The 144,179-nt window shown below is 42.7% G+C and overlaps 1 protein-coding gene across 2 annotated transcripts; it reads right to left on the reverse strand.

Annotated features, from left to right (window-relative positions):
* Positions 1 to 13,179: 13,179 nt before the first annotated feature.
* Positions 13,180 to 85,164, reverse strand: LOC148037429 (putative folate-biopterin transporter 6). 2 transcript variants are annotated; one of them, XM_087676353.1, is made up of 7 exons: positions 84,890 to 85,164; positions 76,977 to 77,306; positions 45,807 to 45,877; positions 45,515 to 45,722; positions 29,850 to 30,125; positions 29,468 to 29,656; positions 13,180 to 13,257 (listed from the first exon to the last, which is right to left on the reverse strand). In XM_087676353.1, the coding sequence occupies exons 2-7, from the start codon at positions 77,304 to 77,306 to the stop codon at positions 13,195 to 13,197; spliced, it is 1,137 nt and encodes a 378-aa protein (XP_087532479.1). In that variant the 5' UTR covers positions 84,890 to 85,164; the 3' UTR covers positions 13,180 to 13,194. The 2 variants fall into 2 exon arrangements, with proteins under 2 accessions (XP_087532479.1, XP_087532480.1); XM_087676354.1 differs by lacking the exon at positions 13,180 to 13,257 and adding an exon at positions 29,027 to 29,362.
* Between the last annotated feature and the right edge of the window lie 59,015 nt (positions 85,165 to 144,179).

Here is a 144,179-nt window from a genome sequence, read left to right on the forward strand (position 1 = left end):
TGTTAAGCTCACGTTGTCACAACCTTGGAGACATGGGGAGACATTTATCCAACCCCATCGTCAATTTCAAAAAAATGGATTCACCCACCCGCTATTCCAACACAATCTTCAATTTCAAGGGACAGATCCACTCAAGGTCAACGTCAAAGGGAGGGACCTGCCCCAACTTTATCTTTAATTTCAAGGGCTGATCCATCCAACAACATCCCCCGCAAGGGCTTGTATACAAACTCAAAAAAGCCATCTCGCTACATCCTACCACCTTCCAATTACTATGCATCAGTACTATGGGACTGGCACTAGGCTAGGAGGGGGGTAATGTTAGCCGCAACACAAGAAAAAACGGAAAAAGTGAAAAAGCGCAAGTCACGACCCAAAAGAGGCGGCCAAGAAGGAAATCGGACACAACAAAGAGGCAGGAACGGAAACAGTAGAAAGTGCAAGGGCAGCCTCAAAAGCTAAAACAAAGGCAAAAGCGCACTTTTAAATGCGAGGCGCCCCTAAAACTTTTTGTAAAAGAGTGCCAAGCTCCCTCATGTGCAAACTGTAAAGGTAGATGAACGGTAGGAAGGAAGCTAGAAAGATAGGAAGACACTGGAAAAAAAGGGCCCAAGCCACAGCTGGCCATGTAAAAAAGGGGATAAGGGGATGACCACCCAAAAGGGATTTAGGGTTTTGTATATAAAGTTGAAAAGTGAATGAGAAGCTCATTCTTTGGTGTGTGGCTAAAGTGGACTCTTCTTCTTCTCTTCTTCTCTCCTTCTTACTTACTTGTGTGTGCTTGAGAGAGGAAATGTTAAGAGTGTGAGGGAGTAAGTGTGTGAGGGTGAGGGATCAAGGAGAATAAGCTCTCCATCATCTCCTCTCTTCTCTTCTCTTCTCTTCTCTTGTCTCGCGCGCAGCAATGGAGGATGGAGCTTGAAGGTGGAGGCTTGAGGTTGCTTGAGCTCGCATCTCAAATCGTAGAGCTACCGGTGTGTACAAGAAATAAGGATACTCAATCGAGCATCGAGGTAAGCTCACTACACCCTGGTAGAATTGAAGGTGTGTCGGCTAGGTGAGAGAGAGCCATAGGTGTCCGCTTGAAACGCTTGAAACAATAAGCAGTCTGTGGGTCTTGGCAATTGAGCGTGAGCTCGTCTCTACACCTCCAATGGCTTTGATATCTGGCCAAGATACATGGATGCACACATGTCTCATGGTGTACAATGCGCCATCAGACACCTTCATATATCCTTACACCAACATTCGATCAAGACACGTAGACACAACGTAAACTCCCTTCCCTTGAAGGACATGATTTGCCAACTCTATTAGCTTGGGCTAGAGATAGAGGAGCACTACCTATGCAGATGCCCAATGTACTATGAGATTTAAGGGCACTTTCATTGCCTGTTCAAAGAGGAAGTTAGGCCACTATCCAAGGTGATGGATTTCCCAGATCAAACATGTCTCAGGTTATTCTTACTAGAACTATGCGCTAGTCTAGAGAGCACCTCTTACGGGCCTAGGAGTAGAGACATGGAGCCACACACTCACGGAGTCTTGTAGAGCATCAACTACTCCCTCCTCTACAAAGCCTCCATCGAACCAACCAACAACCCCACCACGAGGGCTACCCTAGACACAACCACAAAGAGATGCAACACTCATCGCCCGCACCTAGTTGTTCCATACCCTCGTAGGAGATATCATCTATAGATACATAGGATACTATGTCGTCACTGGGAGACATTACCTCGCCGCTTCAACCTCTCTACGCTAAATAGACCCATGAGAGATATCTTGGGATAACAGTCTCTTGAGTAGTTTCACATTGTATCTGGCTTAGATATCATTTTGTACCCATCAGCTATGTATTGTTTACTCTTTATTCTTCCATTTAGTTAGTCATTGCATTAGATGACAGCTATTTCGGGACTTCAGAAATTCCTTGACTTATCATATGTAACATTTTGGTCTCGTAGGTCGATTTGGCATTTTGTAAACATTAATATAAGTTTCTTCTTTCTTTCTTTTCTTCAATTGTCATCGATGCCAACCAATATAGACCAAATGACATTAATCTCCAAGCTTTGATATGGCGGCTACAAATGAAATCTCCAAGCTCTAATAATAGCACCAAAACTCCCCCCTATATCTCTTGTCCTAATAATTGAAAAATCCAATGGATGCCATGCTGCGATGGTCCTCTAAATGTGGGAGCAATAGATTGTAACCTCCATAGCAGTAGCTTCTTCCAAGGCTCCTCATCTGGAAGAAGGCCGCACTTGACAATTGAGCAATAGCTTCCTCTAAGGCTTCTCACCTAGAAGAAGGCCCTTGGCAACAAGCTTAACCAAAAGGCTATACTTTAACTATCTCAATCAATAATCTCCAAACCACCTCTAGGTCTAGGGTGAATGATAACATCCCAAGCCACCTTCACTCAAGTTGGGTTCCTATCTTTTCTTGACCAAATAAAGTTCTTGATGAGATGTTGCACCTACCCGATGTATGACCTAATGAATGCTGAAAAGGACGTGATGTACCACATGGCCGAAAGAAGAACTCAGTTAACAACCACCACTCTCCCAGCTAGAGAAAGCTTCATGGTGTTGCAATAAAGGAGCTTTTGGCTAATGCTAAAGAGTACTACAACACTCTCCCAATTAAAGAAAGCCTTATAGTACTCTTATAAAGAAGCTATTGCCTAATGCTCAAAAGCAAAAGTGCTAGCCGTTGCTCTCAGATAATATCAATCTCCACATGATATCCAAGTTACCTCAATATAGATCCACTTATACCCAAGTCCTCATGAGGTTTCCAATGTAGTTGTCTAGTGTCACAACCCCAAAATGCATCTGACTTATGCAAATTAATGAGAGCACTTGAAGCTCTGCTGAAAAAAATGCAGCCACCCAAAAGTTCCATGCATCTTAATCTAGATAGCCAATTGTGCCAGCTGCAAACTCCATGTCAAGAAGTTCATCAAAATGTAGGATGAGTAGTTTGATCCCTCTAATATCCATAGATCTATCCATCAAGACGACTGACTCATAGCCTCTACTATAAATAAAAACAAAAATGGGACAAGCAGAAAACCTTGTCTCATTGGACGTCTCATTGAACTGTGAATGTTGAATCTATCCTCTATCCCCACCACTAACAAGGATCTAGCTCTAGGTTGACAAATAGAGAGCTGCAACTCCTCTAACCCAATATTCTTGGAATCCCATCCTGAACATAGCCAATCTACTCAATCGTATGCCTTCTCGAAATCAGGAAAATGCCCAATGAGGTCTTGGTTCTTGGCATGGGCAAGTGTGGTGGACTACCAAAAGGTGAAGATGTCTAGGATTGCCTATCTATAGCTGCCCTCCCACTCCCCTCCACCATCAGCCAATCAGATCTTTGCCAGCCCTCACCATTTTGTCTTTATACTCCTGCCTCTATTTGGTGCCCTCATGATGGTCTGTGCTGCATGTAGGGGCTGACTGTTGCAGCCTTGTACTTTCAGCTTCTATCAGTTTTGTTCCTTCAGTTTCATTGTGTTTCTCGTCTCCCTCTTTGTTCACTTTCTGTTCATTGTTCCTTTTCATTGTGCACTCTCACATAGTATAATTCACCTTGACAGGAGCCAAAGTTGATCCAAGAGGAGCATCTGTTTGTGGTTAATATTGCTGGGTGACATCATCACAGTGCTGATCAGCTATATTTCCAAGCAGACTGGCCCTTTTTTTGCTGTGTTGATGAGATCCCGCCTCAAAAAGGCCGCATTTTCTGGCCTAGTGCATTTCGCAACCCTGCACCTTCCAACAGCTGCATTTTGACTGTCTGCCCTCTCCCCTACCTGCGGTTTCCAACTGACATCATTAACTCTGTCAAACAGCAGCCGGATGGGAAACCATTAGGCTGATGTCATCATTTTGCAGATCACCTACAACATACAAACTATTTTCTTGTTTCTTGGCAATTATTTTCAAAGGACTTACATGGCAAACCAGTACAATTGGCAAGATTGTGTGGATCAAGACCACTACAACCACCAAAGTGAGAACCAAGACCATGAAGACTAGCATTTTGATTGCCGCGACCATGAGGATCATCATGAAGACTGCCAAGGTCAAGACAAAGATGATGACTTGGATTAACAAGCAGACCATGACCAGTCCCTCCCAATCACATTCATACCATTCTCCCCCTATTCCCCTCTCTACAGCTTTGAGTCCATAATTGGCTGTTATGGCACTTTTTGTTCAGATGCTCATCCTACCCTCTTTCCAATTCTGAAAGCTGGATGGGACAAATTATTCACTCTAATCATGAAAAGTGAAGTGCATCCTCAACACCTTTAACCTATGGGAGTTCATCACAGTCCCTCATTATCGACCTACTGTGAATAAGTTGGTGCAACCATGGACTTAGTGGATTTATGGGATCAACTCGATGCCAAAGCCCACTCATTTTTCTTTTTTGAGTTGTCACACCACAGCATAGATCTCAATTTGATTAGCATCCTTACATCAAGTTCAAACATTCAAGCATCGAACGACCCTCAAGTTGTAGCAATGACATATCTCTAATGCAAATTTACCTACAGTGAAGGACCACATCAACAAGATGGTGACGATTCAAGATGAGCTTGCATCCCTAGGGAAGATCGTGGCTTTGGAAGATGTTGTTGTGATGCTTCTATCACATCTCCTATCATTGAAGTATGATGTATTTTATAGGAGTCTTCTCACCTCTTGTACACTATCACTTGGGAGGAGTTAGTCCATATGGTGCTTCAGCAAGAGGCGTGTCATAAGGAGACACATTCTCATGGGGCTAGTGTATAGAGCCGTGCTTTTGAGGCATCATCTCGGTTAAAGGACAATCCAAGCAAAAGAAGGAAGAAGTCAAAGAAATTGGAGTCATCTTTCAACTCTAATATTGATGATAAGAGGAAGCACAAAGGATATCAAAAGTGTTCGCATTGAGGGAATGTCAGAGTGAAGCGACGCGGAAGCGAATGACCAAGACAAAGAGTGAACACACACACACACACACACACACAAACATAGAAAGAAAGAAAGACAGAAAGAAAGAAAGAAAGTTATATTAATGTCTACGAAAGGCCAAGGTGGCCTATGAGACCAAAACGTTACATACAAAATGTCTGGGAAACTTTTTAGGTCCCAGTAAAGCTACTATCTAATGCTATGATAAACTAATTGAGTAGGTACAAGGTGGTATATAGGTTGGGTACAATTCATATGTGTTCCAAGTATGGTGTGGAACTCCTCATGGAGCTTGGTCATCCTAAAATGTGCCACATGGGTCTATCTAACATCGAGAGGCTGAATCAGCAGGGCAAGGTCCTTCGATGGCAGCGTAGAATCCCTTGTATCCTCGACATGTGCCTCTTGCGGGGGACGGGGGGCGGGGGCCCCGGGCTTTGCTTCTTGCCGCGGCTATGGCTAGGGTGGTCTACGGCGGCCGGGAGGTCAGTGGGGCTAGTGGGGGCTCAAGGGTGGGGATGGTAGTTGGCTCTTGGTAGAATTCTGTGAGCAAGCGTTGGGCGGCTCCCTATCTTTGCTCCGACGTCCGGAAGAGGTGGTCTCTATGGCGCTGTATTTCTAGCAGGAAAAGCCCAAGGCATCTCTAGTCCTTGAAATCCATCAGAGAGACACAGGTGCAAAGAGAATATCTGCGTATATCTCCACCTTGAAGATCTTAGTCTCCATCAACCCTGAGGGCATTCTCCATGGTCTGTAGCCTGAAATCTGTGAGAACAACTATTGGAGACTGCTGAAATTAGGGCCAATAAATAGACCAAGAAAAATACCAAATATAATGCAAGTTGGTTGCATTCAATGCAACGAACTAGACAATAGCTGTCCCATTGCACTGTCCGGCTGCAACAAATTGGCCGACTGTGCCACATGGCTATCACCAAGATCTCCAAGAACAGGGTGTTCCTCACCCCCCCTCTAAGGCTGAAACTTCCACAAACCGAACATCATGGGTCGTGTAAGGGGTGATGTAATTCTCGTCATCAAGCTTTTGATCTGATGGAAGAGCCAGTAGAACGGACACCTCCCGGGGACACCTCTCGGTCCATGATTGCCTAAAACTTTTTTTTGGCCTCAGAAGACATCTTCGCTTACAATGCTTGCACAAAACACAAAGAGCAACCCACTCTAACTATGAGAATACAACCTACTAGGGCTCTTATTCGCTCGTCCCACTCCTTCTCCACCCGCCAGAGGCAATGAAAAGGTAAAATCTGCACTTGGAAGGCCCAAAACGCAGCCTTCTTCCTTCTCTAACAGCAAAAACCAGCAATAGCTTCAGCAAATCTTCTCCTTTCTTGCATGCCCACGCTTACCTCAGCCTTGTTTTGATGCGCAGCCCTCCTGCTCGCACTTGAACGATGAAAACGTTGCTTGTGTCGCACTGAAATCTCCTCTTCAGATGAGTCCACCCTAGGTCAATCCTTCAATGCTCTGATACCATATCAGAGTGAAGCAATGCAGAAGAGAATGACCAAGACAAAGAGTGAACACAGAGAGGAGAGAGAGAGAGAGAAAGAGACAGTGAAACAAAAAAAATCTGCAGTGAAGAATGCTTTATAAGGATGCAAAAATATACATGGGTGTAGAGAGAATATCTGTGTATGTCTCCACCTTGAAGATCTCAATCTCCATCAACCCCAAGGGTAGTCTCCAAGGTCTGCAGCCTGAAATCTGTGAGAACAATTGTTGGAGACTGCTAAAATTAGGGCCACTAAATAGGCCAGGAAAAATGCCAAAAATAATGCAGCTGACTGAATAGCAGCTGTCTGACTGCAGCAAACTGGCTGATTGTGCCACGTGGCAGCTGTGCTCCCTGACACCTGCTGTATGGACTGAATCCACATGGACTGCCTAGAGAAACTGCTGCAAAGCTGCTCGGATCTGAAACTGTGTCCAAGGAATGCCAAACTCTAACAGGAAAGACCTTGCATCCTAAGAAGAAGTGTTGGAAGTACCCTCACCTTCATCCAAGAGCAAAGGGAGCAGCAAGGACAAAGGCGCCATCTACATCTACATCTACTTTTTCCATTGCCACAAAGTCATTGTTTCTTCACAGCCATAAGTTGGAGTCGTCTCCCTTGGCTATCTTGTCTTGAGAGGCGCCATGGCTCATCAACAATAGTGCTATAAGTCATCTCACTCTCATCGAGGAGATTGGTTCCAAGATCTCTACACTCAAGAGGGTATAGTCATTGTTGGTAGCATATCACCAGTGCCTATTTGTGTTGGCACTTTTCCTTTGTTTCTCAAGCATCCATCTTCGAGCTCCGTATCGAAGTTCTCCATGTTTCAAGCTTGGGACTACAGTCTCCTTGTTGTTTATGGCCTTATGAGACTTAGTATCCAAGTTGTCTTCATTGAGCAAGCTGATAAAGACTCTACCTCATAAGCCATTCTTGTGACAGGTTGGTAGGAGTGCTGGCTATATTGACTCCATTACCCTTCCAATGTGAAGGTGAGAGTACACAGCCGAAAGGAAATGAACACAAAACAATTAGAGGAGGAAACTAAAAGAAATGCAAGAAAGAGAAGGAACAAACTGACAAAGACTAAATAATACAAGGCTCAGCCCCAACACGCAGCTTGAAGCATCAGCGTGGGTGCCAAACACAAGCAAGGAGATGAGACAAGAATGAGGAGGATTGGTTGAATGATGGAGTGAAGAGGCAGGCTGCCTATAGATAAGCAAATTAAGGCCATATCCGGCATAGAAACTAGCCACACCCAAAATGTGGACACCTAGGTCAGCATGCCCAAGTGACAAAAATGTCCTAAGGCTAGCTGGCTGGAATGAATGGAATGGGGATGCACTCAACATAGACCCATATTTGTAGTGGATCAGGGATACATTCGTCCTACTGCCAAAAACAAACCATCTCTTTTTAATAAAAGGGCATCAACTGATGTTTTGGGGCTGTTTAAAGGAGACTAAACTAAGGATTTATGCACAATAAGTATTGAGTGCAAGCCCTAAAACTAGTGACTCAACAATTTTGACAGACTAGTGTTCACAAGTGGCAATTGTGTCTTGGTGATAAGCATGTATCATGTCTCAGCAGAAAACAACCAACTATGGCCACCTCAAGCTGTGAACCTGAATATGGGGCAACCTTTACAACCATCGCAGAAATGTGTTTGAATCAAATGACTTTTAGCTAATCTACATATTGGACAACAATCTACTATATGTACTTTCACTAATAGTTAGATCACATTGTCAATTGCAAGAAATTCAGTATCTCACAGTCATACAAAGTGCATTGATGTGCATTATCATTATGTCAAAGGAAAGACTCATGCAAGGAAGATTGACTTGGGCTATGTGCCTACAAAAGACAACATAGCAAGTGTATCAAGGAAATATTTATCTAGATAAAAGTTATTAGTCTTTCACATGTCCACTTTCACAACATTCACTCCATGGGCTTGTTAAATATTTCGTATTCCTCCGTGTCGTTCCACCTACTTTGGGTCACACGTGTAGGCCATATACTTGAAGGTTTATAGTTTGTACTTTCCATTCCCTCTTTGCATTAATGAAAGTACGCATCCATGAAAACTTGTGTCTACTCTTTCTTACTCTCTTTCTTCTCATTGTTTTCTCTCACTTCTTCCTTTGGCAAGTAACCCATGGAGGTCTTGCAATCCTCAGCTGGTTGGCACAAATACAATAGGATAAGGTTTGTTAGTATTGCCCACATCAATGCGTGGAGACCCAAGGCATTATCTATGGTCATGCCAGATAACTCAACTGGTGTAGAGCGAAGGTAGTGTACCACCTAGGTAGCTTTCTATTAGCAGTCAATCAATCAAGGGTGACCTCTACTCTATGAGGCAGAGATGCAAAACACAATCTTCATCATATAGACTATTTATGTGCAGTGGATTGGATGCCTTGCCTAGCCACTAAGACAGCTGTCAACTCGCAATCAAATGTGTGGGAGCATATTTGGAGCCTCACAAGGTGGCACATCTAAAAGGCCCATTGCTAGTAGATCTGTAGCAAGGAGAGCCCATTCACTCCCTTGAGGCCGTTGGGAGCAGCTTCAAGAAGATCCTCAGCATCAGCAGGAGCTTTGGCACCTGTTACCACAGCCTATTCTTCACATCACGCAATGGTAACCCGAAGTGATGTTATAACACCCACCCCCCCCACCCAACCACCAGCAGCAGCAGAGGGATTTGTTGGCTTCTTTTCCCCATCCCTTCTAGACCACCCTGAGAGGCCCTCTATTCATAAGACACAGATTTTTCTCCAACTAGACTGTTGAGCACTTTTACTTAAGAGTGTTCACACATGCTTCAAATGCACACATTAGCAAACCCAAGAGATGAAACACCAACAATCCCCTTGATGTATTGAAGTGAATAACATCTGATATGAATAGATGCAAATGCAAAATTGAGGGAAGACCCTACCTTCTACAAAGCAGTCTTTGGTCTTGAACAATACAAAATGAACGAAAATGTCTCGCCTCATAGAGGCAATGCCTAGTCTCATGGACCATGATACAATGAAAATAAAGTAAGATATCGACTTTTGAATGTGACGTTAAATATATGTGTAAGTTTGCCCCAGCCCCTAATATGACCTCCTCACCATCAAGGCACTCATGTTGCACTCCATGGTAGTCATATGAAAAAGGAGAAAAACAACACAAGCATCTGCAATCTCATGGCAGCCTGATAATAGGAGGTTTGATAGGAAAGACAGTTGATGATGAAGTATTCTCCTTGTTCATTAGGTCACCCTCTACGGATATGGAGCTAGCATCTTGAACACCACACAAGGCTGCCCTCTCAAATCTATGCTTTATGCAATTGCCCTTATCCTTTGTTGTCCCATCTTGATTATCTCACAGCCTCTGATGAATTGCATGGGTGGCAACGCCTAGATGATCCTGCTTTTGTGGGCCAAGCATATGCTGATTACTCTTTTTTTTTCTCCCTAGAAATAAAAATGAGGATTTCTCCTGCATGATGAGAACACAATAAATTTTTGCATTGGCTGCAAACTTGCATGCTAATTTCAGAAAAATCTAAATTGATTTTTGAATGCCAGAGATTGGCTCAATTATTATGGCCATGAGATAGTCCAGATTCGGAATGTCACTCCTAGGCAAATGTCTGGCAAAAAAATCTTGCAGAAAACTGAAGGACACAAGAAAGGTGTCAGAGTTTTGGCTATACACAGGGGTTGCTCTCCCAAATCACATGGTGGACTAACTGTCAGCAACATTCATACCACAAATCAGCATTTTGGTAGAAATTTGTTTATGGACAGCAACCCTAGGCCAAAAATATTGGCTACTCTTTGCACAAATGCTTGCACCAATGCTTTTAGAAACCAGATCATTAATGTTGAGGATTGGATTTTAGGACATTTTTGGGCTCCATACAAGCATTTCCTTTTGCCACAAGTTGCTTATCAACTAAAAAGAGACACTCTCTCACACCAAATGGGTGGAAAAACAGTCCTCTTTTGACTTGCAAAAACCAAGAAAGACTCTAATTTCGGCAATAAGAGACACTTCGAGAGTGAATGATGTTCTCCCTCAAGGCACAGTCGTGACCTGCCCTCGGCCTCAAAGGATGTATGTTTGTGGGTAATCTGTATAGATAATATATGGAGGTCTTTAATGAGAATGTGATTGAGCCATTTCAGTCAGTCCCTTTATCAAAATGTGAAAATAGATTGCAACATCGAATAACTTTAAACAATGCAACATATTACTCTCTTCATGACAAGAGAATGTATACATTCTTGCAGCATGTGCCTTCAATAACTAATCATTGCATTGCCATCTTGCAAACTCAGCTAATAAGCTAATAAGCTGCCACTTAAGGAGAGGTTTTTCTCAAATTTTTTGGAGTTGTTCTCGTGTGCACAAGCTTATACAACAGGTGTGCTCTTCTCTCAAACTCTATTTTTCTTCTTTTGTCTTTGGCAATAACAAATTTTGGCATGTTTTCTCTCTCCAATAAGAATGAAGGCTACTATTTCTTACGGTTGTTAGGTTAGGGTCTAGCAGCGTGCACACACACACACACACATGCACACATAGGAACAAGTGAATAGCAAAAGAGAGACTGTTGGAAGGTCGCATCCACTACATGAGAATGATTTGAAAGTACAATCCCTAAAGATACTAAATACCAGACCCATTGATGGGTGTTCATACAAGGAAAAACCCTTCTCTAGCTAAAAGGTAAAAAGTGATTGTGGATAAGGGAGCATTCACACCAAAACTTGGGCGGAACATGATAAGTGTAACAAACCCCCCCCCCCCCCCCCCCCGAGTGAATGATGTGAACATATACAAGGAATGGGCTCAATCCCCAAATGGTATTAAGCGCAAGGCTTTAAACTTCTCTTTAGAGAGAGCTTTCGTAAACACAATTGCCAAGTTGTCCAATATAGCGATATAAACCAAGTCAATCTCCCTTGCATGGAGCCTCTCTTTGACATAATGATAATGCATCTCAATGTGCTTAGCGCAAGCATGAAAAACTGGATTCCTCACAACTTCCATGGCACTTTGACTATCAATATAGATATGAGTGGGTGATTGCTGTCCCACATGTAGATCGACCAAAAGGCGTCTGAGCCATACACATTCCAATGTAGCCATAGATATTGCCCTTTATTCGACTTCACAACTAGATGTGGCTACTATTGATTGCTTCTTGCTCAACCAAGAAATACATGAATCACCAATCATGAAACAATTACCACTATTGGACACCCTTGTATCAAACAACTAGCCCAATCACTATTTGTAAATGCATGCAAGCAAAGAGAAGTGCCTTTAGGATAGAAAAGGCCGAATGTTTGAGCGCCTTTGACATAACAACGACACGTTTAACTACTTGCCAATGTGTAGTACCAAAGTCATGCATAAAGCGTGCCAATTGAGAGACCCCAAACTGAATATCCCGTTGTGTATTACACAAATACAATGAATAGCCAATAGCCTATTGATAAAGAGAAGCATCAAATGGTTCTCCTACATCCTCGTGGCAATAGAGTAGAGATAGGCTTGTAATCTTGCATCTGAAAATGCTCAAGAAGCTACCCAATGTACTTAGACTATTGCAAAATAATGCCTCGCTTAACTATGGTAAACTATATGCCAAGATAGTAGTGCAAGTGGCCAAGATCTATCACATCAAATGCATACTGCAATTCACTTTTTAAGGCTGAAATATGCATCTCATGAGGTCCAGTCAACAGCACGCCATCCACATAAATAATGAGAATTACGACCCTATCCCCATCTTTGCGAACATCAAGTATGCTTTTAGTTTGTGAACTACTAAAGCCAAGAGCAATCAAGTATCATGTATCTTTTCATACCATATGCTAGGTGCCTACTTTAAACCATACAGGGCCTTATGCAAGCGGCACACTTTGTTTTTTAACCCTTTCTAAACAAAGCCAGGAGGTTCCGTGACATAAACCTGCTCATGAAGATCACCATTCAAAAAAGCAATCTTCATATCTAACTAATGTACATGGCAATTGTAATGAGTAGCCAAAGTGATAACACTGCAAATGGTAGTCATATGTAAAGTGGATACAAACATCTCATCATAGTCCATCCTATGTTGTTGGGCATATCCTTTGGCAACAAGATGTGCTTGGTAGCAATCAATGCTACCATCAGATTTGCGTTTTAAATTGTTAACCAACTTTGTGCCTCTAGCATGCTTACCAACACACAAGTCACATAACTCCCGTGTGCCATTTTTATGAATAGAGTTTATCTCTAATTGCATAGCTGCCATCCAATGTTCATTTTGTGGCGAGTGGCTGCTCTAGTTCTACTAGGAAGTGAAATGGACTATTTGCTGTTCTATAATGTATCTAACAACCATCTAGGGACGGTTTTAGCTTTCTAAATAGCAACCCTCTCATTGGCCACTTCATAATTAGCAATGCCTTAATCAATGGTCTGAAAATCAGGCTGTTGTTCAGCATGTGTGTGCTGCTGATTTTGCTGCTGTAAACCCTTACTAGGTTGTTGAAATTGACCAAAATCAAGCGCACTTTGCTTAAATAATAGCAGCAAACTATCAAACCTGTCCATAGGCCCCAAATTGGGCTGATTTTTGCATTCCATGAAGGGCTAACCAGCATGTTCAATGAATATCACCTCTCTACAAACAAGAGTCTTCTTGGTGGAGGGTTGGTACAAGCAGCACCCTTTACTTTCTGCACAATACCCAATAAAAATGCATTTGATAGCCTTGTATTGCAGTTTATGTCTTTGTGGCTGTGGCATCAAAGCATATACCAAACGACCAAAGACATGAATATGTGACACCACTAGTTTCCGGCCATTCCAAGCCTCATAAGACATACATTTAGCCAATGCTTTAGTTGGGCTATGATTCAGCACATACACTACACACATGATAGCATCAAGCCAAAACTTTGAGGACAACTTATTGTGTGATAGTATACAACGTGCTATTTCCATCAAAGTGTGAATTTTTTTTAAAAGCCACATTGTTTTGTTGAGGTGTGTAAGATGTAGTACACTAATGTATATTGCCTCTTTCGGCCAAAAAAGAGTTGAGCTCCCATGGCATTTATTCCCCCCTTTGTCGATACATAGTATAATCAGCTTGCATCCACTACCTTTCAACCAAGGCCAAGAAGGTTTTTAAGTATGCAAACACTTTTCATTTGTGCCTCAAAGTATATGCCCAACAATGACGAGTCATGTCATCCATGAAGGTTACAAAGTATAAGTATCCTTTGATGGATTTGACATGCATGGACCCACAAATATCACTATGCATAAGCTATAATTTCTCATCAACATGCATAGATCCATCTTTGGGAAATGAAGCACGATGCATTTTGCTAAGTATACAACTTTCATATACATTGTGAGTAGATGATTTTAACAAAGGGAGATCAAGCACCATATTTTTGCTTTTAGGCAAAGCAAACTACCATAATTAAGATGACCAAACTAAGCATGCCATTTCTCAATGTCATCCACAATGGTGGCATCAATTTGTAATGCATCCTCTGACGCTCTCCTCTCATATAAATCAAGTTGATAGGGTTCATTGTACAATGTACTAGTAACAATGAGGGCATCCCCATCACTATAATCATAGATACTGCATCAATCCATGTGGAATTTAGCCACAAAACTAGCACATGCAATGGCTAAAACTAAAAACAATTTTTTCTTTATGTCTGGCACATACAAAACTTTTTCAAACATAATAGTTTTTCCATCCACTGCAATAATGAGAATTCGACCGATGTCTTGGATTGCATATGAAGCATTGTTTGCAGATACAATGGATCCCCCCTTTTATACATTTGCATAATATATAAACAAGTCACAAAAGGACGTTATGTGCTTGGAAGCTCCACCGTCAAAATAGCATGTGCTGAATTTTCAGCCACTAAAAGACCATGCTCATGTGAAGAAGAATCATATGACCACACAACAAATGCATAAGACTGACCAATATCTAAGCATACTAAGTGTGCACTTGCATCCTTCACATTTGTTGAATTTGTAGCAATACTCATGCCTAATTGTTTCTTCTTTTTGCTTGCCACCCTCTTTCTACATTCTTTAATAACATGCCCGTTTTTTTGGCAATAATTGTCTCTCTTTTTCTTAGCACCATTATCCTTGGTGCTTGAAGAGTCTGTAGAAAAAGCTACTTTGCCTTTACCCTTTGAGTTTGAGGGCTTCCATGACTTCCCTTTGTTTCAATGGCTGGCTGCAAATGCTTGATTGTCCATACTTATGTTAGAGAGATTCACCCTTGATTACTCTTCTTGCAATAACAGTAATACCACCACATCAAAGGTATCGGAAACAACGTTTCATAGCCCCAAAACGGAACTGCTATTTCAAAACAAAATGAGGACCAAGAAACACCATTTCAGCACCTTGTGGGCAAACGGGAAGACTGGTTATCCAGAGAAAAAACGCTTCGTTTTTCTCATTTTCGCCTTTGTTTTCTATACAATCATCTCCTCCTCTCAAGCACTCTTACCTCTTGCAACTCCTGATGGCCTCCTCCTTTCTTTCTTTTCTTCTTCTTCTTCCTCCCTCCTCCTACATTCTTCTCCTTCCAAGTTCCCTCTTTTCTTCTTCTTCTTCCATCCTCCTCCTCCTCCTTCAATCTTCTTCTAAGTTCTTAATTTCTTTCCAAATTCCCATTACCCAATCATGATGCCCGATTCCATTTTAGAGACACATCACTCCAATCAAGGATATGAGGGCTTCGATGGATCGAAGAAGTGGCAATGTAACTATTGTGGATTGGAAATTTTGGGGAGCGTAACCCACATAAAAGACCACTTGGCATGCATCCCCAACAAAGATATTGAGCCTTGCGCAAATGTGCCAGCGGAAGTAATGGTAAGTCTCCATCTTTAGCACCGAAAATGTATGGAGATTGAGCTACAAGAGGATAAGTCCCCTCATCCAATACCGCATGGGGATAATGAAGCACAAATGGGACAAGGAGAGGCTATCGGGCTTAGTGTCGCTAGCCAAATTGGAGATGCCAATGGCCCATAAAGAGAAGTGCATCCATATCCATATTAGATCCAAGTGCAAAAAGGATCCTATTGCCATCTTCTAGTGGTGGTGGGCAAAGGGTCTCCTTACATGGTGCAGGTGTCCATGCAAGACTTCAAAGGCAAGCTATTGTGGAGGCAACTAGGGAACTCATACGCTTATTTATTTGGTGTGCTATCCCTTTCAATGTGGCACTATACATCAATGGAAGGAGACAATCAGGGCAATGAGCCACATAGGTGAGTGGAAAGGCCCATCCGCGGATACATTATGTACACGGGAGCTTCGAAAGAAAGGCGCATCCATAGAGGCTCAATTGGAGTCCTTGAAGGAGATAAAGGCGAAATATGGATACACAATATCATTAAGGCCATCAATACCTTTGCCTCAGATCTTACATCATACGAGCTTTCATTTCGAAGCACATGTGATAGGTTATCATGGACATAAGAGTCCAAAATATGATGAAGGCATGACAAAAATGCCAGAAATGCTCAAAAAAATCCCAGAAATGATAAATAATGTCCAGCACATGAGGCAAGTTGTTGAAAAATGCAAAAATTGCCTTGGGCAATGCAGATAAAATCCCGAATGGAGGAAAAAATGCACCAAAATGCAATAAACTGAGTGCTCTAGAATGAGGTACCTCCTTTAAAACAAGTGATAGACATGTAAGAGTTCCTAGAGTCCTCGTCTAACTCAAACTGAGACTCACAAGTAGGAGATGATAAGGCATGACAAACATGACTGCTAACACCCCCTCTTAGATCCTGGATATAGAGAAAGGCCAAGGGAGAAACGGATCCTTGGGTGGCAAGAGAAATGCCAATGTCGATGAAGTCCGTCGATGAAGACGGCCAATGAAGAAGCTCCTCACGATCCTGGAAATCCCCCTTTGAAACACTAGGGACTAGAAAATCCATAGGCACATCACCAAGAGCATCCCCCTCTAAAAGGGATAAGCGGTATAAAAAAACCGCCGAAAAAGAGGGTGGGGGGTGGGAAGGAACCTCTAGAAAAGATGGTGCACAAGCGAGAATAGGTGTAGCAATAGACAACTACCTCGGAGGACCCTGCATAAGAGAAGGGAAATGGAGCCTACAAAGCTTGCTCTCTTGACAACCTGTGGCAATAACAATCCCTGTAGAAGAATCCTCAATACAAACAACCTGCTCAATGAAGACAACTTGGGTACCAAGCCTAGTAAGGCCATAAATTGAGAGGAGTGGAAAGCCTGAATCCGGAACATAAAAGGCCATAAACTGAGAGGAGTGGAAAGCCTAAATCCGGAACATAAAGGGCCTGCAAAAGGGAGCTTGATGCACGGTAAAGAAATAAAGGCAAAGTGCCAATACTACAAACAAGCACTGAAACAATGTCACCAATGGTGACAAAACCCTCAGAAGGGTATAGATCCTGCAACAAATCACCTCATGGAGTCATATGACTAGAAGCTTCGCTATCAACTATACAAGGCCTCTCTAAAGACGAGGCAACCACTGAAAAAGGCTCCTCCAAGTCAATAATATAAAGGAACACTAACTCATGGGTAACCATTGGAGTAGAGACAGAAGACTCAGATATTTTAGCTCCTACTTCTTCCAACATTTTTCCTCTGGACATATCCCCTTTCCATAGTATGGGCATTTAGGCTTCTCCGAGTCATACTTTGAGTCTAAAGAACTCTCCTGTCTTTTAGCCTTTGACTTTTCTTTCTTCTTCATCCCCTCCCGAACCTACAACAAAAGCTTTGGTGAAGATGGATTCACTAGCTACCTCTTTGGTGTGCTCATCATGCTCCAAAACAAGCGAGGCAAGCTCTTCCCATAGAAGCTTCTCACAGGTCCGCGATGTAAGAAGGCTAGTATAGAAGACATCAAACCGGGGAGATGGCAACTGAGTCCAAAGAATCATAGCCATATCCTTTGAAGAGATCATCCAACCAAGAGACGCAAGCTCATCCCTCATGTCCTCCAACCTATTGATATGATCCTTCATGGAAGAAGAATCATCAACAACGAGTATCCATATTTCTTCTCGAGAGTAATCTAGTGGGCAAATATCTTCTGATGGTACAAAGAAGCAAGCTTTCCATACTTCCGTTGCTTTGTGCAACTTGCATACATGCACTAGGACAAAATCCTGTAAGCTCATAAAGAGGAAAGATCGGGCTCTAGAGTTGAGCCAATTCCATAAGGCCACACAATCCATCAATAATCCAACAATGGGATCCTCCACTAGAAGGGGAATAGGGTGGATAACAAACTCCGAAAGATCCAAGGTATCAAGGATACACTCCATCTTACATGACCAAAGCGAGTAGTCGGAACTATCAAGCCAATCTTCTTTGAGCAAAGAAGGAAGTACATGCACCTGTATAGAGGGTGCCATGAAGGGCATATAAAGACCAACAAAACGGGCCTTCATTGAAACATGGAGAGAACGGAGAGGAGAGAAATCCCATACAAACGGGCTAGGTGACCTTCTGTCATCGTGTGAACTAGTATGAAAATCTCTCCATCTCTCAAAAGAAGGAACAAAGATCTCATCCTCTGAGTCAACAAATGACTGGTGATAAGATATATTTGATATCCTGTAAGACACCCACAAAAAATCTGTGTTTTGGTGATAGACAGCCCCAAAACACGAGGAAACGGCTACACAATCATAAGGAAGTCGATGTAGAGGGTCTGCCTAGGAGAGAGAGACCTCGCCTACACAAGAACTATGTGTGTTTGCTAAGGAGAGTTGTTGCCTAACCAAGAACACTGCATTTACAGCAGAAGAATGTCACCTAACTAAGAAAGCCTGTCGTCTCTAGCAAGAGAGGAGGTGGACAGCAAAAGTAAAGTGGATGCCTCTAAGCAAAAAGCTACATTTTCAGCAAAATGCTCATGTGACAAGGCCGCTTGGCAATCTAGGGTAATCTTCTCCGCGAGAAGTCAACTTTGTGTCTCTCTTAGATAATGATACTATGCTTTGATACCATGTGAAAATACACAACGGAAGAAAAAACTCGAACATAAAGGAAGAGAGAGAGAGAGAGAGAGAATTTGCAAGAGAAGAAGAAAAGAAACCAATACTGAACAAGGAAGAAATGCTAAATACAGGACTAATCACTCCTTGCACGCAGCCCATAGCATCATTGAGGACACCAGATCAGGCTAATGATGATGGTAGCACCGAAGACGGAGAGAGATGACGAAGTTGGAGAGTGCACCTACCAAGGAAGAAGAAAGGATAATAACCTAACTGACTGTCAAGTGGAAAATGGCTATAAATAGTCAAAAATCCCAAAAACTCGCTGACCTGAAATCTGGGGCCAAAAATATGGCCTATCAGCTTTTAATGCTGGTAAAAATGTCATAAATACTCAGAAAAATCCCGAAAAGGGTAGACAATGTCCAACAAGTGAAGCAAGCCGAAGAATGCAAAAACTGCCCTGAGAAATGCACATAAAATCTGGACTGGAGGAAAAAATGCATTGAAATGCAATAAACTGAGTACTCTAGAATGAGCTACCTACTCTCTCAAAACAAGCAATAGATAGGTCAGAGATCCTAAAGTCCTCATCTAACTCAAACTAAGACTCACAAGCAAGAGGCATGACAAACATGACTGCTAACAATTACATGCTAGGAGTGGATCGCATGGAGTGGGAGAGAGTCTCGAAAGACTCTTGTTGTTAGGCATAATATGTCAAATGAGAGTTGATAGGTTGAGACAAAGGCATCGGTGAAAAGTCTCACTTCTATTTACACTCTATTGTGCATCACTAATATGAAGGGGAGTACTTTGGGCCTTCTATACGAGTACATGGATAAAATTGACAAGACCTTGCTTCGCAATAGCTTTTTGCCTCAAGATAGACAAATTATTGTTTAACTTTTAAATATGTAATATGGATAATTATTTAGTGTTAACAACTCATCGATGATTGTTGCAACTTCTAAGTTTCTAACTGAAATTATCTATCACCCATCATCCATCGCTCTCAAGGATTGATGAGATTCATGCAGTGTGAACTGCACAATGGAATTAGTTCCGTAAACCAATCCATGTTATCTCACATATATTGCATTCCCTTTGGTGTAGTGAGAAGTAGTACATTAGCAAGGAGTTGGAGGAGAGCTTCATGGAGTACATGAGACGCCTTGGCAATTGTGCTCCTACTTTGATATATGAGTCATGACTTTTATATTTTGATTCTTGATAATCTAATACATTATACAACCTAAGTTCTATAATCTATTGCCTACTTAAATGTTGATTTTGATACTTGCCCATTAGCAATTGCCTAACCTCAAATCTCTTAAAATTGAATAGAAATGCATTGTCATTCGTATCCTCTCGCAAGATTCTAGTTCAAGCTTATCGAGAGAAATTGAAACATGGACCCTCTTCCACACAAAAAAGAGAAACAAGCTCACAATAGCCCAGTTGGAGCACTTAGTGTTTTGCCATTGCAATCTTTAGCTTCTTTAGATAACCGCTATGTTCTCTAAACCTTCATAAGTAATGAATGGTATTATGCATAATTTAACTTTTTAACCTTGTCATTGCTTTGAAGTTGAATTGTAAATTATAATATATATGAATATTGAACATATTGAATCTTCTCTCATATCTCTCTTGTTCATCTTTAAAAGTGAATGTCGACAAAATTGATATAGGAAAAGTCCATGACATCCTGAAAATATCACAAGAAGAGCAAGATATCTACTCTATGAAGAGCTATCGGCACCAATACTTGCATGAGACTGGAGCACAGAGGAGGACTAGAGCCACTAGAGTAAGGACCACACATGGTCGTGCATCACAAGCAAAGTCAGAATCAAAGCCAATGTCTAAGGCCAAGACTGAGACTGCAACATCATCTTCTCGATCAGGGTCCTCTGAGTCAAATGAGGAGATGGTGCACGGATCCTCAGAATTTGGATGAGTCATGACTCATATAACATAGACTCTACAGACTAGAGTCGTAATAAATCAGGAGCTAGTTTAGCATTATAGTTATCATTTGTTCATTGATATTGATTCTTAGTAGTTACTAGTATTCACTGCTCACTGCTCACTGGACTTTGGACAGATTATTCACATGACACAGTTACAAGTATTATTGTATCTTGATTTGACTTATTATGCATCTTTGTTTCACTGTTCTTGATGTCTGTCTTCAAATAATTCATGAATCATAAATTATAATTCATTTTGTTGTTTATAGTTTTAAAAATTGAGTCCTAATTGTACTAAGTTGTCTTAACCATTGAGTCTTCACTCATGACACGTGTAATGAATCATGATTTCAATCATATGACATGAAGACTCAACGTTTTCTATGAAAGTTGGATACATGTTGTTGTAGACATTGATATATTTATATATCTACATAATAACGTATTTATTTTATTACAATCCGAAACACTGTTTTTTCATTTTCAAAATTTGACTGAAACTCAAATAACAAAACTCCAATTTTTCTCGTTTCCATTTCACCCATTTTTGAAACTCCCCTATACTATGGTGTATACATTGGCATCTCCTTTTGCAAGTACACGAAGCGTAGTGGAAAAACTCCAATAAGTATCAAGTAGACCAGCCAAGACTTTAGATACAAGGGAGGCATCGGAAATTATTTCATCAATATTGGTAAGCTGCTCCATGAGGTCCTTGATATGTGTAATGTATACATCCATAGAATCACCCTCTATCATGTGATTCATCTCAAGTTGCTTGTGCAAATAGGCTACATGAGCATCATTATGCACCTGATACAATGAAGCAAGCTTATCACAAGCATCCTTGGCCATTGTGCACGACCCAATATGCGGGATAATTTGCCACTTGCACAAGAGTGCAATCAAAGCATGAGCTTAGGCATCACACCCGTCCCATCTCCATTGGTTTTCAGTGGGAAGTGCAAGAGTTGAAGCAAAAGATCCACTGATGACAATGGATAAACTCGAAGAATTTGTAGCATTCTGTGTAGCCGTGAAGAGAATAGAAGTGGATATGCAACGGAAATAGCAATGGCACAAAATATGGAGACTCAAGAGTTGTTGTTCTTCCTCTTCTTCATTCTTCTCTCATTCTCTCATTATCAACTGAGTACGCACAAAAGTATCCCTAAAAGTGATAGATACCTTTTGACCTCTTAAGTCACTTCACACATAGCTTCTACTTTTATTCATGCATACATAGGATATGACTTAGCCTATGTCTTATTTCTCAACACTCCCCCTTGTACTCAGAATGAGTTTGCAAATATAATACCCGAAGTGCACTTCTAAAGTACTCAAACTTCTCTTTACCTAATACTTTGGTAAAGATATCTATGACTTGGTCATTGGTTTTGATATGTACCAAGTCTATCTCTCCATCCATAACGTTCTCTTTGATGAAATGGAATCACACTTCAATATGCTTCGTCCTTGCATGGTAGACTAGGTTCTTTGCCAACATAATGTTGCTAATGTTATCACAATACATGATAACTCCACCATCTAACTCTATACCCATATCACACAACAGTAATCTCAATTATATCTACTCACATGCTGCCAATGCAATACCTCTATACTCAGCTTCTATACTAGATAAAGCAATTATGGGTTGCTTCTTGCTGCTTCAACTCACCATTGCTGAACCAAATGAGAATGCATAGCCACTACTAGATCTCCTATCCATGATACTTCTTGCCCAGTCTGCATCTGTGTATCCAAATAATGTAGGCTTCATCCTTTTCTCATAGAACAAGCCAAAGCTGTCTTCTTCACATATCTCAAGTCTCTCCTCACTGCATCTAAATGTGATTTGCGTGGCTTTTGCATGAATTGACTAATCACTCACACTAAACTCCAATCCAGTCTTGTTATGGTTAGGTAGATTAGGCTACCAACCATCTTTCTGAACATAGTAACATCCTCCACATAATGTTCATCATCCACCATCTTAATCTTTTGATCCAATGGTGCATCCACTAGCTCATATGTTGTCATTTCATACTTCTCTCGCATCTCCAATGAGGATTGCCTTTGCACTAACCAAACTCCATGTGGAGTGTCAATAATCTCAATGTCCAAAAAATATCTCAATGAACCAAGGTCCTTGATGTCAAACTCCTTGTACAGCCCATGCTTTACTTTAGCAATCTCTCTTTCAAGAGTATCCATAATGATGAGATCATCAATATAGATGACTACAACAACCATTCTCTCTTCTGTATGTTTGACATAAAGCAAATAATTGGCCATGCTTTGCTGAAATCCCATGCTACATAAAAACCTAATGATCCTCTCACACCAAGCTTTGGTGCTTGCTTCAATCCATACAATGTTTTCCTCAACTTGCACACATAATGCGGATATTTGTGGTGTAAATACCCTATAGCTGATCTGTATATACTTCCTCTTCCAATGTACCATTCAAGAAGGTATTCTTCACATCCATTTGATATAATCTCCTGCCATAGCTAGAAGCTAATGCAATCACCGATCTCACTGCGGTCATCTTAGCCACCAGACTAAATGTCTCTTTATAGCCCAAACCATATGTTTCTGCATAAACCATTGCAACCAACCTTGCTTTGTATCTCTCCAATGAGCCACAAATTTGCACTTGACTTTATACTCCTACTTGCAATCAATTGCCTTCTTGCCATAAGGCAACTCAAGTAAATCTCATGTCTTATTCTTCGACAATACATCCATTTCCTTATCCATAGCATTCTTCCAATCTTTGTTTCCAATTGCCTCTTCAAAACAAGTGGGCTCTATGTGCTAAATATACGATACCATGTATACATAATGCATCTTCATGAAGCCATTATATATCAATCTATCCATTGGATGCCTTAGTTTATCTAATCTCCTCAATTGAGGTGCACTAGATGGTTTCTCAATAGTTCATGCATGTGGTGGAACATACTTTCCTGCACTCTTTATCCTTGGAGTTCTTGCATGTGGTATACCAAACTCATCATCCATAGACTCATCCTCAGAACTTTCATCCATAGGCTTCTTTCGTTGTGCAATTTTCACCCTCTTCGATAATTTAAGAAAAAAGATGGAACCAAAGGCTGTTAAATGCATTTTACTTGGGTATCCAGATGAGAAGAAGAGTTACAAGTGATATGATCCTATCGGTAAAGAGGTTTATATAAGCAAGGATGTTAGATTCAATGAGTATTAGCCTTGGTATCGACTAAAAACTACAATTGAGATGGATATTTATAAAAGTAATGATGATGACGGTCATGGAAAGAAAAGTAAATCAAAGCAATCAACATGTTGAGGACATGTCTGGATCTCAAAATCATGAAGAAAGCAGTGGCAGTTATAGTCCATGGAGTGGCAGGTCTTTTGATCCCATGGTTTCTCAAGTAGTAAAATAACTCATTCGACGTATATTCTCCTTCATTATCTGATCTTAAGCATTTTTATAGCCCCCAAATTGCTTTCCTGCCATGGCCTTAAAACCCCAAAAACTCTTCAAATGCTTCACTTTTATGTTGCAAAAAGTATACCCATATCATCATGTTAAAATCATCAATAAAAGTGATATAGAGCTTGCGTTTTCCACTCAAAAGAGACATTTTGAGATGGACCCCAAATATCTCAATATACATTTCCAAAGGATAACTGCTTACTCTCCCCCTCTTTAGAAATGGGAGCCTAGACTACTTGCCAAACTCACAAGCCTCACATACATGATCATAATTTACATATCCAAATTGTAGAAGCCCACGAACTACTTGTCTAGATTGCATCTATTTAAGCCTTTGCAAATTTACATGCCCAATTCTTCTATGCCCTTATTGTACATCTTTATCTTGTACATGCCCTATCTCAATATACATAGAGCTTTGTATGATGGGAGTTCCTACATCCAAAGCAAATAATGTGCCTTTCTTTTGACCACAAGCAATAAGCCTGCTAGGTTTTCTCTTCCTTAACTCTTCAATGAAGCAACCATACTTGTTAAACGTCACTTGTAACCCTTGATCAACCATTTGACCAACTGAAGCCAAGTTTTTAGTTATAGTAGGCACATATAAGACATCCTTAAGCTTAGTTTCTGTCCCATTTCTAGTCACCAACAGAACACTGCCAATATGCATTATCTTATGCAATGTGTCATCTCCTATAGCCATATACTCTTCATTTGCATTTGATCCCTTCTATTAAACCATTCTACATGGTGTGTCATATGGTTTGTAATACCTAAATCCAAAAACCAATCATCCTCTCTAGAATGGTGCTTCATATTGCCAAGTACATGCTCCATGGCAAAGAGATCACCTCTAGGTGATGAACTACCGCTAGAATCATAGACACTTCCACTATATCCACATGCATAATACCCAAAACGGGTATCGACCCTAAACATAGCATTTTGCTTATAAAAGCACACTCTCTCAAAGTGACCAAACTTCCCACAATAATGATATGCACCATCTCTTGGTGGACTAGAATGTCCTCTGACTCTAGAGTAGGATCTCCCCGTCTCTAGGTACAAAATCACCACGTCCAAAGGTACTACGGCCACATGCAAAGCTATATGCACGACCATAAGATGATCCTCTAACTCTAGATAAGCTACCACAACCTCTCTAATGATAAAACACACTATCATGTATGCATTCTTTCCACTGTTAGATGCATTGAGGCCCAATTTGATCTCTTCTATATAAGCAACAAAGCAATCGACCCTCAAAATCACACAAAGAGTCTCCTCTAACAAAAATAGAGATATCAAGGAATTTGTATGCAAGTCCAAGTCCATTTAGAGTGACAGATACTAAATCATCATCCTCAATCGGTGCGTATATTGAAGCAAGATCCTTTGCAACCTCTATTATTTCTACTACATAGTCACTGATGCTTCTATTTCCTCACCATGCACTATGCAATCTCTACTTTAGTTGTATCTTACTGGCCTTCGTACAAGTGCCATACATATTTTCTCAATGATTTCCCAAGCATCTTTGCATGTACTTGCCTTTTTAATGTGCGGAATCAATGTCTTTGAGATACATATAGATATCTAATGCAAGACATTCCTATTTTTACTTGTGTAATCCTTATATGCCTTTTTCTATTCTTCAATGGGCTCATCAACTAGTTCTGGGCATGCATCTTCACCTATAATGAGGTCCCATAGACCTCTTCCCATCAAGAAATTCTCCATATGGTAGAACCATACACTGTAATTGCCCTTAGTCAAGATATCACCCAAATTTACAGTTTGTGCAGTTTTCAATATTATGACAGCTGTAAATTCAATAAAACCAGCACTATATAATGTGTCAAATCAATATCCAAACACGTGAAAAAGTCGGAGCATCAACCGCTCAAAACCAGGTCCAAAAGCATTCAAAATGTCCAAGAAAATGCACATAAATTGAATTCCACTCCTATGCTTGTCATACATGTATCCAACTGCTATCACATGTACTCATACATCATGCCCATATGTCAAACATTGGCTGTCCAGCAAGAAACAGTGAAAAAGGGACTCAAACAATGCCCGTATAACCCAAAAAGCATCAAAACACAGTTCTAAGATTGAACAATTTCCCCACTGCTTTTTTGTAGTTTTTCATATCAAGAATGAATTCATGAGTTTAAGCAGTGTCTATGCTTGCGAGCATTGATACATGAACCAATTCGAAGCTGAAAACTGATTGAACCTTGTTGTCATACATGATCTACAACCTCCTTTGGCTCCAAAAATGCATATTCAAACCCAGCACCAATGCCCGAAATTCGAGCTCTAATGGCTCTACTATCCAATATTATGACAGCTGCAAATTCAATAAAACCAGCACTATATAATGTGACAAATCAATATCCAAGCATGTGAATAAGTCGGAGCATCAACCGCTCAAAACCAAGTCCAAAAAGCATTCAAAATGTCCAGGAAAATGCACATAAATTGAATTCCACTGCTATGCTTGTCACACATGTATTCAACTGCTATCATATGTACCCATACATCATGCCCATATGTCAAGCATTGGCTGTCCAGCAAGAAATAGTGAAAAAGGGACTCAAACACTGCCCATATAACCCAAAAAGCATCAAAACACGGTTCTAAGATTGAACAATTTCCCTACTGTTTTTCTGTAGTTTTTCATACCAAGAATGAATTCGTGAGTTGAAGCAGCGCCTACGCTTGCGAGCATCAATACATGAACCAATTCCAAGCTGAAAACTGATTGAACCTTGCTGTCATACATGATCTACAGCCTCCTTTGGCTCCAAAAATACACATTCAAAGCCAGCACCAATGCCCGAAATTTGAACTCTAATGGCTCTACTATCCAATGTACCTATTTGGGGTGGATTAGATGAGGATTACTCCCGCCCTAATACCAATTGAAAAGAACAAAAGTGGATGCGCAATGAAAGAAGCAATGGCACAAATTATGGAGGCTCAAGAGTTCTTCTTCTTCTTCATCTTCATTCTTCCCTCATTCTCTTATTGTCAACTGCATACACACAAAAGTATCCCCGAAATTGATAGATAGCTTTTGACCTCTAAGTCACTTCACACACAGATTCTACTTTAATTATGCATGAATAGGATATAACTTAGCCTATGTCTTATTTCTCAACACGTTGGGTCTGCAGGCCTAACTTCTAAGCCACCTATATAAACCCAAAGTTGTTTGGCAACAAGAGCATGCTTCATCATGTATACCCACGTGGGATAATTAGTGTCATCCAATTTGTCAAAGTCCCCAAACATATTTAGCAAATCATTTTTCCCTACCATTGCTTGCTGCAAATTTCTAATTTTCTTTGTGACCAGCTACTGTCCAAAGTACAAATGCAGGGGCAACACAAAAATCAAGCAAAGAAAAGCCCTCAATTGTGCAATTTTTGAGCATTTTAATGTTAAAAGCTGTCAGGAAGATGACAAACACATGTGGAGGCTCTTTGGCGATGCGATGAGAGACATAGTGGTTGTCGGCAGGCGAGGCGATGCACATGGTTGTTGGGGCAAAGGTGACATGAATGGTGCCCCCGGCTGATACTACGCAGGCTGTTGGCCCAAGCTGTTGGGCCTGATGGGAGAGGTTGGACGTGGCAAAGCTAGAGTTTAAACAGCTGTCACAAGCTGACGTCGGGCAAGCTGCCAACTGGTGGGATAGGGAAGGTACATCTCATTGATGAGCATGCACCAAGTGCGTGTGACCAACAAGCAAATTCTCAAGCTGCTTGACCTAACTGTTAGGATGATGTGGTGCAATCTGTGGGGGCCCACCATTTTAATGTTAAAAGCTGTCAACACGTGTGCAAACTGTTTGGCGATGCAACAAGAGACACGGTGGTTGTCGGCAAGAGAGACAGTGCACATGGCTATCGAGGCAAAGACGACAGGAATGGTGCGGCCGGCTGATACTACACAGGCTGTTGGCACAAGCTGTTGGGCCTGATGGGAGAGGTTGGACGTGGCAAAGCTAGAGTTTAAACAGCTGTCACAAGCTGATATCGGGCAGGCTGCCGACTGGTGGGACAGGGAAGGTATGTCTGATTGATGAGCGTGCAGCAGGTGCGTGTGATGAACAAGCAAATTCTCAAGCTGCATGACCTAACTGTTAGGATGATGTGGTGCAATCTGCAAAATAGGTCTCCCTAAACTTAGGCGAGTAGATGACGTTGGTTGTTGGGAACAGATCTGAAGCTTCATGAGCAAGCTACACAGATAGATTTCCAACACAAATACACCATAAACAGTGGAGCCAAGTTCGACACTCGATGGTAGTTGAAGCAATGGCAGCTCGCAAGCAAAGTGGCAGCTAAGAAGAGGTATGGCCCTGATACCATTGTTATTTTAGGTTCAACAACACGCACACATAGTGTACAAGTGAATAGCAAGAGAGAAGAGATTGCTGAAAGGTCAAATCTGCTATGTGAAAATGATCTAAAAGTACAATTCCTAAGGTACTAAGTACCACACCAACTAATGGGTGTTCACAACATGGGGAAAAAGCCCTTCTCCAACTTTAAGGTAAAAAGTGCCCATGGATAAGGGCGCAAAGCCTTGTCCATGCACAGAATGGTGCATAGTCCAGTAATTCAGCTGAAAGATTGTTGTATATTCAGGGTCATTTGGAGAATCTCCAACTCAAAAACACTTTTTTTTTTGGGTGAAACCAATGTTTTGCAAGTCAATTTACAAGGGAGGTGGTGCAACTAGGGAGCTCAGCACCACAAAAATTGTATAAAAAACAACAAGAAAACACATAGATTATAAGACCATCAAGAACACCAAGTAAAGCATGCATATGCTTTCTTTGGTGTGACCATAATGTAGTATTCAATTACATCAATGGACAAAGAAGGCCATGTTCAGGGTGAACACAACCAATGTCAAAAACATTGGCAAAAAAGAAAGTGTATGAAAACATTGGAAAAGAAAGAATTTATTGATCCTGATAAATACCCTGGAGCCTATAGCAAAGGCTGTCAATATCTGTTTAAACAAATAAAGGAGTCAACAATCTCACCAAAGACCACGTAATTGTGAGATTCTCAAATGGTCCAAGGTGCCCCAAAACCTGATCCTAACAAAAGAACCAACAGAATTCCCTCAAAGGATAGGGAAATTTCTAAATTGCTAAAAGTTTTGCCAAACCTATAAGAAGGGAAGTGCACCCTCAAAGTGTGCTTACTTAAGAGCTCTTTGTTCTTTGATTTTGTGCTGAAATTCCATCCCTCTAAACATTCATGGGACACAAGAAAACTGAAAAACCAGCACCTTATCAGCAACTCAGTAGCAGATTTTCTTGGCGTTTATAGTAGTCGTGAGTATATCAAATGCCAATTCAAATTGCTATGATCCACTTACTTGGGGCCAAAGGAACATTGCCCTAAAGGTGCTGCCCTGAAACCAGCAATTATACATAGCAATTCCAGCAAACATGGCAATAAAACCTATTGCACCAACAAATCCAATAAACTCCTCGCTAAAACCAGGGCCTACTGTAGGATCAGTGAACCAGTAGAACATTGCTTCCGAAATATCTGGACATAAACCCTGCAAAGCATGTTTAAGATCTTAGTCCTTATCTCTTATATTATGTAACAACAATCACTTGGTCAGCCTAAAATCACTACTAACACAGGTATCCGTGAAACAGTAGCACATCAATCTCATTGTTGGCATCCCCAGATGTGTCCAAGAAAAGGACTCTTGAATTGCATACATATCAAACAAACAGGGCCAATACCTGAGAAATATATATATAAAGTGCTGGTCTCCAAATAGCTGGATTTTGCAATGTTCGTCCAAACAAGTGAATAGTATTTTTAATTGCCCCAATTCTGGAGCTGTAAAGGCCTTTCGACACTCTTGTCTCTGGAAGAGCCCAAGCAGCCACCAAAAGCATGAGTGGAGCAACAGATATCAGTAAAAAGGAGCCCCTTGGTCCAAATGAATGAACTGCTGGTCCTGAGACAATGCATCCGATTAAACCTCCAACAGATAAGCTGCCCCAAGATAGACTCTGCAAAACAAATCTAACAGACCACTTGAGCATCACTTTGCAGACCAAAACAATGTATGCACCCAAACTTAAACTCAAACCTCTCTCTCTCTAGTAAATAATGCTAAAAGTTTATTCAATCTCCAATCGAGCAGTCAAGGCACAATTGCAATAGTTCAGTTCAAACTAGGACACCTTTGTAACATTTGATTGAGAAGCTACTAAGCTTTTTACCTCAAAAAAGACTCCTGTTCGTTATGATCGAACAATACAATGAGCCAAGTAAGAAGCAAGTATGCCTCATGCTAGCCACTCTATCAAGTGATCAAAATATATGCAAAAACCAAAACACTACAGCACATGTAGGAGAACCAAATCATCTTGAAAATGGTACTCTGGTACTCCCAAAAGATACCATGTTGGGAATAAAGGCCCATCGTGCCTTTTATATGTGCACGGGTGTAAACACACCCTTAGCACATTTCTACTTTCATATATATCTATCTAAAACCTAAAAAGGTATACACAACAAAAGATTGTACCCAAGAACATCGTGCATCTCTCTCTCTGACTCTCACTCTCTACTCTTGCTCACGTTTTGCTCTCTACCTAACATTTTCAACATTGCATCGCCACTGCGCATCGCTGACTTCAAACTGGTATCAGAGCTGCAGCTAAGGTGTTCGCGCTTCTTGGAGTCCGTGCAGGTCAACAAGCCACGTTTTCAGTCAAGCGACAACTCGTGGAGTTAGGCGCAGGTCAACAGGCCACGTTTTCAGACAGGCGACAGCTTCAAGTTGCATGCAAGTCAAAAACGTCATTTCCTGGTCAGACGCAATCACGCACAGAACACGCACTTCAAGCGGAGCTCAAAATGTTGTTTCTCAGGTCACAAGCACGTCATGCGAGCAGGAAACGGGCTGGCAGCTGTAAACGGGGCAGATTCGTCACTTTTCTTTTGCAAAATTTTTAATTTTTCAAATGTTCCTTGCAAGCAAGCCCTTTGCTCACTAATGGGCATTTATGCATGTAAGCACAGTTCAGAATTTTTGGCATTCAAAAATTTGGGGATTTGCCCAGATTTGATGCTGTTGAGATAAAGAAAGCGACGATCGAGACACGCAATGCTTACTAGCAGCAAAGAGAGTGAGAGAGATAGAATGCAAAGTAATGAGGAGAGTGAACACGATTTTTTGGGTACAATGACGAGTGTACCACTTTAGGTTTTTAGATAGATATATATATATATATATATGAAAGTACAAGTGCTAAGGGTGTGTTCACACCCAAGCACATTTAAAAGGCACAAGGGGCCTTTATTCCCAATAACCTCCCACCTAAACGCAATGTGCCTCAAGAGGAGAAAAGAATCAGCTAAGTCTAGGTATGTACAAAGCTCAAATACATATACCTATCCAACTCCCATCATCTGTCGGCAATGAGCAGGCCGCTCTACTCAAAGACCCTTCGTGAGAAGGTCTACAAGATTATCATCTATATGCACTTTGACAAGCTCAATGCTCTTGCTGTCAAGTACATCTCTAATGAAGTGATACTTCACCTATATGTGCTTCGTCTTTGCATGAAAGGTGAGATTCCGTGCTAGCATGATAGCACTCTGACTATCACAATGAAGAACAAGTAACTTTGTAATGTCAAGCTCTCCCACCAGACGTGAAAGCCATAAAGCCTCCTTGCATGCCTCAGTGGCAGCCACATACTCTGCCTCTGTAGTAGACAATGCAATACACTTTTGTAGCCTGGAGATCCAAGAGACCGCTCCTCCTATGAAGATAAACACATGTCCAGAAGTGGACTTTCTGCAATCTGCATGACCAGCATAATCTGCATCCGTAAAGACAACGATAAATGCCTTCTGCTTTCCAAAGCAAATGCAGAACTCCTTTGTGCCATTGAGGTATCTCATAATACCTTTCACTCCTTCCCAATGCTTTTTACCAGGGTTTGCCATGTATCCGCTAACCACTCCCACTACAAAGGCAATGTCAGGACGTGTAGCAACCATAGCATATATCAAACTACCAATAGCTGAAGCATATGGTATCATGGCCATTTCAGCCGTCTCATCATCAGATGTAGGACTGTCCTCTGCACTGAGTTTCACATATGGAAGAAATGGAACCCCGATCGTTTTCCCCCCCTGCATATTGAAACGCTGCAAAACCTTGGAGATATACTCCTGCTGACATAGATAGAGTAGTCCTTTTGACCTATAACTGAGTGTTCGCATACCAAGAATGTAATTTGCATCACCAAGATCCTTCATGTCAAAGCTGCCATGAAGACTTTGCTTCAGTGAGTCCAAGGCATGAGTATCCTTGCCAGCAATCAACATGTCATCAATATACAGAACCAAGATAGTCAAGATACCATCTGCTGCCTTCTTGGTGTACAAGCAGTGATCCACTTGACTTCTATAGAGACCTTGAGATTGCATAAATGTATCAAACTTATGATACCATTCTCTTGGTGCTTGTTTCAACCCATACAAACTCCTTTTGAGTTTACATACCATCTTCTCTTTCCCTTTGTCCACAAACCCTTCAAGCTACTGCATATATATGTCTTCATGGAGATCACCATGTAAGAATGCAGTCTTTATATCCATCTATATGAGCTCCATATCTTCAACTACAACCAAGCTCAAAATGGTTCTCAAGGTAGTCATCTTCACCACAGGAGAGAAGATCTCATCAAAGTCAATTCCATGTTCCTGCTTATACCCCTTCGCAACCAATCTTGCTTTGTACTTTGGTGAGGACACAGAAGTGAGCTTCATCTTGTAAACCCATTTACATGGAAGTGTTTTCTGCCCTTTACGCAACTACACCAAGTCCCAAGTGCCATTTTTCTCAAGAGATTCCATTTCTGACAACATGGCTTTATACCATTTCTTGCTGTCCTATCTATCCATTGCTTCCTTGAAGCAAGACGGTTCACCACAGTCTATCAAAGTGATCAGACACATTGTTTGCACCAGGAATGAATCTATCAGGTTGTCGAGCAGCCCTAGATGATTTCCTAACCCAATGATCATTATTTGCTGGTTGTTGAGCATTTTTAGCTTGCTGTCCTGGCATTTCAGCCTGCAAATCAACATTCACAGCTTGTTGTCTTGGTTGTTCCTACACATGTAGTGGCTCATTATCATGGGCAATAGCTAACTGATCATTTCCAATATTATTTTCTACATTTACAGGTTCATTTACAGCAGGTATTCGTTGCTGTACAGCGGGCACATTTTGCTGTCCAAAAGGTATTTCTTCCTGGAATACAACCCTACGGACCTCCTCAATCTTTTTGAGCTATTTATGCATGCGATCTTTCCGGAAGATAACGTCATTGCTGTGTACTACTTTCCTTTTCTCGGGATCCCATAATCTATACATCATTTCACCCTCGTCACCATATCCTAGGAAAATGCATTTACAAAACTTTGGCTCAAGTTTGCTGCGTTTTTCTTCACGAATATACACAAAAGCCTCGCAACCAAACACTTTCAGGTGAGCATATGAAGGTGGCTTGCCCAACCACGCTTCTTGAGGAACTCCACCCCCAAAGACCTGTTTCGTAACCGATTAATTAAGTGTATGGCTATCATTACAGCCTCTGCTCAAAAACCATGGGGTAATGCAACATGAGACAGCATCGTACGGACCTTATCCTGTATGCTCCGATTCATTCGCTCTGAAACTCCATTTTGTGGTAGATTATGAGGGGCAGTGAGCACTCTCTTGATCCCTTTGCTGTCACAAAATGCCTAAAAGGCCTTGGACACATATTCCCCACCATTGTTAGAGCGAAGACAGTTAAGTGTCTTATTAGTCTGATTTTCAACCAATGCCAAGAATTTTTTAAACTTGTCAAGCACTTCATCCTTGCTACGAATAGGATAAACCCATACCTTCCGTGTAACATCATCGACAAAGGTGGCAAAATAGTTCTTTTCCCCTAAAGATAATCATGGCATCTGACATACATCGGAATATACTAACTCTAGAGAAGAAGATTTCAGCAAAAGAGACTTTTTATGAGACATCTGTGTATGTTTACCATAAACACAATGATCACAATGCTCAAAATCAACATAACGAAGACAAGGCAAGTAACCCAAACGAGAGAACACTTTCATTCTAGTTTGACTCATGTGTCCCAACCGGCCATGCCACAACAAAACACTTGGCTACTCGGTCATGACAACAACATGATCACTCATACTAGATACATGGAGAGGATACAAGGTATCACTTTTACAACCTCTGGCAATCACTCTAGATCCCTTACAGATCTTCCACTTCCCATCACCAAAGATGGTAGAAAATCCATCGTCATCTAGCTACCCTGTGCTAATCAAGTTCTTCTTGAGCTGAGGTACATGCCATACATGCTGAAGTGTGAAGATAGAACCTTGCTGAAACTGCAACTGCACACTGCCAATACTTGCAATATCACATGCATAGTTGTCCCCAAGATGGAGAACACCATGTCAACCCCCTGTATAGGCACAGAACCACTCACAATGAGAGGTGACATGAAAGGAAACACCTAAATCGAGAATCCAAGTATGCATGTCATCATCTGTATCTGCAAGTAAAGCATGTGCACCAAAGTGTGAAGAGACAAAGAGTACGCCATTCCCACTGTCACTGTCATGAGTGACTACATTCACCTCTTTAATTTTGACACTGTTCTTCTTAAACTGACTCTCTTTCTTCTCTTCCTTGCTATCATCTGTCTTCTTGCCCTTTCCTTTTTCTTTCTTCCATTTGTAGCAGTCACATTTAAAGTGACCCGTCTTGCCACAATGCTGGCATTTAGCATATTTGCCACGTGATTTATTGCGTCCCTTGCTATCAGATTTGCCTTTCTGCTATGATGTGCCTCTAGTATGCAAAGCATTGGAAGACTTACTGGATGCATTGTTCTACCGATTCATTTCTTCCATGAGTAGAGCACTCTCTACATCAGCATACAAAAGAATTGCATTAGAATTGCTCACAGCAGTCCTGAATGTATCCAAACTCTCTGGCAGAGTGCAAAGCAAGCAAGAACATAGACTTAAATTCTTCATCAATCAAGAACTTCAAGGCAACCAACTGGCTGGAAATGGAGTTAAACTCACTCAAGTGAATAGACATTGCTGTACCCTCTTTCATACGCAAATCCATAAGCTTTTTCAGCCAATACACTTTGCTTGCGGCACTCTTCTGTACATATAGTTCTTCCAGTTAAGTCCAAATAGCATATGCAGAATCCAAACCTCCAATGTTAAACAAGAAGGCATCAAAAATCGATAGCTCGATGGTTGAGGGTGCAAGCTCATTTAACTCATCCCAATCTTCCTGTTCCATATCTACGGGTTTTGCCCATTTGGTCTTAATCGGCTTTGCCTACTTCTTCTGCAACAAGATATTGTAGCACTGTTTTTGCCAAACTGCAAAGTTATGTGCTCCTTCAAGCTTCTTAATGTGCATGACATCACTGCTGTCATTGCTGCCAGCCATGATTTTCAGTCCAAATGTAATTTAAAAATTCAGCAAATGCAGGCCCAAACTGTCACACAAGTGACCAAGGTACAAACAAGTACCAACCAGCAACGAATGACCACGTAGATGCAGAAATTTCAGATCTGTAACTACAGTGGGGCACGTGGTTCCAGGAAGATTATTATTCGGCAGGAGTTGCAGCCGGCCCTAGCTGGACGGGTAGACATCCTACTTCTGCAGGAGCACAAGCTCACCCCTGCCCAAGCCCATCCGGTAGGGAAGGTTCTCCCAGGCAGGTCACACACCTACTGGGAGTACGCCATCAGTGCCCACCGCAGCAATGGAGGCGTATGCACCTCTATTGGCCCAAGTCTTACCGCCTACATACGGGATCATGGGGCGATTGTGGCAGGGAGGGTTCTATGGGTCAGGTTGGATATTGGGGACTCGTGCCTCGAAGTTCTCAATGTCTATGCCCCACTGAGGTCAAGGGGCACATCAAGTTCTAGGTGGAGATTGTAGCAGGACTCCCAAAGATGGACTCCTGGATTGTTGGAGGAGACTTCAACAACCTGAAGGCCTTAGAGGACCAGCAAGGTAGAGAGATAGACATACTACTTCTGCAAGAGCACAAGCTCACCCCCGCCCAAGCCCATCCAGTAGGGAAGGTTCTCCCAGACAGGTCACACACCTACTGGGAGTACGCCATCGGAGCCCACCACAGGAATGGAGGCGTATGCACCTCTATTGGCCCGAGCCTTACCACCTGCATACGGGATCATGGGGCGATTGTGGCAGGGAGGGTTCTATGGGTCAGGTTGGATGTTGGGGACTCGTGCCTCGAAGTCCTCAATGTCTATGCCCCACTGAGGTCAAGGGGCACATCAAGTTCTAGGTGGAGATTGTCAGGCGACTGAAGTAAAATGTCAGGCGACTGTCAAGCTGCTCAGAAGAAGATGATGATGACTAGAGGAAGTAGTCCGATACCAAGATGAGCACGAGATCTCCTTCACCTCCCAGCCTTGCCTAGTTTATTGCTGGCCACCCTCATCGTGATCCGATTACCAGCCGTCAAACCTTGGTGAGTCCTACTATTCTTGGACTCTCTTTAATTCTAAGCTCCCCTAAACCCTGTTCGGGCGCCCAAGACCCCGGCCGGTCGTGCCTCGTGCATGTTTCCCTTAATTTACCTTATAAATATAACATTTCCTTCCCCTTAAGAATCGGTTTCGTCCTCGAAAACGATACTTGGAAGGTCTAACTGTAAATTGGGAAACCTTTTCTTTAAAGTACTTACTCGCTCCCATGTTGAGCTTTCTTCTGAACAATCTTTCCACTTAACCAAACATTCTTGATAAATAGTATTCCTTATTCGTCTATGACGAACATTTAATATTCTTTCTGGTCCATGTGGATTAGATTGGTCATTTAATAGCTCCTCAATGTTATCATTTAAGATTAGATTATCCAAATCACCCAGCTTCTTCCTTAACTTACTTGCATGAAAAACTGGATGTATTTTACTACCAGCAGGTAGTTGGAGCTTGTAAGCCAGTTCTCCCACCTTTTTAAGTATTATGAAAGGACCACAATACCTCGGTGAAAGCTTTGGACATTGTCCCGTTTTCATGGTTTTGGTTTGTTCAGGCACCTTAAGATAGACCAATTGTCCTTCTTCAAAGGAGATGTCTCTTCGGTGAGGATCTGCATATGCTCTAGCTCGATTTTGAGGCTTTTTAATATTTTCTTGAGCAAATTTTAACATACTATTCATATCCTCCAAAAAATCCTTAGCTATCTGAACCTTTTCCTTATGCAGTATGCAGGAGCTCTGGGCTGAAACCCATACATTAACATAAATGGACTATATCCAGTGAAAGAGTGCTTGGCACTATTATATGCAAACTCTGCTATCGGTAGATACTCTTCCCAATTAGTTTGCCTTTTGCTTACATATGCCCTAAGCATATCTTCAAGGATTTGGTTAACCCTTTCAGTTTGCCCATCAGTTTGCGAGTGATCCGCCGTACTCATGCTAAGTTTAGTATCCAACTTCCTAAATACCGCACGCCAAAATTGACTATCAAATTTTCTATCCCGATCAGAAACTATATTTGCTGGAAGGCCATACAATCGGTATATATATTCTCTACGAACAATCTAGCCAATTCTGGTGTTTTAACATCAGTTGAAGTTGGAATGAACCTAGCCATTTTGGTTAACCTATCCACAATCACCCACACAGAGTCGTGCCCCCTCTGTGTTCTAGGTAAAGCAACAATAAAATCCATGGAGATACTCTCCCATTTTTCCAAAGGAATCTCTAGTGGATGGTTCAGCTTTATTAACCTGGCATTTATTACATTTGACCACATAGTCAAGGACGTCCTTATTCATTCCAGGCCAATAGAACTGCCTTTTAATAAGACTATAAGTCTTATTAACTCCTGGATGTCCCGCGCTAGGGGTATCATGACACTCAAAGAGTATCTGGCACCTTATTTCTGTATCTTTCGGGACACATACCCTACCCTTGTAGAGTAAATAACCATTATCAATGCTAAAATTCTTCCACTTGAATCCGGTTTGAGCAACCCCTAATGCTCCATTTCCTTGTTGAACATCCTCGGATATTCCTTCCTCAATAGAAGCACTTTCATTTGGATCCCCATTTTTTATTGCTTCCCATATGTTTGCCGGATCAACCTGGCATTTCCCTTTTAAAGATTCAAGCAAGTTGAAAGTGAACTGAGTAAAACTCAATTCATTTATGATGGGCATTCTGCTGAGTGCATCAGCTACTATATTATACTTTCCTTTTCTATATCTTATCTCATAGTCGAACTCTTGGAGGAGTTCGGCCCATCTGGCTTTACGCCCGTGTAAATCTGGTTGATCATTAAGCCACTTAATGCTTTCATGATCCGATAAAATAAAAAGTTTGGCACCGTACAAATAGTGCCTCCATTTCTTCATTGCATGTACTATTGCATACAGCTCCCTCTCATAAACAGAATAATTCTATTTTGCACGGTCTAATTTCTTGCTTTCAAAAGCAACTGGTCGACCTTCTTGTAATAAGACCGCGCCTATCGCCTTATCACTGACATCAATTTCAACCACAAATGGTTTATTGGGATCCACTATTAATAATACTGGAGCTGTAGCAATAGCTACCTTAAGTTTTTGAAAACTTTCATTTTGGTCTATTCCCCAATTAAAGCTCTTTTCTTTCCCTTTAAGTTGGTCTGTCATTGGAACAGCTATTTTGGCATAATCTCAAATGAATCTACGATAAAATCCAAATAAACCTAGGAAGATCTGCAGCTCTTCCAGGTTCCTTGGAGATGGCCATTCAATAATTGCCCTTACTTTTTCTGGATCCATGTTGATTCCCTCTTTCGAGATAATATGCCCCAAATATTTGACCTCTTGTGCAAAGAATTCACATTTAGTTTTCTTCGCATAAAGGGAATGTGTTCTTAACAGTTGGAATACTAATCGTAAGTGTTCCAAATGTTCTTCTCTTGATTTACTAAAGATCAAGATATCATCCAAGAAGACTACTACAAAATGTCCTAGATAGGGCCGTAAAACACTATTCATCAGCTTCATAAAGGTAGCTGGTGCATTAGTGAGGCCAAAAGGCATCACCAAAAAATCATAATGCCCGTATCTAGTACGAAATGTTGTTTTAGGAACATCTTGTGCCTTAATTCTTACTTGGCGATAGCCTGATCTTAAATCTATCTTTGTGAAGAATTTTGCCCCTTGTAATTAATCAAAAAGATCTTCCATTCTGGGCATAGGAAATTTATTCTTCACCGTTATTTTATTAAGTGCTCTATAGTCAACACAAAGTCGCATAGAACCATCTTTTTTCTTTACTAATAAAATTGGCGAAGCCCAAGGTGAATTACTGGGTTGAATAAACCCTTTATCCAGGTAATCCTTAATTTGTCTTTCAACTTCTTGGTGTTGCGTTTCACTTAACTTATAAGGTGGTTTAGAAATAGGGTGAGTATCCTTATTTGTGTCAATTGGGTGATTTATATCACCCCTATCTGGTGGAAGGCCACTTGGTAAATCAGAAGGAAACACATCTTTAAATTCATCTAACAAACTGCTTAATTCATTATTTACATTCAACTCACAACCATAAAAAAATTGTTGCTTTATATTACAGAAAGTAAAAGTGTTTTGTACAAGAAGAGACCATAACATGTATACCTCACAAACTTCCTTCTTTATCAGCTTCTGAACTTCAGTAGAACACAGCAAAGGATTATCAGATACTTCGTGTTCACCTTGAATAACAAAAGTCTTACCATTCCTTTCAAATTCCAATATTATGATGATAACTACGTTTTAAGGATGGTTCCAATCCCCATAGCCACTCCCTCCCTAGAGCAATATCAGCTCTTTCCATATTCATGATTTGGAAATCAAGTTTATCTTTATATCCTCGAATCTCAATTTCCAAATTGAATACCATTGTATCCCATATTTTATTATCTTGACTTTGCATCATACGAACAACATATTGATGCCCACTCTTTTGTTGGGGAAGTTGCAATTTTTTGACAAGTGCATAATTTATAAAATTATGTGTAGCAGAGTCATCAATCATGACTCTAACCCTCTTTCCAGCTATCAATCCATGCACTCTAACTAAATCATGTGGGCCAAAGGTAGGCTGCCACATAGAAGTTGACATACAACACTTGTGTTGTACATCCATGTGCAAGACCTCTAAAGATTTATACCTTTCATGCCCCTTTAATTCTAAGGTCCACACTACATGGATTTGTTTTTCTTTTCCCTTGCCCTTGTCCTTATCCTTTCCTTTGTCTTCCCCCTTTTTTCTTTGAGGGTAATTCCAAGCAGTATGGTTAGGGGATAGGCAATTGAAACACAGGTTTTCTTTTTTGGCCTTATCAAAGTCGTCTGGACTTAACTTTGGCCTTACATATTGTTTCTTTTCAAAAGGTTGTTTTTTACCCTTTAAAAATAGCATTTTCCTTTTAAATTTGCCCACAAATTTTGAGGTTTCCAATTCCTTAGACTTGGGCTCCGTATCAGTGAGACTAGTGAGTGTACCTGGACGCATACTATCTTCATTGATTAATGCAAATTTAATTGCCTCTTCCAGCGTCTTAGGTGAACTCCTTTTTACTTCCTTTTTACAGGCTTTATCTAGTCCCCTAATGAATCCTCTTGTCTTTTGAAATTCATCTATTCCTTCCAATTTGAGGATTATCTCACGATATTCCTCCAGATATGTCAGCAGGGGTCTTCCCTTTTGTCTGACATAATCCCAATCTTCCCAATTTCTTTCCATTTCATTTTCAGGAAGAAATTCTTTCAAAAAGACGGATTCAAATTGAGCCCAAGTTTCAGGTATTTTATTTGCCTCCTTTAAAGTTCGCCACCATTTATACGCTTTGGGCCCCAAAGTCAAACTAGCCTCCAGTGCTTGGAGATGTGGTGGAGTATTTTTAAGTTTATGTAAATCTTCCCATTTTTGGAGAAAATTAAAGATTGTATCTTTATTTCTATCTTTTTCTTCCCCGTGAAACTGAGGGGATTTCATATCTTTTAGAACTGGATTATCCCTCAACTTATGGTGGGGTTCCTTAGGATCTCGCATAGTCACATCTAAATCTTTCGATGAAGATGGGACATCCGAGGTTTCTATCTTATTTTTATCCCTTTCTAACAATAAAGTTAATTGAGATTTTATTTCAGTGAGTGTTTGAGTTAAAAATTCCATTTGAACCCCCTGAGCCTGTACACGAGCAGTAAGATCATCAAATTGTTCTCGTGTAGCAAAAAATTCTACCCACTGTTCTTCTTGTATCTCTGATTCATGGGGATCTACCATAGGGTGGTCCCCAGAACTAGAACCTTCCATTACTCCCTCTTTCCCTTTTTCTGCCACATTAATACACTGGAATTGGAAAGCAAAGATAAGAAATTTGCATACAAAGTAAAGTACTTCCCTGGTTTTGATGGCAGGGCTACTGTTGTTGGTTTTATTAATAAGCCCGAAGAGAAAAAAACAATTTTTGTCTTCCCGGACTAGACCAGTCACGCTGAAAATGAAGTTCTTCGGCAGAAAACGGGGCGATCACTTGAACCACGAATATGTCTTTTATATGTATGACGAATCTGACTAATTTCAGCCAGCTGGTGGCGATTTAAATGCTGGCTCAGTCGGGAGGAAACGATGCTACTGCAAAACTGCTCCTTGAAGACAGCAATGTGACGTGTATGGCCTGAATGCTATCTGGCGCTTTTAATCACAACTACAGTAGTCGTCTTCTCGTTTCGCCTCACAGCTCTGACGCTTTTCGTCACGGCTACCATAGTCGACCGTCGTCTCATGCTCCGCCTTACGCCTTTCCTCTGGCTGCTACGTGTCACACTTACGTGACGTGGCACAACCACGAGTTACAACTTCGTGTGGAAATCTTCGACGATTGACGGATGACGGCCGACGACCTTAATCGACTGACAGATGACGTGTCATGTCCGTCGAATCATGTGGCTCTGATACCAATGTCAGGCAACTGAAGTAAAATGTCAGGCGACTGTCAGGCTGCTCAGAAGAAGATGATGATGACTAGAGGAAGTAGTCCGATACCAAGATGAGCACGAGATCTCCTTCACCTCCCAGCCTTGCCTAGTTTATTACTGGCCACCCTCATCGTGATCCGATTGCCAACCGTCAAACCTTGGTGAGTCCTACTATTCTTGGACTCTCTTTAATTCTAGGCTCCCCTAAACCCCGTTCGGGCGCCCAAGACCCCGGACGGTCGTGCCTCATACATGTTTCCCTTAATTTACCTTATAAATATAACAGAGATTGTAGCAGGACTCCAAAAGATGGACTCCTGGATTGTTGGAGGAGACTTCAACAACCTGAAGGCCTTAAAGGACCAGCAAGGTAGAGGCAGAAACTACCAGGGCATGGCTGGGGAGGAGCAGGAGGCAAGGGAGATCTTCCTACTGACTCGCGATGCTTGGAGAGACCCAGCTTTCCACAGGAGGGAAAGGTCGTTGAACTTCTCGTGTGGATACAAGCAGCTAGACAGAGTCTTGCTGGAGCGGTTGGACAAGTTCTATGTGGGAGAGTGGGGATGCTCTCGCGAAGGCCAGATAGAGCATTTGACTGGCACCACTTTGTCTGATCACTGCCCAGCCCTCCTAACACTTGATCCCCTAGCATCTTCCCTAGGTACATGATCCTGTCGGATCCCTGACTCGATCTATAGGAGGGAGGAGGTGAAGAGACAAATTGAGGAGATTTAGACTAGGGAGTGAGGCAAGAGGGATCAGATCGCAGAGGGGGTCGCAAAGGTCCTAGTTGAGTTGAGCAGTATCTGCCAGGAGGCAGCCCTACAGGCAAGGCAACAGAGCTAGGAGAAGGAGAGAGTACTCCAGCGGGACCTAGCAGCCACGCAAAGATTATTATAGGAGACACCAAGGGATCCCATCCTCCACACACAAGAGGTGCGCACACGAGCAACCATCGTCGGCTTAGAGGACAGATGCTCGAAGTTCTCATTCCGCACCTCAGCAGCCTTCTGGGCGCCGAAGGGGGACACGATGTGCAAGGAGTTTTTTCAAGCACACCAGCCCCGCACCTCAAGAGAATAGATACGCAGCCTTTGGGATCAGTATGGGAGGATTCGCTCTAGCCCAGACGAGGTGATGGAGATTGCGGCCGACTACTACAGACGCCTTTTCCTGCAGGAGTCAGCCTCAGAGCTAGAGGACAGCATTGCAAACAGCAGGTCTGGGATCACATCCCATCCCTCGTCACAGAGGAGATGGGGCGCTCCCTCCTAGACCCCTTCACAGAGAAGGAATTAGAAGAGGCTTTCCACACACAGGACGGGCAGAAATGCCCGGGAGAGGATGGCCTCTCTAAGGCCTTCTTCACCACCCACTTGGAGGTAGTGAAGGACCCCTTACTATTGGCTTTCCAAGAGATCTTCAGTTCACGTCGAATGTCAGGGATTCTATCGGCAAGTCTTATCAGTCTCCTTCCCAAAGAAGGAGACTGGTTGGAGCTATCCCAATGGAGACCGATCACCCTGTTGCGAGTTGCCTATAAGGCACTAGCAAAGATGATTGGTAGGCGACTCCGTCTTGTGCTTCCAAGCATCATTCATGACATAGACAAGATTTGTCCAGGATAGGAGCATCCTAGACAACGTCTTTACCTTCTTTGAGGCAACAGAGTGGGCCCAGCACAGTGATCAAGATTTGGCTATATTGCTCCTGGATTTCGAGAAAGCCTATGACAGGGTGGACTGGGACTTCTTGAAGGGCACCATGGAGAGGTTGGGCTTCCCCCAGGCATGGATCCATGGGGTCTCTGCACTTTACAGATCGGCTACCAGCAGGGTTCTCATAGGTGGCAAGAGAGGGGAGGAGTTTCGGCTAGAGAGATCGGTACAGCAAGGCTGCCCACTGGCCCTGTATCTGTTCCTACTCTTTACAGAGATGATGTCTCGCTTCCTCAAATCACGTGTGAGCGGGTTACGCGGCCTCTGACTTCCGGTGAGAGAGGAGACGGAGTCGTTAGACTCAGAGTATGCAGATGATACAGCACTTTACATAGAGGACAATTAGTTGATGCTGGAGAGAGTGAGACTAGCTCTCAAGGTATTCTGTACTGCAACAAAAGCGAAAATCAACTAGCCGAAGTCGGTTGGTTTCCTTACAAACCCGGACTCTAGTACGGAGTGGGGCATCCACTTGGGATTTAGATGGGTGAGTAGAGGCCAGACCATAGAAACAGGGAATGCCCGTTCCGGCACTTAGGAACGGATTATCGCGTTCCGGGAGATCCGAACCCAGGAAACGCTGGCCGAACGTTCCAGCCTGTTCCCTGTCCCGTTCATGCACGTTCCCTGGCCATTCCCTGGTTGTTCCTTGTTTGGAACGGTCGTTCCAGCAGCGGGGCTTTTTTTTTTTAAGAAACGTCGATCCCGTCCTGTCGCGCCTCACGCCACAGCTGGCCCGACTCCTGCCTCTCCCGCCTCTCTCACCTGCTTGATCCACCTCCCGCCTCTCTCGACTGCCTGGCCTGATTGCTAGGCCCGCCTCCCAACTCCCGCCTGCCTAGCACCCCTCCCACCTTCCTAAAATTGATATATCTCTCTAGATGAAGCTAGACATAAGTGTTGACACACACACACACACTCTCTCTCTCTCTCTCTCTCTCTCTCTCTCTCTCTCTCTCTCTAGCACAACATTTATCAGCAATGACGTGCATATCCATGTATTTCAGCTATTAGAGAAGAATCATTTTAATAGTGAAAAACGTGGGTAATAATACGGAGGACTAATGTAGACAAGAAATGAGCTTGAAATGACTTTTCATTGGGACAATTTCCTGAAGGTGTATTGAAAGAGGAGCATCAAACCCTTTTTCACTTACTTCCATTGGTTGGGCTTCTTACCAATTTGGCTCACAAGGAATGACTTCATCTATGATTCCTCTTTGGGAATTTCCTTATGTGTGGCATGGACTTGGGGACTACTCCCTTGGAAACTCTTTTCTTCCAAGTACAGTTGGGGTTTTTGACACACACAAGCTGGTGCCTATTGGATTCAGGCAAAGGGCATACTAGAATAGTGCAGCAGCCTCACTCTCAAGTTCACCAACATCATTCACATGAGGCTTATATGCTATCTAGAGGGCCTACTATAAATTTGATTCATCTCTCATTCATCAAACATTACAAATATATGGAACGAGCTTAGGGAAAATAAACAAAAATAAAATTTAAAAACCATAATTACTTTGCATTGAACATTACAATGGCTGAACCTTACTACTTAGCCGTCACAACCTCGGACAGATTATATCAGGTGAACCTGTTGTACCTGCAGATCACTTGTAAGGGTTGGTACTTTCCTGCTTTTCTCTGCCATCACTGCATCCAATACGACATCTGGAAAAGCTGTGCAGAGTCCCACGCTAGCCAACAATAGTGAGGCCAACCAAGGTGAAGGTGCAGTGAGCATTGAGAGTATCCATAAGCAGCATGCCCCTGCAACACCACATATAGCAAGATATGGCCAGCGTTGGAACCTGTAGACCAGAATTCAGTATGACGGGATAATTTTTTACTATTAAACAGTGTCAAACATGACCACAAACCACAAAAAAGCTTACCCAGCTATAGCAAATGTATCAGTTATCAAGCCATAAACAGGTTTAATATTCCAAGGCATCCCAATAAGAGCCTACAGATAAACATGGAAATTTAAGATTTCACATTAGTACATGCACAATGTTTTTAAAAAGCCTTGTTCATCCACTCATGCATAAGATAGAGTAAAAACTATTATTTTCTAAGATTTCTAACAATACTTCATACATCTGATGGCTCTTTATTAGAATCTGTGTTTTCTGGATTGGACTTGAAGAATTTGGTTGGATGTCAATTCGAGTCCAAAACTTCAGAGATGCCTAGAACAGCAAAGGTGAGCTCAAAGTAGTGTCAAAGATGCCTAGAACAGTTCTGAGGGTGTGCCATACTCCTGATGGATCCCAAAACGCAGCAGCAGCAACCCACTAGGGCTGATGATGATGTGGGCAACAAAGAAGGGAGTGAAACGTAGTCCTCTAGGTACCAAGGTGTCAATGGAGACTTCAAGCAGCAAATGCAGGTATGCTGGCTAAAAAACACAGCCCAGGTTGCAGACGAGGTTAATACCTCCACATTAGAGTGGGGCTTCAAGTTCACAGAAGGTGGCAGCTGGGGGTGTCAAGAAATGGTATGTCAAACACAAAAATGCAAAGTGTATAACAACACAGAACAGGGTTTGAAGAATAATGAATGCTAATGAATGTATGGATGAATGATAATATAACCAATGGGGTCTCTAACCTCCATGTCTCTAGGACCGAGGCAAAGGTGAATTGGTGTGTGTGTGTATTATACTTGAAAGAATCCCAAGCAGCTCTAATGATGTTGATGAAGAGGCTGCAGCAAAGTGTCACCTCAGACTGCTGAAAAAGTAATTCTAACTGGCCAGATGATGACATCAGCTGATCGTGGCAGGAGTAGGAGACTAGGCAGCAGCAGGACGACCTGCCTGGCTGAAAAATGCAGCGGCCAGCAGCTTTAGAGGACTGCCAGCAGCAAAATGCAGGCTGCAAAAGGATGGTGACTGCCAAGATGATGCCATCAGCTGCTGGGCAGCCTACATAAGCTGAAAACGCAGCCTGTTCAACAAGCAACAGCTGCTAGAGACCTCAAAAAGGGTGGTGTTGGGCCTGATCAGCAAACACAATCTGAAAAACAGAGTGGACAGGTCGCCTAGCTGATGGAGGGATGTGAAGATGACCACAAACTCAGATATCCACCACACGAATGGAGATCTAGGCACTAGCTAGTAGACTTGTTAGGGATGAGCAAGCGACTATGCAACACATCTATATAGATGAGGAACGAACCAAAGTTTGTGGGTTTGCTTATGGGACACTGAAACTTTGTAGCATTTGGAGTTTTGGGGCTGTTTAAATGAGCTAATTAGGTTTAATGCACACTGCACCTTTTTGAGCTTAGCAACCCCTCTCACGCCAAAAACTAAAACTCGGAGGCATTTGTTAAAAGTGGATGCAGCCATGGAAGCACAGAAAATTGTTGTAATAGACTGCACAACACAAGTGAAGAGAGAAAATAGAAGAAAACAGAAGAACACTGCAAAGGGAGAACTTAGAGACATGCTCAAGAAATGGAATCCATATATCAAACATGAGACATCTGGCTGCATAGGCACTTGCACCCGCTCCTTCGCTCCAACAAGACCCGCACTCCAAATCTCGGAGTGATGAATGACCTGAGAAAGAGGAAGCCCCAAATACATAGGCATAAAATAATGCCATTTAACAAAATCAGGTTGGCCTGCATCATGCACCAATTGGCCAGCAATAAATGGTCAAAACCATTAAAAAAAGGACAATAGAAAATACCTAAAATATTTGCAATCCCCAGCCCACAACTGTACATGCCTAGACTCACTCATGGACTCACTAAACTGCTAACCCCCTCTCTCAAATCATGGATGATCTAATACAATACAATGATATAATAATAATGGCTCATCATGGGCCATACAACAAAACCAAAATAGGACCATGGATACCCAAGCAATGGGTGATCAAGTCACCACCAACATGCCTCAAAGAGAACCTAATGTCAATATCGATCATACCATAACCTAAAAATAGAGAAGAATCATAGTAGCTCTTTGTGGTTGTCAAACAATGTCTCGCAATAGCATACATGACCATCCTGTCAAAAATGCCTATGGGCATACATGAAGATGAATACTTTGCCTTTTGGCTAGACCACCAAAGTGCTCCCTCATGTGAGCTTGGACTACAAGCCAATCCCAGTCTATCAAGTAACAACCCATCATGAACCTGGAAGTCAATCCCAACTCCAAGATTTCAAAAAGCTGCCAAACTCTAGTCAATGCATCAAGGAAGTCACTCTGCTCACCTACCCCACCTCACCACCCTCTCAAATTCCCTCTCTGCACAAGAGAGTCGTGAGGGATGACCACATTACCTGCACTAGAAAGCAACAAAAGGAGGGCAGCCAACCCCTTCCCTCAATCAAAATATAATCCCTTCTGCACCTGGGCCTTAGCCTTGGCCAGAGGATTTTAGTCCGAGTCAGAGTCGAAGCCAACGGATGACTCGATGAAGCAGTCCATATCCTACTTCCTCCTCTTCTTCTTCTTCTTCTTCCTCAAACCTGTTAACTTCTTACAATTCTTACGCAAATGTCCGTTCTTACCACGATGATAGCATTGGGTCTTCGACTTTTGCTTCCTATCATCCCTCTCTGAAGCTATAAATGCCTCATTGGAGCCACCACACTGAGATGGAAGCCTCCCCTATAACCTGAAAGATGCCTCAAGCTCAAGGAACATCGAGAACATGTGTAAAGCTCAATGGCGTAGATGATGTCTGGGCCCGCAAAGCATTGGCTACTCCATCAAACTCCAAAGAAAGCTTGTAGACCACAGTCTCCACAAGATTAGCCTCTCGAAGCACAAACTACATGTGCCAAAGCTGATCATGTACCTGTGTAACAAAAAGTAAGAATGACTAGGTAGTATCTTTAGGCTCAAACTTCATATGTTGGAGCTGTCCATAGAGGGTCACTGCATGCATAGTTAAGGGAATCTCATACAACATCTGAAGCTTTTCCCATACCACTAAAGTTGTCCTACATGAGGTGACTACCAATAGAACCTCTTTAGAGATACATTGGAGAGTTTGTGTGTTTTTTTGGCATAGCCATCGTGTCACGTCGCTGCCCCCCCGGTCTCCGACTGAACTGCCGCCTACGCCAGTCCTCCCCTCCCCCCGCCTGCGCCAGTCCTCCTCCCCCCCCCCCGCCCTGTGCCCTCATGTTTAGCAATCGATTCTGATAAATCGGATCTCCCTCCCCCCGTTCGACAGTCCTCCCCGCCCCCGCCTTGCGGCCACCTGCCCCGCCCGCCCCCAACCATGCCCACCCTACTGTCAAAAGTGGAGCAGCGGTGGAAGCATAAACATGTGCTGAAATAAACTGCTGAAACACAAGACAAAAAGAGAAAAGAAAACAACACAATACAGATGAGAACTCAGATGTATGCACGGGAAATGGAATCCATATATCTGAACACGAGACAGTCGCATACAACAGTGAGTCACTGGCTGCGTGGGCACTGGCACTGGCTCCTCTCTCCACAGAGTCTGCAGATGGTGAAATGAAGTGACTGACTGAGGAGGAGCCACTGAGTATAAATAGGCTGAAAAAGTGGGGAGCAATAATGCTGGTCGGACAGCATTAAAGCTGGCCGACTGGTGCATAAAATGCTCCACTGGCATAAAATGCCACACCAGAAAAAAACCTAAAATACCTAATAAAAATGCCTAGCCCAGATCAAGCTCAGACTCACACATGAGCTGACAAACACTCTGCTAACACCCTCTCTCAGATCATGAGTGATCTGATACAATACAATAGTACAATGAAAAGGGATCAGAAACTATACAACATAGAACCACCAAGTAGAACCATGGATACCTAAGCAGTGGGTGATCAAGCCACCACCAAGGTGCCTCGGAGAGAACCTGATGTCGATGTTGATCGTACCAAACACCTGAAAATAGAGAAGATCATAGCATGTCTCTGTGTCCATCATCAATGTCTCGCAGTAGCATACAAGACCATCGTGTCAAAAATGCCTCTGAACATAGGTGACCATGGATTCCCCGCCTTCGGCCAGACCGCCAAAGTGTCCCCTCATGTGAGCTCCAGACGAAAGCCTCCCGCTCTCTGTTAGATAACCAGCTCAGCATGAACCTGGATGTCAATCCCAGCTCCAGGATTTGATTCCGCCAGACTGAAGTCGATGCGTCAGGGACGTCCCTCTCTGGAACCTGTGCACCTGTATAAAAGTATAGATGAGACGCGGTTGCCCCATCTGAACACCCGCTCACACTCCCTCTCTGACACAAGAGAGTCGTGAGGGATGACCTCATCACCACCACTAGAAAGCAGCTGAGGAAGGGGCCACCAAGCCCTTCCCGAGATCCGAAGAAGAGGATCCCTTCCGCGCCTTGGACTTCACCTTGGTCGGAGGATCGGAGTCGGAGTCTGATGAAGGAGAGGACTCATCGGTAGAGTCAGCATCCCGCTTCGTCTTCTGCTCCTTCTTCCTGGAAGCCGCTAACTTCTTGCAGTCCTTCCGCAAATGTCCCTTCTTGCCACAGTGGTAACACTGGGCCTTCGACTTCGCCTTCCCGTTACCCCTCTCTGAAGCTACATAAGCCTCACCTCCATAATGTGCTGGAAGCCGCCCCTGTAATCTCAAGGATGTCTCATGGTTGTCCTCATCAAAGTCTTCAGGAAGAGGAAAAGGACGGAGAGGACGAGGAGTAGCTCCACAGACGATGTACCATAACCGCTTTTGCACAAACCAAGCTTTCATGACAGCATTCCATGTGAGATAATCAGGTCCATGTAACTTATCATCAGTGGAAGTGCATGGAGGAGCCATAAGGAGAGGATAAGAAGAGAAGTAGAGAAGAGATGGAATTTAGAGAGGAAACACAACCAAAACACAAGCACAGACTGCAGAAAATGAGAGTTCACATGCAATATAACCCAAAATCTGATCAATAGAAGACAAAATCTGCTGCAGAAAGTCAAAAAATCAGTCAAAAACTGCCAAAAACAGAGAAAACGGCCTGAAGTAACAGTCACCCAGCCACGAGAGACGCTGAATCAGCAAAACGTAGGCTGTAAACTGGAGAAAAGCAGGTAGAAAACTGTCGCCAGCAGCTGCTGATGAAAAACGCAGGCAGCAGAGGGTGCGTAGGCAGCAGAGGGTGCGGAGGCAGCAGGCGATGGCAAAACTGCAAAAAACGCAGGCTGAAAACAGCCCCAAAACAGGTCGCCTAGCTGCGACAGCAGTCGTCTGATCAGCAGGGTACAAAACAATCCTGAAATCAGCAAGAAAACACAGCAGAAACACAAATCCTGAAAACTAATACCATGTCAAAAGTGGAGCAGCGGTGGAAGCATAAACATGTGCTGAAATAAACTGCTGAAACACAAGACAAAAAGAGAAAAGAAAACAACACAATACAGATGAGAACTCAGATGTATGCACGGGAAATGGAATCCATATATCTGAACACGAGACAGTCGCATACAACAGTGAGTCACTGGCTGCGTGGGCACTGGCACTGGCTCCTCTCTCCACAGAGTCTGCAGATGGTGAAATGAAGTGACTGACTGAGGAGGAGCCACTGAGTATAAATAGGCTGAAAAAGTGGGGAGCAATAATGCTGGTCGGACAGCATTAAAGCTGGCCGACTGGTGCATAAAATGCTCCACTGGCATAAAATGCCACACCAGAAAAAAACCTAAAATACCTAATAAAAATGCCCAGCCCAGATCAAGCTCAGACTCACACATGAGCTGACAAATACTCTGCTAACACCTACGCCCCCCCCCCCCTCCCGCCTGCGCTCCACCTTCCCCCTTGGCTGTCTACGGGCCCCCCTCCCCCGCCTTTTCCCTTACCAACCCTCCCCCCCCCCCCCCCGCCTCTTCCGCCTTGAGGCCCGGCCAGGCAGTCACACCACCGTTTTGAAAACAGCAAATTTACCCTCCCCCCCTCCTCGCCATCAACCCCCCCCCCCCCAAACTCCAATTGCTCACTCCCCCCTGCAACAACTCCCCCCCCCCCCTTCAGATAGCATAGCAACGTGATAAGTAGGTTCCCAGCAGGGACGTGAAATGGAAACCTCTGGTCGAACACTGGCGCATTCTACGAGTGCCCCCCAGTCAAACACCTTGCGCATCATCCTCTCTAAGGAATAGCTCCTAGCCGTCCATGCCACGCAAAGCTGGAGTTGAAAGAAACAGCGATCTTTGGCCAAGTCGTTGGACACTCCCCATCGAGGGCCCAGCTGCGGGATTGGCTCCACTCCACGCTGCACATTGGGCCGAGGGATCTTCATGATTCGACTCACCTCTACGGACGCAGCTCATGAGTTAGTGGAGAGCTCGTCCTATGCCTCCACGAAGGGGGTCATCTACATGGTTCCTTGGTATAGCGGCTTCATAGTGGAATCATTTGCGCTCTACAACAAATTTCTCAGACACCCAGTCACCTTACTTTTCCCCGGACAAGCGGTAGAGTACCACCAATTAGTGAAGGACTTTGGACGGCTCTTCGGCACAATTCTACCTGCCTCCTTCGCGAATGCAGTGACAGCTACAGGAGTCTCAAAGGTATGAGTGGCCGTGAAAGACACAATTAGTATATCAAAGTTCCTAGAGATTGAGGCAAGAGGTCACTCCTTTAGGCAGTAGGTCATTGTGACTAGGCAACCAGGGCAGTACCTGAGCTACCACGACTTTGGGCATCATGCAGCAAATTGTACGCATTTCAGAGCCAAGGCGGCTCCGCTGACGGGCCTGCAGGTGAACACTGACGGCTTCAAACGAGTCCAGAGATGACAAAGAGGGAGACAGCAAGGGGGGCCGCGGTCAACTCCTCAAACACAGCCTCGATAGCAGGGAGCAAGAGGGTGAGCGATGCCCCCTCGGCAAAGCATTCTACACCCGCCCCACCTATCAGGACCGCAGTCCCCCACAGCCACCATCCGCACCACAAACTACCCCACCTGATATAGCACAGTCCCCACACCCACCCCCTCCCATGCTCCCCCCACAAACCTTGGTCCACAACCCCCCCCCCACACCCGCCATGTACCTCCAACCATCCCTCGATCCTCTTTCCCCCCACCACCTCCCCTGTCGACCACCCCCCCTGATCCGCACCCAATTCAGGTGATCCCCCCTGCCTCCTCCCACAGGAGGTGATAAGCCACACACGCCTACATCCTCCTCGCACCAACAGTTTTCCCCCTCCCACACACCCACCAATTCATCTGCCCCTGCCGCTCGTCACACTTTCCCGAGACAGGCACAGTTGTTGCCACAGGAGTTCTTCCGCAGTGGCCCATGGTCCTACCTAAGAGATGCGGAGCGCATAGAGTTCCCACTACCTCTAGAGGTTGGGATCTTCGTGGTTCATAAGTCAAGGAGGGGCAAGGTCCATCTACTAGCACCACCGGATGGACCAAACTACGCTTTTTTCCTTCAATCCTCTCACTCAAGGGATTGGACGACGACACAGATAGAGGAGTTGAAGAGTCAGGTGGCGGATCACATCTCCTAGTGGATGGGAGAAGAAGGACTAGCACTATTTGCACAGCAGTGGTTTGGTTGCATACTGGACATTAATTGATGGGCTAGTGCCAAGGTCCCACACTTGAACATTATCTTTCGAGCCCCTCCACAATGGAGAGCTCCAAGGGATGTGATCGAGTGGCCCTTGGCACAGGCGGCCCATTTTTACCAATGTACAGACTCACTACTCTCAGCATGGCTGATAGATACATTGATAGTACCACCTGGAGCATCTATCACCCCTATAGTCTCGACTTGTGGTTGAAGAGGCTGGCATCATAGATTATTTAGGCATTTTATTTTCCATTGTTTATTGTGGATTAGCATTATTTGCAGCCAGTCGGCTAGCATTTAGCGTTGGCCGACCAGTCATATTTTGGGCATTTATTTGTCCTATATATTGTCTGGCTCTCTCCACTTATTCATTCATCACTTGTCAGTTCCTGGAGAGAGGGAGCAGGTGTCAGTACCTCCATAGCCGGTGACTCACATTGTATCTGTATTGTCTCATGTCTTGGTATATGGATTCCATTTTGTTGGGATGTAAAGGTCCTTTATTCACCTCCGTGTATTTTACACGTGTATTGTTATGTTGTACATGTGAATGCACCCTTACGGGCTCTAAGTATAAATACATTTTATTCTTTGTGTACCAACACATTGTTGGTACACCTAAATCTATTCGTCACTCTTACTCTCACTCTCACTCACCTGTTCACTTCCTCTGCTGCAAATCTTCACGGTTCCGCCACCCGCGAGCTCCAACAACTAGTATCAGTGCTGAGGTTAAGGTGCTCGCGCTCCTCGAAGTCCGTGTGAGACAACACCAGCTCTTCGCTCGCGAGAAATCAGTAAGTCGTCACTCATACAGGTCAGGTCGTCATTGTTTCCAAGCACGTGTATATGCTGGACAGCCAGGCGACAGTGTTGCATGTCACGTTTTGTGCAAGCGACAGCCTGATAGACAGGCAACAGGTCGTTTTTGACCTGGCAGGCAGGGACAGGTCGTTTTTTGATCAGGCGGCAGTCAAACAGGTCACGAGCAGCCAGGACAGGTCGTTTTTTGACCAAGCAGGCAGTCGAACAGGTCACGAGCAGCCAGCGCAGGCTGCACAAGTCACGAAACTGCAGCGACAGGCTGCATGGCATCAGGCGCAGGTCAACGACTACAGGCGACAGCTCACGCAGACTGCGTGGCATCCGATGGGCAGGCGACAGGCTGCGTGGCATGTGACGGGCAGCGCGACAGTCAACGGCTGGTGACGGGGTGATTCGACACATTTTTCTTCCAGAAAATTTTTAAATTTCTCTAAGGTTTACTGCAAGCAACCCTTTTGCCACTGACAGGAGTTCGCACGTGCAAACACAGTTCTCAGATTTGGTCAAATTTGAACCTGGAAATTTGGGGCTTTTCCCAGATTTGATGCTGTTTATGCTTGACAGTGACATCTGTGTCAGAAATTGCAGACATTGTGCGCATTGACCTCAATTAATTTGGGGATTTTTCAAAATTTGTTGGAATTTTGCTCATCCGAGTAAAATTTCTTGACATTGGACCAAGGAAAATTGGGGCTTTTCATGTATTGATGCAACTTTGCTCAGCTGAGTCAGTTTGGCTGACATTTGCACACATTTGGACCTGGAAATTTGGGATTTTGTGCAGAATTTGATAAATTTCTGCATTATTTGCCTGTGCAGTGGCTGGTTTATGTCAAAACAGCAGAGGATTATTGCTGTTTATGCAAGAACAGCAGTGTATTTGCTGATTTAGCTTGTGCTCTTGCAGTTCAGTGCTTTTACACTTGTACTTGTGAAAAATGGCTGCAACTTCTTCCAGTTCTGACATTAAAAGTTTGATGGAAATCAAGCGATTTGATGGTCAGGGCTTTGATCTTTGGAAAGATCGTATGCAGGGCATACTGTTCTTAAAGGATTGTGAGGATGCTTTGCAAATGGATAAACCCGCACAAATGTCTGAGGCAGATTGGGCCAAAGTCAATAAAAGGGCTGTGGCTTATATAAAGATGGGTGTCACTGATGACATTTTGACAGACATTAAGGGTTTAGACACTGGTCATGCAATATGGGAGAAGTTGAAGACTACCTATATCAATCAGGTGCATTTAATGCGTAAGTTGGTGAATATGCGGCTGGATGAGTCCAAGCCCGCAGCTAAGCACTTGAGTGCATTTACTGGCATTTTAAATCAGCTCAAGGATGCAAGTTTGGATTTTGATGATAAGTTGAGGGCGATCTTTTTGATCATGACATTGCCTGACTCTTGGGAGACTTTGGTTGTTTCTCTCAGCAATAAACCCAATCTCACATATGATGGTGTGAGGGGTTCGATCTTGAATGAAGAAATTAGACGTAAGTCTAGTGGAGAAGGCAGCAACTCAGCTTATAATGTTAGAGGCAGGGCTAAAAAGAAAAATGCAAATGCTGGACAAAGAAGCAGGAGCAAGAGCAAAGGAAAAGAAAAGAGTGATGTTGCATGCTATCAGTGTGGTCGGAAGGGCCACAAGAAGCCTGATTGTAGGTATTACAAGAAGGAACAAGAGAGAAAGAAGAATGCAGGAGACAAAAAGAAGAAAGAGGAAAAGACAGATGCATCTGAGGCAGGTAAAGGCAAGGAAAAGGCCAATGTGGCCTCTAGTGTTGTCATAGAGGAGCTCTCGGATGCAGAGGCTGATGTAATATGTGCAGTGGATTATGATGCCCTTGTATGTCACATGCAGGATATGCAGATCACCAAGGCTGATGTGATTGATGCACTTTTGTCAGTTGATGATTGTGTCACTCAGACTTGGATTGTAGACTCTGGTGCCTCTTTCCATGTGACTCCATGCTTCGAGTGTTTTGCTACTTTTGATGCAGGCTGTTATGGCAAGGTTTACCTTGGAAATAATCATGCTTGCAGCATTGATGGGATTGGCACCATACACTTGTCTTTGGATAATGGGCAGGAACTTGTGTTGAAAGATGTCAGATATGTGCCTGGCATCAAGAAGAGTTTATTATCTGTTGGACAGCTTGACTTGCATGGTTACACCACACTGTTTGGTGGTGGTTTGTGGAAATTAAAAAGGGGTTCCATGCTGATTGCTAAAGGAACCAAGAAGGGCACTTTGTATTGTCTGCACTGTAAAGCTTTGAATGGCAAGTTTCTTGCAGTTGCTGAAATTGGCTGTCATTTGGAGTTATGGCATAAGAGATTAGGCCATATGAGCCAGAAAGGACTTGATGTTCTTACCTCTTTGAAGAGGGTTGATGGAAAAGGCTCTAAACTTGATTTTTGTAATGACTATTAGTTTGGAAAGCAAATGAAAATTTCATTTTACTCTGGTGTCTCCCGTAAGTCAAATGTATTGAACTTGGTGCATTCTGATGTATGTAGCATGCCTTTGAAATCGTTGGGTGCTGCTGCATACTTTGCCTCTTTTATTGATGATTGTTCCACGAAGATTTGGGTTTATTTGTTGAAAAAGAAAAGTGAAGTATTTGTTGTTTTTAAAACATTTCATGCATTCGTGACCACTCAGACAAGTAGAAAGTTGAAATGCTTGAGAACTGATAATGGGGGTGAGTTCACGTCTAATGAATTTAAGTCCTTTTGTGACTTGCATGGGATCAAGAGGGAGCTTACAGCCCCTTACAGCCCTTCTTCAAATGGTGTGGCTGAAAGATACAATAGGACTATGTGAGAGAGTGCGGTGCATGCTGTCCACTGCTAATCTCCCTCATGAATTTTGGGGAGAGGCACTTAAAACCGCGGTTCACATTTGCAACCGCTCTCCAAACAGGTCCCTAAATAATGGCATTCCTGAGGAGGTTTGGTCTGGCAAACCGGCCTCATGTGACCATTTACGAATATTTGGCTGTGATGCTTTTGTGCATGTTAGAAATGAGCTGAGGAATAAGCTTGACCCGAAATCCACCAAAGGCATTTTCATGGGCTATGGTGATGAGGGTGAATTTGCCTATAGAGTGTGGCTACCTCATTCCAAGAAAATTGTTCGCAGTCGTAATGTTGTGTTTAATGAGGCAAAGTTGCTGAAAAGTACTTTAGCCTTTGATGAAGACATGAAAAAGGTCAAATTTCAAAATTCGCAGCCACCTATTACTTCAAATGATGAGCCTCATGGTGCTGTACCACAGGCTGAAACTGATGATCAGCCGGTTATCTTTGAGCCAGATGATGATGGACAGCAAATAGAAGCACAGGGAGGTTATGGACAGCAAGATAGACTTGCTGATTGTGAAAATGCAGGTGCTGGAAATGAAAATGAAGGTGTTGTACAGCATGAACAGCATGCTGAAAATGGCTTACAGCAGCCAATAAATGCTGAAAATAACATGCCTCCAGATGTAGATCCGATTCCTGAGAATGTAGATCATTGGGTACGCAGGTCTACACGCCTAAGAAGGCAGCCACATAGGTATGACCCCTCTTTGCATTATGTGATGCTTACTAATGAGGGTGAGCCTCTGACATATAAAGAGGCTAAGTCATGCAAATTCAGCAATAAGTGGGAGCTAGCTATGCAGGAAGAGATTAAATCTCTGTATGCTAATGATACTTGGGATCTTGTGTCGTTGCCCAAAGGAAGAAAGCCTCTTCCAAACAAATGGGTTTACAAAGTAAAGACAGTTGATGGGAAACCCAAGTACAAGGCAAGAATGGTTGCCAAAGGGTATGCACAGAAGGAAGGGATTGACTTCCAGGAGGTCTTCTCACCTGTCGTGAAGATGACCACACTACGTGTGCTTTTTGCTCTCACTGCTGTATTGGATTTAGAGCTGTACCAAATGGATGTGAAAACAGCTTTTCTGCATGGTGACATTGATGAGGAGATCTACATGAAACAACCCGAGGGTTTTGTAGTTCCTGGAAAAGAGCAGTTGGTGTGTAAACTAAAACGCAGCTTATATGGGCTGAAACAAGCACCACGGCAATGGTACAAAAAGTTTGACACTTTTATGCTCTCACATGGGTTTACACACAGCCATGCAGATCATTGTTTGTATATGAAAAAGGATACAGATGGCAGCCCTATCATACTTGTTTTGTATGTGGATGATATGTTGCTAGCTGGGAAGAGAAAGACTAGCTTGGATGCTCTCAAAGATCAGCTGAAATCAGCTTTTTCCATGAAAGATTTGGGGAATGCAAAGCATATATTGGGCATGAGGATTCGTAGGGATAGAACGCAGAAATTGCTGTTCTTATCTCAAGAAAAGTACATTGAAAAGGTACTGGACAGATTTAACATGGCTGAAGCTAAGCCTCTCGGAGTACCCTTACCTCCATACCTTAAGCTTAGTAAAGCTAACAGCCCAAAAGATGACATGGAAGCCAATGCTATGAAGGGAGTCCCTTATGCATCAGCTTGTGGCTCTCTTATGTATGCTATGGTGGCAACTCATCCAGACATTGCTCATGCAGTGGGAGTTGTCAGCAGGTTTATGTCAAATCCTGGCAAACCACATTGGGAGGCTGTCAAGAGTATTCTTAGATATCTGAAGGGTACACAAAGAAAGTGTATTTGCTATGGGCAGGGTGCACTTAATTTGCAGGGTTATTGTGATGCAGACATGGCAGGTGACTTAGACACTCACAAGTCCACTAGCGGGTATGTCTTTACAGTTGCTAGAGGGGCCGTCTCTTGGTGCTCCAGGTTGCAGAACATCGTCGCACTGAGTACTACTAAAGCTGAATACATATCAGCTACTGAAGCTTCTAAGGAAGCTATATGGTTTAGCAAACTCGCAGAGGATCTCGGCATGTCTGTGAGTACTCCAGTGTTGGGATGTGATAGCCAGAGTGCTGTGTATCTGGCTAAAAATGCCATGTATCATTCATGCACAAAGCATATTGATGTGCGATATCACTTTATGAGACAGATTCTGGAGGATGGTCTAATCACATTGACCAAGATCAAAACACAGGACAACCCTGCAGATGTTCTCACTAAAAGTCTAGGCAAGGCTCAGTATGAGCATTGCATACGACTAGTGGAAGTTGGTTAAAGGTTCACTCCGGACCTTTAAGTGGGAGGTTGTTGGGATGTAAAGGTCCTTTATTCACCTCCGTGTATTTTACACGTGTATTGTTATGTTGTACATGTGAATGCACCCTTACGGGCTCTAAGTATAAATACATTTTATTCTTTGTGTACCAACACATTGTTGGTACACCTAAATCTGTTCGTCACTCTTACTCTCACTCTCACTCACCTGTTCACTTCCTCTGCTACAAATCTTCACGCTTCCGCTACCCGTGCGCTCCAACACATTTCCCAAGCATACATCTGAGTTCTCATTTGTATTGTGCTATCTCTTTCTTTTTCTTTGTCTTTTGTTCAGCAGTTTATTTCAGCACATGTTTATGCTTCCATTGCTGCACCACTTCTGACATGATATCAGATTTCAGGTTCTTTGTTTCTATTGTGTTTTATTGCTGATTTCAGGACTGATTTAACCCTCTGCTCCCCTAGCAACTGCTGCCAACCTGATTGTGACCAGTTTTTTGGCTTCCATACTCTATATTTTGATCAGCATTTGCATCGCTTGCCTATCCCACACCTCCTACTGCATGTGTTTTCATCCTCAGGCTGCTGGTGACAATTCCCTACACCTATTTATGCAGTGTGCAGCCTGCGTTTTGCTGTTTTGAGCACTCTTTTGGGCTGGACGACTGGCAGATTAGGCCGTTTTTGCTGTTTCTAGCAGTTTTGAACTAATTTTTTGACTTTGTGCAGCTGATTTTGCCTTATTTTGATCAGTTTTTGGGTTATACTGTATGTGAACTCTTGTTTTTTGCAATCTATGCTCGTGGTTTGGCTGTGAACCCTCTCCCCATCCTTTTTTTTCTCTACTTCTTTTCTAAATCCTCTCCAAATGGCTCTTCCATGCACATCCACTGATGACAAGCTCCATGGACCTAATTATTACACGTGGAGTGCAGTGATGAAGGCTTGGTTTATCCAGAAGCGGTTATGGTACATGGTTGGCGGAGCTATGGCACGTCCTCAACAACCTTCTCCTATTCCATCTGATTTTGATGAACACAACCATGAGGAGGCAGTGCTTACATGGGATTCGAATGATGCCCGTGCTTATTCGGCATTACTTCGGTGTATTTCCAAAGAAGTCCTACCGGGGATCACCTCCTATACAATAGCTTCAGAGGTATGGTCATAGTTGCAGTTGATGTACAAGGCTCCTTCCACCATGAGGGCTATTACTCTCTATAGCCAGCTCCAGCACTGAAGTTTGAACCCAAGGATACGATCCAATCATTCCTACTTCGAGTTACCCAACTCCAAGACCAGCTTCACACTATGCAATCTGCCCTATCAGAGGCACATCTTGTTGGTACGGTACTCTACAAGCTTCCTCAGGAGTTTGATGGATTGGTGAATGCTTTACGGGCGCACACATCTACCACTCCTGTCAGTTTTCTTCATATGTCCTCGATGCTACTTGAGCATGAGACTACTTTGCGACTACAGGGAAGGCTTCCATCACATTATGGAGGTTCCGGTGAGGCTCTTGCAACTTTAGAGAGGGGATTCGAAGATGAAAAAGCCGAAGGCTCAGTGTTACCACTGTGGCAAGAAGGGTCATTTAAGGAAGAAATGCAAAGAGTTAGCAACTTCCAGGAAGAAAAAGGCGCAGAAGACGAAGCGGGATGCGGACTCCTCCGACGAGTCATCGTCTGCCTCAGATTCCGATTCCGATCCTCCAACCAAGTCAAAGTCCAAGGTGCGGAAGGGATCTTCTTCTTCGGATCGTGGGAAGGGCTTAGTGGCCCCTTCCTCCGCTGCTTTCTAGTGGTGGTGATGCAGTCATCCCTCACAACTCTCCAATGCCAAAGAGGGAGTGTGAGAGGGTGGTGAGATATGGCACTCGCACCTCATCTATATTGCTATACAGATGCACAGGATCCAGAGAGGGACATCCCTGACCCATCGACCGAAATCTGGCAAGTACAAAACCTGGAGCTAGGATTGACATCCAGATTCATGATGGGTTGGTTACTTGACAAAGAGCGGGTGGCTTTCGTCTAGAGCTCACATGAGGGGACACTTTGGCAGTCTGGCCAAAGAAGGGGAATCCATGGTCATTTCTGCACTATGGCATTGGTGATAGCATGGTCACGTATGCTGCCTCAGGTGCATTGTTGACAAACATTGAGAGCTGCTATGATCTTCTCTATCTTCAAGAGCTGGTACGATCGACATTGACATCAAGTTCTCTCTGAGACACCTTGGTGGCTTCTTGCGCACCCACTACTTGGGTATCCATGATTCTACTATGATGGACATTGTTGTATGTACTATGATGCGACATTATCATTGTATATTGTATTGTATTAGATTACCCATGATCTAAGAGAGAGTGTTAGCAGATTAGTCAGCTCATGGTTGAGTCGCGACTTGTGGTTCAGTAGGCTGGCATCAAGGATTATTTAGGCATTTTATTTGCCATTGTTTATTGTGGATTGGCATTATTTGCAGCTAGTCGGCCAGCATTTAATGCTGGCCAACCAATCATATTTTGGGCATTTATTTGTCCTATATATTGTCTGGCTCCCTCCACTTATTCATTCATCACTTGTCAGTTCTTGGAGAGAGGGAGCAAGTGTCAGCACCTCCACAGCCGGTGACTCACATTGTATCTGTACCGTCTCATGACTTGGTATATGGATTCCATTTCCCGAGCATACATCTGAGTTCTCATCTGTATTGTGTTATCTCTTTCTTTTCTTTTGTCTTCTGTTCAGCAATTTATTTCAGCACATGTTTATGCTTCCACTGCTGCACCACTTCTGACATGCGTATGCATCTCTATTGGCCCGAGTCTCACCGCCTATGTACGAGACCACGGGACAATAGTGGCAAGGAGGGTTCTATGGATCAAATTGGATATTGGGGACTCGTGCCTTGGATTCCTCAATGCCTATGCCCCTACCGAGGTTAGGGCACGCAGTAGGTTCAAGGTAGAGATCACGGATGGACTCCCAGAGGTGGACTCCTGGATCGTTGGAGGAGACTTCAACAACCTGGAGGCTTTGAAGGACCAACAGGGCAGAGGCAGAAACTACCAGGGCATGGCTGGGGAGAAGCAGGAAGCATGGGAGGTCTTTCTACTGGCAGTAGGAGCACGCGATGCCTGGAGAGACCTTGCCTTCCACAAGAGGGAGAGGTCGTTGGACTTCTCTTGGGGATACAAGCGGCTAGGTGGAGTCCTGCCGGAGCGGTTGGATAGGTTTTATGTGGGAGTGTGGGGAGACTCTCATGGAGGCCAGATTGGGCAGTTGGCGGGCACCACGTTGTCCAATCATTGCCCGGTTCTCATGATACTAGATCCCCCAGCATCTGCCCTAGACACACGATCCTATCGGATCCACGACTCCATCTATAGGAGGGAGGAGGTGACAAGACAAATAGAGCAGATTTGGACCAGGGAGTCGAGCAAGAGGGACCGGATTGCAGAGGAGGTTGCAGACGTCCTAGCCAAGTCAAGCCAAGCAGCAGAGCTAGGAGGAGGAGAGAGCACTCCGGCGGGACCTTACAGCCACACAAAGATTATTACAAGAGGCACCAAGGGATCCCACCCTCCACGCACAAGGGGTGCGCGCGCGAGCAGCCATTGCTGGCCTAGAGGACAGGAGCTCGGAGTTCTCTTTCGGCACCTCAACAACTTTCTAGGCACGGAAGGGGGACACAATGTGCAGGGAGTTTTTCCAGGTGCACTAGCCTCGCACCTCAGGAGAGCAGATACATAGCCTTCGAGATCAGTATGGGAGGACTCGTCCTCGCCTAGACGAGGTGATGGAGATTGCCACCAACTACTACAGTCGCCTCTTCCAGCAGGAGACAGCCTCAACTAGAGGACAGCAATGTAGACAACAGGTCTAGGATCACATCCTATCCCTCCTCACATAGGAGATGGGACGCTCGCTCCTAGCCCCCTTCACAAAGAAGAAACTAGAGGAGGCTTTCCATACACAAGACGGCAGAAATGCCCAAGAGAGGATGGCCTCTCTAAGGCCTTCTTCACTACCTATTGGGAAGTGATGAAGGATCCCCTACTGATGGCCTTCCAGGAGATTTTTACTTCAGGACAGATGCAAGGGAGTCTTTCGGCGGGCCTTATTAGTCTTCTCCCCAAAGGGGGAGACCGGTTGGAGCTTTCCCAATGGAGACTGATCACCTTATTGTCAGTGGCCTATAAGGCACTGGCAAAGATGGTTGGTAGGCGACTACGCCCCGTGCTTCCAGACATCATCCATGACACACTAACAGGCTTTCTCCAAGATAGGAGCATCCTAGACAATGTATTCACCTTCTTTGAGGCGACAGAGTGGGCTCAGCACAGTGGACAGAGACTGGCCATACTATTCTTGGATTTCGAGACATCTTATGACAGGGTGGACTGGGATTTCCTAGAGGGCACCATGGTGAGGTTGGGTCTCCCCTCGGCTTGGATTTGCGGGGTCTCCGCACTTTACAGATCAACCACCAGCAAGGTTCTCATAGATGGTAGGCGAGGGGACGAGTTTCGACTGGAGAGATCGGTCCAACAAGGCTGCCCCCTAGCCCCGTACCTATTCCTACTCTTTGCAGAGGCAATGTCTTACTTCCTCATGTCACATATGAGCGGATTATACGGCCTCCGACTTCCAGTGAGAGAGGAGACTGAGTTGTTAGACTGAGAGTATGCAGATGATACAGCACTCTACATAGACCGAGGCTTGGCGGTGAGTGGAGACCATCCCTGAGATGGATCTTCACGTCAGCCCAAATCACCCCTCCCAAATCACCTTTCCTACATAGCTTGCTCCGCGTGTGGCAAGGCCTCCATAAGGCCCTAATCCAGAGACCCCTAGACTGCTAGGAGGAGATAGACCATCAGCCGGTGATCTGGAACCCCCAAGTCAGGGATTGGGAAGGGGCACACATGTCAGAGTGTAGCGGTGCGGAAGCGTAAGACTGAAAGAGAGAGAACGCAGAGAGAGGAGAGAGAGAGAGAGAGAGAGTGGAAGACGAAGATCTGCTGTATAAAGTGTGCTGTATACAAAGATATGCAGATATATACACGGGCGCAGTGCGCTGGACTGCGTGTCTCCACCTCGACGATGCAACTTGCTGTTCACCTCGAAGTCCCTTGCAGTATGCATGATTTCCTATTTGAAATCTGCGAACAGAGACAAAATCTGCACGAGCCTCCAGCCTGTAATCTGTGTACAGAAGTGTGTGGGAGACTGCTGGAAATCCCGGCTATAAATAGCCAAAAACCGGGCGCAAAATAACTGCAGGTCGGCTGCATTAAATGCAGCCGACTGTACTGTACCAGGTCGGACCGCCACGTGGCAATCCGACTGGTCGGTCCAACTGACTAGGATCTGAATCGCTAACACCCCCTCTCAGAGCCTGGGTGGGGCAGAAGCCTGAGGGATCTGGAATGGCTCCGAAGGAGAGCCTGGGGAAGTGCCTTCGTAAACAAATCTACAAGATTGTCCTCCGTCTTGCAGTACTCCACAGTGATGGTCTCATCCAGAAACTTCTCTCTAATAAAATGGTACTAGATCTCTATGTGCTTTGTCCGGGCATGGAAAACAGGATTCCGAGCCAAGGCAATGCAACTCTCATTGTCGCATTACAGCAAAGTAGGACGAGTCTGGGGGCAGCCAAGCTCCTCCAACAATCTCCGAAGCCACACAGCCTCACATGTGGTGGAAGACGCAGCCCAATACTCCGCCTCAGTAGACGAAAGGGCAACCGTAGGCTGCTTCTTGCTACTCCAAGAGATAACACCTGCACCCAAGGTAAAACAGTAACCTGTAGTAGACCGCCTGTGGTCCACATCACCAGCCCAATCCGAGTCGCTCCAACCTGCAAGTACAAGATCTGAACCACCTGTGCCTGCTGGATAATGTCAGCAATATTGATGAAGGTGAAGGTCATACAACGTGGCTTGCTCATCCCCTTCTGCCAGCCTCTGAGGCAGCCTTTCTTCTCTTCCCTCTTCTCCAAAGCAATGCCATCACCAATATTAGCGCGCCTCTTGCATTAAGATAGCCACCCTTTTCTTGTGTGTACTCTCTCCAAAAAGCAGAGTTACCCATCAATATCAATAGCAACTGGCTCCCAAACAAGACTTGTTGTAGAAGGAACATTTCCTGAGCTATTTCTCCCACATCTTCACCTTTAAGAGAATCACACTCATTAACCCCGCCAAAAGCCCAACAGCAAAACAAAGATCAACACGAGTGTTGAGAAGCCAAATCAATGATCCAATCAACTGACGATAGCGGGAAGCATCCGCCATGGGAGAAGCTGAATGGGAAGTGGCCTTCCAGTTCGGATCCATAGGAGTAGAAATGGTCCGACAATCCTCCATCGCAAAAGAAACCAAGAGCTCCTATACATATCTCTGCTGAGAGATGAAGATCCCCCTCTGAGACTGATAAATCTCATGGCCCAAGAAGAAATGAAGTAGACCCAAATCCGTCATCTCGAACGTCTGATGTAAAGCTGCCTTCGTCTCTTTGACCTTCTGTGCATGATCACCTGTGACAATCAAATCATCAACATACAACACAAAAAGCACACAACCAACCTCAGAAGTGTGTACATAAAGCTGCGGATCGGCCTTGGAACGCGGATATCCTAACTGTGACTGAAGGAACAAATCAATCTTCTCGTTCCATGCACGCGGAGCCTGCTTGAGGCCATACAAGGCCTTCTTCAACCTGTAGATTTTCCCATCTAAAGATCCAAAGCCAGGAGGCTGCTCTACATAGATCTCTTCCTTCAAATCACCATTGAGGAAGGCCGACTTCACATCCAACTGGTAGACGGGCCATCTCCTATGGCCAGCCAAGGCAAGAACAGCTCGAATAGTCGCCATACGAGCAGTGGGGGCAAAAGTGTCATGACAATCAATCCCTGGGCGCTGTGCAAAACCTTTAGCAACAAGGCGAGCCTTGTGCTTGTCCAAAGAACGATCACTAAGGTACTTGGTCTTGAAGACCCACTTGACGTCAATCACCTTCTTATTCGGGGGGTGAGGCACGAGATACCAAGTGCCATTCCTCTCAATAGCCTCCATCTCGGCTTCCATAGCTTTCTTCCATGGTGCAGACTGTAAAGCCTCCTTTACAGAGGTGGGCTCTCGATCCTACATAACACGGGTCATCAAACAATAGTTAGAGCAAACAAGCTCCGTAGAATGTGCCTGGTGCCTCCGTGACCGCCGCGGACCATCCTGCGGTCCCCACTCCTCAAGGACCCCCTCAATCCCTGAATCACGGAGTGTGTCACGGGCCCAACGAGGAGGAGGCCGAACCTCTCCTCGTCTCTCTCCATCAGCGGAAGATTCTGGGATATCCACTGGTGGTAACTCCTCGGGAGTGACCAGTGGAACTGTAGACTCTGTATCAGAAACAGAATCAAAATCAAAAGGCGCGGGCTCCAAAGGAAGTGTTGCGGGAGCCCAACTCTCCCCTGGATCTCCAAGAACGGGATGCTCCTCACCCGCCGCTATGGTCAGAACCTCCACGAACCGCACATCTCGACTGGTGTACACATCCCACTTGATGGGATCATACAAACGATAGCCTTGGGACTGAGAGTTGTAGCCAACAAACACATGTCTTCAATAAGCTGCTTCAAATTTATCACGATGAGGCTTGGGAATGTGAACATAGGCATCACACCCAAAGACCCTAAAATAAGAAACATTGGGCTTAGTCCCAAAGTAAGCCTCAAAAGATGTCATCCCATCAATGGCCGAAGTGGGGGATCGGTTAAGGATGTGGACTGCAGTAGCCACAACCTCGGCCCACAGAAACTGAGGTGTCTGTCGGTGCTCCATCATGGTGCGCACCATCTCGATCACACTTCGGTTCTTCCGTTCAAGAATGCCATTTTCTTGAGGAATGTTGGTATTAGCAAACTCCTGGTGAATACCTTTATCTGCACAAAAACGAGCAAACTCATTAGAAACAAATTCACCGCCCTTGTCGGATCGCAAGGTCTTCAATCTCCGGCCCGATCGGATCTCCTCAAAGAGAAGCCAATCCTTGAAGTGAGAGAAAGCTTCTGACCTCAACGCCAAGAAATAGGCCCATATCATCCTACTGTAGTCATCTACCATCAACATGAAGTACGAGCTTCCTCTCAAGGACTCGTTCCTCATAGGGCCACAAAGATCTGTAGATACAAGCTCCATCGGTGAAGTAGACCGCCGCAAAGCTTTGTTGGGAATCGCATCTCTATGTTGTTTCCCACGAATGCAGGAGACGCATGGCTGCTAGCTCACCACTATGTCCGGCAACCCTCGAACAAGCTGTCCACGTGACGCCCTCCGAAGATAATCATAGTTGAGGTGACCAAATCGAGCATGCCATAGCTCTGACTGTGTCTAAGAGGTAAGAAGAAGAGTAGAGAGAGCGGTAGAAAACTTCAATTTGTAGATGCCGTTCTCCTCATATCCTGATGAGAGAACCTTCCTTGACCCACGATCAAGAACTCGCACCGAATCACTGTCAAACTCCACCAAAAGTCCAAGGGAACAAATCTTATGAACCGAAAGTAGATGATACCCTAAACCTGGTACATGCAAGACCTCTGAGGTATGGGTTCCACCACGTCCATCTGGAATAAGCTGCATCTCACCCCGTCCCGCAATAGACACCGAAGAGCTATCTCCAATGAGAATCTACCCCCGCGAAGGTCGCAACTGGGCAACACCATCTGATAAAGGAGTCATGTGCCGGGAGGCACCACTGTCAACGATCCACTCTCGAGCCTGGGGAGCTGTCATCGCAGCATCAGAAGCATTCGGTGTAGAGTCCTCAATGACAGCTACATGAAGAAACGCAGCTGATGAGGGTGCAGCCACCACTCCAAAATCCTTTGTGTCCTTCTTGTTGGTGTCCTTCTTGTCTTTGTCAGGGCAATCCTTCTTCCAATGGCCGGTCTTTCCACAAATATGGCATGTGGATTCTTTGTCCTTGTCCTTGTCCTTCTTTGACTTGTTATCCCCCTTCTTCTTCTTTTGGTCCTTCCCCTTCTTCTGAGAGGCTTGACCTATCAGTGCCTCCGACTTGGAAGCATTCTGTCCCTTCAGTTGTTTCTCTTGGTCCAAGACCATAGGAACCAACTCTTCCCACCGAAGAGTGGACTCTCGCCCCGAAGCAATAAGGGCAGAGTAGAAAGCACCGAATCGTAGCAGCAACTAGGACAAGAGTGTGATCGCCATGTCTTCGGAGGAAATCGGCTTCCCCGCATTCTGAGCCTGCATTTGAAGCTAAGCTTGTTGATGTACTCCCGCAACGAAGAAGACTTGTTCACGGACAAGGTCCGCATCTCTACCTCCAAAGAAACCCGCTTCATAAGGGTCATCCGGTTATACATCTGATCAAGCTCCAACCATATCTCCCGAGCCACCGTCAAGTGCTCAATGTGAGCTATCACGGCTGTAGTACAAGAGAGAAAAAGAAAGGAATGAATCCGGGCATTCAATTTGTCCCAGTGAGACTGTGCCTTGGCCAACTCCGCACGAGCATCGGAAGAGAGTTTGGACTCATCTCTCACCGAGGGCCGATCGATCTCCTCCTGTACAAGCTCCGCCAAATCATAGGACTCAAGGATGGCCAATATCATCACGCGCTAAATGCGGTAATTGTCGCCATCGAGCTTCTGATCCGCGGGAAGAGCCGGTAAGACAGGCACCTTCCGGTCCATGATCGTCTGGAACTCCAAGTCAATCTCTATAGACATCTTCACCTGTAATGCCTTTACAAACGCAAAAGCAGCCCCCTCTGACTGTGAAAACACAGCCTGCTAGGGCTCTTCCGCGTCCCGAAACTTCTTCACCCGCCGGAGGCGATGAAAAAGCAAAACCTGTACTTGAAAGCTGAAAACTCAAACTTTCTCCTCTTCAAACAGCAACAAACAGCAGCAAATCCACCAACTGGACTCCTTTCCTGCGCACCCACGCTCGCTTCAGCCTTGTTCCGAGGCGCAGCCCTCCTGCTTGCCCTCAAACGCTGGAAAACGCAGCCTTGTGTCGCGATGGAAACTCTTCTTCAGGTTGGTTCTTCAGTCAGCCAGCCCTTCTACACTGCTCTGATACCATGCCAGAGTGCAGCGGCGCGGAAGCGTAAGACTGAAAGAGAGAGAACGCAGAGAGAGGAGAGAGAGAGAGAGACAGTGGAAGACGAAGATCTGTTGTATAAAGAGTGCTATATACAAAGATATGCAGATATATACACGGGCGCAATGCGCTGGACTGCGTGTCTCCACCTCGACGATCCAACCTGTTGTTCACCTCGAAGTCCATTACAGTCTGCACGATCTCCTGTCTGAAATCTGCGAACAGAGACAGAATCTGCACGAGCCTCCAGCCTGTAATTTGCGTACAAAAGTGTGTGGAAGACTGCTGGAAATCCTGGCTATAAATAGCCAAAAATTGGGCGCAAAATAACTACAAGTCAACTGCATTAAATGCAGCCGACTGTACTATACCAAGTCGGACTACCACGTGGTAGTCCGACTGGTCAATCCCGACTGACCAGGATCTGAATCGCTAGCAACAAATTGGCAAGCGCCCCCACATCCAGTAGGCTGGTTGGGAGGCTAGTCCGGCTCATACCATCAAGACATAGCGGGAGGTGTATAGGATGGTAGACGAGGTGCTGCAGCGAGTATCAAGCTACCAGAGAGGAGTGGAGTTGAGGAGAAGCGAGATAGATGCAACAATACCTCAGGAGTGGCTTGCTCCCCCAATACGAGAGTCGATAAAGCTCGAGGAGGTATGGGCCGCTAGGTTTTCACCAGCAGGCATCCCCCCTACAAGTGGCAGGTAGAGTGGGCGGCGCTCCACATGGGACCTTCTTCACCGTACAGGAGGGGGGGCATCTAGCTCTTAACAGAGGACAGCAGGATGAGGGGATAGCTGTCCTTTCATGGAAGAGGATCCGGATGATTGGCCTTCAGAGGAAGACATGGCAGCTAGAACCTTTTGTCTTTGGCAGGAGCTCAGGGAGTGGCGCCTCTGGATCTGGAAGGGCAGGCCAATTGATGAGCTAAAGTAGGATCCCGGAGAGTGACTATGGCCAGCCACTACAGTCGCCAAGAAGCCACTAAGATTCCTAGAGTACACCACCAGGATTGGCAAACACGTACTTATGCAGGAGGATATGGATTAGGCGTCGTCACGTAGCAGGCACTGGGCAGAGCACAACATCATGAAGCCTTTCCGACGGACCTTCTGGCGCTGCCTATAGGATAGTTGGAGGCCGAGAAGGGTATCATATTATTTATGGCTGGTGGCACATGGAGGCTTGGTGGTGGGAAGCTGGCTTGCCCAAATGCAGAAGGAGAGAGGTTGTAAGCACTGCACATAGCAGCCTCTGGAAACCCCAGAGCACTGCCTCTGGTCGTGTGAGGCGGCGCAACTCGTGTGGAGAGCAGCATGCGGCATCGTTCGCCGTATAGCGCCCAGCCTTGGATATATCTCATGGGGAGCTTTCTGCTGGTAGGCGGTCAGCCAAGGCTGTCACCTTCTATATGAGGCCGGAATGCAGGACACGATATTCATTATCGAGGCAGGGTCGTATGCAATGGTCAGTTTAGAGGCTCTACCCGCCATCCGCCAGGTACTCGAGCCCACAGCAGACCGCTCTGAGGTATGGGAGATCATAGGGAGCCTTACTGGTTGGCATATCTGGAAGGCGCGGCATCAGGAGGCTTTCGGCGAAGAGAGACTTTCAGTACAGGCGACCTTAGCAGAGCTCTGGACCTCCATCACCCACTCCCTTCGCGGCCGATGGGATCAGGTGCAGGGCGAGTCCAGGGCTTGTTAAGAGCTTGTTAAGAGCTTGTTAAGGGCGAGTCCAGGTGCAGGGCGAGTCCAGGGCTTGTTAAGAGCTCCGATGTCATTTCATGCGCACTTGGAGCGGCCAGGACCTGTTTTTCATGATGCAGGCAGGCAACCCCAAATGGCAATACACCTCCCCTCCATGGCTTCTTGCCCCCATCCCCCCCTAGACTGCCTTGAAAGGCTTGTATACATTATGTATTTGTGACTTTCATCAGCTCCAATTAGTCTGTTAAGCATGAGCACTCCGTTGTAATCAATTTTTCGAGTAATATAATCGGCCACATTTTACTTGCAAAAAAAAGAGAGATACATTGGAGAAGAGCAGAATACACACGCACATCATCAAAATCCCATGTAAGCACAACTCCCTCATGGTTGTCCTGGTCCCAATCATCTGGAAGAGAAGTGCGGGCTGAGGCCACTCAATAGCTCCAAAAACCACGTACCATAATCGCTTCTACACAAACCATGCTTTCATAACAGCACTCCATGTTAAATAATTAGGGCCATGAAGTTTTTTCATTAGTAGAGCAGTAGGCAGGAGCCATCTGGAGAGGATAGGAAGAGAAGATAAAGAATAGAGAGAGTACAATCAAACACAACACAGACTGAACTGAGTATAAGTTCACATAGTGTCAGGAGGAGCGGATCAGTAAACAGCTGCAAAATCTGAGATAATCAGGGTAAAAACAATCAAAAAACACTATCAGAAGGCTGAAATCACTATCCCCCAGCCTATACAGGTATTAAATGCAGAAAAGCAAATGCAGGAATATTAAATGCAGCCATTAAGCATTAAAATATTGCAGAAAATCGAAAATCATACTGCAGCATGACAACAGAGAAGGTTGAAGGCTGAAAACAAGCAGAAAATACCCAAAAACTGGTCACCCAAACTGCGGCAAACAGAATAAGGCTGATCAGCACCAGAAAATTGTGAGGGCAGACTGTCCACAGTAGAAAACAGCACCTAGGGCCCAAGCATAGATGTCTGATACCATGTTAGAAGTGGGTGCAGCAACAAAAGCGTAGAAGACTGCTGTAATAGATTGCACAACACAAGAAAAGAGAAAACAAAAGAAAACAAAAGAACACTAGAAAGGGAGAAAGAGATATGCTCGGGAAATGGAATTCATATACCAAACACAAGACAGTCGCATACAACCGTGAGTCACTAGCTACGTGGGCATTGGCACCTACTCCCTCTCTCCAACAAGGACGTACACCGGGAATCTACGAGTGATGAATGACCTAAGGAGGAGGAAGCCCCAAATAAATACGGATAAAATAATGCCATTTAAAAACATCAGGTCAGCCAACATCATGTACCATTCAGCCAGCAATAAATGGCCAAAACCATCAAAAAAAGGACAATAAAGAATACCTAAAATATCTACAATGCCCAGCCCAAAACCATACATGCGCAGACTTACTCATGAGCTGGCTAAACTGCTAATAGGATTGCAAGTGTAGCTCACCTAGTTTAACCGAAAGAGCTCCCACCCAAAAGCAGCCAGGGCATCAATCATTGGTGCACATCAACTACCCAAGAACCTACCAAGACTGCAAAGGAGATGGTTATCTTCCCTTGGGGTTCCAAAGGGCCGTTCTAGAGAGACCAAGGCATCGGATAAAAGGTACTCATCAGCTGCCCAATGGCCTAGCACAACCTACAAAGGCAATATAAAACCGCTTTGATTGTCTTTTCCTTTTTTGTTTAAATTTGTGCCCATGGAAAAAGGGATCGCTAGCTTACACATCACTTCACAAAATAGACACTGCATACACAGCCACCTCCAGCGGTGTCAAGTAACAAAGAAAAATGGAAGAAGTATATGTTGTGTGTTGCCATAATACTCTGCAATAGAAGATGCCGCAAATATGGTGGATCCAAGGCCAACCACTCTATGATGAAGTAAAAGGTAATATGCACAAATGCAAAAAAAATTCATCCCTGGAAGTGCTTGCAAATATAGGTTTTCCCCTCACCAAAGTGTTCCATTCATGAAAACACAATGCCGATGCATGAATTTATGCAAGGGAGAACACAAAGAGCTATGCTCTAATAGAACACTTATGCAACAATGCCCTCATAGGGGGAATTGTTCACTTGCCCAAGCAACCTTTTACAAAGCATTAATCATCAAGATGCAAACAGATGATGATACAAAGGTTTAAACAAATCAATACAATGTGACAAAGATCTAGTGAGCACCAAAGAGAAGAAAGAAGAGCTTCCCCTCTCACCATCACACATTGGAAGGATAAGTAAGCACCCCCTTTGTCGATCTCGAAGGCGGAAAGGAAAAGCACCCAAAGAAGAAAAGTGAGATATGTGTCCAACTAAAAACCTATGATGAATGGCCTCCATGGTAGCTTCAAGGAAGGCGATAACTCGGCCTCAAGAGAAAAAGACTCCATAGAATTCCAAAGTGTGAAGCCCAACTGAAGAGGGACAACCCAGATAGAAAGCATCGAACAATCCAAGTTTCCGCTACGATCAAAACAGTAGCTCTTGTAAGGGTTAGTTCCAAAACAAAAGCAGAATGAGCAGAAGTACCATATGAGACCATAGAACACACATATCTCAACTTTAATGAAAGTAATTTTAGGTGTTTTTATGGGTGTGTTTTGTTTTGAAGATAACATATAAAAAGGATTCTCACTCCCAACAACAAGGAAGCAAGCTAAATAAGTTGTGGAAAAATATAGATACACTAGAGCTAGGCCTTCTAATGAGAAGAATGGTGGGGTAGCGGACAATATCACAAACATGTGAACCTAGAAAGGGAGGAGGCTCCACGATCCACTAGACAAGAGGGTCTCATGAAAAGTGAACTCACTAGCTTCAAGTTGTGAAGTAGATGTAGGTGGCAACTCAAAAAGAGAAGAGTAGGGCACATCCAATCTATCCTCAAGGGAGACAAGGAGCACGTGAGGACCAAAGCCCAAGGTAGGATTCGTGAACCAATTCAATAACCCCTTGGGTGTAACAAGGGTAAGTTGAGCAGATGGTATTAAAGCCATATGGCCAATGGATCTCCACTATTCAATGCACTTACCCTACTAGAGAATGACCCCCTCTTGGATGTGGAGGCACAAAAGTGCATTCTACTAATGTACTCAAATTCCCTAGTTGGGAAGAGGTCAAGTCTTGGGTGGACTGCCCTTGGTCTTTGAATGGCAATTCTCATTACAAGGACCAAACTTTTGGCAATCCTAATAGTAGCTATTCTACTTGGGGATATTTTGTCAAGACAATTTCAATCCTAGAGGAGAGTTACTTTGCTCCCCACTATTCGTCTCGATCTTGATGTTGTTCTTTTCACCCGTTGTTTCCCCTTTTGTGTGGTAGAAGCCGAAAAAACCCTTTAAATAGCCCCTTCTAAATATGGAAGATAGGTTTTCTTATAAACTTAATCAAATAACCACACAAAATGCATGGATTGACATTCAAACTATAGAAAATAGGTAATTGGAACTCTAAGATGACTTGTTGCATAAAATTAAGATATTTAGGTGGCAAATTGTACATAAACAAAGTGACTTGATCATTACTAACTTTGGTAGGCCACTTGTGACAAATTCCACAAGTATATATTGACACTCAATCAACTAGGCAATAAAACCATCCCTCTTAGTAATTTTAATCTCTTGGAGTTTGTGGTCAAGGTTCATTTATCTGATACGATTGCAAGCTGAATAGTGATCGACTAGGTATACCCGATACTTGGAAGCAAGATCAAAGTACTAAAGTTGTACGTAAAACTCAAGCATAAGACCTTGCATCAACTCAACTATAGCTATGGCACTTTTGCTCTTCCAAGAGTAAACTACTTCAAGTGAGAGCCATGGAGGTATTGACTTCAAGTGTGTGGTGCATGTGCTAAAATAGTATAGGTTGGCCCACTAGGTATTGACATGTTGGCAAACTATGTGGCCACCTGTGAAATAGGAGAGTTTGGTAGGGCTTGATATGCATGGGTGGAATACACTTGCATGTAGGTCCCCATTGATACTTGCTTTAAGAGTGGAGCTCCCACCACTATTACACCAAACCTGCCCAGATAAGAGATAGGAATGTGACTTATGGGGTATATGCCAACTGGTGTGATACCCCTAGTGTAGTGAAGTATGGGAGAGATGAATGTGTATGCAATAGAAGAATTTTGTAAAATTGGTGGAATGGAAGGGAATTGATATGTGAGTGTTGAGTTTGAGTTAATGATGATGAATCACCAAAAGCAGAATCATTAGAGTAAGCATGAGTTGCAGAGGTATTACCTAATCTCTTTCTTTACTCGCCTCTTCTTGCATTTACATACCAGTATGGGTTTAGACCTTCATGATTACTTGTACCCATTACCTACGTTTCAAAAGGAGGAATGAAAGGACTTGCAAAATTTGAACCATACATACCTTGCACCATGCTTGATAAAACGGTCGACATTGGATAGCTCAAGTTTCCTAACTCAAGTCGTCCTCTTAGGAGTGACTTATGGAGTACATGCCAACTGGTGTAATACCCCTAGGGTAGTGAATTGTGGAAGAGATGAATCTGTGTATGTGGCAAAAAGATTTTGTGAAATTGGTAGAATAAAAGGGAATTGAAATGTGAATGTTGAGTTTGATTTAATGATGATAAAGCACTAAAAGAAAAATCATTAGAGCAAGCAAGCACCGTCTTGATGAGATCGCTAGGTCTTGGACTACCTCCTGATGGCTGGAAATGCCTTGAATCAGCAGGCAACCTGCTGTGGCTGTCTCTCTCTGCTCCAAAATGGTTGGAATGACCCTCCAACAACCTTTCCCCTCATTGCATGGGAAATTTTTCCACTTTGTAGCTTTCCAAATGGATTTTTCAGCTATTTAAATTAATTTTACCCTTGTCCATGCCTAGAGAATTAAATGTGCCCATCCACAATCAAATTGGCTAGGCCGTTTTGGCTCCCAAGTGAATCTGAGTATTAATTAGAGCCTAAACTAGTATTAATTGATTAATTAATATCTAGTTCCTAATGTTACCACAGACGTTTAAAGGCTAATTAAATACTTGAGCCCGAAACTATCACCAAGCACCATGTAGTACCTGACCAATATAACTTATTAGAACTTTTGCCTTTGACATCCACTAACAAGAAACTCTAATTTTGACAATGAACCTAATATCCTTGTCAGCAGATAGCTGCAAACTTCTTAGATGAGCTTTGTCAAATTTGAGCCGCATCTAATCTAATTCTTAAAGAACAAGGTGTCTTCTATGGTGATGGACTGGGTCTTTTTGGAAATAATTCAGCAATACTGAACAATTCCTCTCATAGTCTTTGCAGAGCAGGCTCCAAGCATCATATATAATGGCCCACTATTTCTGTAATAATTACACATCCATTGGCTGAAAAATATCCTTCAGAGTATCTTCCTTACCCTCATTCAGCACTCAAATACAATTATAAAAACAATCAAACAAGAATGCGCTACTCCAGTACAGGTAGGTATCCATATATCCCCAATATCACCATGTCTGACTATACTTTGTGCTAGTTGTACATCACTGATTAGAATGAAAAGCATCAGTGGTGCCCAAAAAGAACTGGAACTATATTTGTTTTCAGCTCTTTAAGATGAAAGTGGAATTAAATATGTTTTCAGCCCTTTAAGTTGCATACCTGAAATGCCTGTGTTGAAGCTGGTTGCAACTTCAGCACATCCTTCCAGTAGTAGTTGGTTGCTAGACCCCTCACTGTCCCAACATAACCCTGGCTTATTCCATATACAATAATGATTACAGCTAAAAAAGGTGCTCCAAAAGCTTCTTTCAACGCTTTCAACCATAGATAGAACTGTTTTGGGATATTTAGGGTATTTCTATCCTCCCTTTGTGAATTTCCCTTAGGCTCTGTTCTTTGTACACCAGCTAAGATGTTGCTTTCAATTATTGATTCATCATGTTTCAAAAGTAGATCACCCTCTCCTTCTAAATCTTGTGACATATCCATCTGCAAAAGCCATAACCAAGTCATAGGTGTTCCAAATATAATCAAATGACACAGCTTCCAAGTTTAAAAAATTTCAGCCTACACTCAGAAAATATGCAGTTTTCACTGAAACATATCATTGTTAAGCATGAGAAATTTTTGTTTCATGCAGATTTCTCAAGTGAGCCATTGTCCATCTATCTTAGTTGATTACCTCGCAATGGTCTATCACCCAGCCTTGAGAATCTAATCGATATACAATTTCAACAATTCGGTTGGGATAGTATTGCAGGCATATCAAGTGTTCCCTAAACACTTTGTTGTTGTCAAGGAACCTCCTAGGCACTTCTGACAAAACTTGAAACCAACATTGCAGCATATGTGTGTAAAATAAGCACAGTGCAAAACATGAATCAGTCACAAAGAATAGACAAACATAAGAACTAGACTAAAATGCTGATATATAAATGACACAGAAAGATAATTAGCTTCAGATGCGCAATCCCAGACAGCTGCTTTTGGCAATATCCATTGCTTTGAACTGGCAATGCCTAGTGCTTTAAATATACTACAGGAAAATACTGAGATTGACAGATAGCTTTGGCCCTTTGCCCTAATCCACTGGCAACAGCAAGCATTACAAGCCATACCACTGACAACTGTATCTGTTTTGGCAATATTGGCCTACTTATAATAATCGTGTAGTTCTGGCTTCCCATTTCGGTGAGGCTCGGAATACTCTTGTAAGGATGTATGCTACTACAAATTGCAGTGATGGGTATGCATCCTTAAGCACACAAGAACAAGACCAATTTTCCAACATAAAAGTGATAATATGATCAGCACCTGTAAGGGTAGGCAAGTGGACAGGCTAGGGAGACTACCAAAGAAGCTTCTAAGTCTACAAGCGCTACGGCTCGAGCAGGAAGACTGCCATCGAAGGGTGAGGAGCCTCTGAGTCTGCAAACGCAAACCTAATGACTGACGCCAGCTGCTTGGGAGTGACACTAGAGGTGAAGGAGGAGTCAGAAGCTGAAAACGCATATGTAGCAACCTTTGATGCTAATGCTTCGTGGAGGAGAAGGTTGCCAACAGCGAAGGAGATCCCAAATGCAGCAAACACAAATCAGTGGAGGCTCCTGATTGCCAAACACAAGGTGCAGGGGTTGGTTCTCTCTCACCACGTGATGGAGGAGCCGCCCAAATAATCAAACACAAACTGATGAAGCCGCCTAGAGGAGAAGAAGCTATCGCTGACTGTCAGAACCCAACACAAGGAGTGCTATCGCCCACTATGTAGGAAGATCGCCAGCTAAGGAGAAAGCCACTGCTATCATAAACACAGTCCTATGGGTGAAGGGAACAAGCGCCTGACAGCAAGAAAGGAGGGTGGAGATAGTTGAAGGAGAGGAGAGAGAGAGAGAGGAGACAAAGGTCTCATGAATAGAAGTGTGGCGTGAAGTGGTGAAGAATGAATGGGAGGTGCCATATATATAAGCACAAAGAGTCTCGACTCTCACCCACTGAAGTCTCTCAAACGGTGCTCTGACGCTCTAGGAAGGTCTTAGAAAACCTTTTTGGGGCTAGAACTTGAAACCAAAAATGGGAATGAAGAAGAGAAACTATATTGAATGATGTGGTTTCTCAAAAACCCCCTCTCATGCCCAAAAAGGAGCATAAAAAGAGGAGTGAGGTGAAGAGAATAAGAGCCACCCTGTAGTCCAAGAATGCCACCTAAAAGGAGACTTGTGAAGAGAGTGAAGAGACTGAATGAGTAGTAGAACCTAAAACACAACCTTGGGTGAGAAGCCGCTAGCTCCATTACACCAAGCTGGAAGGAATATGAAGGCCTACTCACAAAGTCGCTACTAAAAATCCAAGGGCCCAGATCAAAGATAGATCCTTTAGACATTGAGTAGAAGGAGAGGAAAGGACTGCTCAAAAAAGAGCCACTCCTCGAAGGTAAAAGATGGTGGGTAAAGAACTTCGAGAGTACTAGGGTCCCCCTCTGAAACAGGAGTAGGAGCCCGCTCTAAAGCTGAAGAAGGAGATGCCCCCTCTTAGGGCAAAGGAAAAGGATCTCTTCTATATCCCCTTCGAAGAGAGAGAGGGACTCCAACTCATGGATCACAAGCTCTGAGGTGTCTAATGGTGAAGGAAGTACTGCCAATTGTGCCAAAGGATGTATCTAGAGCTCAGAAGGAGTAGAAGCCAAAGATTACCTAGAGGTGTCTTCTTGAACCTGAGTAGAAGAGGGTGGGATAAGAGGAGGCTTAGGGTGAGGCAAGGATGGGAAAGAATCTCGGGCTCTCAATGGAGTGAATTGAGGAGATATGGGCCGTGGTAGCCACTAGAACCGAAAATGGGTTGGGGGGGGGGAACTTCCACACAATGGGGTAGCATAACAATTATCATATTTTTCTGGCATTTTTCTGCCTCTTAAAACAGTCTCAAAAGGCATTTATTTAAAATGGGACTCTGGACTTTTTAGCAGGACAACTGGCTAGAATATTCTATAAAAGGGGAACTCAGTTGCACTGCCACTTCATCCCTTCTTTCCACATCAGTGCCACCTCTCCTCTCTCATCATCATATCTCCTCTTCACTGTGTTGAACCAGCTGTTGCCACCTGCTAGAGGAGCTGCCACCCTTGCGCTGCCCTCATTCTAGTGGTGCCCCCCTGCTGTCTGGTCCTGCCCTGCTGTCAAGCCATTTTGCCAGCTGTGTTTCCAGCAGCCTGCTGCCGCCAGCCCCTGGAGCTGCAAACCACTGACCTAGAGGTACATTGGTCCCTGTGTTTTCAGGTTCTGGCTGTCACCCTACTGCCTAGTAGTTCTGCCCTGTGCCGTTCCCTCGTGTTTGGTTCTTCTAGCCTGCATTTTTGGTGTTGATCACATCTCTCACAGCTGATCCTTATCATCTAGCATGGCCCGACTGCATGAGACAGCTCCAAAGATATTACTTTTGTGGTTTGTCGCACTCGGAACTGTCATGGAGGACAACACCCTCGCTCACCGAGAGACTACGGCTGTTGGACAGCCTTTGCTCCTTGAACACACTCAATTGTATCTCTACCCTCATTAAATATTCTTCATTACAGCATTCATTCTTCCTTCTCTTCTTCATTTTATGTTATTGTCTGAGTTCACGAAGTGTTACTTGTGTTCATAAACTCTCTATGTTTTCTCTGCAAATCCTAGTGTATCCTCACATGGTATTAAAGGCAGTGCTCTTCAAAAGAGTATCCTATGCGATTATTGTGAGAAGATAGGTTTGCACGAGCAACATGCATCTCACTCATGATGTCTCGAAACACCTTCATCTTGGGAACCTAAAGTGTCAAAGTAGGAGGTCTCTCCTTCATTGAAGGCCCTAAGGCAACATTATTCTCTCAATGCGAAGGATAGCACAGCCTCTTCTTCTTCCTCATCATCTAGGTACCATCACATATTTATTCTTTACAAAGTGCATCCGGTTGTGGCAACCAATTGGGGAGGATGGTCACCTCTCAGTTGGCAAAGAACAAACCATCTTGGTAACGATTCACAATTCAAAGTTTTCATCTCAAGCAAGCCCACTAGCAAGTTCATGTAATCCATTTGAATTTCATAAAACCAATTTTGCCTATGTTGCTCCTATTGTTATGCAAGAGCTAGCTACAAGTCACCATGGAGATCCAAACTAGTTTGGTGCCTTGCATCTCAATTCGCACCCATCCCTCCCTCTTCTTTCACTCGTTTAGATTCTGGCACATTAAATTCAAAGCCTTTCTTTAGACCCACAATAGGTTATCTCATCTTGTCGCAAAGCTAATTTCCATCCTCATATAGGTTTTGGGACTTCTTTACCTCAACTTTACGATCCCCAAGTGTGTACCACTTTGCATCCAAATGCTTTGTTGTCAGGAATGCCATCCATGCATAATGCACCTCTCCATTACTCGCAAGTGCATCACACTTTGACCCTTGGTGCTATTGTAGTGGGAATCACCCTCTCACATACAACACCACCCTCCCCAATTGCTCGGAAGCAAGGACCCACTCCCATGATGATGATCCACTTGCCAAACTAAAGGGAAACAAGAGTGGTAAGGAACCACTTAGAAACAAACATGCTTGTCAACTCGTGCGAGAAAAGAATAGGTATCGCACCTTTTGCCATATATCCAGCCATCTTGATGGCAATTGTCATTCAAAAACCAACAGCACCTTACCTACATCTAAACCTTCACCTTCTTCCAAACTAGCCTCACCGCATCTGACAATGGTAGTGCCACTCCATGGCGGTTGAGACACGGTCCTTTCTAAGGTAGTAGCACAATTTCTCCAACCCCTAGTTTCAAGGTTCATCACTAGCTTGCCATTGGTATTATGGATCTTGGACCTCCACCTACACTAGTGCTTATGGTTCATTTGACTCATTTGGCTCTCATCCTCCTTTAGGGCTAGACTCTTAGGATCCAAGCTACCCTTAGCATCCCTAGGCTAGTCAAGCTAATTTCCTTTAGGCTGAGTTAGGCTAGTCTTTCTCTAGGCCAGTCTAGCTAGATCTTAGACTAATGTTCTGTTAGCTCTTTGTATGCTAAGATAGGTTAAACTAGGCTAGTCCTTCTATAGGCTAAGTCCTTTAGCCCTCTTCATTCTTCTTCCATGCATCCTCATATTTTAGACTTCCTTTTAATACTTCTTCTTCCAATATGCAAACTCTCTTAGATTCACCTATCTTTAGCTTAGCACCAACACCATCACAATATGAAGCACTAGTACACAAGTTCTGGTTTCTCCTCTAGTACTTGCATGCTGGGTTTTGTATTTCTGTCCAAGACTAGCATTGCAAGATTCTACAAATCTTGATTAGGTGAAGGTCCATGCCTTAGTGGTTACACCTTCGCCTTCTTGATCAGCATGGAGAGGGAGATTGTGCGTCATCTCCCAAGTTTGAGCTTTGGGCATCATGTAAGTTACCACGGCAGTTGTCGTTCCTCGTAGCTCTTCCAGCTGAGATGCTTCTGTTTCAACTTCAATTTCCTCTCCATTACATTCTTCTTCTTCTTCATATCACGGTGGATTGCTGACTTGGTGTTGTGCCCTCGCATTCCTAATGAGCATTAGAGCCCCCTCCTGAGATCATGTTCCAGGCACACCTACATCATTTGGCCAGCACACTTCTGAGGCTGATTTGGCATGTCCCAACTAACATGTACTGAGCAAGTAAAATTAAAGGCCTTAGTTACAGAACTATTATCATGCATTTCGGTGTGATTTGATTCCACGAAAACAGCCCCAAAAAGATTTTATCTCTTGGATGACAAAATTTGGATACACATTTAAGGCTGAATTTGGGACTCCCATGCCAAAGTTGAATCTGCCAAACTTGCTACTATTTCATGGTAAGCTTGCCACCTTAACAGGCAACTATTACCATGAGATTCCATTGAGTAAAGTCAAGTGTCATCTAGTCCAGTCCTTGCAAAGGCTGAAGCCTTAAGCTTTAAGCTTAGTTAAATTTTGGGTCCTCTCTATAAAGCCTCTGTAAGGTGGCACAACGAACACTTCTAGTTTATTGGCATACTCACAAGTTTACACAACTATAAGTGCATGTTTGTCTGTTTTATGAGGCATCCATTTTCACCCATTGGCTATGTGTTATTATTTGGTGTTTCATATTACCATTACTTTGTGCATGCTTGTCACCCTGTCATGTCTGTCCTGCAATTGCTTGCAGCCCAGCTTGTGTATCTGCATAGTGGAGAAGCTTGCCTAACTAGGCAGAGTCCTCAGCTGTTTTTAGCTGCTCAGTGTATGTGTTCATATGCTTTTGTTTTACATCTCCGTCCTGTCTTTTGAAGGTGGACAGCATCGCATCAGTGTTAAACAGCATCATGGTAGCATGGCAGTCGCAAACAGCATCTTATCTGCATGCAGTTGTACCAACGGGTGCAGCCAAGGCTATGCTTTTAGTTCAGTTCTGCATTTGACAATTGAATCTTGGGTCTTTGCAGCTCAGCCCTGTGTCGACATATATCACAGTTTGTAAAGCCATCTTTTGCTAGTACGGTGATAGTTGTTTGCTCAGTCTTCTTGCAGTCAAACCAGAGCTAGAGCTTCATCACAGTTTCAAGGTGGTGCAGGTTGCAACTTGCACAAATTAGGATAGATCATTTGAATCCCCGAGTTGCAAAAAATGCAGTTTGCTCCAAATTTAGTAGCATAGCAACTCCTTCCAGGTCATTGCATAAAGAAAAGCAGGAGGAAAGTGGAGAAAGTGGGGAAGGGAGAGGGGGCCAGGGGAAACCTGAAGATTTTCCTCACTCTGGTATAATTGGTGAAAGTTGTCTGTTCCAGTGACTGCAATTAATCAAGGTTGAAGAAGATTAAGCTAAAGTGGTCTCCATGGAGATCTAATCCTTCAGAGTGTCTGTATTTAGAGCTTAGGCTTTGAGCCTGAGAAGAATTCAGAGGCAATAGGAGCTTGTCAGCAAAGACAAAACAGCCCCAAATATAAATCTACCTTGCAGATGGTGCATTTGCCTCCAAGCAAAGGATACACTGCTCATTCTTGTATGAGGACAAGAAGGTCCCTAAATCCAAGTCAAAGCACTCGAGAAGCAGATCCATTCTTAAAGCCAGTAATGTGCAGGAGCATGAGAAAGAAAGAGCCAACAAGCTCAGGACAGGCTGGTCCAGCCACCTTGATTAAGTTGGAGCGGCAGTGGCAGGCCAACAATACAGCCTGAGCCAACTTTGTGGCTTGACTGCGATGAGATGAAGCAGTCCAAGAGCGCTTCCACAGGAAGCCCTTGAGGCTGATGTGTGTAAAACAGGTTAGGCAGCGCTTGAAATGGAATGCAAGCTTGCCTGTGTCCATCATATATCCATGCTTTACCTCTTTGCAGTTAATTCACGCTAAGGAGGGGAGTCTTTAGTCGCATGCCTACAAGTCAATGGACATTTTCTCTCTTGTAACACACTATTTGTGCTTATACACACACGAAAGCATGCGTTGCTGTGCAGCAGAAATAGTCTCTCTTTGTCTCCCTCACTCCCGCTACAGACAGACGTTGGGCTTAGTCACTCATATATACACAAATGGCAACATTGACTTTCCAGCCATACTAACCCATTGTACCCAGATCGATTTATCAGTCAGCCTGGCCTTCCCTAATCTCCCACGACGTGTTATTTGGTTAATCTGTGGTTTGCCGACTCAAAAGAACTCTTTGTATGATGTTACAGTATATATAACGACTTCCTCTGCACCTCGCCCTCCTTGTATATTCACATGAAAAATCAACTACCCACAGTATAATCCTAAGGGGCAGCTCCATTTTACATAAGAAAACGAAAGCTCAGCTACTTCATGCAATCGTGTGAGACGCCTATGAGGGTGCAAATCTTCTACTGTTGAGCTACTCTGTTTGGGTTTGAAAGCATCGGGAAATCTGCAGGTGCAGATCGAGCTCACAGGAATGCCTACCAAAGCCCGCTGCCATCGTGTCTGAGAACTAGGCAAGAATTGAGCTTCAATGATCTCGTAATACAAGAGAGACTTGATCGATGGGAACACACACACACACACACACACAAAAACAGGAGCGCTTATACCTGACGATCATATCGATGAGAAGATCAAGGCTCGCTCCTGCAGTGACCTGGAGCTCGAGACGATCGGAGGCCTGCTCGTATCGATGGCATAACAGAGATTTGCTCCTGCGGTGAACCTGGGAACGATACAGTCTAAGGCTAGTCCAGGCGCAAGTAGACGTTTTGACCCCGCCGAAGCCCGCTTGCTACGTCCATGGCGGTGTTGCTCCCATGTCCTTGTGATCCACTTGGTCAAATTCCTTTTCGTTGTCTCCTAGATGTTCCCACGAAGTTGAGACTATTCGTCATCTATTCATCCACTATAGGGCCAATAATAGAGTGTTTTTTAAGAGCCACGCCACACCTAAGTCTATGTACTTAGGCTGGTTACACACCAAGTGATGGACGGCCAATAACCCCCACTCAGAATGTGGGCATGCACTTTTTGGAACTGAGCGTGGACATGGACGTCATTGTAATGAAAGAGAAGAGAAAAAAGAAGGAAGCCATGGAAGCTGGAGATAAAGGTGAAGAGTGTGATCTTGATAATAACTGATTGCCCTAATCTGGGGCTCTTACACCTTAAATACCCCGATCAGTGTGACGGGATGTCTAAACCCTAGTCGGTGTGTATCCCGCTTGTTACAATCCATCCCCACGCGAAAGGTTTTGCCCTCAAAAACAATAAGAAATAAAAGGGAGTGATGGGTGGGCTAAGGGAGGGTTACAGAGTACTACTCAGAGCCCTTTGACAATGAAGATTAGGTGTGGAGAGATTAGGGACAACATGCAGTCCTAAATCGGTCTGCTGAAGTAAACAGGTCATAACTTTTGATAGGTTGCTCCAAATAGGGCGTACTATATATCAAAACGGAGCTTATGACAAGTACTTTCAGCTTATGTAGAATGCATATGCATGTGATTTGAGTAAGTACAAAATTGCTCTAAAACAGTGTGCAGTCTCTGCAGGCGAAAAGTGGGCAATTTGGGGCATGACCGGCTAGTCTTCCAGTCGTTGGGATTCATGGAGGTAGAAAAATTCAATGAGGATGGTTGCTGGGCACCAAGAGGCTTCTTCTAAGGGTAGGCCTTGCCATTTGATGAGGTATTCTTTGATGGATCGGGATCATAAGTGCTTATCTTGCTACCCAATGATTGCTTCAGGAACATATTGAGTGATGCTCTCTTTATCTATGGGGGGAAGTTCTTCCACATAGCCCACTGAGGAGCCTACAAAGGGTTTCAGCTGACTAACATGAAACACAATGTGGATTTTGGTAGTAGGGGAGAGTTCTAAGCGGTAGGCCAAGTCACCAACTCTCTTCAGGATTTGGTATGGGCCATAGAAGCGATGGGCTAGCTTGTTACCGGCTGCCCTCTTTAAGAGTGGAGTAGCGGGACTTAGGCATTTTCAAAAGGACCAATTCCCCCTCTTAGAATTCCTAGTGCCTTCATTTTTCATCAGCATAGAGTTTCATGTGTGTTTGGGCCTTCTGAAGATTCATTTTGTATTGCTGAAGTAAAGCTTGCATGCGATCCAATTCAACTTGACTTTGAGGATTAATCTTATCAGTAAACAAGACTGTAGGAAGGGGAACCTTATACCCATATAAGGCCTCAAAAGGGAAACTCCAATGCTAGAGTGTGTGGAGTTATTATATGCAAACTCAGCCAAGTGAAGCCACGTATCCCAACTGTGCCGTACATCATGGCAAAAGTGCCTCAAATATGTCTCAAGCCATTTGTTCACTCTCTCAGTTTGGCCATCAGTTTGAGGGTGGTATGTAGTTGATGGAGCAAGCTTGGTAACCATGGAGGTGAAAACTGTCTGCCAGAAGTTGCTCATAAACTTTGCATCCCGATCATGTATTATGACTTTGTGATAAGCCATGCAACTTGAAGACATTTTCCATAAACTGAGTGGCCACCTGAGAGGCGATATATTGGACCTTAGTGGGGATAAAGTGGGTAGCTTTGGTGAGGCAATCAACTACCACATAGATACTGTTCCACCCTTTCTTGGTCACAGAAAGGCCAGTGATAAAGTCCATTGTAATGTGAGTCCATTTCCCTTCAGGAATAGGGAGAGGTTGCAAGAGGCCAACGGGCCTGAGTGTACTATCCTTATTCTATTGGCATGGAACACATTTGGTCACAAAGTCCTTGGTGTCCCTCCATAAGCCTTTCCGATGAAAGCTCTTGGTAATCCTGTCATATGTTTTGAAAACACCCAAGTGACTGGCAGTGGGGCAAGAATGCATTTCTTCCATGATCTTCTACGTGAAGGGGGAAGTGTGTGGGATGACAATCTTGCCATGGGACCAAATAAGGCCATGCTTGCCCTGATATTGGGAGTTTTCAGCCATAACCCCATGCTATAATTTTTGAAATATATGGCGGAAATGATTATCTAACAAGTAAGCCTCTTGGAGCTCTTCAACCCAATCACTGTGTAATTCTAAGATAGATGACACTCTCCATGCCCACATTTGAAAGAGAGAGAATCAACCACAATATTATCCTTGCCCCGTATGTGTGAGATGTCGAAATCATAGCTTTGTAAGATTGCCACCCATCGCCTTTGCTTAGGGATCAAAGTAGACTGAGTCAAGAAGTATTGGAGGACTCAGTGATCGCTTTTTACTTGGAAGCGGCTACCATACAAATAGTGGTGCCATTTCATGATGGCATGGAGGATGGCCAACATCTCTTGGTCATATACATTCATTTATATCTCCTTCTCATCAAGCTTGCAGCTTTCAAATGCAATCACACCATGCTCTTGCAACAAGACCGCACCAATATCCCGATCACTGGCATCACAATGAATGGTAAATAGCTTAGAGAAGTCAGGGCAAACAAAGATGGGGCGAAGTAAGCATTTCCTTTAACTATTTGAAGCTATGATCGGCAATGGCATCCCAAGAGAATGACTCTTTTTTCAAGCAATTAGTCAAAGGTGCTGCAATGGTGGCATAGTGCTTAATGAAGTGTCTGTAGAATGAAGAGAGACCAAGGAAGCCATGCAAGGAAGTGGTGATGGAAGGACTGGGCCAATCCTTAACACATTGCACCTTTTTCGGGTCAGCCTGTATACCATTTTTGCTCACAATGTGTCCCAAGTACTCCACAGATGTCTGCATAAATATGCATTTGCTCTCCTTAGCAAAAGAGTCGATGCTCTCTCAATATGTCAAACACCCTTCGAACGTGTGTCAAGTGCTCCATAGATGACTTGCTGTAAATGAGGATGTCATTAAAAAAAACAAGCACGAACTTGAACAGAAAGGGTTGTAGAATTTTGTTCATGAGGCTTTGAAAGGTGGCAGGGGCGTTAGTCAACCCAAAAGGCATCACAAGAAAATGGTAAAGTCCATAATCAATCCTGAAGGTCGTTTTGACATCATCTCCTGCCTGCATACGGATCTGATGGTAGCCAAAGTGTAAGTCAATCTTAGTGAAAAAGCATGCCCCTTTTAACTCATCCAGCAAATCATCAATCCGTGGGATGGGGTAGCGGTTCTTCACTGTAATTTTGTTCAAATCTCTGTAGTCAATGCACATGCGAAAGGAGCCATCTTTCTTTTTGACTAGGAGGACAAGGGATGCATAGGGGGAAGAACTCGATTTAATGAAACCCATCTCCAACAACTCCTTGATTTGCTTTACAACCTCTTCATGCTCACACTTGGAGAGTCTATATGGGGGTTTCTTCACTGGCTTGGAATGGGGCTCTAGGTCAAGTGGGTGGTCCGCTTGTCTCTTGGGAGAGAGGGATGTAGGCATTTGAAATAAATCATTGTATTCCTCAAGTAAGGCCTGCAAGGCAGAGTCATGTGATACTGCGAAGGGCTGATCAAAAGTGTCCTTATTTAATTGCAAAACAAAGATTTGTGAGCATTTCTTAAACTCCTGTTTGAGTTGCTTTGGTGTAATGAGCTGAAAATCAACATGATCTCGAACTCCCTTTAGGTGGATGGGTTGTCCATGCATCATAAACTCCATGTAAAGCTGAGAGAAGTCCATAGCAAATTTCCCCAATTGTTTCATTCAATCACAGCCCAAGACAACATCAATGGGGCCCATATCTAGGGCAATCGGATCAACCAGTACCACATAATTTTCAGCCAAGTATAAGGGAACTGCGGGACAAACATGCGTGCTGATTTCTTCTTCTCCGTTTGCTACTTGGACCTTCAAGGGGTGGTGTAATGCCATAGGGATACATCTCAACCGATCAATGGCTGATTTATTGACAAAACTGTGAGTGCTTCCACTACCCATAAGGATAAAAACATGCTTCCCATTGATACTGCCTTGAATGCGAAGGGTACTGGGGCTGCGGGAACCCGTCCAAGCATCCAAGGAGATCGAGCAAAGGAAAGTGGGAGGTGGGTGGGATGTTAAATCAAGTATCTGTGAGGGAGCACCGCCCGGGTCAAAGGGAAACCCATCCTTCAAGCCATAGAACTGCTCATGATCAACATCCTCCATGGGCTCAGTCTGATCAATGGCTAGGTCATCCTTCTCATTGTGCCAATCTTCCATGACATACATGCTATGAACTTTGACCTTAGCTGTCTTGTACGGGCATTTGGAGGCATGATCAGCAGTGTACTTATCTCCACATTTAAAGCATAGGCCATTTTCTTTCCGTTCCTTCACAACATCTGGGGAGATGAGCCGTTGACTACTGGATCCATGGGAAGGTGATGTAGTGGACTGATTATTTTTAGCATACCTATTTTCAGCAATAGAGCCCAATGCTGTCCCAAAAGTGCCATGGAAGGTGGGGTAAGTGGATACTTTGGGGTTGTTATTAGGCATAGAAGAGCCTTAAAAACTACCTCCGTATGGGGCTGATCGTGAAGAGATGCGGGGAGGTCCAACACCTTGCTGAAAATGCTCATTCTTATGGTACTTTCTTGCATATCTCTTAGTTAGTTCAATTGCATCAAACAGTGTAGTGGGTTTTTGGGCCATGACATCAGCCAATAGACTCGATTCCAATCCATAGATGTACTTGTGCAATTTAGCATCATCACTAATGCTTTCCACATACATGGTCAAGCTCATGAACTGATTGGTGTAGTCATGTACAGTGAGGTTACATTGGTCAAGAGTGTACCATTGTCTTGCCAACCGTTCTTTTTCCACAGGGGACACAAAAACTTGGACCATATGCATTTTGAAATCTTCTCAATCAATGAACTGTTGATTCTCCTGGTTGATATAGCGCCACCAAGTGTAGGCAAAACCTTCCAAATGGAGAGAAGAAAAAAGTATTTTTTGATCATCAGTGCAGGGGTAGATGTTGAAGTAGGACTCCAACTTGGACGTCCATTCTTCCAGGTCAGATGGTGAGGGGGACCTTGTCATGCAGATCATAGGGGCCATGCTGCCCATGAAATCCTTGTTGTCCATGCATCCCGTGGTAGCCATACATGCCCTGCTGTCCATACATCCCTTGCGGTGCATTCAGCCCATGTTGTCCATTATAGCCATGCTATCCATGATTGCCAGGCTAGCCATTTGTACCATATTGTCCTTGATGGGGCTGATTCATATGTGGTGCATGGGGGCTCCTAGGTAGAGCCAGTGAAATTCGACCCAAGGTGGGAGAAGGCCTCAAGTGAATGTTGCCGGCATGGTGGGGACGGGGGAATTCAATAGGGGCTCATCATGCGTATGAGAGGGTTCCCCGATCTCATAGGGTTCACCCCCAGATTCAGGATAGAATTTTTTGCAATGGGATCTTTGTGACAGTCCTGTAGGACTATGACCAAAAACACTGCATGTCCCTTAGTACCAATGTCTTACATGGATAGAGCATAGATCAAGGGGCCTGATCTACCACATCAATAGCATCTTGAGCATATTGAACATAATCCTGAGCATCATTGCATACCCATCAACTCTGCTATTCATGCATAAGTACATTCACTGCCATACATCTCCATTGACTGCATGTACTTCAAGTGGCATACATGAGTGCCATTAGCATTGTGGGGTATCCAAGAGGGATCATTGGGGCAGGGAAGTGGGGCTCATGGAAGTACCTGCACTTGCAAACAAGTATTGGGCTCCGGATCACCGGGAGGTGGGCAAAGTTCCCCCCAAGCCGGGTTATGCACCCCTTCAGGGTCTTAAGTAGTAAGGGAGGGTCACCTCTCTTTTGTCTTACCACCTCACCTGGCATTGGCCTTTTTCCTCAACCGGAGTATACATGGCAGACATTTTTAATTAGCAATCAGCATGAGATGCATTGGAAAGAAGACATCGGGCCTTTTCATGAGATTCAAGGAATGATGAAGGGTGGGGTAGGGGTTACCTTGGCAGTCCAGTGACTCACTGGTTGCTTCTTACCCAATTTACAATGGCTAATATTCATCCAAGATCATAGGCTAATATTCATCCAAGATCATAAGACAAGCTAGAGGGTTAATGTCAGCCATTACAATGAAATTCGGGAAGAGGTATGATGCTTGTATGCAATCTTGAATCTCTTCAACAATGGATTAAGCTCAGCAAGTGGCTAAATTGAGAGATTAAGATCAGAATGGCATACCTCTTTAATGCTTGGGACGACCATTGAAGCCCAAATCATCATGATGCCGCTTGCTCCATTGATCAAGTCCGGTTGTTGGTTGGGCATCCGTGGAAGAGTGCTTCAGCATTTGAGTGCTCTTGCTGATGAAGAAGGCTCCCAAGCTTATCCTCGAGCTCAAGCTTTAAGAATGGGAAGCTTCAAGTGAAGCTTTCATGGCTGCACGTAAAGCTCCCATGCATGCTAAGCTCAATGACTTCATCCGGGCAAGAGAAATCCTTCACGGGCTGAAGGGGTTGTGGGGTTGAGCTCTCTGGGTCAGGGAAAGCTTCAATTAGAAGAATCCATGGCTGCCCCAAACTGTTTCAAATAGTTCCAGCTACTGTCCACCATGGGAGTTGATTCCTGAGAGAAAAAGTGCCAAAGGGGGAAGGGTTATGTGCTTGGAGTAGTGCCCTGGAGTGGCAGGGAGGGGAGGGCAGCAAGAGGAGGAGTGGCAGGAGGGCTGGGAAGGAGCAGGACAGCCAGCGCAAAATGCGCTGAAATTTACGGGGCTGTCTTGTAGGCCTCCTGGGTAGCAAATCCCCCCAGTCCACCACTTAATCAGAAGCTTGGGGGGCCAGGGAAGGAGTCTCAGGGTTGGTTGATGTCGGGGAGCACTCTCAGGTCATATTTCTTGGGGTTTCTTTGGGCTGGCAGCCATGGCAGCTTGCAGGAGAAGAGAGAGAAAGAGGGCTGAGGCAAAAAGTGACTGAGGTTTTGCCCTCTTCCAACTCCTGGGACTCTAAACTTGGCTTGGAACTCTAAAAAATTGCATGAAAAGAAGTGATAACTTGCTATTTTACCAATTTTACCTCTAGATATATCTAAGTCTCCAGCCATAGCTCCTGCTTGCTCCAAAAAGCTGAAGTTAACTGCAGTCCTTCTTGCTGTACCTGTACATGTAAGCTGAGTAACTAGGGTTTTTGGGATTTGAAAAGGGAGAAAGGGGAAAGAGAAAAAGGACCAAGACCTGAAGCTCTGATACCACTTGTAATGAAAGAAGCTAAGAGGAGAGAGAAGGAGAGTTGAGGAGAGTTGAGGAGAGAGAAAGAGAACAAGAAGAAGAAGAAAGAAGACTAGAAGAGGAGAGAGAAAGAGAGAGAAGAGGAGAGAAGGGAGAAGGAAGCCATGGAAGCTGGAGATGAAGGTGAAGAGTGTGATCTTGATAATAACTAGTTGCCCTAATCTGGGGCTCTTACACCTTAAATACCCCGGTTAGTGTGATGGAGTGTCTAAACCCTACTCGGTGTGTATCCCGCTTGTTACAGTCATACCTTTACACACCAAATGGACACAATTTGTAAAAAAATAAAAAATAATAAACTTATCAATTTTTGATTGGTTGCAAATGCAAAAACTGCACCCTTGTCCACCACTTTACAAAGTGGGAAAGGGAGACTCCCCATCCAAAAGTGGGCGGGAGGTTCACCTGTTTAGCAGATAAACGACATGTCATGTCCTCTCCAGTGTGTAAAGTTTTGACTGCGGACGCCCAACCCTTAAATAAGTGTTTTGATTGGTTAAAGCTTACAAAGTGGGTGTCTATCATTTGGTGTGTAACCAGCCTTAGTGTGACAGGGCTCTAATGTCAAAACTAAGTGGCCACACTCCAAGTTAGGATTGTGCAAAAAAAAAAAAGAAGCATTTTTTAAAAGAAATTGGACCCTAGCCCACTAAAAAAAGCATTTCAAGAGAGAGAGAGAGAGAGAGAGAGAGAGAGAGAGAGAGAGAGAGAGAGAGAGAGAGAGAGATTGTTGCATGCTGTAAAGTGTGAAAACTTTTTGAAGTGGAGCTAGTTCCTCTATTTTTGGTGATGCTTGCTTTACTTGTTGAGGTCCCTTCTGTAAAGTAAAACAAGTCAAGTTTCTTAGCCACACTCCTTATAACTTTATTCGAACGGCCTGTACAAGTCAAATGGACCTAAGCATAACTAGTCTGTAATAATCTTCCATTATAACTTTCTTTTCCAAGAAAGTTACATAAATGCTTTTGAATAATCTACTTATATATATTATACTGAGCTTCTTCTTTTTTTAAACCTTTAAGGCATTTTGATGTTTTTTCCAAGCAATCCTAGTTATAAATGAAGGCTCCATAAAAGAGTGACAATGAAGAGCCAATAGAGTAACACTCAAGAATGCATTATTTTATGGTTTTGCAAAATTTAAAATATAAAACAATTTGCGTGGCTCAATTATCTAACTCACATTAAGCTTATATACAATATTAAAAAATTTATATCATAATATTGAGTGGGTAAAAAAGCTGTATCACTTTTGCAAAATTGTTACTCAATTGGGGTAGGTTCTGTTTTGCTTTTGGGGGCGTCACTTTATTAATCCCCTTGCTCTTGATATATAGAATTGAAAATAGAGAATAAAAAAGGGAAGCCTTTGGTTACAACTTTAAGCAAAGGATACAAAGGGTACGTGACCAATTTCATCAGCGTGTATTACCTTTATCATTTGCTAAGTAGTAAGAAACCAAAATTGTTTAAGCATTGAATGCCAATTCAATCTAAACTAGATTATTTGCCCGTTATTTCACATCTTCACTAAAGCTAACAAGAACTATAACACTAACAAGAATATGCCACTATCACACAAGGTGGAGGAGATGGAATCAACAGTCAAGAGTGATTGATTGCACGCCTCAAGGCAATCCAATAACCCTTGCCATATTCGACCAAGTGACCCATGCACAATGCACTCAAGCTTCGAAGCTATGATTACCTCATTTGCATGCCATTATCTATCCACTGAGCTATAGTTCTTGCAAAAAATCATAGCCCCTTTTAAAGACAAAAAGCAATTTCAACCCCTTTTCCCCGCTTGTGTGTCACATCAAGGCATCACATCATGCAAGCATTACCACTTTTTGCACATGTTATCTTTGACACATAAATGGTAGATACGTGCCTTTGAAAAGCACAAATAATTCCTAAGCAATTGATCCCATGGCTTTGGGGAACTCTTACCCATGTGAGATAGTGATAAGGCATACTATCCCCTCTCCCTCAGCTGGAAAGAAATCTTGTTAGGAGAAATCTGTGAAATATGTCCAAATGCTAGAACTTGTGAAAAATCTTTTACCTATGAATACATGGATTAGCATAAATAAAACCTTACTTACTAATGAGACAATTGCCATTCACCTAGTTTTGAATGTAATATTATATGGCAAGTTAAAATGAATAAGGGTAATATCAATAAGGAGTACACCAAATCACTTGAAGACAAGGCAAGTACGCTTAAAAATCTAAAGGAGTTATCAACATTGGTACTACCACTATTTGAATGGGCATATAGTTTAGACTGCAATGAATAAATCATTATCCCAACATTATAGAATGCAGCCCCTTGCTAGCAATGTTTTATCGATAGCACTAAGAATGTATAAGGTAAGGAACTCAGTTCAATAAACCCCATCTCAAGTAATAATTTGACTTTCTTTGCAACATCTTCACGTTCTTGGAGAGTTAATAAAGTGGCTTGTTCACTAGCTTAGAATGGGCCTTAAGATCAAGTGGGTAGTCCACTTGCCTCTTAGGGAAAAGGGTTGTGGACATCTAAATAAATCTTCATACTCCTCTAGTAGGGATTTAAAGATTGAATTCTAAAATATTTTGGAGGGCTGATTTGAATTTTCCATATTCAAGTGCAAGGTAAAGACTCGTGAGCATTTCTTAAACTCTCGTTTGAGTTGCTTTGCTATAGTTAATTGAAAACCAGAATTATCACAAACTCTCTCTAAGCAGATGAGTTGTCCATGCATCATAAACTCCATGTAGAGCTAAGAGAAGTTCATAGCAATTTTACCCAAGTGTTTTAACCAGTCACAACCCAAGACAACATCACAACACAAGGCATCATCAATGGGGTCTATGTCTGATGCAATTAGATCAAATGATGCCACATAATTTTCAGTTAAGCATAGGGAAACCTTGGAGCATACATGTGTATTGATTTCTTCCTCACCATTTTCTACTTGAACTTTCAAGGGATGATGTAATTTCATAGGGATGCTTTTCAACAAATCAATGGCAGATTTATTAAAAAACTATGTGTAATACCACTATCCACTAGGATAAGTATATGCTTTCCATTAATGCTTCCTTAAATGCGCAGAGCATTGAGGCTCCTAGAACCGGTCCAAGCATCTATGGAAATGGAGCAAAGGAAAGTGATACCCGGGGGGTGTAGTAGGGCTGACCAAACCAAGATCATGAGGTGGACAACCACTTGGATCAAAGAGAAACCCATCCTCTAGATCATAGAATTGCATTCTCCTCATTTTTAGCATATGTAAAGTTATTTGCAACATGTAAAGCATGCAATTCCTCCTTATCATTGTGCCAATATTCCATTACACATATGTTATAAACTTTGACCATTGCTATCTTATAGGGGCACTCTGAGGCATGATCTGCCATGTACTTATCACTGCACTTAAAGCATAAGCCTTTTTCTTTCCACTCATTCACAAGATTTGGAAGTATGAATTTTTAACCACTTGGACCACTCAGGGTTAATGCAGGATCTATTTTCAGCATATTAACCCTCACCATTAGAGCTAAGTGTTGTCCCAAAAGTGCCACGTTTTCTTTCAACATGGAAGGGGGGTAAGTAGGTATTTTGGAGTTGCTACTAGGTATGGGGTTGCCTCTAAAAATACCCCCATAGAGGACTCAGTGGGGTGCATGGTTATCTAAAACCTCGCTAAAATTTCTCATTTTTATGATACTTCCTTGCATATCTTTTAGCCAATTCAATTGCATTGAATAAGATAGAAGGCTTTTAAGTCGTCACACAAGGATGGATAAGCTAGGCTATAACCCATAGATGCACTTGTACAATTTTGCATCATCACTAACACTCTCAACGTACATGGCCAAGTTCATAAATTGATTTGTATACTCTCTCACTATGAGATTATGTTGGTCAAGTTGATACCATCTTCTTGCCAATCGCTCTTAAGAAGAGAGCTAGTTTTGGCCACACACAAGAATGAGCTTCTTCATTAACTTTTTGCATTTTATTTACAAAACCCTAATCCCCTTTGGACACCCATCTCTTTTTTACATGCTCGGCCATTTTAGCTTAGGTCCTATTTTCCTATTCCCTTCTTATTTGCATTGTGCCTTCACTCGTGCCCAAGTCTACATTTACAAATTGCATAGGAGAGAGCCTAGCACCCTCTTACAAAAATTTAGTTTGTGCCTTTGCATTTAAAATGTGACTTTCCTCTTTTGTGCTTGACCTAAACTTTTAAGATTGTTATTGCGCTTTTGGCCTTTTTCCCTCCTATTTCTTCAGCTGGTGTCGGGCAAGCTGCCTTTTTTCACATTGCCCTACATCTTTTTAATTTTCTTTTTTGCTTTCTTGCACTAGGGTTAACATTACCCCCTCCTAGCCAAGTGCCAATCCCATGGCACTTATGGGCACTTCTTGATTGAGGGCTTGGGTGGTTGCAGGGTTGCCATGTGGGTCGGTGATGGGGCTTCGTGGATATTGGACAGGGAGAAGAAGCATCACAAAATGGATGTGAGATTGTGGAGGTCGAGAGTAGATTGAGTGGGTGGCGGGGGCCTTTAAAGTGTCGATGGTTGATCGTGGATTATCGAATGTACCTGAAAAAGAAAAGGAAGTATCCTACCTGGGGGATGTGCCTACCTCACCATGCAGTGCAAGGTGTCCATGGCACTGAATTTGGGAGTTGGGTTGAACCTTAGGCACAAGCCCATAGTGTTGTCCCACACTTGAGGACCCGGTTTGTGTATAGGGAGGTGCTATAGGTGTGACTTACGGAGGCGGGTCTAACCATAGGCGAGCACAAACTCCTTAGGTGTATCCTGCCCTTGATGTGCCCTAAGTGTGAAGTGGGGGGATGGGGAGGGCTAGGGGGTTAGGACACGGAGTTGGTCGATTGAGGCCACCGGACGTATCTAACTTGAGAACCCTTAGGTGCAATATTTGTGGCACTCTGATGTTACATGGGAAAGCTCTTTGCTCCTTTCCTGTTGCTTTGTGTGGGTTTTTTCTTCATTTTTTTAAATTTTTCTTTTTTGAAAGCTACATTGGGGGGTACACTAGACCTCCTCCTGATGCTCTTCAGTAGTTACATTTTGGGGGGGCCTAAGAGATTCATTAAGGAAAGCATGGCTTTGCATGTAGCCCTTTTGGTTGATTCTTACATTGAGAGGGGTAGTAGAGAGGAAATGATGATTACATTTTAAGAACCTACTGTCACTCATATCTTCCAAAAGGATGATGCAAAAAGCTAGCAAGAGAGCAACCCTTAACATTAGGTGGGTCATTGCATAGCTATCTATCCCTATATCGATATCAAAATAGAGGGGTGGTAGGTGGTCTTCTTGGGCTACTGGTTTTTGTTTTAGCAGAAGTCGCAAGAGGCGGAAGTAATTACAAGTGGTAAGGAAAGTGGGGTCAAGGCATGCTGTGAACTCGTCCAAAAAGTGGGTAGCAAAAGGTCAAACGTCTTATGCTCCAAAGATCATGCATTCTTTAGGAGTGGTAGCATTGGCATTGTAGATTAAAGGGAAGTCGTACCTACCATGCTTCCCCTAGTCAAAATCCACACAATGGCACCTCGGGTAAAGACATGTATACAGGATTATCCCTTTTGTATGGTAGTGTGTTGCAAAAAGTCATCTATGCCTCAAAATTGGTGGCCTAGATTCTTCAGTGCCATTTAGGTTGGGCTTCATATCCTTTGACCTTTCTTGGCTCTTCCTTGATGACCTTATCCACCCAATACCTTGCATGATCTCTTCTCCATAACATGGGATTTAGAGCCCTCTCATCTAGCCACCACTTTCCCAACCTTTTCGCGACCTGGATGGCTCCTTCAACCACTTAAGGGGATAGCACTTGATTTAGGGTAGAAGGGTAGAAGAATTCAAATTCAAATGGCATGCACCCATTCTCCCACTACTCCCAATGGTTTAATCCTAGTGTCCACTTGATAGGCAATTGTTCCTCAGTTTGTAGCATCTGGACATTGGGCATGTCTTGTGGTTTGGCATTAAACTTTCTCCTTGTGAAGTCAACTAATTCTCTGCATTTTCTTTTTGCCTTGATGATTCTTTCTACAATGGCAATATCTTCTTCTTCTTGGCCTTATACTTTTGTTGATGGAGGCGGGGGAGGGCCCTGTTTGCCTAGCTGTGTCTCAGTGTCAGCAAGTTGCTCAAAATTGGGCCCTTTGTCCCTTGATGGTTCTGCCTAGGCTGCTATGGGTGGCTACTCTCAGTGCTCCTGTTCTCCATTTTTGAGCTGCTCTAACTCCTCTATTGAGAGCCTCGCTTGTATCAAAAGCTGTCTCTGTTGTGCCAAGCTTGGGCTGGTGCTGTGGTTCTTGGGGTGTGCTCTTGGAGCCTATATTTTATGGCTCTCCTTAAGACCTCTAGCTTCCTCTTTAGCCCTTCCACAGGGTCATCATTCCTAACTTGAGTTATATGGAGTACTGTATTGAGGAAGGTGTGTTGATGGACTTCTAGCCCTACCTTCACTACCTTAGTCCCCCTTGCTTCCGTCATGATTCTCCTACTTTCTACTAGGGCAAGGCATTTGCGGCCATGTTCCTAACTCTTCCAAGGTTCCTCTCTTCCCAAGTCTCGGCCTTCTCCTCCATCTTGCCTTGACTCAGCAACTGCAACTCTTGTGACAGCATTTTCACCACCTCTTCTTGTTCTTTCCATATTGACAATATCTATTCTGTATCATGTTTGTGGCAATTCGACCCTTCTTTTAGCTGTTCCTACTCTTGGAGGGTCCTGAGGAGTAGGTTCTCTGTCTCTAGTAGCTTTTTTGTTAACTCAGTGTCCTTCTGGGCCCTAATCTCTTGTAGTTCCTTCAGTAGTCATTCCTTTTACCTCTTCTCCTTCTAGAACATTGCATGGGCTTGTGTCTTTACCCTCTTCATCTCCTTGGTGAGCTCCTCTTCTAGGTTCTTTAATTATTCAAATTGCTCCTCCATATCCTTTTGGCCTTGTATGAGGCTTGAGAAGTCCATTTCTAGCCCCATTTCTCCCTCTACCTTTTCTATTTGTAGCTCTTTTGCACTTTCTTCTTCCTTCTCCACCTCCATTTTCTTCCTTGCTTCTAATTCCTTCTTTAGGTCATTCACTTGCTTCTAATAGATGGTTACATGCTTTGTCTTCTCTAGTTAGTAGGTAGTGAATGCGTCCTTTTTCACCTCTATCTCCACCATGGCAGTCTTCTGTCTTCATCTTTTCAAGTTGGCCTAGGAGCCCCTACACGTACTCATCATAGTTGGTCGCTCCACTGATATAGACAATGGCATAGACGTTGTGGATGCTTTGACCTTAGACTTGTTTGGGTCCTTTCTAGATTCTGCATCCCCATGGTAGCAAGTCTCTCTCCGCCCTCTGGGTGCTTGGCTAAGCTGCTTTACTGAGTTCAATAGGTATTGCACCCACGCCACCACATTGCTTTGGTCTAGTCCCCCTTTTGAGGTCTCCTAGGTGGTGGCTCACATGGCAATTGGGGTTGGTGGTGGTGGGTTCATGGGGGCCTTTGCCTTGCTCGGCACAATAGGCCCTTGAGATCTTTCTTCTATTGCAGCATTAGAGCATGGCTCATTACTTAGGCTTCTCCTTGTTCGAGTTGAGAGGCTTGCTCTGTCGACAATCGAAAGGCTAGTGCCATTTGCTTGTCTTCTTCTCTTTTTAGTCTTTCCTCATTTTCTATTCACTACCTTCGTCGTTCATCTTCTAATTCTCTTGATTCATTCTATGCGGCTTCTACTTCCTTGTCTCCTTTTGCCATGGCGTTCTTCCTCTTCCCTGGGATGTTCAGCTCGATTTAGCTTTTTGTGCCTTGGTTCGATGGGACTAAACCCTTCTTCCCTTCCCCATTAATGGTTCTCTCGCTCAAGGCCTCTTGTTGCTCTACTGTACTTGGGGTGGAGCTTTCCTCTTTTTGGGTGACTATACGGACGATCTATGGGCTAGTGAGTGCTCGAGGGTTTCTTCTACTATTTCTTGTCTTTTCAAGCCTCCCACGGCCTCTTGGATGATGGTGGTGAGCACACCTCCAAAATCTATGTTGGAAGCCTTAGCTACTAGCTTTTTCCTTGTTGTCTCCACTATGGAAGCTAGAGACTCCCCACCTGTTGCTCAAGCTCTTGTGGCTAGCACTTTCATTGAGGAATCCATGCTCTTGTGCACGTAGCCATTTCAATTGATATTGTCAAGAGATTTGGATATGAGGCTTTGAGCAGTGGCACTCCAATTGTGCTCATTAAGGCATTGTATATCTAACTAGAGAATAGAGCATGGGTTGTCTTTGCTTGCAATCTGATGTTGGGGTTGGGGATGTTGGCTAGGCTAACTCCATCATTCGTGTACACTTGGGCATTGTTCGCAGTTATTATTTGTAAAGAGTAATCGAAAAAAAGCCCTGATCACATTAAGTTTAAGTGGGTCTCCTCCTGCCAAACTAAGTAGAAACTTTTTGGGTGCATCCATCCCTAGCATATTGTAAATATCTCTCTTGGGTTGCCTCTCAGGCTTGTTGACTAGCCCTAGAGCTCTTTCCACTATTTCTTTGGGGCTGAACTCCACTTCTACTCTGCAAGTCTCTCCTCCTTATCTTACTACCACAGTGCCACGGTTCCTGTTCATATCAAAGGTTGCAGGAACTCTACGCACTTACAATAGTTGATGGCTTGATCAACCTTCTCCATGTATTTGCCAAGATTACCCTAGTCGATGATTTGTTTTGTCGCTTGCTCTTTCATCACCATGCTTTCTAAGTTCTGGATGCTTTTGAACTTAAGTTGATTAAAGTCCCTGGTTTTCGTTGTTAGGGTGTATTTGGCATGCTTTGTGAATGGGAGCTTGCTATCTTTGTCATGTTTCTTGGCCATCTTGGGTTCCTATCATGATGTGATGGCTCACTATTAGTTAACTTGAAATGAATTTTTGTGAAAAGATGAGGGGGTTATGAATATATGACATGGAAAGATGAAGTGCTCAAGTATAGAATGAAATTTTTTGCTTTAATCAATCCACATAGCTCAACCCAAAATTTCATAAACATTTTCTTTAAGTACAAATTGATTTTTATCAGTCCTTTTTGCCTTTTTAAAGTTTGGTTTAATGTTCCAATTGTGTTTTCTTTTCCACCTAACCCCCTCCCCCTCGGGAATGATGAAAATACTTTCGAGGATTCGAGGATGAAGGGTTAAGGGCTTGAAGTGCATGCTTTACTTCATCATGAGCCAATCGTAGAAGTTTGGGCTATATTCCAAGTGGGTGTGATCATCCATGTTCTGAGGCCTAATGCCTATTCACGTAATGTAGGTTAGGACATCAGTTAGGAAGTCTCCAGAGTTCATCCCACTGGCAATGTGTAGTTCTTCCTCAATCAAGAGTCGATCCGAATAGGGATGGGTCATGGTGTGTTCCTCTATAGGTCATTTGTGCATGATGTCCAAGACTTTGAATGAGGTAGGAGTCAATAGGTAGGGTCATACTCAATGGTTTTGATTGCATGCCACTCCAGCTCCTCTAGCTCTTGGCTTGTTATAAAGACTTTGCTCTTGCTATAGGATGTGAGCAACCTCTGTTTGAGAGCTTGCTCTCGAGAAATCTCACTATCGATCAAGGCTTTGGCCACCTCGGGAATCTTGATGAAAATGAATTCATATTCCTCCCAAGTCCATGGCAAGGAGCGCACTTCCATTGCTAATGTCTCGTCAAGGAGGCCTAAATCCAACCATTCATAGCTCCTAGCAAGAATGGTAGCATCCAAGTTACTAATGCAAGTGACTAGGTCGTCCCCCGTGTTAGTGGCTAGGTTTGAGGCCACAAGCTAAGGATAAATCTATGCTTATAGGAGGGTCTAAGGCTTGTGGGGAGGTTAGGGTTTGGTTGAGAGCTGGATAACTCCACTACTGATGGTTGCCTTCTGGGCTGTTCAATGGGATGTTTGTCGGCGACTTGTGCGATGGGTTGGTGTTGCGGCTTAGTTGATGTACTACTCACTACTTGTGGAGCAATGGGAACATTGAAAGTGTCAAGTTGAGTTGGTCTAGGGGTAGCTGGTTGTGGTTTTGGTTAATAGACTTGTTGGGGATTGATGGGTTTGATTCCTTTTAGATCAATTGGTTTCTCAATCCTCATTGGCTTATCATTTGCTGGAGATGGGTTGGAGGGCCTAGGTGGAGGGACATGTGTGACACTCATAGTCTTGGGCAACCAAATCCATTTTTTGTCTTCATAGTAGCCTTGGGTGTGCAACAGGTCTTCGGACACCCATCGAGGCTTGACCGTTTGTCTGCTTCTATAGCGCCAACTTTGTCTCCTCAGCCTAGGACATGATGTTCTTGTGGTTACGAGTTCATGCAGGTTGGCTCCTAGGCAGATATGATTGGCATTTGGGCACCCATTTGAGCTATTGCTCAATGGACTTGGGTGTGGCTCCCTTCACTTGCGGCCAATTTTGTTTTGGCAAGGTGGAACAAGTCATGACCCCCCTCCTTAGACCTTGCACTAGGCTCCTCTACCAGTGGCATTGCAGTCTTAGATGGAGCTGCATTACCCTTGCTGAAAGCCGTCACTATTCAAACATTGCCAATGGTGAGGTGAATGCGATGTGAGTCATAGTCAACATTGCGATGTGCTTGATTTTTAAATGCACGTCCTAGCAATGATTCCTTACCAAGTAGCCTTGGTATCAAGCATTACGTAGAAGATCATAGGAAGGCTTTCGATCTCGATAGAGACTACTATTTTGCACTTTCCCAACATTGAGGGTCCAATGATCATGTGTAAGGATATTACAATCAACTCTCTCATCAATGAGTGCATCAAAGTCATATGTCATGTGACCAGTGATCGATATGCATAGGTATGCAGGTGCCACTTCTTCCTCATCCTCTTCCTCAATCTTAATGATGGTGGCTACTCTTACGTTTATAGGTAGGTTCAGCATTGGAGGCTCATGTGGTGGGTGCATTGGTGTTGGTTGATTACTAGAGCTCCTGGCCATCATGGAGAGTGGTACCAGTGGCAAGGTCTTAACCTTTGGCAGTTGAGATGTTGTGGCTTTATGGGACTCACTGATTGTCCTTGCAGCCTACTTATAATCCTCTTGGTCATCTGAGAATGGTAGATCGATGGTGGCTAGCACATGCATCCAATCCTGCTCGTCCTTGAGGCAAGGGATATACTTTGTTAGTGGCCCATAAGAACTCTTAACCTGTGAGTTTCCTTTCAAGATAGCGGAGATGGCATCTAGGTCGACTGCCAGTGTGGTCTTCTAGGTATCCATCTCAACTCTTACAACCTTCGATTTGTTGCTGAAGAATATGAGATTGTTGCCTCAATTTTCTATCACTCGTGCATTTCCATCTAGGGCCAGCCTAGTAGGATGTCATAGTCCACTCCCTTCATGACTACGAAGTTCACTGAGAACTAGACTCTTGCTATCTTCAAGGGCCAGCCTTTTAGTACCTAAATAGCTCAATTCTCATTCCGTTGGCCAGTGTGACATTAAACCTTGCGGTCTCCACAAGTGGGTTACCCCAAGACTACACGACTACATGGGTGAGTACACTAACTCTTGTTCCTATGTCTACGATCCCCTTTCTTGTGATATCTCCTAATGCCTTGAGAGGCAAGACTGTGTACATCTCAATGCCTTTCCAAAAGACATTTACGTGTTAGGCATCAAGTTCAAGGTTAAGCTTGGTATATACGTTACAGTGTCATGGTCAAGCAAGTCGGCCACTCCAAGCTCATTTGTTCTTTCTACACATTGCTTTAGCACTTGCCATAAGGTTGGATTCTGCCTAAGTAGTTCTCCCAAGGGCAAAGTCATAGGGGTTGATATCAATGTCGTGAGCAAGTTGCCAATTGCCTGCTTTTTGTTAGGCTCTACACTCTTTTGCCAATGATCTTGGGCAGTCTGCCCACTTGTGGCATCTAGGCTCTATCTATGCAGTGCTACATGGGGTGCAGATGCGTGTCTTGATCTTAATTGAGTAGGCAAGATTGGTGTGCTCATGCTAGAGAGCCCATGGATCTCGTCTTCCATGATGGGTTTTGCATCCTTTAGGTGTGCTTGGGCTTCTCTTACCCACTCCTTGACCTTATCAACCATTTCTAATTGGTGTCTTAGATCAAGATATTTTCCAATCTTGGCACATTTCTTTTCTGTTGTCTTAAGAGTAGATGTCTCTGCTTCTGAATCCATGACTTGCTTTCCCTTTGGTAATGTGATCGCACTACATAATCCTCATCTCAGCCCTCTTTTTCCTTCTTCTATGGCTTTTCTTTCCCATTGAAGCTACGTCAAGGTTTTTAGGTCTTGGTAATGAAATACTAGCCTACTTTGCTTGTGCTCAAGTCATGACATTTAATGGAACTAGCATGGCTTCGCCATCAAGTATTTCAACTCTAAATAGTCCCAATGGTACAAATGGCATGATAATCAAACTAGTGGAAGGTTTTCACCTAGGATACTTGATGTGCAAGTGTGTGATCTGACACCTAGGGCATCTTAGGTCAGCCTTCTCTTGATATGCCTGCTTCCTTTTAGGGCATCGAGATGAGATGTGTCCTAGGTGGCCATAAATCCAACATGCGATGGATTCCTAGTTCTATCCTTCTAGAACTCTACCTCTTCCCCTACCCAAAGCCATCACCGGCACGGGTCTGAAGTCCATCGAGATGGGATTACCCTTTTTGTCATACGAGACGTAAGGGTTCACATAGGCTTCATTCTCATTCGGGTCCTCTACATAATGTATTGGAGTGTCGCTCTCGGTGGATGGGTCACAATGGGTCTAGGTATCCCCATGGTGTTGATATCCATCCTAGAAGGAACAGATAGCTTTGAATCATTGGGTGCTGGGATAGTTAGTGGAGCTCTCCTTCTAAAATGTGGCAGTCTATTCCCTAGGTGGTAAGGCAAATTGTATGGCTTTGAGTATGGAAATCGTCTCAATAATCGGCAATGCATTGCATCATGCCCAAACCTATCACAATTGGCACATGATATGGATCGAGGATCCATGCACTTAGCTGGAAGGTGGTTTCCTTTGCAATGCACACACCATACGTGAGGTTGTGCGGGCCTTCTCATCATCTCTTGAAGCCTAGCCAATTTTAGCTTTATGCTCGCCAATTCTTGGCACATGTCATCGGCACTCTTTCCCTTGTCTTGGGTGCTTTGGTTAGATCTTTTACTGACAATTATAGCTCTTTCTAAGATTTTAGAGGCAGTGTTGTCTCGAGTTGTGGGTCTTGAGCTCCTCTCATTAAGTATGTGATCCACTCATATGGTTTCTTCAAAGGCCCTTTGCACGGTTGAGTTGCTCAACAAGGCCTTGTAAAGCTCTTCGCTTCGGATTCCGCTTATGAACACAATGGAGACAGCTTGTTCACTAGGTCGCACTTTGCGGTCAGGATTCTCTTAAAGAGACTCCACACATGGATGGCATAGTCTTGGATATCCTCCTTGTCCTTTTGACTAATGTTCATCAACCTAACGATAAGTTGTCCAAGTATCCTGACTCAAAGAATCTCTTGATGAAGAGACTCTTGAGGTTATCGAAGTTATTGAGTTCGACATTATCCAACGACATTATCCAAACTAGTGTACCACGTCCCCCATCCTTTGTCTCCTAGGCACAATTTGAAAGCTTTGTATATTGAGTGAGGTCCATGAGGCCGTTTGCCTCTCATACTTGCTCAAACTACTCCACAAAGCTATATGGGTCATCATCGGGTTGATATTTGTCGAGTTGCTTAACAACCATACGTATCTTGGTTTGGCTCCTAGAATTTGGGGTGATTCCTAGTCCTACTAGTAACAAAGTTGTTGAGGTTGCTCTGCTTTGCTTTGCAGTCATGTTGTCTAAGAGTCACTTTGTGAGAAGCTTGCCGACTTATAGTGCTCTTTCCCTCTCAACATTTGGTCCTATCCATTGGGTTGGTGAATGCTAAGACATGTTGGTTGGACCTCACACATTTCTATGTCTTGCCTCATCTTTTGAGCTCATTGATCTTAATTGTGGGTAGCTATGCCACCTTGCAGTGCTATCCTTGTCAACTTTCACTCTTCCTTGAGATCAGCTATGATGTCCTCAACTAGTCTACCGTGATGCTCCATTTTGGTTTGTAGATTATACCGGGTTGTCAAGACGGCTTTCTTACATGGGGATTTGCATGATGAGATTTACATGGATCAGCTTAAGGGCTTTGCAGACTGGATATCAACTGGGAATTCTCCCAAGTCAAGCTCGGCATCATTTTCAGGGTTGGTATTGGTCCCTAACATGTTGCTAGTTTCTTGAGCAACTAGGGTGTCAATCAGATTGATTAGGCCGTCGGGTAGAGTTGCATCCCTAATCATGCATGTTGATGTTCCTCCCTAAGCAACTTGATGATTCAAGTCTCTTAGCATTCAATGATTGGTGCCCTTGTCACAAGCATCAATTGACACTTAGAGCATACATGTAGGGCTTGGGGATGTGGGAATGCGAATCCATGAACGAATCTGTGCTCGTTCCTTGTAGCTCTCTCTCTCTCTCTCTCTCTCTCTCTCTCAAGCTCTCTCCCTCAATTGAGAAATGATAGATGAGCTCTCTCTTTGCCCTCTTAGTGTCTTAAATCCCTTCTCTCTTGCATTGTTACTTCCCCCTTCTCTCATGCATTGTTACTTTCCCCTTCTCTCTTGCGTTGTTACTTCCCACTTTTCTCTCTTTGCTATCATAATGCCTTAAAGCTCTATTTTTCCTATTTTTTCATTGTTTTGGGCCTTCTATTACAGATTGGAAAGCCATGAAGGGTATCATGAGATACCTGAAAAGCATTGCACATATGAGCATTTGCTATGGTGATTAGGATACTAGAAACCCTACTATGTGTTTCTTTGTTTTCCTTGTTTTTCCCTCGCCTAAATGTATCCAAATCATGAGCAACCACTTACATTACTCCAACCTACTTACCTAAATCCAAAAAAACACAAAAACTTACTTGTAGAAGGAGAACCAATACCTCTTCAACTCCCTCGTTTCCTACCTATCTCAAGCATCGGTTTGGGGAAAACCCTACTTTAATGCTCGATTTGGAGCGGGCAAGCACTCAAAGCTTAAATCAATTGGTCCCGACAACAGAATTAAAATGTGGGAGCTTCTTGCTTAACCGCCAAGACCCACGGATTGCTTATTGCTTCAAGCGTTTCAAGCCAAGTGCAATGGCTACCTCTCACATAGTTGTACACGCTCTCACACCTACGAGTGTAGTGAGACCTTACCTCCATTCTCAATTGAGTTGCTTCCTCCCTCAAGCACTCAGGTAGCTCCACAATCTAAGATGCAAACTCAAGTAAGCTTGATCCTCAAACTCCATGCTCCATGCTCCATTACTGCGCATGAGACAATAGAAGAGAAGAGAAGAAGAAGAAGAGAGGAGAAGATGGAGGACTTATCCACCACAGTCCCTCACCCTCACACCCACTCTCGCACTCCCTCTCTCAAGCACAAACTCAAGCAAGGAAGCAAGCAAGACGAAGAAGAAGAAGAAGAAGAGAGCTAGTTTTGGCCACACACAAGAATGAGCTTCTTCATTTACTTTTTTTCTTTTATACAAAACCCTAATCCCCTATCCCTTTTTTACATGCCCATCCATTTTAGCCTAAGTCCTCTTTTTCTATTCCCTTCCTATTTGCATTATGCCTTCACCCATGCTTGTCTAGATTTACAAATTGTACAGGAGGGAGACTGGCGCTCTCTTACAAAAATTTCGGGTGCGCCTTTGCATTTAAAATGTGCTTTATCTCTTTTGTGCTCGCCATGAACTTTTAAGGTTTTCCTTGTGCTTTTGGCCTTTTTTCCTCTTATTTCTTTAGCTGTGGACCACCTTTTTCTGCTTTGCTGTGTGTATTTTTAATTTTCTTTTTTGCTTTCTTGCACTAGGGTTAACATTAGGCTACAAGAGTGGTGAGGTGTTTCAAGTTCTGTTGAGTCCTAGAGTTTGATAGGACAATTTTCTCAATCTCAAGATTGATTTTTGAGAGTATCTGATGATGATTGGCAACCATGTCATTGTGCCTTTCCATACGGCGTAGCTCATGTTGGCAAAGGGTGTGATTGAGCATATATCGAGCACCTTCTCTTTCATGTCACCATTATAATCATGTGTCAAGCCGAGTTCCTCATTCTTTGAGGCCCTTGAGTCTCTAATCTCCTGCTAGACCTCATTGTGGGCCTTGCTCTTGCCTTTTTGCCATGCCATAAGGGTGTAGTCCATAGGACCCATTATCAGTAAAACACACGTAACTTCTAGTAGAGAACTTTGATCAATGAGATTTTTTATTCAAATTGAAGGGGACAAAGCCCTCTTTGCAATGAGATGTTAAGCTTTGTGATAGAAAATGATTAGAGAATTCTGCAATTGAATCTTTGTGCATGTCTTGGAGCGGTCTGCACTCTATCCACAGTGACCTCAATGCACAAAAATGGCCATATCCTTTAGGCCATAACTCCGATTGGGAAGATTTTTGATTCAAATTGAAGGGGACAATGCCATGGATGAGCTATAGGATTTCTCTCATAGATGCAATACAAAATTTACTATAGCAAGCTTTTTGTGATTGTCTCAGAATTCTTGTAACTAAAACATTGCCCATCCCAATCCAAATTCATAGTGTATGAGTGGCTCAAGGGGGTTGAGGAGCCTAAGAATCATAGTAACCATTATACATAGCATATTGACCATGATGTGAAGCACATTTAGGTATTAGTTTGCTTTGCCATCACTGCATATGGAAACCTTAGTGCCATACATCTTGCATTGATTGCATACATATCAAGTGCCATACATGGGTATCTTTATCAATGGAGTGCCTCATATCAAGGGATATATCATTAAAAATATATGACTATGGAGTGTACATGCACCTGCATACAAGTCTTGGGCTCCAGATCATTGGGAGTTGGGCAAAGTTCCCCCCAAGCCAAGTTGTGCACTCCTTCAGGGTCTTAAGTAGTAAGAGAGAGTCACCTCTCTTTTGGCTTACCACCTTGCTTGGCATTGGCCTTTTTCCTCAGCCAAAGTATACATAGCCACATTTTTAATTACTCATTTAGCATGAGATACATATGGAAAAATAAACATTGGGTCTTTTCATGAAATGCAAGAATTGGACAAAAGCTAGGATGGAGGGCTTACCTCAATAGTCCAATGACTCATTGGCTGCCACTTACCCTTTTACAATGGCTTATTACTCTCTTAGGATCAATTTAATACACACATGACAATAAAAGTGTTAGGGTTAGCATTAACCAATTGGGTAGAGTTGTCATTGTGAATTAGAATGCAGTTGGAAAGCAAGCAAGCTACTGATTCAATGTGGGCATCATGCATTCAATGAAGAACTCTACTTACAAGGAAACATGTGCCCTTAAATCTCTCCAACAAGAGGTTTTAGCTTAGCAATTAGATTAAAATGAGAGATTAAGATTTAATTAGCATACTTCTTCAATGCTTGAAGTAGATGAATGAAGCACGATCCAACAATGGACTCAAATCCTCCATTAATTTAACCCAGGGAAGAAAAATACCTTCAATTGGTACAATCTTCAAGAATTTGATACTTGCTCTAATGCTGGAGGCTCCCATGCTTGATCCCCTACTTGCTTTTAAAGAAGCTTCAAGTGGAGCTTTCATGTGGTTGCCCATGAGAAATCCTTGTGTGTCAGGCTCCATGTCTTCAATCTAGATTGGTGTGGCAAGAGTGGTTGAAGAAGCTGTTGGGGGCTAGGATTGAAGGGGTTTGGATTGATTTGAGAGCTTGCACTAAGCTTCAATGGTGGCTCCCAAAACTATGTACATCAATATACTAGGGTTGTTAGGGAAGGGGAGCTTAGATGTTGGAGAACAAAGGTTAAGATGTGATCAAGAGGGTGAAGAAGGGTTGCATGAGTCCTAGGGAAGCACCAAAGAGGGTGACCAATGCTGGAGATGGAGCTGGGAGAACTAGGAATAATAGCACAAAATGCATCCCAATTTTTAGGCTTCTTCTTGGGGCCACCACTAGGTCAATCTTTACCAGAATGCTACTCTACTTGATGCTAGAGGTGCAAGTGATCAAGTTCGGGTAGTGGCTGATGTCCTAGAGGAGGGGGAAATAGGATCTTGGGGTTTTCTACCCTTGGCAACCATGACAGCTCGCATGGGAAGAGAGAGAGAGGGTTTGAAGCAAAAAGTAACCGAGCTTTTGCTCCTTCTCTAACTCTTGAGACTCTAAATTTGGTATGTGATCCCTAAAAGTTGCATAGGAAAGAGTGACGACCTACTAAATTAACCACTTTACCTCTATATGTGTCAAAAGCTCTAGCCATAGCTCTTGCTTGTCTTTAAGAAAGTTGCCACTAACTGTAACATTCCTTGCTATACCTATACCTACTGCTTGAGTAACTAGGGTTTCCATATTTGAAAAGGAAGCCAAAATGGGAAAAGAGGAAGGGAGAAAGGACCAAAGCCTGATGCTTTGATACCAATTGTAATGAATGAGGCTGAGAAGAGAGGGAGAATGAGCAGAAGAGAGAAAAGGAGAGGAAGAAGAAGAGAGAGAAATACTATGAGAGGAGAGAGAAAGATAGGGAAGGAGGCTAAAAGAGGAAGGAAGCCATGGAAGTTGAAGGAGCAAGTGAAGAGTCACTTCTTGATTTTACGTGGATGTCCTAAACTAGGTCTCTTACACCTTTTATACCATGGTCAATGTGATTGGGTATCTAGCTCCTAGTTCCCATGTGTCTCACTTGTTACAAAACAAGGCCTTAAAGGCTATGACCTTGATGTAATAAATACTATGCCATGGGTTGAGTTTCCTATACAAAAGCTATGTACATACCCCCCTTTTTTACATTTTATGTCATAATGTGTATATCATTTCCATAAAAAAATACATCTATGAGCAATATGGTCAATGTAATATTGTTGGAGGGTCAATATGCACCATAACAACCACATCTTATGAGGATCATTGAATCCTATAATTTGTGTAGTTATCATGACGTGAAAATGTCTCTTTTGGTCTCAATCCATATATCTCTTTCTCATATTGTAATCTCATGGCCTTTTTGTTTGACATCTCATTGTAGGAGTTGCTAACACTCTATACTAGACCCACACATCAATAGGTGTTAGTGTGCCTATAAAGTAAGGGTGTGTGTAACTCACACACTCTCTCAAGACATTCCCTATTGATTTTATCTAACAAATTTCTAACTTGGATCTTGTAATATTTTAATAGCCCACCCACAAAAGACCCATACACATATGGGTGTCAAGGTACCTATATAGTGTAGATTTCCATACACACCATTCTCTCATCAACAACATAGCAATTGAAACATAGAATTTCACATAGTAACATAATGATTAATTTATTATTTACTATTCAATCTTCAAAAAGCTTTTTTTTGTGCACTTTGCAATCAATGATATCATTTGTCCTCATTACCATGTGTACAAGCAATGAAGCTTTAGTTAAACTATCAAAGTTGGACTTTACACACTCTACAAGCATGAAAGTCTTAATGCACCTTATACTCCTTGCCACACATCACAACAATGAACCACACCAAAATATTCAAACATATCATAGAAGGTACATTTGAGATACCATATCATCAATTCGAACCAAAACAACCAACAAGCTACCTAGGAGCAAGAAAAGATGCATAAGGTCTTTCAATGAATTTCAATCACGTACACTATGTGATGTAACATGACAACATAAAATAACACAATAATATTTTCGCAGGCAAATCAAAGTACAAATGCAATCATAATCAACAAACATAACTATCTTGGTCCATTGAACAATTTATGGATAGGATAACTGTTGGATGGATATCCAGATTTAGTTGATGTAGCACAACCAAGCAATGTAGGTCATGACACTTCTATTGTTGCCATAGTGGACAAATCCTCCTTGAGTATAGGCAAGGTGTAGTGCATGATCTTACTAACATTTTTTACAAAAATCAAGTACATGGAAACATTATTTTTCATTACTAAAAGAAATTGTTGAAGCAAACATAATGAGAACTCTTCCTTTAACTTTACATCAAGGTGGAAGTGAGGAAACTTCTAGAGATTGAGAGGTGCATTTACACTCATTACTACACATTTATTAGGCATTTATTGCCCTAACACTTGGACTCTAGCTTGCCTTTCATGCATAAGCGTCCCTTAGATATTCATGGTGAGCAAGGAGGCGTCTAGAAGTAGGCTAATTGGAGCAATGCTATGAAGCTTGACTATGCTTTTCTGTTAATGAGGATGCCAATGAGCTAGAGTGCAAACTGTAGGAGGATTAGAAGGTGGCTTATGCAAAGAGGATGACGGTGTTTGGTGGAGCAAAATGGGTGCTATGAGTCGTGATGGCATTCTCCTTTCCACGAATCAAACAATGGTATGCAAAGTATACATTGTGTGGGATATGTATGCTTTTCATGGGGAGAGCCCCCATGGAGGACGAATATGCTAGATGGTTTTAGGCCACTTATGGTTCTAAGGCTTGCTTGGTTCAATTAGGTTTGTGGGAAGAGGGTTCTTCCTCATGCTGGTCTCGTCAAAAGCTGAGCACGATCTCACATTAGGATCCTCAATTGGTTATAAAGACAACCTGGTATATAGAATGCCTTGAAGAGCCAGCTTCAACTTTACAGAGGTCTAGTGAATCGAGTGCCTTATGTGGGTCAGTTTCCTCAGGTTGCTAGCTTGGATGGATAGTTGTATGTGCATTTGGTGGTAACAACAAATGGCACAATCAAGGTGGAGAAGCAGTCGTGCATTTTGTGGGATCAAAAGAAGCATATTTTGGAATGCCAAAGCTTGTTGATTCAAATGGCATGGATATGTTGGTGGATGTTCATTTTGGCTCATTCCTAGATTCGTGTTTCATATGTCATGAGGTTGGGCTCTATACAAAAGATTACCCTAAGAAGAAGAACCCCTCTCCAAGTGATAAGTCGCATGAATCTAAGCCATCGTAGGCGAAGCCTATGCAAGAGGAGAAGAAAGAATTTGGTGAGAAGAAGCAACTACTACTGCTTGAGATTGACAAAGTCAAGGGCAAGGAAATGGTACAAGAAAGTGCAAGCGGCATGTTTGAGCCAATGGGGAAGAGGGTTTCAAAAAACACCTCTAAGGACAAGGAGAATGTGGCACCACCCAAAAAGAAAGATAAGAAGACTAAGAGAAAGAAGCCATCCCTCAAACAACTTGCCCATAAACTACTTATGGATAGAAATATTTTTTCCATCTTGGATAACGAACATAGTTAATAGGATACAAAGATTTTCATCTATGAGTAGGATGGCACTAAGGTTTACTTCCATCATGGAATGTGAGTGGTTTAGGAAGTAACTCCAAAAAGAGCACAGTTCACCACCTTATCAAGCAGAGAAAGCATGATTTAATTGCCCTACAAGAATAAAGCTAGAGGACACTAAGGCAAATAGCGTATCACTTAAGGGATACCATGTCTTGGGAAACATGTGTCGATAGGACCGTAGAGGCACACTCATAATTGGGAAACATTGCTGACTAAGGAAGTTACGAGGAAGTTTACTGCCATCACATGGAATGTGAATGGTCTAAGAAGTGAATCCAAAAAGAGCACAATTCACCACCTTATCAAGTAGAGAAAGCATGATTTAATTGCCCTACAAGAAATAAAGCTAGGGGACATTGAGGCAAATAGCCTATCATTTAAGGGGTACCATGTCTTGGGAAACATATGTCGGCAAGGCCATAGAGGCACACTAGTAATTGGGAAATATTGCTGACCAAGGAAGTTACTATAGGAGGTGTTGGAAGCATGCTCGTTGTCACTGTTGACATAGGAGGAGCGCAAGTCATGATTATTTCTATATATGGCCCCAATGCCTCTGCAAAGAGAGTAGCTCTTTTGAAGTGCCTAAGTTGTGTTAATGGAGACATGAGAGTAGTGTTCCTTAGCGATTGGAACATGACTCTTCTAGATAGGGATCGATTGCATGGAGTAGGAGCAATGCTTCTCTAGGAACGTGAGGAGTGGAGAAACTTAGAGGTTGAGCAAGATCTAATTAATGTATCTATTGCTTTTGGTGGAGGATGTTAACCACCATTCACGTAGCATAACAAGTAACTTGGCAACAATTGGTGGTTTGCAAGATTAGATAGGGTTTACCTAAATCAAGGGGGTTGGTGGGTTATGCATGACTTGTGGATCATGGTACTCTCTCTCAGATTGCATGCTCTAACCATGTGCCATTTCTTTGCACTTTGAGGCGGCTTCTGGGTGAGAAAAGGATAGGAGATGACCCTCCTCTTTTCAAGTTCAACATCTTGTTTCTACCGAAAGAGTCCTTTTGTTATGAGCTCAAGGAGATGTGGATTGAGATGAAGGGCCACTAGATTTTCCACTCATCACAGATAGCTGAAAGGGGTCTCTAGTGTCATAGAGAAGGCAAAAAGACATGGCAAAGAGCAAGCAGTGTGCATACATGAAAGGGATGCAAATTACAAGTATGCGAGGGAGATTGTGATGAGTGTGCTATAGATATAGTTGGGTGACCCCATAATGCCATGGGTGCTCAAAATCACTAAGAGATTTCTACATGAAATGTAGAATGAGAGGACAGAGGCAACAAAGGTTCAACTATGTAGCTCTTGATATATCCTTGGGGATGCTCCCAATGTAGCTTGCTTTCGAGATTTGAAGGCCAAGAGGCACAAGGAATTAATAGTCATAATCAACTAAGAAGATGGGAGGATAATCACAAAGAGCAAAGAGATCGCCAATGCTCTCACAAATCATCTCTTTGCTATAGTAGGCATTGAAGCAGAGCTACCTTGGAACTTTGAAAACAAGATTGCAAATTTAACGATTTCAACTCTTAAAAATACATCCTTAACATAAGACTAAGGTTACACATATATTCCCTTCATTATAGTTTTAGTTATTAAGATATTTTGAAAAAAAATCCATATATAACTAATTAGTTATATGTTGACCAATGTTATTTTAGACATGCTTTTCATCATATATGCATTTATTTGATTTGTCCACACCTACATAGTCATGTATGCAAAGTTTTCAATCCAAAATATACTAATTTTTTATTTTTTCTTTAATAAAATAATTAGATTAGATACATCAATTAAATAATTATTATTTATATTATGTATTTAAAATTTATTAAGCATTATTGTGTAATCCTAAAAGGGCGTAGCTAATAAAAAACGACAAAACTTCTTAACAATGTATATCATAGCTAAGCCTTCTTGTTTAATGGTTGAATAATTTGTTTTGGCCTCAGTGAACTATCAACTGGTGAAGCTTATGGGGGGAAGTCCATGTCATGTTTGCCAGGCTAGCACAAAATTGTCCCAATTGCAAATTTGGAGGCATCTATATGTACATGAAAAGTAATTGACCAGTCAGGGGCTCGTAAGATAGGTGCTATCATGAGAGCCTTTCTTAATGCTTCATATGAGGCATGACACTCCTCGACCCACTCCCAAGTAACTAATAGCTTATACAAAGGGTGGGCAAGAGCTACATGATGAAGCACAAAGCAAGGATAGTACCCAATGTGTTTGAGGAAGCTTTGCACTCCGTTAGTGTTGGATGGGGGTGGTAAGTTGATGATGACCCTAACTTTAGCAATGTCTTTTGTAATGCCATTTTTGGATACGACATGGCCTAGGATGATGCCATGCTTTACCCAAAATTGACACTTGAGAGGGTTTAGGGATAGGTTATATTGTTGACACCTTTCAAAGACAAGTCAGAGTTTCTCTAGGTGGTTGTTGCAACTAGAGTGGATGCATAGATCATTGACAAACACCTTAAGCCACCTCGTAAGCATGTCTTTGAAAATGGTACACGAGTCTTTGGAACATTGTAGGTGTGTTAGTTAGTCCAATGTAAGGTAGGGGGTAGTGATATCTCATGGTAGCCACATTTAGTTATCTGTAGTTGGTGCATACTTGGATCTACCATTTTTTTTGAGTACCACAATAATAGGGGATAGCTAGTCGATATGTTCAATTTTGTGAATGAATCCAACATGCTGAAATTTCTCAAATTCTTCCTTCACATGATGTGCATGGCATGCATTCATATGATAAGGCCACTAGTTTGTAGGCTTAGCATCTGGCTAGAGTGGAATTGTGTGAGTTAGGACTTAGGGTGGAACTCCTTTCATGTTTGAATCAAGCAAACACATTCTTGTACTCCTTGAGCACTCTCACAAGTCATGCTTCATCCTCCTTATTTTATTAATAAGGAGGTTTTCACAACATGGGTTTGGGAGGTTCTTGAGTTTCAACAATGTTTACTTCTTTGACTTTGGCTGGTTCCCCTCAATAGGTTCATTGGATGTGCCTTCTTGCTTGGCTCCACACAAAATAATGACTCTATCATTTTTCTTGAACTTGGTGAAACAAAGTGGTAAATCTTGTGGCTTTTTTTTATTGTGATAGTTTGACTCAACATTGTAAGCATATTTTTTAAGTGTTCCTTCTTTAAATGGATTAGAAGTTTGAATCATGCACTCTTGGATTGGGATGGTTGAACTATTTTAGGGTCTGAATCCCAATCTGAGTCTGAATCCAAATTCATAGTGGCATCCTGTTGGTTATGTTGGACTAGAAATAACTAAGGATTAGGACCTAGATCGTCATTTGGAGGTCCAAGTTGATTATGATCTAGAACCTTGAGGTGGTCTAACCATTCTAATTTAGAAGTGATGTTCACAATTCTAGCATCAATGAACAACGACTTGTGTTGAGATGGTTTAGGGTCTAATTGAATTTGCTCAATTGTGTGACCATTGGTATCATAATCTACCAATTCTAAGTAAGAATACTCTTTGGAGTGATTGTCCTTTGAGTCACTAAGCTCGTTAGCTTCTATGCCTTTCTCATGTATTAGTGAGACAAAGAGATTGTTATGAAAGTCGAATAAGACTTGATGTAGGTTTGTCCATTGCCATGTTGGGCTAGTGAATAATTCCTCAAAGATTGTCAGATTTGGGTATGGATTATCATGGAAATATGGCATTCATTGACTCAGGATTTTCTCTAATGCCAGTCTATCTTCTAGGATTGAATAGCCTTCAATTGGGTGCGGTGAAAAATCAAAGGCTATCTTTAAAAAATGTATTGATGGAATTTCCAAGGATGGTTTAGTGGCAAGAATTGTGCCCTCGAGTGTGTCTTTATGACTCATGCATTCATAGACTGAACGATATTCCAACTCCTTTGTGAATGGTAAGTCCCATGTGGCACAAACGTGCATCCAATCTTGCTCATCCTCAAGGAAGGATGACTCCATTTTAACACAAACTTTCTCTTCGTGATTTTTGAAGAAGAATGGACCATTGTCCCAATCTTTAATGAGTCATTCATTATGCATCCATGGGCAATCGTGTAACAAGTTATAGTCTACTCCTTTCATGACAACAAAGTTAACCTTGAAGTAGACTCCAACAAGACGGAACTCCTAAGGTTTGAGACTTAAATCCATTTGCAAATGTTAGATTGAAATGAATTGGCTCTATGGGCGGACTATCCCATGCTTGGAGAAAGAGTTCATGCATGCATCAAGATATCTTTCACATGTGTAGTCATTAATGATGTCTAAGTGGCCAGTTGTGTCCGACACATACCCTTCCTTCCACACACGTAATCACTCACCCCACCAAGAGGGGTGAGAGTCATTGATAGGGTACGGTGGGTTTCCAATTTGTTACCAATACTCTATTTTTCAATAGCTTGTCATGCAATGGTTTAAATACCCTGCTTGTAATTGTGGCTGGGTTGCCATGGCATCGTTAGCGGTGTTGCTCTTGTCTTCCAATGGCTTGGGGTTGCTGCCCCTCCTCTAACGGTGGCTTTGCTCCCCTCTCGACACAGTTCCTCTCTTTATGCATCCCTACTTGTCTTTTCTCTTTCTTTCTTTCTCAGTATGGCATGTCAATGTAGGGCTGTTTTTTCTTTGTAGCAATGGTGCAGCAATGAGGAGGATTACGAAGATGATGCTGAAGATAAGGATGATGGCATAGAAGATGATGATGACAACGCTGGTGATGAGGGAAAATATGATAGTGATGGGGGTGATCATGGTGATTGTGGTAGAGAAGATGGGGTAAAGATGACGATGAAGCAAGTGAAAAGGGTGAAGAGAGGCTGATGAGGTTGAAGAGGGTGTTGATGAAGATGGCGAGGAAGGTCGAGAGGATGATGATGATAATGATGATGGTGAAGATGGTGGGTGCATGGTCTACAAGGGTAGTGATGATGACGGGATGGACAGTACATGGGGCATCGGACACCGACATGCAATGGCACGATGGTGGTGGGATGGGACTGGTTGGGGAACCGATGATAGACAGTAAGCCTGGACAGCCTTGGAGATGGTGGGTTGCACAAAGGCAGAGGAGGTAGCCAGGAAGATGAAGGAAGGTAGAGATACGGCAGACAAGTGTTGGCGGCAGTCGACTGCAATGATGGCATGGAGGTGACAGCCACTAGGCAGCAGCAGCTATAATAGATAGCCGGTGGAGGCAGACTACAGCGACGACGGTGGCGATGGCGTTGGTAGGCTACAGACAATTGGGGCGATGGCGATGTGGAGACGTAGGTAGTAGGGCAGAAGAAGCCGATGCAATGATGATGGTGATAAGGAGGGCACTAACCATGGCAAGCCCTCCTTGCCATAAGCATTACAACTCCTTTAACAAAAAAGAGAGGTTATGTCCATCTTCATGCAGGTTTTTATCTAAGGGGCCGACCTCATCTCCTTAGTTATGTGGCTAGCTCACGTAAGCCCTTTATTCTCATGTGATTTCCACCCTCAAGGTGCCCCCTCTTGCACTAAAAGGCATGGACAGAATTTGTGCTTGTAATACCATTAATGAATTTTTCTATTTGACACTTTGCATATACATGAGAGAGGGTATTATTGACACCACGTCCTAAAATTTTAAAATTAAAAGTTTTGCAAGAAAAATGTGCATCTTAATGCGTCCTATGCTAGGCCAAAAAAATCTACTTATCAATTTCATAATGCATTTGTCAAAATCATCATGAAAATGCAACAACCTAACTAAGTGTTGCACATATTTTGACGTTGATATGACTAAAACCCTCATATTTCGTGGCAACATTTGTATGAGTGATTCGCAATCCATGTGTCCTTGGTGTCGACAACGGAACCAAAATGTTGTGCCACATGCTCAACATGCTAGGACCAATGGGCACACTCTTATTCTTTCAAGAGCTTGAACACACGTATCATTGACTATCTCTCATCTAATCACTCACACACAAATTGAAACAAATTGTTGTATTGAGTGTAGAGTCATGAGCCTCCTTCCAAGAATGTCATAAGGCCTAGCTCCACAATCCAAGTGAGCACTCCATTGCCTCTCAACCCTCTATGGCCCTTTGTCACGCAAAAGAAAGTATGGTAGGCATGAGAGAGTACTAGAGACGAGGCTAGAGGTTTCACTCTTCTTGACCCTCACCACTCACACACACACTCTCTTTCAATCTCACACTATCACAATATCTCATGCAAGACTTTAGAGCAAGAAAGTAGAGGAGCAAAGTTTGCACACACAAGAATAATCATTTCTATTCAAGCTTATTACTTTTATATATAAATTCTAGGGTTAGGGTTTCCCCTTTCCCTTGGCTACCTTTTCCACACTTTTAGTCCCTTTTCCTATGCTACTCTTTGACAATTTGCACAAGAGAAGAGCCCAACTCTCGAAGAATTAATACAAGGTTTTGAATGATACAATTTTCCAAAAATCATATAGCTACAAGGTCCAATATTCTCATGCTTCTAAACCTATTAACACCAACTTCCAACATTTCATTTGGCATTGAAAAATTTGAGGGTGTGGAGAAGTATCACACCTAAGCAACTTAGATGCAATTTCTACTCATGCATTAAAAATTATGGATAGTAATCTAGGATAGGGCATCATCACAAATGTCTGAAGAGTGGGCAGAGAAGGGTAAACAAGCACTTTCTTTAATTGGTTTACATCTTTCTCCATGCCTTATCCATTGTGAAATTGTGTCCAATAAGTAAGGAAATCATGTTCTTTACAAAGAAGGATCCTAAGGACTACTACCATTATGGAAGTAAATGACACATTAGTACAGAATGCAGATTGAAACATATATCCAAATACAATAATTGTAAGAAGATTGGATATCATAAAGAGAGATGCAAGTTCCAAAAACAATCAAACTTCATGGAGGAAAACAACCAAGACAAAAAGGAAGAAGGGCACCTTTTTTGAAGATAAGATGATATTAAGACTTGAAGAAAAAGAGCTTGACCACCCACTAGCAATAACCTTAGATGCACCTAGTGAGGAGGGAATACTCAATCAACGTAATCACTTCACCACCTTGTAGTAGTCGAATAAGACACCGAAGGGGGGAGGGGATGTTAAAATATTTGTATTATTAGTGCCTTCTTTGTATAAAAGACAATATGAACTATACAGTAGAATGTGGAAAGATGAGAATGATGAAATGGATGGATAAGGATCTAAGGTGGAAAGTCAAATTGGACTCAATACAATGTATCCAATGTACTCATGAGCACATTTAAAGAGGAAAGCTTTATGCAATGGTGTATGTGATTTTCTTTGTTATCTCAAACTTATGGCTAATCTTATCCATGAGCCTCCATGTGATGCGCAGATCGGTCGCTGTATGCTCACGTAGTGAATCCCGGAAGGTCCCCAAGAACAATGAACTCTACCTTTTTGCACAAATTACAATGTAAAAGCATGAACGACAAGAGCAAGAGACCAATTGGGTTCAATCTCTCCCCATGCCTTGTGTGAGCGCTTCACAAAGCATGTATTTTATGTATATTTCCATCTTCATGCTCAATAATAGCCCAATTTACAAAAATATGACAAGCTTTTAGCTTTTGAGTTTGCTTTTACAAAAATAGAAAATAAAGCTAATGGATGGTGCCCATAGAGTCTGGCACGCCCAACACAATGTCCAAATAGAAATAACATATTCGTGCGCATAGGCGCATACAAAATAATAATAAATAATCGATGCCTCAATAGACATAACAAAATATAGGCGTGGCGCCTATCAAAATATAATCCATAGGTCGAATACTCGCTAGACTCCAATGCTTTCCTCCGCCACTGCTGCTATCTCTACACATCAACTGAAGCATTCACAATCATTAGTAAAATAATACAATTAAACTGACAAAAGTGAATACCTAGCAGTCTTCAGCTACATAAATAAATCAACTGGTTAGAAATAAATCCTAACCTTAATTTATTACGAGTGCGCACTCTAAACTCATAAACGTTTATTAATTTAATATACATTTTGTGGAATCACCCGCTATGGAATCACCCATGTACACACTAAATTAATGAAACGCCCGAAAAGGACAGGCGTCCCCATCAACTTCTCGCACAAAGAATCCTCTTTGTGTATGAGCCCCGGTCATCAAAGTTTACGGAATCCACAGTAAAACCTCACCAAATCTACCGTGGCATGGAATCCACTGTAAAATATGCCTCATGGCATCACCATGAATCTCTCCCTCTTTCACTTCTAGCCTCTTAAGTTTAATATTATACCCCTCCTAAATGATTACCAATCCCTTGGCACTTGTCATTGAATGTTGCATGTTTTAATGTGCATCTTATAGACATGTCATGTTGGGGTGTTAGTGATGTGATCCATTGGAGGAGCAATGGTTGGCATTATGCAGTTCATGGTGGTGAATGTGAAGAATACATATAGGCGATCCTTCCTTGTTGGATGGAGCTTGAAGGTTTATAGGGAGGATGGATTACAAGGTGTGGTAGGTGCAAGGCTTGCTACATAAGTAGAGATGATCGCTCGAGATTCTCCCACAAACTTCTATACATGCAACTAAAACCTTGCATGAGTTCACTCCTAGGGAAGTGCCATTATTTTTTTCTTGTGTGCACATGACATATTTGTTGGATTTGGAGATGGGTCAAAGCCTAGAGCATTGTCCCACACTTGAGGACCCAATTAGTATAGAAGTTATTATGCAACTATTATGTGAGTGCACATGCTTACATAGGTTAATACTTGGTTAAAAGATGGCTACCTTAGATTCTTTGTGAAGAACCATAAGAAAACATAGGAAGTATGATGGGGAATAAATGTTGAGTCCAATCTAAGTACTAGTTGAAGAATATAGCATTTAGTGGATTGACTATTAGCTCAAGAGCTATTGATATGAGATGTATCTTTCTTTTTGAATCCCTTGTTTGCCTTTCTTTAAACATGTTTGATCTTACCCCATTTGTAATGTCCCCATTACTTAGTTTATTTTAATGTGCGTATACATTTCAAAGAAAATTGATTTATAAAACTGACTCTCATTATGAAGATAATAATTATTATTAATGAGGTATTATATGCAGGTTCATGGGTGAAAGACTTGGGAGACCCTCCCAAGACTAGCTTATTAAAACTATGTTTATAGTATAGAATGACAAAAAGAAGTAGCCTAGTGGATAGTGACTTGGCAGTTAAGTGTAGTTGGGTGATGACAATGCCGGGATGGGTGACCTCTCAGGAAGATTTTCTTACAAGTTAGTGGAAGCTTCTCGCACGCAGCCAACGGCACCAACGAAGCCTTCGTAGCCCTTTGCAAGTATACCAAGGCCAAGATACCAAGGTCTATGCCTTGGTCGCCACCTTAGTCGTCGTAAACCTTGGAGTGACGACCACCCAATGACGCACCATGCGGTGCTCACCCATAGATTTGTAATTTTTTATCTTTGCACTATAGAAATGGAGCTCCCTCTTTGACGTCATCAATGATGTCATCCGAAGCGCTAAAAGAAAGTGTTCTCCCTTTGTCATCGATGATGTCATTGAAAAACATTAAAAAGCAAGTGTCCTCATTAAGAACGAACCTTGAAGAAATTAGTCAAGGATATAGTTTAATCTAGAAGCTTTGATAGAAGATTTTAAGATCGGAAATATCTCTAAGTCAAAGAAACTGACTTAAGGCCAAGAAACTTGGTTACAAGAATAAACCTTAATTTGGGAAGTTAGAGACCCCAAAATCTAGATATCCTTAGTTAAATTCTAAGGGGAAGAGTTCATTATGTGAAATTCAAGTATCGATTGCTACTAGATTAATCATCACTTGAAAGTTGCATGATTGATTGAAGTCATAACTTCTTGAAGACATCAATCTTGTTTGTGATTTTCTAGATTAAATCCTGATTGAATTAAGTATTGGAATATATAAAAATTGAGGATCCCTATATCTCCCCCAAGGATAGGTACTGAATCCCCATACCAAGAAGGGATGTTTTTTTTACTACTGTGGAAGCATGGACCGACTCCGATGGCGAGAGGTCTGCCAGAGGTGGGATTGCATTAAGTAGGAGGTGGTTAGGGTGCCAGGGGGGATCTTGCTAGTAAATCCTTTACGTACCTAGGAACTACTTGGTCCCTTGTGTGGCCCAAGTTCTATACTTGGGACACCTAGAAATGCGAGCTATGGGTGGATTTGATCTTGGTAACGTGCAAATGTGTTGGATGAGACAGCATGTGAAATTGTAGTTTTTCTTCTGTATGGGCAGGAGAACACACATTATGGAACATAATCAATGAATTTGTTTTATTCTGATTGCATGTCCGTGAGTAAATTAGACAAACGAACAATTGTGCATAAAAAGGATTCTTTTTAATTAATGGAGATATTTTTATATGTTTCATGTAATCTGGTAGGTAATTAGATAACTAAGAACTTCCATAGAGAGAAGCGGGTGGATGGACTCCCGATGAATCCAGTCCTATAGCAGGGTGGTCTTGGTTAGCTGAGAGATTCCCAAAAATAAATGCTAGGAAGAAACTCTCGGAAGGGCCAATTTGTTGACTTACCTAGGGGTTTGGTATTAGAACTCGAACTGTAAATTATCTTAGGGGAAAGGTATGATAGCTGTGCCATAGCACTGGAAGGGATTTAATAAATTCTTAGTCTGCTATTGGAAAAAAGCATTGTACTCCATGAACCAAGGGTAATGGCACTCGCTCCTTCCAGAAAAGAAGCCTCTCAAAGGACACCTCTGGATGTGAGCTAGTTGTTGATAGGTGACTGTTAGGTCAACTAAGAACCTTTAGGTTAGTCCTCTGTGGGGTAATGGTAGGACGCTTCCCGTATGGGGTAGACTTAGGGTTATAGAGACGAGGACAAAATCCGATCATTCTACTTACAGTATGGATGGCAAGGGCTAGAAGGTAAACTCTGGGCGACTACTAAAACGTTACTCATCATATAATAAAGGCGGGTACGTTACACCATTGGAATGAATGGTTGTAAAGGGAAGAATTGCAAGTGACTCAAGGTGAGAAGTCTATCTATAGGTGAGTTGAGACCCCCAATTATGTATCGTCGTTGATGTTCCCTAAGCATATGTGGGGGAACAAGGACTAGGGGGTTAGAGATAGAGCCATTGAATGTCCATGGGAGCTTTCATATTGTGGAGACACACCATTATGGCATGAGATACGAGGGACCATTGACTTGGGACCATGACAAGGGTTGTCAACATGGCAATAGTATTTTTTCAATTTCTAAAGTCACATTGCCACCAATAGAGAGTACCCCCCATGTTGAGTGATTTACACTCCAAATCCAAGTACTTCTAGACATTATTCCTACAAGATCTCAAGCTACATAGATGATAGGTCATATCCATTCTCATGACCTATAGGTTCACCATTTTATGTACCTCTTTATAGTCAACATGCTTTGAACTTGTGTAATGTTTACCACATAGCAATGAGCAAGGAGATGGATGAGTTAAAGTTTCACATGCCTCATTGTGGTCAACACTCCTTCAATTGAGTTGAAATGTTCTTGATAAGTATTGGTAGATACTTTTGGTGATCATGGCATTTTTATTGTTTTAAATTGTTTGGATGCACTATTAGCAAGTTGTTTATTCATATACAATTCCATGATATTTTGTCACTTGTCCTAGGATTAGGCCACTCATACAAGTTTGGGTTATATTGAAGAGATGCATAAGTATGAAGAACACGTGATGTCCTAGCTAGGAATGAGATGTACAAAATTACATCGAAGATCGTGTTATCTGTTGGGGTAAAGGCGCCTCCGCCGTGCCGCCTCGTGTATTACTACACTGACAGTACCTGCCACTGCACACTGCAGGTGGCGGGCACCCGTCACGTCACTTTATTCTTTACATTCATTTTTTAGTGACTAGTAAATAAAGGAAGGCCCGGTCACACATTGTGACTGCTGGAGTTCCCATTTCTTGTCTCTCTCTTTCTTTCTCTTGCTCTCCCGCCATAGCTCACGTGCAAGCTTCGATCCTTCTCACCTTTCAATTGGTATTAAAGCTTGGCTTCCTCTTGCTCGAGCTCGACTCGGTGCTTCTCTACCTTCGCATCGACTCCCTTCACACATTGGATCTCCATCCCGGCAACCATATCCGATCTCCCCGAGCTCCCGTCACTCCCGGCTTCCCGAGCACCTTCCCGGCCTATTGAGGCACCTTCAAGGCATTGATACTGAGGCATTTGATCATTCTTTCAGGGTTTTATTTCAGTCTACAGGTTGCAAACAGCAAGGGCAGCCATGGCTTCAAACCCTTGAAGCTTATTCTCCTCATATTGTGCCTTACACCTATCAAGGCTCAAAGAGGCTTGTCATAGGCCTTTGATAGGCCCTTCTTGAGCCTCCCATTACCCCCTTTTCAGCCCATGTGGAGCAGCAGCAAGTTCAGCACTAACATGGCAGATTGCATCATTTTTTTCCAGGCTGTTAGCACTCATCTACTTTAGCTCCACACTTGGCCATTGCTTCTTGCTCTCTACCTTGATCAAGAGGGCTATAGACTTCATGTTTGATGTCATTCAAGCTTTGGCCATTGGTGTTGATCATTCGGGGCTGATTTCTTCAGATTTGGGACTGTCATAAACTGTCATAACAGGCTGAAAATAGGGCAGCACCAATGGCATTAGCATTTGTTGCTTATACTCCATTCCGGTTGTGCTATTTGATGCCCATATGCGGTCTACATGATGCCTAGTGCCTTGGGAATATATGCACATGATTATGCCATGATTTTGGACTGAAATATTGGCTGATTTGGGACTGTTATTTACTGCTATACAGTGCTGGAAACAGGGCAGCCACACTTGGAATTGGCATTTGATGCTTATACTCTACTCCGGTTACCTTGTTTGATGCCCGTATGCGGTCTACATGATGCCTAATGTCTTGGGAATGTATGCATTAGATTTGCCCATGATTTAGCATTATTTTTGGGCTAGAAATTGACATTTTTGGACTGTTTAGAGCTGCTGTACATGAGCCGGCTGAAGCTCATTTGTCACATGTATTGCTTCTCTATCGATATCGGATGTATGCTATGGGTTTTGTCATGATGTATTACACTTTGGGGATTGACTTCGAACTCATGATCGTGATTCCGGAATGCTTTTGAGCATCGCATTTGCTCCATTGTTATTGGTTTGTCATTGGCAGTTTGGTCAATTTGACTGGCATTTGGGCCGCTTATGCCTATTGTCTGTACTTGACGGATAAGCTCTATGCATTACATGCTTTGGTCCGTGGTTGATACCTCTTAGTTCGTCCATGCTTGACAGATATTTTGGAGCTCCGATTTGGATGTTTTGAGCATTTTCGACTCACAGGGATATTGACTTTGGCTTGCTACTGGATGTATTGACTTGACAGAGATCTTGCCATTGGGATTATGTCTTGCTTAGTGGTTGCTACATCAGTTGCTTCATGTATGCCATGCTCTTGGGAAGCGTATGACGCATTGACTTGGTCACTTGTCACTGGTACTTTGTCTTGGGTTGCTTGAGCCCTTAACTCGATTGTACGCCTTTTGTGCCAGTGGGAGCATCTTGCATGCTTACTTGACCTTGAGCAGGGATTACATGCTATTGGAGCAGTCTATGCCATTGAGCAGTTATGGATGTATTGAGACTTTGGGATTATACTCCGACAATTGGATGTTGCATTGAGTATATGTCTTGGTTCACAGGATGCTTATGAGCTGAGTCTCAATTTTGGATCCGCTTTCTTTTGAGCAGACACCTATTTGTGTCAGGTTTTGGCAGTTGGTTCTATATTTTGCCTAGATTGTCTGGGGTGTGCCTCTTACTGGCAGATGCTATTTGACATCTCTCGGTGTTATGCTCATGTATTTTCACTGTCATTTGGCTTTGCTTTGTCCTCTTTATGTCGGCTTTGGACCTAGCATTGTTTAGTTGACATTAGATCCAGTTTTGGGACAGTTTGCTCTCATTATTGCAATTCTGAAATTTATTACAGCAAGCATTTATAGGTGGATTGAGCAGTATTTTTTATGCTGAAATATCCTAATTTGGTGTACCGCACCTAGTACTAAGTGGACAACATCTTTCGGCACACCTTTCTCGCCATTTGGAGCTCATTTCAGTGGATTTTGGGCATTTTCTGCAGTAAAACAGCCAGCAGTTTTACATTGTCTGTGCATTTCTAGCCTGCATTATGGCCTCCTCTTCGACTGATAATGCCATATTTAACATCACAAAGTTGGATGGTACCAACTACTCTTATTGGAAGAGTCAAATTTGGCAGGTCTTGGTGCAAAAATCTCAGATTAAGCCACTTCGGTTGAGTGGGGAGCAGCCTGAAACTATGGACAATGACGACTGGCTTGAACTTGATGAGCTATGCAAGTCCACGATTGTATTGTCTCTCATTGAACAGGTACATTATAATGTATTTGAGGAAGCACAGAGTGCATGGGATCTATGGAATAAGATCAAGAATCTTTATGATAAGAAAAGTCCGGCGAGTCAGATGTACTGGTTGAAGCAGCTTATGGATCTGCGCATGAAGGATAATGCGACTATGTCTGCTCACTTGAGCCAGTTCCATGCTATACTGAAGAACTTGAGTTCGCAGGATATCACCTTTGGAGAGGAAGTAACTCCTCTTTTCTTGCTTGGGACTCTGAATGAGTCATGGGATGTATTCCGCACTGCCCTATGTGCCTCTAGTGCTACTCTGAAACTGAATGATGTTGAGAGTCCTCTTCTGCAGGAAAATGTTAATCGCAAAAACTTGGATGCCTCTCGTGTTTCACATGCTTTGACAGTGCAGGAATGACAGGAATGATCATGGTAATAACCGTGGCCGTGACTCGCAGAAGGGTTGGTCTAAATCTCGTGGAAAGTCGCGTAGTAAGTCGCGTGGGCGCAACGCTAATGTCACTTGTCATCATTGTGGGAAAAAGGGCCATATCAGACCACAGTGTCATGAGTTGCGCAATGAGAAGCGCAAGGATAAGGGCAAAGAGAAAGTGTAGGAGAAGTCCTTTGATCGCAGCATAGTACCTGCGAAGTCCAGCGTCAAGATTGAAGAAATTAATGTCATGCAGACCGAGGATTCCGATGGTAGTGATGAGTTCATACTTGCAGCTAGTTCTTCTAATGCTTCACACTTGACTGAGACACCTAGTATGTATGCACAGTGCTGGTTATTGGATTCAGGTGCGTCCTTCCATGTGACGCCTTACCGTAAGTGGTTTCACTCTTACCGTACTGTATCTGGATCAGTCAGACTTGGAGATGACAGGTCTCTTGATATTGTGGGCTATGGAGATATTCAGTTGCAGTTTTCCACTGGCAGTTCCTTTTTGCTCAGGGATGTACGTCATGTACCTGCGCTTACGCGCAGTCTTATGTCTGCAGGACAGTTGGATGATGTAGGGTTTCATGTCTGTTTTGGGGATTCTGCCTAGAAGATTACCAAAGACAGACTTGTGCTTGCTAGAGGCGCCAAGGCTAGCAGCCTCTATCCTCTTGTTGTATCTGGGTCTTTTGTAGACCATGTTTTGGCAATGGGCTCTATCCCACATGTATCACTTTGGCATGCCCGTTTGGGGCATATGTCTTTGAAGGGAATGAAAATGTTATCTGGTTTGCAGTATCTTCCACCTTTGGACTATGCATGTTTTGACTCGTGTGATCATTGTCTTTATGGTAAGCAGAATAGGTCTACGCATAAGAAATCAGGTAGGCCATGCATCAGTGAGCCCTTGGATTTGGTGCATTCAGATGTTTGTGGGCCCATGCCGTGTATGTCTATGGGTGGTGCGTGTACAAGTTGAAAAGTACCCCTGGACACCCCAAGCTGGCATACAAGGCTAGATTGGTAGCAAATGGTTTTAAGCAGGAGCATGGTGTAGACTTTGATGAGGTCTTTTCTCCTGTGGTTAAGATGACCACCCTGCACTTGGTCTTGGCTTTGGTTGCTCAGCTTGACTTAGATCTATATCAGATGGATGTCAAGACGGCTTTCTTACATGGAGACTTGCATGATGAGATACAAGGCTAGATTGGTAGCAAATGGTTTTAAGTAGGAGCATGGTGTAGACTTTGATGAGGTCTTTTCTCCTGTGGTTAAGATGACCACCCTGCACTTGGTCTTGGCTTTGGTTGCTCAGCTTGACTTAGATCTATATCAGATGGATGTCAAGACGGCTTTCTTACATGGAGACTTGCATGATGAGATCTATATGGAGCAGCCTAAGGGCTTTGCAGAACCTGGCAGGGAGCACCTAGTGTGCAAGTTGAAGAAAAGTCTTTATGGCTTGAAGCAGGCACCTAGGGAATGGTATCATAAGTTTGATGCCTTTATGCAGTCACAGGGCTACAGCAGGAGTGCTATGGATCCGTGTCTTTACAAGAAGAAAGCCCGGGAAAGCTCATGATGAGCTAGATGCTCTTAAATCTCAGCTGAAGAAGAGCTTTGAGATGAAGGATTTGGGACAGGCCTCTCACATACTTGGTACGCACATTAGACGCGACAGGCATCAGGGACTCCTCTACTTGTCACAGAGGGAGTATATTCATAAAGTCCTTGAGCGCTTCCGCATGCAGGACGTAAAGCCTATTGGCTGTCCATTGCCTTCTTATGTGAAGGTATCACAGGCCGATTGTCCGCAGACAGATGAGCTGAGGGCCAAGATGGCCCATATCCCTTATGCTTCAGCCGTGGGCAGTTTGATGTATGCCATGATAGCCACTCGTCCAGATATTGCCTTTGCAGTTGGTGTTGTGGCACGCTATATGGCTACACCTGGTAGGAAACATTGGGATGCTGTGAAGGGTATCATGAGGTACTTGAAGGGCACAATAGATATGTGTATTTGCTATGGCAGCCAGGATACAGGGGTCGTGGGGTACACTGACTCCGATTATGCTGGACATGCAGATAGTAGGAAGTCCACTTCTGGCTATGTATTCACCTATGCTGGAGGTGCTGTCTCTTGCATGTCCAGGGTTCAGAAGTGTACGGCTTTGTCTACCACTGAGGCTGAGTATGTTGCAGCCACTGAGGCTTGCAAGGAGGCCATATGGCTAGGCCGTCTAGTTGCTGACCTTGGGATTGATGCTATACCTACACTGCATTCGGATTCTATGAGTGCCATTCAGTTGGCTAAGAATCCGGTCTTCCATGCGAAGACAAAACACATTGAGGTGAGGTATCACTTCATACGTGGTGTCGTAGAGGACAAGTCTATTGACCTTGTCAAGATCTCCACTGACGAGAATCCTGCAGATCTGCTCACGAAAAGCCTCACTACTGAGTGCTTTGCCTTCCTCAGGAGATTGATGGGCGTTGGATGAGATGTTGCCTTTCCTCATCCCTTGTACCTGTGTACAGTTGTACTGTCTTTTTCTTTTCTTTCTCTCTCACTGGGGCAGATTCGCCTTTAAGTGGGAGGTTGTTGGGGTAAAGGTGCCTCCGCCGTGCCACCCTGCCGCCACTGCACACTGCAGGTGGCGGGCACCCGTCACGTCACTTTATTCTTTACATTCATTTTTTAGTGACTAGTAAATAAAGGAAGACCCGGTCACACATTGGGACTGTTGGAGTTCCCATTTCTTGTCTCTCTCTTTCTTTCTCTTGCTCTCCTGCCATAGCTCACGTGCAAGCTTCGATCCGTAAAGGTGCCTCCATCGTGCCGCCCTGTGTATTACTACACTGACAGTGCCCGCCACTGCACACTGCAGGTAGCAGGCGCCCGTCACGTCACTTTATTCTTTACATTCATTTTTTAGTGACTAGTAAATAAAGGAAGGGCCGGTCACACATTGTGACTGTTGGAGTTCCCATTTCTTGTCTCTCTCTTTCTTTCTCTTGCTCTCCCGCCATAGCTCGCGTGCAAGCTTCGATCCTTCTCACCTTTCATTATCTTGGCCTATTCTATGAGCAACATAAAATGCTTTCTCTAGTAGAAATTTATCTAGAAAATGATGTTATAATTATTCTTTGTTTAGTGGGAACTAGGCTCATAGGGAAGTGGGGACTACATATGTTGGATGATGCATAGAAGTCTTTATAAATCTTCTTTGGTTAGTGATAGTCATTATACGACTTCCAATTTTGGCAACCGAATATCAAATGATTCACCATTCCTACTTGAATGTCCTTTATTCTTTTGCTCTTTGTTCTAACTCTTGTACCTCATCTGGGCTATTCTAGCAATGTTTTGTGTGAAAAGAGGAAATGAATTTGAGACTCTTGTTTGATGAGACTATGGCTTTGCGAACGAGTTGTGAGAGCTCATCCACAATTAGGGGTAACATATTCTTGCTCTTGCCAAGTCCTCAGTTCCACTAGAAGCTTTACTAGAATACTGATGTTAGCTTGAGCATGTGCCATTCTTTTCCAAGCTTGCTAGAGTTCTTGGTTGAGAAGAGCATATTCTCATAAGTACATATTGATTTTGCTCTTTGCCTTGGACTGTGTATCCATTTTTGTTGAGGCACTAGGGGCTTATTACTTAGTTGATTTGATGGGATTATGGCAATTTGGAACTTTAAATTTTTGGGTTGGATTCTTGAATTAGAAGTAGTAAGTGTAGGCTTGACAAATTTGATATTGTTAGAAATCAAGGGTGATTACTTCCTTGGATCTCAAATGGATGTATGGCTAAAAGTCTCAAATGTGGACTTGATAGAAATCTCACTAGAAGCTTTTCATGCTCCTCAATGAGAATACTAACGGTAGCTTTAGGAAGCAATGATAGCATGTCATCAACTTCCTTGAGACATGTAGTTATTAGAGGGTCTCCTTTTGTGCCATTTCTTCTTCAAGTTTGTTGGAGGTCTTGGTCAAGAAGTGCACATTCTTGTAGTTGATGTATTGGTTTTGCTATTTGAATCAACGTGTATATACATTTGTGTTAAGGTATTAGGGGCTTGTTACTTGGCTAAGGCAATGGGGTTAGTTGCAGTTAAGGTGCTACACCTTGTTGGGTTCTACTCTTAACTTGGAACTAGTAGTTTTCTGATTTTGATAGGTTTGATAATGTTAGCAATCAAGGGCAATTGCTCACTTGGGTCCTTGGATGGTATATAGGTGTTTTGCTAAAAGTCTTAAATGTGGACTTGGCAAATATCTTAGATTGGTATTGTTGGACTTTTGAGGTTTTACTTGCTTTCTCATTGGGAATTGCTTCTTACTTGGAGTAATAACATAGGGTTGTTGCTGTAGTAGTTCTTGTTTTTGTTTTGGCAATATAAGTTCTTATGATCATTTATGAACATTTAGCAATTGCAACCTCCATGGATTGTTGCTTATTTACGTTTAATGGTTTGATCATTTCCCCCTTGGAATCTAACCACTTGCATTGAGCAGCAACATGAGGTTGCTCTATTCTATTTCCTACTTTTTGGGGGGTGGATTTTTAGACACCTTTATTTATTGATTGAATGAGAAACTACCTTGGGCTATTGTGCTTTGACATTGGATGGTTTTGGCATCTTCTAGTAGACAAGTACCAAAATTTCAACCACTGATTGGTTTGGTTTTAATGTTTTTGATTTTTTACTTTGATTAGCTAATGGTGTTGGCCTACATTTAGATCTCACTTTCTTAGTTTTCACTTTTGAAGAAGCTAGTACCATGGCCAAATTTGAAATGGGCCTTAAGATGAGGATTCAATGTTGATGATAGAGGCAACACGATCCATTGATTGCTAGTATGGTAACCCTGAGCATGTCGTAGGGTGTTGGGGACCCATCGTAGCTTTTTGCCAACTCTCTACTGATACCTATGGTAAAAATATTTTAGTCTCTTGAAGGTATTTGTGGGGCCATGTAAGGTTTTGTTTTGATAGGCTTGAGGGCCATTATGTTGTCTTTGGTGACCTTTAATTTCCACTTAGTACTCACTTTCATGTCATCAAGGAAAGCTTAACTAAGTGGATCCCTTTTCTTCCTTTGAGCCTTAAGTAGATCTTTGAGCACTTCTTATTTGCCGCAATGGATAAGTATGGTTGATCCTAATAATATTTTAGATTCCCCTTACCAAAAATTGTAATGATTTTAAGATTTAGAAGCCTAAGGTACATACATTATGCATCAAAATTGATGTTACACTTAATTGCTTGCTTGAAAGTCGTTCAAAGAAATATTTTCTTCCCAACATCCTCACAACTAGGTAGCATATAAAAAAATACCATCATGATTTTAATTTGAATTGATATGAAATTTTTACAATACTGAGTAAGGAATATGGAGCTTCCCTGTATTTGTTGATAGTTGTAGTTGTTAACACAAGTTTAGGTTGTTTGATTTAAATCCATATGTCATACCTTAGACTATTGAAATTGGATCCTTAATCAATAAGAGCATATCCTTTCTTACCCAAATATTAGGCCCCATTAACCCAAAAGGTGGTACTACTGAATGCATTGCATTTAGGACCATCTTGTTATATACAAGTGATGCCACGATCATTGCAAAATGGATGACAAGAAAACCCTTGCCCCAATAGCTTGATAGAGGCAATGATGGTTCAAATGATGTAGGTTTGATGTGATACTTGTGCTTTAGGCTTGATGACATGTTGAGAAGTGGCTTGGGTGACCTCTTAAAAAAAAACACTTAGATAAGTTGCAATTCCTTCTAGGGGATTCACTCTTTGTCAACAAGGAGACATGTCACATGTGAGTGAAGAGTTCTTGAAAACCCCTTAACTATGACTAGTCTAAGAGTACTATGACCCCCTTTTTACACTTCAAAACTGTGCAATGAAAATATATTTTATACCCCTTATACAAGATTTTGAATGGTTGCTACAAAAGCATTATCATTATCTACAACCAATTAAATAAATTTTCATGTGATTTGAAACTCTAAAAATGTGAAAGTAATATATAGATTAAAATATTATGCATAATAATAGTATTTTAAAAATGAGTAAATATTATGTCATAATATAAGCCTTAACTTGCCATTTAGTATGAGCATTACATTATAAATTAATATAAATATTTACGTGTGTAAGAATTTCATAGTTTGTACATGGTTTACAAGATAGAGTTGCTAGAAAAATTAGAATTATTAGGTTGTGGCTACCTTAGGTGATATAAGTGATTACACTAATTATAATGCCATTAGTGCCAAGTAATAAAGACACGGGACCTAAAGAGTATCCTTAGTGCAAGCATAAGATAATCATTGTATCTCTTTATGCCAAGCAATGCTTAAGACATAGACAAAAAGCTCTGTATAAACACACTTTAAGTTGGAAATTATAATTGAATTTAGTAATATATACAAATGTACTAATCATAGTGTCCTTTAGTGCCAAGTCATAAAGATATGGGACTAAGACACCATACTTTGTGCAAGCATAAGTAATCCTCGTGTGTTTGTTTGTGCCAAATGAGGCTTACGACATTGACACAAGCTTTATATAGTGAACGTAATATAAATTATGACTAGCTTAGATAATGTGTACAATTGAATTAATTAAAGTGTGTATTATTGCAAAGGTAGACTTGAGACCTAGAAACCAAGCTTAAAGGAATTATCATTAGCTACTTGCAACGTAAATGATTTCATTAAATCACAATATCCCTTAGTGCTATATCTTTATAAGACTTGAAGCAAAAGTGTCAAGTCTAATGTAAGCATTGAATATCGATATCTCTTTATGCTAAGGTGAACTTGAAAGTAGATATAGACTCACAATGTGCAAATTTTATAAGTTGTTATTAGATTGTGTATTATATATATCATTATCACTAAAACTTGCTTTAGGCCTTTTTCCAATAGTATACCTATAGACTCTTATATAATATTAGATAGCTCATAGTATTGCATTGAATTCAAGGGCTACTTGGTACATGTTCATAAGCCTTGGAGTACAAGTAAAAGTTCGGTTCAAAGCACAAACAAGCAAAAATAGAGCTTATTTATTTTTGTAATATTTTGATTCTAATGCTTCCATTTTTCTTGGACAACAAATGAGAAATCTTGTTTCTTTTCTAATATTTCTCATGATATTGTTTAGCGTAGAACCAAAAATAGTAACCAATTCATATAAAGACATACGGATATCACCTATTAATACAACAACATAACAAGGCCATTCCAACTCTCATAGATGCTCTATCACTTACTCTTGGTATTTTGAGCAATGCCATAAGACAATGAAGGGGTATGCTATTAGAAGATACCATGGTCTAAACAACATAAAAATCTTCTCAAACCACTTCACAGCCATATGAAGTTTATCACCTAGTATTGAGAGAGGAAATATATGCATAGGAGTTTCAAGGCAATTCAAGCATAAAATTTTGAAGCAAATACACTTGTTATACAAATTTAGTAGACCACCCATAGGCAATAAAGTACTATGCAATGCCAACCTCATTACAAGTTCTCTTCATTTGCAATTGCATGATGAATGTCCTCTCTCTTCCTTTAGGTCCTTGCTATTGTATGCCTTCATAATTGGAGCTAGTAAATTTTCCTTTACCTCTTCGATGTAGATAAGTAGAACCTCCCCTTTTAATGCATATAGCCTTGAGAAATTGGATACTTGGTTGCTCCTCAATTAAAAAATATCATGCATCATCTCTCTTAAGATTGTGTAGCCAATAAGGAATTCACTTTCAAGACATTGTCCCCACCAAGGGAGGAAAGCAAACATGACTACTTTCCATAATTAAATTGGACAATCTTTCTTAGTCACAACTTAGACATCTAGTCAAGTTACTTCTCTTGCCTTCATGAATGGCCACGTCCTGCTATTGATAGAAGAGACCATGCTACCTTCAAAAGAGGCCCTTGTTGTTATAATAGGCAACATCCTTTTAGATCTTCTCTAGTTGGTAGATGCACCTTACTTTAAGAAGTACCTCCTTTGATGTGTTTTCATGGCTAATAGAAGCTTGGTGGTTTCTTCCTACTACAAACTTGGCCCTTTTAGTCAAGGTATTCCCCCTAAGATCTAAGCTTCCTTGCCCAATAATACTTGTCTCCTCAATCGCTTGAAAAAAGTAAATTGGTAGCCTAAACATTCTTCTTTTTCCCTTTTTGGCAAGCATACTAGCTTTAATGCTTCAGACTTTAGCTTATATATATATATATATATATATATATATATATATATATATATATATATATATATATATATATATATATATATATATATATATATCATATGTTATTATTAAAATAGAAAGCATAGTAATCTATAAGACTCTTGATTACATATATTGGACAACATCATTGGGGGAACAAGCTATTGCTTATTTGACTTTATGTGGTCTATTTGACTCTTCACTTTGTGACGAACATAGCCAAAGAATGGAAGTAACCACCAAACAACCATGATAATAGTGTTGTTGCCATGAAATGGATCTTAAAGGACTTTCCCTCCACCTCATCTCCTTCAATGATATTACCTTAAATCCATCATTAGCCTAAGCCAACTATATTGTGCCCACAAGTTCATTACACAAATCCATTGAATAAATTTCTCTTGAGCACATGACTAAGAAGGCTTACAAATAGCTTCAAAACAACAAAGTATAACCATGGTATGAGCTTTTGCACACCTTGATTATTTGATCAAATAATTGATTTTGATGCACAAGTGGGGCCTCTCTTTGGTGGGTATCAAGCTATGGTTAACTAAAATAAATTCATCAGTTATAGGCAAAGATAGTGGATCCTATCCTTTGATGTTTCTAACCATGTTTTACACAATCTAACTCTCAACTTTATGTAGATGTAATAGATTAAAAGTGCCTTAATTCCTTAGCCAATATTTAGCCTACTAGGGTTAAGTATAAAAGGCTAAGTTGTAACTAGCACCAAGGATCTTTTTGCCATTTTACAACATTTCATGTTTGAGGTTGGCCTACTCCTACGAATGCAACTTCTTTGAGAGTATTCCTTGGGTTATCATCCTTCTATAGGAGGTTCATCAAGAATTACGCTCATGTGGCAACTCCATTGACATATAGGATTAAAAAGGAAACTTTCTTTTGGGACTCCATCACTGATCAAACAATGAGCTGAAATCTCTTTTAATTTCAACACATATCCTTGTATACCCAGATTTTTCCAAGGATTTTATCATATGTGCGGATGCTAGTGGAAGAGGAATTGGGACGATTTTATTTCAAAATCATGGAGTCATAGCATATGAAAGTCGAAAGCTTAATGAGACAAGGAGTGTCAATTACATGTTTATGAGCAAGAGATGTTGGCAATATTGCATGCTATTAAAAAGTGGCATCATTACATCTATGGCAGCCATTTCAAGGTCCAAAGCGATCATTGTGTGCTGAAATACTTCCTTTCACAACCAAATTTGTCTCCCAAGAAATGAAGATGGTTAGCTAATCTTCAAGGATATGACTTTGAGATATCCTATATGGTTGGAAAAGATAATGTGATAGCCGATGCCTTATTAAGAATGTGGGCATGTTCTATCTCTACCATTTTAACCATGCATAAGGATTGGATCCTTGATATTAAAGAAGAGTATTTGCTTGGTGAGCAAGTATCCAAAATTGTAAAGGAATTATAGGAAGGCAAAGGAGAAGAGTATCCAAATTATAAATGAAATAATAGTCTTTTATGGTATCAAGGACGGGTTTTCTTGACTCCTCAATTCTCTTTCAAAGACTGCATTTTGCGAGAGATGTACTCTTCGCCTTTAGCGAGACATCATGGTTTGTTTAAAACATTTGATAATATCCATAAGATCTTTAATTGGAAAGGTATTTGGAAAGATGTTAAAGACTATGTCACGAGTTGTCTTTCGTGTCAATAAAATAAGGATTCCACACTTGCACCTGATGGTTTGCTTTAGCCACTTCCTATTCCTCATGGAAAGTGGATTGATATTAGCATGGATTTCATAATGGGATTGCCTAGAACAAAATAGAGGTGGAATAACATTTATGTTGTAGTAGACTGGTTGAGTAAATCAACCCATTTTATTCCAACAAAGGTTGAATTTATAGTGAAGCAATGGAATGTGTTTTTAAGCTTCATGGAATGCCAATGAAGATTGTGTCCAATCATGACACCAAGTTTATGGGCAGCTTTTGGAGGAGTTTGTTCTCTTCTATAGGGACTATTTTGACTTCTAGTATAGCTTATCATCTACAAACAGATGGGAAAATTGAAAGGGCCAACAAATGGCTAGAGGTTTACTTGCGCCATTTTTTGCCATGACGACACACAAAACACATGGGACCATTGGCTTCATCTTGCAATATTTTGTTATAATAATACTCATCACATGAGTATTGGAATGTCCCCTTTTGAAGCATTATATGGCTATAAGGTTCAAGTGCTTTTCGCATTGTTTCATGATGATGTGAATCCTAATGCTCGTGAAGAGTTAGAGAAGATGGAGGCTCCTATGAAGCAATGCAACGATAACATTGAAAAATCTCAAGAGACAATGAAGGCCTATGCGAATGAGAAAAGAAGACACGTGGAGTTTGATAAAGGTGAATGGGTTTTCTTGAAGGTTCTAAAATCCCATTATGGTTCTCTTAAGGGAGGACATAATAAACTTGCTCATAGGTATTATGGTCCATATCAGATAATTAAGAGAGTTGGGGATCTTGCCTATCAACTTGATTTACCTTCAACTACATGCATCCACAATGCTTTTCATGTATCTCAGCTCAAGAAGTAAGCTGGCCTTGAAATCCAAGCTCTTGAAGAACTACCTCCCCTTGATGAAGTTGGTTTGATCATTTATGAATCTGAAAAGATTATTAGTAAGTGTGAGATAGTTCTAAGGTACCAAGTTCATGTGGAGTATCTTACAAAGTGGAAGGGTTTGCCTATGGAGGAATCTTCTTGGTAGCATGCATGCTTCGTATTTGGAACAATTTCCATGGCTTCTTCAAGAGGATAGTTCTTTTATTGATGAACACTAACCAGCTTGCTATACAAAATTTCTGTATTGAAGTTAATTGCTTTATCTTCATCAAAATTTTATTTTGATGGGATGACGGGATCCTACATATTTTCATCTACATTTGTATAGTTCATACTACATATTGTCCTCTACTTCAAGATATGGCCAGATTTGTACTGTAGCCTATTTTGGACAATCTACAGCAATTGTTCCATTGACATGGTCTTTCTTCATTAACTTATTTGGTTTTCTTCAGTATGGACTCCTATTTCAGCAGCACTTCATCTATTTCAAGCTATCTTTGTACTCATCCTTGTATATTTTCCCATATTTATCTTTCAGGACAAAGGTCTTCTAGGTTGGGATGGCTTGTAATAGAGTAAAAGTGCCTTAATGCCTTAGCCAATATTTATCCTACTAGGGTTAAGTATAAAAGGCTAAGTTGTAACTAGCCAAGGATCTTTTTGCCATTTTACAACATGTCATATTTGAGGTCTCAACATCCCACCATCTAAGAGGGTGCGTACTCTTGACCACCATAGCTTGGGGTGCATACCATGCTACAGCCTCTCATCACTTGATTCTCAACCATTAATGATAATATCATTTTACTTTAGCCAGTTTGGCTATGGTTTCTTGGAAAATAGTTATTTCTTTGTATTTCCAGTTTAATTGCTCCCATGGGAATTAGCTTCTTTACAGTAGATTGTGTGTGTGTGTGTGTTGTGGTGTAAATCTCAACTTAACACACACACACACACACACACAAAGAGAGAGAGAGAGAGAGAGAGAGAGAGAGAGAGAGAGAGAGAGAGAGAGAGAGAGAGAGAGAGAGAGAGAGAGAGAGAGAGAGAGAGAGAGAGAGAGAGAGAGAGAGAGAGAGAGAGAGAGAGAGAGAGAGAGAGAGAGAGAGAGAGAGAGGTTGCAAAAACATAAGATGATGTATTAAGTAGAATGTATATGTTCATTCAATGCTAGATTTTGGAGCTTTGCAAAATTTGAAATTTGATGCGAATCACTAAGAGGAAACAAAGCACTAGAAGAACGCCAGTGTGAAGCACAAGGAGAATGTAGGTGCAAAGTGCGTGTAAGACTTGAAGCAAAAATGTAAAGTGTAATGGAAGCATTGAACGTCGATATCTCTTTGTGCTAAGGTGGACATAAAAGTAGATATAGACTCACAATAAACAAAATTTATGAATTGTTATTAGATAGTCTATTATATATATTAATATTACTAAGCTTTCTTTTCAATCTTTTTTCAACTATAAACCTAATGAATCTAATATACTATTAAATATCTTATAGTATTGCATTGAATTCAAGAGTTACTTGGTACAAATCCTTGGAATGCAAGTAACAAGTTTAGTCTAAAGCATAAACAAGAAAACTTAGGGATTATTTATTATAGTAAGATTTTAATATAATAGTTCCATTTACCTTATACAACAAACGAGAAAGCTTGTTTCTTTTCTAACATTGCTTGTGATATTGTTCAGTTCAAAAGCAATAGTAATCAATTCATATAAAGCCATATAGATATCACCTATTAATTTGACAACATACCAAGGCCATTCCAACTCTCATAGATGCTCTCTCTCTTGCTCTTGGTCTTCTGTGCAATACATTAAGACAATGAAGGGGTATGATATCATTATATACTGTGCTCTATACAACATGTAAAAGTATTCTCAAACCACTTCACAAACATATGGAGTTTCACATATTATTGAGAGAGGAAAGATATGATTTTAGGAGTTTCAAGACAATGTAAGCATAAAAATTGAAGTAAACATACTCACTATATAAATTCAGCAGATCACCCATGAGTAGTACAATATTAGGCAATCCCAATGTCATTACAAGTTGTCTTCATTTGCCATTGCATCTTGAATGTCTTCTCTCTTTCTTTAGGTACTTGTTATCACATGTCTTCATAATTGGAGCTAATAATCTCTTCCTTTACCTCTTTGATGTAGATCAATAGAACCTCCCCTTTTGATGCCTATAGCCTTGATGAAATTAGAATGATGGGACCTGAAATGGGCTGGCACTGGCTATGGCACTAGCTGGACCTCATGCTCATGACACACAAACACCCTCACAGCCTCGTGGACCAGGAGCGTCAATCTAAGGCTGAAGGACAAATTGCTGTAAAGCTTAATTCCTGCGTTTATAGTTTATATTCCAATATATTCCCCTTAAACTCCTCAAAGGGAGAACCCAAAGTACATAGGCATAACGCCTCGTCACACACACATAGGAGGCACTCCACCGACTAATAGTCGGAGCCTCACTGTAGCTCTCCTACATCTCAGGGATTGGCCCTTTGATGCGCTGCTAAACATATAATACAAACGAGCACAAACTCCTCTCAAGGTACCAATATTTTACGTTCCAGGATGTACCATTCCTCACAACAATTTCTCTTTAGGACCCAACGACTAACCTACAACTTGGGACATCCTCTCATACTCATCGTTGGTCACAATCTAAGGAAGACAGGTGCCATGCATTGAGGAGGTTTTTCTGATACCTTTTAATTATCATGCTTAATGCAAATCGTGTATGGCTATGTGCTAAGACAAAAGAAAAATCAGCATCGTGCATGGTGCATAAAACATTCTTTCCATGAATTTCACTAGCGCGTGCTGCGTTGAAAGGAGGCACCGAGCCATATACTCATGCTACCATCCTCTTTATTTAAACCGTTTCCAATATGCCAAGTGTAATGCATAAATCAAATCTTTTCTTATCTTTCAATGTTTCAGCCCCTTTTCATCCAACTCTTAGCATTTTGCATGATTGATCAGTTAGATAAGGTTTCTATGCATTTTTCCCTTTTAAAAGAACGATAAATACGCACAAAACATAGAAACGGGGACAAACCGAGGCCAACCTCGTGCTTGCCATCGTTATACGTTGCAAAAACATAGATATAATTTTTCCTAATTTTTCTCAGCCCATTTTCTATTTTTCCGTAATTTTAAACCCATTTTTTTATTTTTTTGGTATTTTTTTCTATTTTTCTTTAATAAATAATGATTGAAAATGAGAGTTGATTGTGGGCTGTGGCCCTTAGGTTCATTGATAGCAAAAACTCAGATTTACTTGGTGTGACATATCATTTTCCTCATTTATATAGCAAAAAACCCAATTTTACCCTTAAAACGCGTGTTTTTATGTATTTTAACACTAATTCCGGCCATGTAGCCTTATATTTTTTGATTTTCAGAGCATAAACTGATCAAAATCATGGCAAACAATGTCATAAAGAACTTTCATCCCACATGAACAAGATTTCATAAAGCAAATAGCATAAAAAGATCATTTTTCTTCATAAAAATAGCATTACTGCTTATTTTCAGGTCTCGGTTTCTTGGTCTTGATTACAGGACTGATTTCCAGCATGCATTTAATGCTCAGCATCTTCAAGAACAGCACTCTTCATGTCTTCATCCATCTTGAAGCAATCTGGTCTCATCCGGACAAGCTTTCCTCCACCATTCTTCATTGTCTTCTTCCACACAAGAACAACCCTTTAAGGGAGAGAGAGGGAGGAGAGAGAAAGACTGAAATTAGAGATCTCCATTGAGGCCACCATTTGATGGGCGAGAGGCGGGGGGAATCAAGGCCCATAATCATTGGGGGTGGTTGTTCATCGGCAGGAGAAGGCATGATCAACATATGGGTGCAAATTTCGGCGCATTCCTGGCCACGCTTCCTCCATGCTTCTCTCTCCACGATTTCTCCCAAAGTTTCATGTTACATTTTCAATTTGGGCTCCCAAGGGTCACTTGCCCATTTGGCCAAACTTTGGTCCACAAACTTTGGTCCACCCCTTCAAATCTTGCCCATTTGTTGGCCATTTCCTCGTCCGGTGTCCAAATCGAGTGCTGTAAATTTTTGCGCATCCGGCTTGACATCCCGCATTGGCCGGCAACTTCTGACAATTTGCACGAAAGTCTAAAAAATTATCAAAAATCAATAAGTGTTGCTCGGGCGCCTTTAAAGTACTTGACGCTTAAAATCGTCCTAGCTGGAGCCGCCGCCTTCGACGTTGAATATTTTTCCCTTGATATTCGTAAATTTTAGCTATTTTTAAGCACTTCTTGGCATCAAAACTCCGCTCTCATTGGCGACCATGGGATAGGGTGACTCAGCCCGTTGAATCCCACAACAGATCTGCACAAAACAACCATAGAAAGCATCAAGCTGATACAAAATAGATACATACTAAACCTAGCACAACACTCACCCTACCCCCTAACAAAACCAAGGCATGACATCCACAAGGAGTAGGCCTAGTATAATCTAATAGAAGATCTGAAGCTAGTCACTAACCAACTGCTCC

The sequence above is a fragment of the Lygodium microphyllum genome, chromosome 4, assembly GCF_053477565.2.
Source record: "Lygodium microphyllum isolate KBCC chromosome 4, Lygodium_microphyllum_v1.1.10, whole genome shotgun sequence".
Lineage (NCBI taxonomy): Eukaryota > Viridiplantae > Streptophyta > Polypodiopsida > Schizaeales > Lygodiaceae > Lygodium > Lygodium microphyllum.

Bases quoted from the DNA above. Each gene is read 5' to 3' on its own strand.
- LOC148037429 (XM_087676353.1), bottom strand. From the start codon at position 77,306: ATGGATATGTCACAAGATTTAGAAGGAGAGGGTGATCTACTTTTGAAA. The intron at 45,878-76,976 runs GTATGCAACTTA...GTTTATCTGTAG, and splicing joins CTTCAACACAGGCATTTCAG to GCTCTTATTGGGATGCCTTG. The intron at 13,258-29,467 runs GTAAGTGGATCA...GGTATTGTGCAG, and splicing joins CAATGTTCCTTTGGCCCCAA to AAAGTAAAGGGTGCTGCTTG.